The following is a 113166-nucleotide window of genomic DNA, read 5'->3' on the forward strand; positions in this document are numbered from 1 at the left end:
TTGAAAATTTATTGAAATGTGTATAAATAATATAAATTAAACACTATATACTTAAGTGCTAAAGAAATCCTACTAGTAAAACAAAATGTAGGTTATGAGCTATTAGTGGGCAGTAGCCCCAGTTTATATTCTTTTGTATTTTTTTTCACAGAAACACTGATGGAGGCAATTAAGCTTCACAGAGAAGCTACGTTCTTCACAAAACTGGATTGCAGCAGGAGTCTGTAGGAATGAACTTCTACCTGGATGACAACTGATTATTCTCTAGGGCCACATGACAAATGGAGATGTAAGAAACAGAGCAGGTTCTCCTAGGATGACATTTTCCCAAGTCCAGTTGCATGGATTGAGTCCTGATGCTATAGCTTTCAATATCTTTTTTCATAAGTCTTAAGACATGAGTCTTAAGAGTCCCTCATGTACATTTCTTACAATTCCTCAGGGGATGTCCTCTAAAAGTTCAAGTTTGGGACCAGTCTTGCTATGGTACTTCAGCCCTGAATTAGATCTCTCTGCCCCTTTCCCTAGTTTCTATTCAATACTTTATTGTGGTGTGAAATGAGCATTGTTACATCTGTGAAATGAGGTTGAAACAAATCAAGAAAAGTAAATTGCAAACTCAGTACCACATTATCACTTTATACCCCCTTCACTGCCCAAACAGCTGGTCCCTGGGGGCCCCAAGGTTGAGCAGGTATCTAGGGAAGATTCCAGCGATCTGCTTTGCCGTCGGCTCTGGGATTTGTCTTCTAACATGCTTCCCTTCCATACAATGTGAACATGACTGCTTCAGTCACTCAGGTCTCTCCCATCTTTGAAGATTCCTCTCCCCCAGTTTTTATAATACAAGTGATATAGCAGAGCCTCCATATTATTTTTTTCTGCATTAAAATTGCTCCTTTGCTATAGAAATAGTGGGCTATAAGTTAGTAGTGTGCTTTAGGTTAACTCTCTGGGGTCTGATCTTCACTCCCTTGTCCAAAGTCCTGCAGGATTTCCAATCAGCTGAGCTTTTCCATACACCTGTATGTACACATCACAAATGCACATGGTTGCCCAAGAGGAAGAGGAAGCAGAAGAGAGGAGAGCTAGGGAGTTCTCTAACTCAGGCAAGGGAGATAACTTCAGCTGGTCATCTGAATGAAGTAAGAAAGAAACTCATTAATTTCTGTTATCTCCCACAATATCTTCAGTCTAGGGTGCCTTAGACTGGTGAATTGCAGTCAGTGTGTTGAATTAAACACTTGCTATTAAACTCCATTGAATTATTTAAAATGATGGCGAGGCTATGATGATTCACAGAGCCCCCAGGCTGAGAATGTGCTGTTTATGAGTTCCCAAGCCCAAGTATGAGTAGAATTAACTGCTTGCTCTACAGAAGTTAACAGAAGTCATAAGGGAATGACTTTTTTTTTTTTTTTCAAAATTTTGTGTCCAGCTAAAGTGAGAATTTCCAAATTAACTTAAGAAGTGATTAAGTCTTTTAGGAAAGAAGTTTGAATTCTCCCAGAGACAACTGGGTCACAAAATCTCAGAATTTAGGGAGATACAAGAGAACATCTAGCCCAACCCTCTCATCAGGCTCAGAGCAATGCAATGCAGTGATTTGTGCTGACACCCCAGAAACCTCTTGGTTCTGTCTTGTAGACCACAGGCCTTTGCCTGTCATTCTCCCTCCTCAAATAACTTAAACTCCTGGAAATTCAATTTTTCTGGAATAATTAGAGTGGCTAACGGAGCACTCTGAGCCTTTAGAATCCATTCTGTTCAAAGGCTGAGTAACAATTGGGCTAAAACAAGCTAAGAGAGAAACATGGGCTCCCCTGCACCTCCACCAGCCCCCCTCTGCAAAGCACACCTACCTGAGTTCAATAGTCAGAGCTGCATGAGCACCAGCTATAAAATGAAGTTAAAAATAAAATTAATTTTAGGGAACACTTTAGTAAGGAATTTCTCAAGCCTATGATTTGAGAAAGAGGGATCCAATTATCCTCATTAGGGATAACTAGCATCCGAGATTTCAGATCTGGCTCTTAGAAGCGCTGTCTCCTGCCAAAGCCAGCAGAATGGACGAGCACCGTCCAGCTCTGTCCTTGCACTGGTCGGGACAGAGGCTGTGTGACATCAGCTCTTTTTCATCCCATTCTGAAGCCCATTCCCTGTTCAGATATATTACAGACACCATGAACTTATAAAATGCCCCACTATTTTGAATCCTTTCATTTTAAGTCTTTTACCTTTTCAAGTTTCACAAGAAAATATACAAGTTCTGTCTTTTAATCAAAAGCCAGTTTACGATTTCAATCAGGCTGCTGTACACCTGAAACTAACACAACTTTGTTAATCAACTATACTTCAATATGAAATAAAAATTTTAAAAAAAACCAAAGAGATTTTAAAGTTTATACTATTTAATGAGCAAGTATTAAAGTTTAATTTTCCTAAGATGTTTTTACTGGGAACATCACTTACTGTTTTTTAAGGGGAAAATATGTATCCAGCTCTTTTAGAACAAGTTCTAGATAAGATTATTTTATATATTTTAAAGTTGGGTAGTGGTTTTGCTACATTTAGTAATGCTCAGTGTTACCCACTTCTTGGATCTTTTCAGTGGGAGGGTATACTTGCTCTCTGCATTTACTTGATTAAAATAAGCTAAGAATTACTTGGCAATTCAGTTTATGGAAATAAACTGCTATTTAAGATGTGAAAAAATTGTAAGGAGAAAAGCAAAGTCTTGAAACTTAAAAGTCAAATTATAGAAGACTGGTAAGATTTCATATTTTAGCCACTCAATGGAATAGTATGTAGCCATTTAAAGTCATTCATGTGTATACCTGTTGACATGAAAAGATTTTCACATTATGCAGTTAAGTGAAAAAAGATTACAAGACAGAAGACTTGTTCTTTTTAGTTTTTTATGATTGATTGAAAGATACAGACACCCAATGAAGAAGTTCTATTAAATAAGAGAATCATTCTAGTTCAGTGAGTTAAGGTGATTATTTTAGCTACAAAGGAATACTCATGAAATCTAGGGGTAGGAATTGCAGCACAGCCAAACATCCTGGGAACAGGCATACAGAAGCTATCAGACCCTGAAGACATGGGAAATACAAAACTCTAGATGTTACTCAAAATTATTTCATTGCAAGGCTTTCAACCACGGAGTTTTGGTTTTGCAGAAAAATTTCAGGGTATAGATTACAATTAAAAAAAGAGTTAAAAAATTTAAATAAAGAATGGAAAAGAAAACTATGCTTAATGCAAGAAAACTAATTAATACCTGAATATGGGGATGTTTTTAACATGCTTATAATTTATACTTGTTTTTTAAAGTCCATTTTTGTGTCTTAAATTGAGAACTGTAACCACGTGATGATATTTTCTTATGGTTTCAATGATTACATAGCTTTAGAATTATAATAACATTATTTGTTTAGCAACGGTTCTGTGCCAGACAGTGCTTAGAACTTGTTCTCTCTTTTTTAAAAAACTATTCAGTCGGGCTTCCCTGGTGGTGCAGTGGTTGAGAATCTGCCTGCCAATGCAGGGGACACGGGTTCGAGCCCTGGTCTGGGAAGATCCCACATGCCGGGGAGCAACTAGGCCCGTGAGCCACAACTACTGAGCCTGCGCATCTGGAGCCTGTGCTCCGCAACGGGAGAGGCCACGATAGTGAGAGGCCCGCGCACCGCGATGAAAAGTGGCCCCCGCTTGCCGCAACTAGAGAAAGCCCTCGCACAGAAACGAAGACCCAACACAGCCAAAAATAAATAAATAAATTAATTAAAACAAAAACAAAAACAAAAACTATTCAGTCAATAAATAATTGCTAAGTACCCTCTGTAGTCTTCTTCTCTGGGTTCCAAATGTACAGTGTTGAACAATTCCGTGTCTGCTTTGTAGGGCTTACAGTCTACCTTGGGAGATAAGACAAGACAGATGTAATGCGTTAGAAAGTCAAATCTCTTAGGAAGTAAAAAAGTTAGCTGGTGATGGAGAGGGATGGGGGGGCGATGGGGACTGTTTTAGTAGCATGGTCAGAGAAGGTCTCTCCGAGGAGGTGACATTTGAGCTGAGGATGAAAGAAGGGAGGCAGCAATGCGGGGGAAGTGGATTCCAGGCAGAGTATATCAACCGCCAAGTCCCAGAGTCGGGAGTGGGTTTGGCGTGCGGAGGAAATGGCAAAATGTCCAGGGTGGCTGGAGTGGGACAATTGAAGGTGACAGTGGCAGGGGATGAGTGGGAAATGGTAGCCAAGCATCTAGGCTAGGCTCCAAGGGCTGCTATACCAAAGTACCACAACTTCGTTTGATTAGCTTAAACAGCAGATGTTTATTTTCTCACAATTCTGGAGGCTAGATGTTTAAGATCAAGGTGTGGGCAGGATTGGTTTCTTCTGAGGCCTCTCTCCTTGGTGGATAGATGGCCATCGTCCCCTTGTGTCTTCTCAGGTCTTCCTTCTGGGTGTATCTGTATCCTAATCTCCTCTTATGAGGGCATCAGCCATATTGGATTAGGGCCCATTCTAATGCCCTCATTTTAACCTAATTACCTCTTTAAAGACTCTGTCTCCAAACACAGTCACATTCTGAGGTAGTGGGGGTTAAGATTTCAACAGATGAATTGTGGAGGGACACAATTCAACCCATAACGTCTCATTTAAAAAAAAAATAGTTTGGCAGTTTCTAATGAAATTAAATATTCCTCTACCTATGACTCAGTAATTCCACCCGTAAGTATTTATCCAAGTGAAATCACATGCCCTCCCACCAAATGCCTTGTGCAAAAATGTTCATAGTAATTGTGTGATAATAGCCTCAGAGTAAAAGCAACCCAAATGTCCATTAGCGGGTGAATGGGTCGATTCATATACATCCATGTAATGGAATGCTACTTAGCAATGATCTACTGATACACGTAACAACATGGACAATCTGACAAATGTTATGTTACATAAAAGAATCCGTGACGCCAAAGGGTAAGTACTGTATGATTCCATTTATATAAAGTTCTAATGTAGGCAAAGCGAATCTACTGCCAAGGAAATCAGAGCAGTGGCTATTTCTGGTGGTAGCGGGGGAGGGGTGTTGACTGGGAGGGAACTTTCTGGAGTCATGGAGTGTACCTTGATAGGGGTTCCTGTTAAATGGATGCATGGATGCATGCGTTTATTAGTATCAATCACCTAAGATTCATAATATGTAACTTATACCTCTATTAAAAGCTTAAATAAATAAAATCTCAATAATAAAAAAAATTACCTAATAACAGTCACAAAGTCCAAACTGTATAATTGTTTATGGGCCAGCTTTGTTTACAGAAGTATGAGCAGGTCTCCTGGGGCTGATCTGCTGGCTAGCCTCGCTGGCTCAGGGTGGCTTCCAGGCCTCCAGAACTCCTCACCCAGCTTCTTCAACCCCTGGGCCTGGCCTGAGTACAGCTCCCCAGGGAAAGGGCTCACACCATCTGGAGGTGGTGAGGGGTCAGAATGGCTGTCATCAAAAGAACACAAATGATAAATACTGGCAAGGACGTGGAGAAAAGAGAACCTTTGCACACTGTTGGTGAGAATGTAAATTGGTGAAGCCATGGTGGAAAACAGTATGGGGGTTTCTCAAAAAACTAAAAATAGAACTACCACATGACCCAGCAAGTCCACTCCTGAGTATACATCTGAAAAAAACAAAAACACTAATTTGAAAAGAGACATGCACCCCAATGCAGCATTATTTACAATTGTCAAGATACGGAAGCAACCTAAGTGTCCATGAACAGATGAATGGATAAAGAAGATGTGGTGTGTATATATATATATATATATATATATATATATATATACAATGGAATACTACTCAGACATAAAAAAGAATGAAATTTTGCCATTTGCAACAACATGGATGGACTTGGAAGGTGGCATCTAAAAAATACAACAAATTAGTGAATAAAACAAAAAAAGAAGCAGACACAGATATAGAGAACAGACTAGCCGTTAGCAGTGGGGGGGTGGATAATATAGGCGTGGGGGGAGAAAAGGGTTATTATAGGATTGTATGAAATCATGTGTGTGAAACTTTTGAAAATTGTAAAGCACTATGGAATTTAAAGAATCTTTCATTCAATTAAAAAAAGACTGGAGGTGGTAAGGGCTGCACACCGTTCCTGTTGGATTTGACCTTTCCCACTTCACCTTCATCCTCCCTTCCTGGCTGCCCACACTGACAGCAGGCAAAGGATTTAGAGAAGCTCGGTAAGCCAGTTCCATGCCAGTTAAGACGTACCTGCAGAAGGTATCCCGTCCTCCGTGACATTCACAGAGGCTGTGCTTCTCTGACTGAACCCACACTGATACGGGATTTGGCTTATTGGTACAGATGTGGTGCTGGGTAAAAGTAACCACGAGGGAACTCACAAACAGTGGGGAGAGAAGAGCACACCATCGTGAGAGCATGTGCTCACGTTCCTGCATCCTCATCCTTTCTGTGTGACCTTGGCCAAGTCACCTAATCCAGCTGAGCCTGCAAAGGTGGGTCATCACACCGCCTCTCCTGACTTGCTGAGCTCCCAGGGGCCGTATCAAGTGTCAGTCGTGACTGTGATTCCTTCCTTCTTCCCCTCCGGGAGCGTGCGTGGTCTTATGCAACCCCGGGCCAGGGAGTGGGTAGTTAGGCCTTTCCTGATCTGTATTTGGATCCTCTCAAGACCTTTCAGTGAGAGGGAGGAAAAGTGAAAATAGAGACTAAATGGAAAAAAGGAGGATCTCAAGGAAACAGGAAACCTGATGTGCTGTGGGATTTCATTTCTCATGTGCAAAGCACATTTTCTCCAACCTATCATTTCTGAAATAAACGATCCGCAATCATTTAATGTGAATGCATCCCAGACCTGGGTTGGGCCCGTGTAATTTGGAATCAGAAATGACTGACGGGTTGACAGGAAAGTTCTGCCAATAAATTACATACATCCTGTTAGTACAGTCTCATACCTAAAAATATCTTCAGAGACTAAAGAGAAACTGGCAGTGGCTATGGATTGACTGAACACACACACACACACACACACACACACACACACACACACACAAAAACTAAGCAACATTATATCCATATCCCCTAAGCTGTAGTTAAAATTAATTTGCTTTTAGACCAAAGTCAACTATGCCGGAGCTATAGGTCCTTCATCAAATACATTGAGTAAAGTGTTCATTCAAATTAGATTTTTGGTGTTGTGTAGACTCAGCAGATAAGATTTGTGTTTTCTTCTTATCAGAACTTCAGGGTGTCACCCTCCTATGGATGTGGGCTGCGTGTAATTCCATGAAGTGTTTCTGTTTCAGGAAGAAGAGCCGAGTCATAGCAATAAAGATAACAGGATTCTAGTTCTGGGCAATCAAATTTGTTTATTTGCTTCACTTTTTCCATCCAAAAAGCAGGACCTTTCATTCCTGTAATACCAGTTACTTGCTGCCTTGTAGCTGAGAGTCTTCTACACAACTGGACAAGGTACAGTTGGCCCACAGGAAACAATTTGGGGCTTTAGACCTTCTAGGGTAGTGCCTAGGAATTGCTTTCTACCTCCCTGATGGAAGACCAGCCTCCGGTTGCAAAAGCACTCAAGGTGAGCATAATCTGGGCTGGAATTGGGGAGGCCATTCCTCAACTACCATTCCCCATCCCTGTTGCCAGTTCAGGTCAGGAAAAGCTAAATAATTTGTTTAACCCGATCCCCTTTCCCTACCTTGAGGGAAAACTCCTATAAGCTCACTGTAAACACAATTATGCCATGTGGGGCTTTCATTAATCTAGTACAAACCACAGCCTGACATACACTGGGCAGGATTTACTTTATTATTTTTTTTCTTAGCCTTTTTTTCAGCACCAGCTTACCCTTACACTTCCTACCCAGTGGTGGTTATTTGTACAGTGTGAATTTGGGGGAAGAAAGATGTTACTGGAACCAAATTTTGCCATGGCAAAAGCATTTTCTAGGACCCAGAGATAGTCATGGATTCTTAGGGTAGGGTTTGAGGGGACTCAGAGTTTACCAAGAAGTGCTGAAAATTCATTTTATAAATGAGGGGACTGAGTCTCAGAGGTCACCAAGCCAGTGAGTGGTTTTCATTCATTTAGCAAATATTTATTAGACACCTACTTCATGGAGATACTGAGAGAGGACGCCTAGGTGAATAAGACGGATGTGGTGTCTACCTTCAGAATCCCTCTTTTTATTACAGAGCCCTTAACTAGGGACAGCCACAGCTTTGGGCTGGCAGAAAACTGTGTTTATCAAACTCTTTTGACCAAAACCCACAACACAAAGACATTTAATATTTCAGTGCCTGAAGAATATGTATGTACTTATAGGACATATTTATCCATAACTAAAAAATATTACTGTATATAAAAACCCAAACTTCCAGAAACCATATTTATGTTTATTAAGTATGATGAGCTCAAGTGCTTTCTGTTTCGCTTTTTAGAAATGTTGACTATGATCCTCTGCTTAGAAGGTGGAAGGTTGGTTTGTAGCCGAACCTTCCCTGAAGCTTAGGGGTGTGGTGACACTGGTGGAATTGTGATTTAATGATGGCTTTCGAGGATTTGAAGGATGATGGTGTGGAGGGTGAGGAATCAGCTGCTTTTGCTCGCTTGAGGAGCTGGGGACCAAGCTGGAGGAAGTGGGCTTAAATGGTAATGGCTGCGATTTAGAGTAGACAGGCTAGTGTGAAGACTGCCAGCGGGGTGCTGAGGAAGCTTCTTCCCGGGAAAACGCCATCTGATGGAAATGGAAGCAGTGGGAAGATGACAGGTCACATAGATCCTCCTCCAGCATGGGAGTTTGGGAGTTTGGGAGCTTGCGGGGAGAAAGGATCAGGCTCACTGGAAAATGGCCAAGTGGCCTCAGCTGTAGCAGGGTCGGAACACACAGCCCAGGGAAGCATGGCACGTATGTAAAAGTTCAGGGACTCACTGATCTAGCCTCTAGGTGACACCTCCCCCTAGAATCTATAACCCAATCCCTTCTGCAACCCATCTTTCTCAGTGAATGAAGAGGGAGAAAAGGGAATCCAGCATTATTCACAATAGCAGGTTGGTTCCTTTGAGCTCTAGGAAGGAACTGGAGGTGTTTAGCTGGAGAGGAAAAGGCTAAGACCCAACAAATGTCTCCAAATAGTAAAAGAGCAGGGACATGGAAAAATGAGTAAATTTCTTATGTTTCTTTGGATGACAGAACTAGAGCCAATGGGTGGTAGAAATAGGAGGACAGAATTTAACTCAAAGGAAGAAAGAACTTTCTAAGAAATAAATGCTGCCCAATCCTGCAAGTGAGATCCAAATGACCAGGTTTAAGAAGTGGTTGAATTCATTTGCTTACTCATCAGCCTTTCCTGAGTTCCTCCTACTTTCAATGTATTCTACCAGCCTGGGGAATACGTTGCTCTTGAGGGTCTTGTAGAAAAAGTTTCTGCATTGATGAGAAATAGATTTGGCAACTTCTTAGACTTCTTCCAATTCTAGGATCCTCCTCACGTTTGCAAGGATGCCTGTAATTTAGGAAGAAAATCTGTTAAAACCACATGTGATGCGGGCAACTCTGAAGAGTGTTTCTATGGTTACAAGGAGCAAGGACTCAATGGAGCAAGGAACAATGATCACTATTTTAGACTCACTTAGGGAATTTTGGATGACCAAGAGCCTAGCTTACACTGTTTATCATCAAAGGTTCCCTACTACTCACAGGATAAAGTCTGAGTTGCTTAGTCTGGCCAACTGATCTACCCAGTCACTGTAAGGTCATATCTTACTGCCAGCAAATGGTGCTAGCCTGCTCAAACTGTTCATTCTTCCCTGATGTTGGTGCCTATCTATACTCACTCTTTTAGCTTTTTGGAAGTCTCTCCTTTCATCTCCACTATGCCTCTCATGCCCACAATTCAAAGCCCTTCTCCATGAAAATGTCCCTGACCTGCTTACATCCACATTCTTCTTACTTATCGCACATACTGTCTGTACTAGTCTTTTGCTATTTCTTACGTTGTCTGATGGCATTTCTTGGGTAGGTGTTTAACTTTGGGCACGTGCATAATTTACTTCACCCATTGGATTGTGATCTTCTTGTAGGTAGAGTCCTCATATTCTATTTTGTTATATCCTCTTTTGCCACAGGGCAAAGCATGTCTCCAGGTCCTATGAAATTGGCTGCAAGGGCACAAGACCTTTCATCATCCATTCTTGTTAGGACACAGCCACATCTCAGGCCTATTGCTTATATGAATGGAGAAGTCTTGTAGATAGCAATGCTGAAAGCGTTCCAAGATGTCTGTGGCAGGCTCTTATTTCATGTGGGTTTTGAACTACAAGGTTTTTATTTCTATGTTATTTATTTACAAACACTCTCATAGCATTTTTTAGGAGCCAATCACTAGCCATGCTGGTCCGTGAGCCTTTGAAGAGCATGCCCTTTCTTGTCCTCATCTTTGTCTTGGCCCATTGCTATAGTGCTGCATGGCACGTCATTCATTGATGTCCATTCTATTTGCTGGTAAAGAACTGGAATTCTGGAAGGACTGTAACATCTTCTGAGGCAGGCTTCTGTCTTCTCGTGGGTTTGCAGCTATCTAGAATGAGCCTCACCTCTCTGACTTCTCCAGCAAGACTTCTATTAATTCTCCATGGCCAGCTTCTTTTTACAGCTCTCTTAGCCCCATTCTTTTCACATAGGACTCTGCTTTTCCACTTCTTGAACCATTTCAGGACTGTGGCCTAAAGTGTCTATTCTCCAGGAGTTTTTCATCCGGTAGTGCAGTAGAGGATAGATCTTAAGAAGATTCTGAGAAGGAATATTTCTTCTTTAAGGGCTGTCTCATTGATAAATATGAACATGGAAATATATGAAGTGTGGTCACATCACAGAGAAGATTGGTTTTCTTCTCAAATCAGGGGAGTTGAAGGGGAGAGTAGTATTAAACTCTTGCCTTATGCAACCCTCCCCACCTTCCCCCCTATCCCCCCACACAATCTTTTCTGGGCTTCCAAATATCTCATGGAGCTGTAATGAAATTAGAGTAAGTTAGAGAATCTATATTCTCAAATATAGAAATCAAAACCTCACTTTCTGGAAACAGAAAAATATCTAGTTTTCTTAACCAATAGATTTAAGAGGATCCAGTTCTGGGACCTGGGTGTTATGACCTGCGTCAGTAAACTCTACACTTTACAGATGAGGAAAATGAGGCCCAGGGAGGCTAAATCATTCACCTGAGGCCACAGGTGCCCACATGATAGAACTGGGCTTAGACTTTCCATCTCTCACATCGGGTTGGTAGCTCCTCAAAGAACATGATGACAAATCCTGAAAGCTCACAAATACTCCTTTTCTTTAGCAGGCTCAGCACCAATGGTCATGCTCTGGAGAAAATTTCTGGTTGACTGCCATTGTGTTTGGATGCACTAACTCTGGGATTTGTTTTGAAATTGATTGGCACTGGCTGTTTCCTAGTATCACAATAGGCCAAGGCTACATTTATTCTGTTGTTATTCAAATCACATACTTTTATAAAAGGCTTATTAGATGGAATGCTTGGGGAACCAAATAGGTTGGATCTTTTAAAGAAGTTAAAAAACACAGAAAGAATGTCTTCCAGATGACAGGAAATGTAATGATTATTAGGGACTGATCTTATGGATCCAAAGGGAACATTGGAAGTACCAAGAAAGCTTGTATAGGGAATTTCCTGACTGCCCAGTTGTTAGGACTCTGTGCTTCCACTGCAGGGGGCATGGGTTCCATCCCTGGTCAGGGAACAAAGTTCCTGCAAGCCACACAGTGTGGCCCCCCCACAAAAAAAGAAAGAAAACTTGTAGAGAGACCATACTTAACCAGCTCTTTCAATGAATCAATGCAATTAACTTTCTTTCAGCAAACATAAATGACTGCTGAATATGTATGAGGTACTGTGCTGGACAGGAGTTTTCGAAGGACATAAAGGAGAGTAAGAGCTGGTCCTTGCCTCTGGACATTGGCAAACTAATGCGAAAATGTGAAGACTTTTGAGTAGTATTCTCCAGAATCATGCTCCAGGTTGAAGATGACAACGTTCCCTATAAGAAATGGACTGTTCTTTGGCCAAAGATATATGAAGAGCTGCATTCTCCTTAAATCAAATTCTCAAATTTATCTACATTTTTTTTCTAACTTTTCTTGAATTATTTATAACATCTGTTGAATTCTCCTGGTGGAATAACCAGTTCCAAGCATTTCCTGTGGATAAATGTGAACATTATACCTATGAGATATCATTTAAATATATGTTGCTTTATTGGATAGAGTATGCTTTTGGTGAGTCCCTACACTCTTTTCTCTAAGGACTTACGAATGGGGTTAAAGACCGTGGCCAGCTTGTTTTCTCCTTTGTAATTCTGTCGATAGTTTGTGGATATTGGTAACATCCCTTCCAAGCGTTCTCTGTTGAAGAATCTTCTATCACTCTAATTATTTCAATACCCCTCTTTGAAATACTTCAGTCTGTCCTTCATTTCTCCCTCCCTCCCTCTCTTCCTCTTGCTCCTCTTGCCCTGTTTTCTCTCTTTGTTTTCTGCGTTGCCTTGCCCAGCTCATTACATCTTTCTGAGGTATAAGAATGAGAACGATGCAAATTACCTTAGTTGGGTTGCGCCATGTTTTTATTCAGGAGTTGGATAAAGCATCTATGTATTTTTTAAAAAGCAGTCATGCTGATGATGTGCCTGAAATTTTATTGGTCATTTTGATGCTGAATACACATTGGGGTCATGTCTTCAGAGAATAACTATGGACTCTTCTTCATTCCTTTCTTGTAACCAGTTTCTTGCGGGGACACCAGTTGGGTTATGGATCTACTGGATGCCAAGTGTTTCTTTTTGTTGTTCTTAGGCTTCCAGCATTCATGCAGAAATGCTTATGTATTTTGGCTTATTTTCCATACACTTCCTACACCGGTTGGTTGTCTGATTAGGTGTGCAAATAAATTGTCCCAATTTCCTCTTAAGTATTCTCTCCAAATCTCTCTAATAAGAATCCTGGAGCCAGGGCTTACATTCTTCTGGTTGGAATCTCATTCTGTTAGAGTGGAAGGCACCTCAGCAACTAATCTAGTGGTATCAGTTGTTTCTTTCCAGCTTAGGAAGACTTTTTACAAACCAAATTTTAAATCTTAAAGGGAAGTTCATTGTAATAGCTTTAGTTCATGCATTTATGGAACCATATGTATGTTTATATGTGTGTGTGTGTATGTGTGTGTGAGAGAGAGAGAGACAGAGAGACAGAGAGAAAGAGAGAGAAGTCAGCCTGGCCCTTGGCTCAATGATGGCATACCCTAGAGTCAGGGTGAGACAGGAGAGGTGACTTTGCTTTTCTTCACTTGGTTTTGGTTCCTTGAACTTATCACAGTATACATTGGGGTGATTTAAGGGTTTTTTAAAGAGTGATTTTGGTTCTACGCAATTTTCCTTTATGAGCCCATTTAGGACCTTAGAAAGATAGCTACTTGGATTGAATTAGGAACAAGGACTTTATCCTATCCTCATCCCTCTCTCTTTCCTCTCTTCCTTAATACAGGTTCTAAGGAACAGGGTTTGTAAGTCAGTGAACTAGACTGATTCCATTCTATGTGCAAGGAAACCTAGACTTAGAGACAGCTTTGAATTACTCAAGGTCATCCAACTTGTTAGTAAGATCTAGATGTTGAATTTCTATTCTCTGAGACACTCAGGCCATTGCTTTGGAAAGAGCATATTGGCTTCCTCTGCCTTCTTTGGTTTAAAACATCCTCTACTACCTTGTAAATATTTATTGTCCATGATCTGATACCATTTTAGTTCAAGCTGAGATTACATTTCCTATCTATCTGTTGCCGAAGATCTCCCCTCAAATCCTACCCACTTGGTCGCGTATGGAACGGCACTCCCCTTGCATGCTTTTTTCATGCATTGAAGCTTAGATTATTCTTTGTCAACCACTTATTTAGACCCATGCTCACGATATGAGCCATGATTCTATAACACCTTGCCCATTAAACTCTATCTAGTGTCACGGCATCCATTAACTATCACCGAACCAACCACTAGATTTGGGGAGATATTTACAACATCCCTGGCTTGTGTTGGGCACATTCCAAAATTTATATCAGTCAACTCTTACAACAGCTTCTGACGTAGGGATTGTTTTCTCTTTTCCAGATGAGGAAATGGGGCTCAGAGAGACCACAAGGCAAATAGCAGAGCTGGAATAGGAGCCTGGGTTTGTCTGACTCTAGAGCCCAAGCTTTAGGCCTTCAGGCTCTCCTGACTCTCAGTCATTGGAAGCCAGGACTTTCTTAACAGCATTAGCTTCCACATTTATTGCACAAGTAACTATAACGATTAGGGGAATGGCGTGGGGTGGGCTGTTGTTTATGAAGCAGCCTAAAATGATTTTAACTCCAGTTTATAAAGCAAAGACTATGGATGAACTTGTTCACCCAATTCTGAAATACCAGGGCAAGCAGGCAGTTTGGAAGCTTGAGGTAAGTTAGGGCAAACAAGGAAATAATACTCTCCTAGCACATAATAAAGTTATGGAACTCATTACCCTGAGAGGCGGTACAGACAGGAAATGTAAATGGATTAAAAAAGAGTTTGGACAAATTTATGAATGACAGAGTCATAAAAGGCTTCTAACAGGAGCTGGAATATACGAGGTGTGACTATAAAGCAATGAAAATCTTTTTTTTTAAACAAACACCAGAACTTGTATATCCAAATAAATATATTTTTCCTTCAAAGTAGTTGCCTTAGGAGAATACATCATTATTATGATATTGCTTGCTTGCTCAGAACATAGAAATTTAGAGGTTTAAGTCCACCCCCCTCCCCTTTTACAGATGAGGAAACTGAACCCCAGGGTAATTAAATAGGTTGCCCATGGCCACACAGAAGCAGTTCTGGGGTTAGAATCCAGTTGTCTGACTTCTGGTTTAATTGCCCCCTTCATTCTCACATGCTGTCTCCTGCTATAGTTTTTTTTTAGAGTCTGTGACTAATTCTTTAGGCCATCCTAATGGGGGTAAATCTTTACCCTTTGTAAATGGACTTCTGCAACAGCCAAAACTGATTTAGATTTAAGGTTGATGATTAAGATGTGTGTTCAAGCTTTATATTAATATTATTTGTTCAAAGCCCAAGAAGAATTTTTTAAGAAAGAGGCAACAAAACCGTGTTTCTTTTGCTATAAACTGGCTTCCTGCTGGCCACCTTCAGCCGGCCCCAAGGAATGCATAACACATCTTCACTTTTAGGCCACTTTTCCCAAGCCACGTTTGAGCCGAGCTGCTGTGGCTCGTCTTTTTCCACAACAGCTAATGAAAGCACCACCAAGGGAAATTACTGTCTCGAGGGCAAAAGGAAATGAGCAGAGAAGCAGCCCGTCTGGGCAAAGGGAGATGGCTTTGGAGCTCTCAAAACTCCTGGAAGGAATGCTGCAGGTACCCTGGAGTCTGACTTCAAATAGATCAAAGATCCTTTGAATAATGACCAAAGAGAGAAGAGACTTGACAAAGCAGGGTTAAATCCTCAGCACAGATCGCTGTTGCCATTGAAAAGATAAAAAGAATCACAGAGCTCAGATGAAAAAGCAGAGAGATGGCTGTGGTCCCCCCAGAGGCAGCAAACGTGGGTACCAGGGATGGATCTCATCAAGATCCAACCAAAGACAGAGGTCACCGGGAGCTCATTGGTTTGTTTCATTCATGCCCTGCCAGTTGAATTCCCTTTGATCACCAAATATCCTTTTCACTTGGATTTCTAAGAAAAATAAGAGAGGAGGGAGAGCAATGGAAGGAGGGGGCAGGCATTGAGAAACCCCAAAGTCCATGAAGCAGATTAGAAGACTTTTATATAGGCTTGGAAACGTCGATTCTCCAAATGGATTCACGGCCTTGAACCAAAGCTAACAAAGAAAAGACAAACATGTCATTGAAAGTAACATGTTGACATGTGTCAATGTCTCAGCCAAAATTTATAACACAACCCAGAAGGAGGACTTGAGATGCCTGGCCATGCAACCCGGTTGATGGCGTGTTTCTGGGGAATTCTACTGGGAGATATCCCAGCAAGGTCAAGGCCAGCAAGGAAGGGGAAACAGCAGTTCTAGGTCCTATGACTGAGGCTGTTAAAAAAATTAACCTATGTTTTGTGATGTTTGAAGCAGACATAACAGAAAACCTGGTTTGGATAGGAATGGAAAAGAATGGTTATCAGATTTGATGAAATCTTTGGAAGAGAATCAATAAGGAGAGAAAGGATATATATTTATACGTGTTTACACATACATACGCATACACAGAAATATGCACACATGCATACACACTGAAAACACTTATGTAGGCATCCAAAATGCATGTTTTCTTTGGGGCTTGGCCAATTCTGCAGTACAGGGAAGGTATGGATATGGCCTTGCAGTTCTTGTGTATAGAGGTGCAAACACATATGTGGCCCACTACACACACATCCACACAACAAATTTATCTCACACAACAGAATTATTATATACACTTCTTGGCTAAGAAAGGGAGGGGGAAAAGTTGAGCCTTTGCTGTAGGTGCAAAGTTGCTAATAGTAGGAAACTGTTTATTCGGAAAACTTCTACAATTCCACTTAATCCCACCTTGGCTCCAACCCAACTCCATGGAGCCTTGCAGATTTAGCAGAGATACAGAGGTTTAAAAAGGACCCCAGAATGTTATTTGGAAAAAGCCCTCACTTTTGGGGGCCCCCAGTGGGTTTCAGGAGTGAGAATCCGTGTCCTGGAGCCTTATGGAGAGGTTGCTGAGGCGGTCTGCTACCCGGGGATGCTATTGGAGATGGGGCATGAACATACCATTGTGGGGCTTGACTTACTCTGCAGTGTGGGGAAGGTGTAGACATGCGTGTGGCATCCTTGCTGTCTTTACTTAGGAATAGGGCAGTTTTCTGGCTTAAAACTATTTTTTGTGTGTCTTACCTGTTTTTGCTCATTTGTTTATTTTTTGTTTTTGTCTATCTCTATCTTGCTGATCACCAGGATGGAAGAGAATTTTGTCTTCTTCCTGACTCTGGCAGATGTGTCTCTGGATCCAGGAGGCCAAAGCCCACAAGCCTGTGTCACAATCAGACCACAGTGGACCCAAGATGCTCTGAGTCCAGAGAGCGGCCTCCAGCCAGCCCATTTTCCCCCATCTCCATCCAAACCTCTAGCTACTTGTGTCTTAGTCTGGGACACAATAGACCTTTTTAAACGGTGGCAAATATTATTTCTTTCCAAAAAACTCATTTGTTTGACAGACATTGAGAAATGAGGGACAATCAATGGTTGTCAGACTTGAAGGGGCAGAGAAAACACTAGAATCATTTTGTCCATGAGTAACCTCAGGGCTAGAACGAGGAGGTATCTACCTGCTCTGTTCAGTCTCTTGTGTGCTCATCAAATGGGAAAATGACTAACCATGGAAGCTTGTTGTCCCTTGACAAAGTAAGATAAAAATTGTTGCCACCCCTCCCCCATTTCTAAAAAGTTGAAAAGAGAGTCAGTTCTGGTTCATTATGGCCCTCCTCTTGAGATTGGTCGGAAGGATCTGTTGTTTCATGCATTTAGGTTTCAAAGGAAAACTTCGTCAATAAAGAGCAAGGAAAAGAAACAGGGCTTTAGCAAGAATCTGAGTTCAACAAGCCCTCATGAAAACTGCAGCCCGAGGATGTCCTCAAAGTTCCGTTCAGGCCTTGGCAAACTCTCCTAGCGAGATCTCGCTGTCCCAAATTCCAGAGTTTCTCCCCTGCACAAACACCTGACCATGCCCACATTACGTAAACAATTTCAAAGCAAGTGGAAAATAGAAACTGGTACCATGGATCCATTTACCTGATCCTTGTGTTATATTAAAAGAAGCAGTATCTGGTCCACTTTAAAGCCATGTGAGTTTGAGAAAAATGGCACCTGTCAGAAAAGAAAGCTTTTTCTTGTAGCATCTTATCTGACTTCACTTTTTTTTTTTTCCATTTCACAAGAACAATTTTTTTTCCAGACAGTTCCACACAGTAAGCTACTGGGACATTCACAGTTAAGGCTGCTAAGGGACTGATTCAAGCTGGTTCATGATTCTGGACACGAAAGAAGATCTGCATCCCGGTCCAGGCCAGGGGTGGGGAGATGGGTGGTGGTGGGGCTTCCGGGGTGCGGGGATGCAAGGCAGTGTGGTGGAGTGGAGAGCCACCCACTCCAACAAACCAACGCATGTGGCTTTGGAGCCCTGGCTCCACCACGGTCTAGCTCTGGAAACGTGGGCCAGTTATTGAATCTCTCTGGACCCTCATCTGTATAATGGGGATGATAGTGGGTAATATGGTAAGTTGACTCAGCGCTTTGGTAGCCAAGGTAGAGATTTGGGCACTCACACTACAGTTTATGACACCAAAAGAAAATCCTCAAAGTGTTAGCTTTTAAAAATGATCGAATAGGGGCTTCCCTGGTGGCGCAGTGGTTGAGAATCTGCCTGCCAATGCAGGGGACACGGGTTCGAGCCCTGGTCTGGGAAGATCCCACGTGCCACGGAGCAACTAGGCCCGTGAGCCACAATTACTGAGCCTGCACGTCTGGAGCCTGTGCTCCGCAACAAGAGAGGCCGTGACAGTGAGAGGCCCGCGCACCGCGATGAAGAGTGGCCCCCGCTTGCCACAACTAGAGAAAGCCCTTGCACAGAAACGAAGACCCAACACAGCCATAAATTTAAAAATTAATTAATTAATTAATTAAAAAAGATAAGATTAATGGATGACATTTAAAAAAAAATCAGCTGGTTTTCCTCTCATGTCATTCCTCTGTAACTGATGAGTTTAAAAAAAAACAACAAAAAAAATGATCGAATAACTTAGAAGGAAGACACTTCCCTCCCTCCCACCCATCTCTGAGCCTCTTCTTAGGCGTGAGATGGGGTTTGAGGATGGAATATGCTCGGGGATGGGGGTGAGGGTCCCAGATGAGTTGAGGGTTACAGATCAAATGGGACGTTTAATGATATGGCTTCTGAGCTTTAGAAAGAGGGGTCTCTTTAAAATTCCCTTCTTCTTCGGATGGTAAATTCCATAGGTTTGAGGGGAGGCTTCAGTGAGATAATGTCTGTAAAGGGCACGGCACATGGCTCGTATGGAACTGGTATTAGCACTTCACCCCCCATTCCTTCCTTCCCTCCTTCCACCCTTCCATCCTTCTTCCTCCCTCCCTCTGGCTTGTTTCAGAGCTGATGCTCTTAACCCCAAGCTCTACTGCCTCTTAAAGGTAATATCTCAAAAACTGAGCCCTGTCACAGCACAGAGGGACTGGGACTGATTTTCTTGGTATCCACAGGGCATGCAGCCCTAGTCCTGGATCAATTAAAAGATTGTGTTTGTTGGGTCCCTCCATCACCTCAAGCCCCCTCTTCTCAAGGATCCTTTAGGTCTATCGATTCTCCCCCATTCTGGGTCATTAGCCAATCATTTATCGTCCCCAGCTAAGTGTAAGACACAGTCCAGGGTCCAGAAACCCACAGTGGAGAGGAGCTGGGTTCACAAGGAAAAGTTGGCAAACAGTAGGGGCTTAAGAGGCGCACTGTTTGGGAGGGACCAGGAAAACAGGGTGGGGGTGGGGTGTTGAGGGAGGAGGAAGCCAGGGTGACCGAGAATCCCATGTCCTGCCCCTCGGCTCAGAACCACACTGCTCTGGGTCCTTCCCTGAACCTAGAAAGAGGGTGTTGGGAGACGTTCGCATCCTGTGATTATTTCAATATTTTAATTTTTCAATTACCCAAGTATAGCAAGGATTTTCTTCTTCCCCATAGCCTTCTTTCGTTCAAGTCCTCATCCCTGTTGGGGAAGAGATCTTTGAGAAAGACATCGAAAAGAGACATTTTTCTTTCTTCTTCAAAAAAAAAAGCATATCAAAGTTACACTGCCCGAGGGGGGCCAACACGGGCAAGAGACAGCTGTGCTGGGTTTGTAGACGTCCCTTTCTGAGGATCCCAAGGACCTACAGCCCTCTCAGCCACGCAGGGGTCTCGGAGTTCTCCCTGCAGATGGGGCTGGGCTGGGGGCAGGCAGAGGGCTGGGACGGTCCCAGAGGTTGGATGCTGGGTTGTGGATGGAAGAACGAGGTGTCTACATCCATGCTGACATAGACCATCATGCAGCTGGTTTTTTCTTATCAAGTAATTTCGATTACCTTCCTACACTCAGAGATATACTTCTCCAGCATTATTCCTAATGGGATTCCATGGGATGAAGGCACCCTTTTTCATTTTACTTTTTAACTTCATAGCTTGTCTTTCTAGGATGCTTGCAGTAGAGTCCTCAGACCCTCCCTGCAAAGTCTGCTGAGCTGGGAAACGTCCCCCGAGAAGGAAGCAGAGGCTGACTGGGCTGATGTGAGGTCTTGTTCCCAGGGGTCGATTTTGGCCCCAGCCAAGGCTCCCCACAGTGGGGTTTGTCCCAGACCCCCAAATGTACACCCACGGTACACACGCGGAGTTTCAGCCAACACACACAATTATACCAGGGAAAGCCTCAGCTGCTTGTCAACGAAAACATATTTGTACCATGGCCTTAAATACACACATGCATAAATTGCCAATTATTCCCCATTCATAGACTCTGGCAAGACACAGGGGCGAGCTCTTTGCTTTCCCTTAGGCCAAATTAAGACATGCCTTTCATGGCAACTTATTTGCGGGAGTAATTTTCCACCTCTTTTAATTAGGCTAATTGATTCAGCTGTTCTGTGGAGGGCCAACGTAGCGCTGGGTGTTTGGGGCAAATTATTCCCGTGTTCTTTGGATTCCCTTGGAGCAATGACTTGATTAGCTTTCCTGTTTTTAAACCGAGGTCAGCCCAGACCCTGTGCATCTGACTTTGTGGCACACGAGTGAGTACGTGTGGAGAGCCACTGATTTACTGAGCCCTTTGAAGAGAGCTGGGTGCTGAGCCCAGGGGTGAGTCTATTTAAGGAACAATGAGCCCACTGGGGCATGAGAGTGAGTTGTAGTAGCTGCATCCAGGGAGATACTGAATTGAGCAGATTCCAGTGCAAATAAGTATTATCATTCTTGTTCACTGTTAGTTTGGATTTTATAGGAGCTATTCTGCAGGCCATATCCTAGAACATCCAGTTCATGGATGGTTATGAATGATTTTTAGAAAAAATAAATAAGAGGTAGGAACTTAGATCTTGCCAAATTGCCAATGGGTGACTACCTCTTTTCCGTGTTCTCCTGTTACCCCTTTTCTGAGAAATGCATGTCTCGTGGATGTTGGGTGTTGAGAGATGGCTCGGCAATGAAAAAGGACCACTCAACAGCCAATGTGCGTGGAGGTTGCATTATGGCCAGGCACTGTCCTTGACTCTTGACATGAATACAAAGGGTGTGTTCATTCACGTAATCTCATTACAACCTTATGAGCGAGGTGCAATCGCCATCCCATCTGCCATCTCATCCCCCATACACGGATGAGAAAACTGGGACTTGGGAGGTTAAGGGGCTGGCCCAAAGTTACACACCTGGTGAGCATGGAGGAGGGATGCTGCTCTTTACCTCCACTCTAGAACATGCTCGTGGGTGCAGAAAAACAATGACGTGATCATAAGCTACAAGGGAGGGTCCTAGGTTCTACTTTTGCATTGATATATAACTGTCCTCCTGTTAAATTAGGAAGATGAGACTGTGCCTCCATGTTGGTCTAAAACGAGAGTTGGCAAACTTTTTCTGCAAAGGGCCAGATAGTAAATATTTTAGGCTTTGTGGCACACATGGTCTCTGTCACAACTACTCAACTCAGCCTTAGAGCATAAGAGCAACCATAGACAATGTGTAAACAAGTGGGTGTGGCTGTGTTCCAATAAAACTTTATTTATAAAAACAGATGGCCGGCCAGATCCGGCCCACAGGCCAGCGTTTGCCAACCTGTGGTCTAAAACATGGTATCGTGTGGGCGTAAACCATCAAAAAATATTTTGAAATCTTAAAAACCCACCCAAACCTGTAACCCTTCTATTTTCCTTACGCTATAAATGCATTCATGTTCTCCTTCCCAGATTAACTGATTTCTTGAGGCTCGCTCTCTCTCTCTCTCTCTCTCTGTTTTCTTCTCACAGGGGATAATTCAGTGCGTTCCATACACATGGTCCTGAGTTTGCCATTTTCCCAACCTAAAAGCAAGGGTGGTCATGCCACCCAGGGCAATGGTGAGTGGTGGGGGAGAAGCAGAGCCCCTCTCCAATAAGCAATCTGGACTGTTTATTGGGTTTTTGAGGCAACTAGGCCTCAGGGAAATTCTGGGAGCCTGAGGTTGGCAGTGACACAGAGTGGGGTAAACCTTGTCGTCACTGGCCAATGGCAAATGTGCCTTCATTCTGGACGCCATCAAGAACACCTCTGTAATAATTTTCCTGTCCTCATTAAGTTCAAGTTTGCAAGGAGACTCTCAAAAGCCAAGTTAAATACTCTGAGGCTTTATGTCTGTGATTCAACCACCCAGAGAGGGGAAATGCTTGGCATTAGAGCTTCTCCCACAGAACAAGATCAGGGGGTGGAGGGGGGTTTTCCTCCCAGAGAAATCCACATTAGTCAGCCCATATTTTAATTAAAATTATATAGTCTTAAGAGGAAAAAAGATAAAGCAACTTGAACATTCATAAGTATAAGAATCAACCACAAAATGTATCTATGACAATTTAAATAAATTAAAAAATGTAGCTTCAAAACATGAAAGGAGAGTTGGGGGAGGAGGTGATGTATTTTTTTTCCCCCTTTATCTCTTCTCTTTCTCTTGTTACGCAAATCACTTCTAATTTTTGTAGAAAGTCATTAAATATAAACCCATTTAAAACAAAATAATATATAATAAGATAACGGTCTAATGCTCCAAAATAAAGAAAGTTTCCTTTCACAGAGTTGACAGTTATTATTTTTGTTATGGAGTCAGAGATGCCTTCTCGAACAGAACTGGAGGACCAAGGCCATATTAACAGCTATAAGGAGAGTGACACTCTGATTCTTGGGTGGAGGAAGGGCAGGGTGGTCAGCCCAGCCACATGTGGGTGCCTCTGCTGGTTCCAAAGATGTTGCCCTTGGAGATGGCTTTAGATGGGTGTATGGAAAGGGCTGCAGATACCTGAAGAAAGCCTACATGGGAGAGGAACTGGAAGTCCCTGAGAAGGAAGGTAGCCGGGAGTTGGTGAGCTTTCACAAGCACTGTGAGGTACCACCTACCTGGTACCCATCAGAGATGATGTTCAGAGCTTGTTCTCAATTCTTTCCTGGCTGTGGACTTACTCCTGTCTTTGGGTGTCTTCTTGACTTTTACTCTCTTACTTCTCTCTTCTGTATCCCTTCATCCACCAACCCTGGCCATGTTCCATTTTTTCTGCTCTGTTTTATTATCCTGCAGCAGAGGGTGTCCAACCACAGGGGAGGGAGACCACATTTCTGCCTAAATTCCTGACATAGGATTGCCAATATAACCCTGTAGATAAGGGCTGAAATTCCATAAAAAGTTGAGAATGACAAATGCTGTAAATGAAAGAGTCTCATTAGAAATAAAAGATGCTGCTTTGGTGCAGGTTATGTTTTAGGCTAAATTCTAAGCAGGGTACTTTCCCAAGCTTCAGAATTCTCATTGCATTGTATAGGCAACTTGATCAGCAAGACTATAAAAGTATCTCTCAGAATAATATGAACCTTTTCCGTTTTATAGGAAAAAAGATTCCATGTTCACATGTTAAAATTAACTACATTTTTTTTCACTGAGATATTGGAGCTTGTTATATTTTCATTTATGCAACAGATATTCATTAGGTGTCTCCTATCTGACAGACACCGTGAAAGACTCCAACATATAAAGGTGTAAAAGACACACTTCCTTCCCTCAGGGAGCTTGTTGACTAATCTGTGGTTCACTACATAGTAAGTGTACCTGGTACACCTGTCTACCCACTCTTCCTTCTTTGGCAATTCCTCTGGGTTGGATGAATATATATATTAGTTTGTTCAGGACAGTCCCAAAGTATGCTATTGTCCCTGGAGAATTATTGGTAACTCTACCTCTTGCTCTCCGGAATGCCTCAATCTGGTTGATGTGATGATACCGTAATTCTAACTTGACCCTGGTGAATGAGTGGGACTACGAAGATGTGTTTTCACGTGGGGACCTGCTCTTTTGTTCACATTAGGTTGAAACTGTAGTGAACGTCTGTTCAGGGCGGAGCCAATCAGACTCCCTCTCTTGAAAATTTGCACTGAGACCCAGAGATTGAGGTAGTTGGAATTGAGCAATAGAGTTGAGGTCAGGTGGACTGGTGACCGGATCTGTTAGCATAGCAACCCAAAGCCATATTTGCAAGCTCTCACTGTGGAAGAAAAAGAACCAAGAGACTTGGAAAGAAGCCATGTACCGGGGAAGAGAGATCCTGTTTTCACATCATTAATGGATCAGACACTCCCATCGGGCTTGCCAAGAGGCGTGGCTTCTGCTACTCTCCATCCCTCTTTCCAGTAGATATCAGAGGGCCATGGGGGGTGGAATGAGACTTCCTACTCGAGGGAGTGCCATGAGCCTCTCAAACCATCCTCCCTTTCCCTTCCCAAGGAAGTTTTACTTTCTGAAGCCAAAGGATGGAGACCTCAAGAGAATCCCTCATAAGTTTTCATGTAATCCCTTGAAAGTAAGTCCAGCAAGTAGAAGAAGTTAGACGTTTAATTCCCTGGTTGTGACAGCAAGTCACCAGACTTGAGAAGCCATACCAGGGTGACCAGAAAGGCAGAAAGAACCCTGGGGGCAGATGGTACAGTGTGCTGCTGGCAGAGACAAGGACTGCCTCTCTATAGTTCCTGAGAGTATGGGAAATAGATCCTATATGTGTCATGGACCCCACATTTGGGGTTGGGAAGGGTAATTGGGAGTTGGGGCCATAGTCTTTCCAGAGATCAAAGTATTGATAGTTTTGGAATATCAGAGCAAGTAGGTGGATCCATTGGCTGGACGACAAGTGAAAGAGGTGGCTTCATCTCTCAAGAGACCACCTATGCCTAGCAGAGCATCTCTAAATTAAGCCCCTTATCAGCAAGGTTGTTGGAACCACCACCTGACCATTTTGAGTTCATAGATAATGAGCCAAGTCAGCAGGTAGGACCAACCAAGATGAAGTTGGGAAAAGTCTGAAAGCTCACTGTGAGCAGTCACGTAAGAAGATATATATACCTTCTAACCCTCTGCTCTCCACCCCAAAATGAGAGTGGAGAAGGGGAAGGAGGAGATGTGTGAGAGCAGACCATGTCTCACTCTCCCTCCCCTGGCTAAGCCAGTTGAGCTCCCAGTGTAGCCTACCCTGAGGTCTGGAAGGTGGAAAGAGAAATGTTCCCCTTGAATATGGAATTGGAGATTTTACATTGACAGCACTGACTCTCACAGAGCTGAAATGAGACTGCTTTGATAATTGAAGGTGATGGGACATGTATGCTGCCATCTCAGCTATGGTTGGTAGTGTGGCGTTCCAGGGGGAAGGTCAGGTCCACAGAGCCTGGTTGGTGGCAGATACTCAATAAAGCAGACTGTTTCAGGTTTATCTCCCAATGAGTTGAGACTCCTCATTAAACCAGTTTGTGGAGAGATTGTTAGAGGTGCCCTCAAACCCAGCAACTGTCTTCCCTGGCAAACCTTGGTACCCTGACATGCTAAGCTGCCACCACACAGCTTTAGATTTCCTGCTACCTGACATCATTGTTATGGCTGCTCAAGTCCAAAAGAATTGAATGAAAGAAATCTTTAATGTGGGTGAATCAGATACCCAACTTCAATACCACATTGCAGTTAACCACCCTTGATAAATATGCCATGGTTCATGTACCAAAAATCTGTTGGACTCTGAGTCCAAGACATAACGCCAGGTTTTATATAATGTCTTAAGTGAAGCTTGTCCACTTAAACATCTCATCTGAGTCCAGCCATCACATATTGCAATAAATGGTGCCATATAACTCACCCTCTATTACCCCTCATCCTTAACATAACAGTGAAGGAACATTGGAAGTTTGTGTGGACGAAGGATTTAGGCATTTGGATTTTGCAGGAGACACACAGCACTGGGCAAAAGCAGGTGAGAGCCTTCACCTAGAACTTACTAGGTTAAGGAGAAGGTAGCTGCCTGATCGTGACTTTCCCAGTCTTTTAGGACTTTCTGAAACTGACTTCCTGAAGCTGACTTCCCTGACATTTCTTTGATTATAATAAATCTCTTTTTACTTGATTCTGGACTAAAGTATGTATACTTGAATCCAGATAAAGGAGAATAATTGTCATTGCAATTCTGAGGATAGGATATGGGAGCAACCTTAAAAGTGGTTTTAGAATATTCCTTTCTTCTGCTTTTGTGAAGAATCTAAATACTCATTTATCTAAGATATGCATTCTTAACAAGGCAGTATTGCTCCCCAGGGGGAAAAATTGGTTGGGAGAGAATTAGATATTACAATAACTTTGGCCCCCCAAAACTCAACCTTACCCATCAAACTAAACAATATATCTGTGGTATCCAAATTTCATGGAAGGAGGGGGACAATTAGGAAAGAAATGTCCTAAAAGATGCCTTAGAGGGAGATATAATGAAACATGTTTGAGAAATACTGATCTAAGGAAGAAAAAATAGACAAAAAATGGAACGCTTTCCATCTAAAATGCTGGACAATTTTTTCCCACTTTCACTAGACATATATAAAGTCCTCTCTAGATGACTCTTGTGAAAGAAGTAGATTTACAGATGGCCTCTGCTTCTAAATGGAGATTTGACTCTATTTTCTGGCTTCCCTTGGGGTCTTAGGTGCAGAGAGAGATCCTCCACACACAAAATATTGCCTATTTTCTCTAGGCAGCTTAACTGTTATACAGATATTGGGCTAAAAGGAATAGTTTCTAAATTTCATCTTTCACAGATGCATTACTCTAGCCTATGAGTAGTGTTCAAGGTCTATGGGTATTTTTATGACTGAGCACTAGATTAATGTGACAAAGCCTGGGATTTGTTGAGGACAATTTGTTCCACACAAATAAAAATGCAGAATATATTCTTATAATGTAGCAAGGCAAAGTAAGCTGATGTGAGTGTCTTTGCCCAAGTACTGCATTCCATTGATAGCTGGATGCATACTCCCTTCATGCTTTGCATGTTTATGGGCAAAGTTAGTCAGAATTAATCAGCCACATTGTTCTCAAGTAGGAATTGTTGGCCAGCTGAAGGCTGGTATCCCATTGGTATCTGCAGGCAGCAAACTTGTCATGGTGGGCATACCTCCTTACTCCTCCTCCCCGCAGCCTGGTGCATCCACAGCACTTTCTTCTTTAGCATGCTTGCTTCCCTGTGATACTTGCTGGCACCACGGCCTGGTGATCTTTGCCTGGATCGGTGTCCACTACAGCCAGCCTTGACCACCTCTTCAGCAGGAGAGAAAGTGTGGTGGAGCTCAGAGAACGAACACTTTAGGTGAGGCTCAAAGATACCACAACCTATTTGCATTAATAATCTTTGTCATTTGTACCTCCCAGGGATACAAAGCTGCTTCAATACTCAGAATGTAATCAATGTAATTCACCACATTAACAGGCTAAAGAAGAAAATCACATGATCATATCAATTGATCCAGAAAGAGCATTTGACAAAATTGAACACTCATGCATGATAAAAACTCTCAGAAAAATAGGAATAGAGGGAACTTCCAACTTAATAAAGACCTCAACTACAGTTGACATTATATTTAATGGTGAAAGACTGAACACTTTCCCTAAGAGTGACAACAAGACAAGAATGTCCATTCTTACCACTCTTATTTAACGTGGTTCTGGAAGTGCTAGCCAGTGAAATAAGGCAAGAAAATGAAATCAAAGGCATGCAGATTGGAAGGGAAGTAATAAAACTGTTCTTATTTGGAGATGACATGATTGTCCATGTAGAAAATCCTAAGGAATCTACAAAAAACCCAAATCTCCTAGAACTAATAAATGATTTCAGCAAGCTTGTGGGATACAAGATAAACATACAAACATCAGTTGTATTCCTATACACTAACAAGGAGTACATGGACAACAAAATGAAAAATACAATACCACTTAAATCACTCAAACTAAATGAAACACTTAGATGTAAACCTAACAAAACATGTTCAGAAATTGTGTGCTGAAAACTACAAAATGCTAATGAAAGAAATCAAAGATTATCTAAATAAATGGAGAAAAAATATCACGCTATGTATAAGAAGACAACATAGTAAACATGTTGATTCTTCTCAAATTGATTGAGGTACAGGTTTAATTCAATCCCTATCAAAATCCCAGGAAGGCTTTTTGTAGATATAGAGAAGATTATTCTAAAATTCATATGGAATGACTTCTTGGCCTTTTGGCTAAGATCAAGTGTAAAATTTATATAGAAAGGCAAGGGAACTAGAATAGCTAAAACAATTTTGAAAAATAAACAGGGAGGGATCAGTCTACTTGATTTAAAGACTTATCGTATGGCTATAGTAATCCAGACTGTGTAGTACTGGTGGAGTGACAGACACGTACATCAATGAAAGCCATTAGGGAAATGGGCACAAATATGCCCAACTGATTTTTGACAAAGGTGCAAAAGCAATTCGAAGGAGGAAGGGTATCTTTTTAAACAAATGCTGCTGGAACAATTGGCCATCCATGGCCCCTCCAAAAAAAAAGAAACTTGACCTAAACCTCATATCTTACACAAAAATATCTCAAATGAATAATGGACTTGAATATATAACATAAAATTATAAAACTTTTAGAAAAAAACATAGAAGTAAACCTTCAGGATTTCGGGCTAGGAGAAGAGTTCTTAGATTTGATACCAAAAGTATGATTTACAAAAGGAAATATGATACATTGGATGTCATTAAAATTAAAAACTTTTGCTCAGCAAAAGACCCTGTTAAGAGAATAAAAAGAGAAGCTACAGACAGGGAGAAATTACTTACAAAGTACATATCTGGCAAAAGCCTAGTATCTGAAATATATAAAGAACTCTCAAAACTCAACAGTAAAAAATAAAATAAAATCCAATTAAAACATGTGCAAAAGACAGGAAGAGACATTTCACCAATGAGGATATACAAATGGCAAATAAGAACCTGAAAAGCTGTTCAACAATCATTAGCCATTAGGAAAATGCAAGTTACAACCACAATGTGATATTACTAAACATATATCAGTTAAATTAAAATTAAAAATACCAACACCAAATGCTGGAGAGGATGTGGAGAAACGAGATCATTCTTCCACTGCTGGTAGGAATGTAAAATGGTGCAGCCACAAATTTGGCAATTTCTTTAGAAAAACTGCAACTAGTATATCACCCATCAGCTACCCTTCTGGGCGTTTAGCCCAGAGTGAAAAAAACCACTGATGTTCACACAAAAACCTGTACGTGAAAGTTTATGGCAGCTTTATTCAAAATAGCCCCAAACTGGAAGCCAATCCTATATCCTTCAATGAGTGAAAGCTGTACCATGAAACTTATTCAGCCATAAAAACAGCAAACTATTGATACACGCAGCAACCTGGATGAATCTCCAGAGAATTAAGCCAGTGAAAAAAGCCAATTCGAAGAGTTTACATAATATATGATTCCATTTGTGTAACATTCTTGAAATGTCCACTAGTGGCTGCTAGGGGCTAAGGAGGGATTGTGGGTGAGAGGGAAGTTGATGTGGCTGTAAAGGGGCAACAAGAGGGATCCCGTGGTGATGAAAATGTTCTGTGTCTTGACTGTATAACCATCGATATCCCAGTTGTGATAATGTACTAGAGTTTTGCAAATTGTTACCACTGGGGGACCCTAGGTAAAGGATACAAGGATCCTCTGTATTATTTCTTAAAGCTGCCTGTGAACCTACAATTACCTCAAAATACAACGTTTAATTTATAAAAGGAGGTATATGGTGAAAAGTAAATGTTCCACCATCGTTGTCTCTTAGTCATTCACTTCCTCTTTCCAGGAACAATTTTCCTACTTATCTGTCCAGAATATTTTATGAATATACACGCTTGAACAAGACTATATCTATATATCTGTATATCTATATCTACATGGTATTTCACCATAGTTTTAGTTTACATTAATCTTTTAATGAGTTGAACATCTTTTCATACAAGGGTGATAGTATTCTTTTGCCTGTGAACTGTTCTTATCTTTCGCCTATTTTTCTCTTTGAGTCAAGTCTTTCTTTCTGTACCAATTTGTATGGATTTCATTATATATTGAAGACATTATCTTTTTATGATAAGAATTGCAGCTATGTTTTTTTTCACAGTTTGTCTTTAATGATTTGACTTTTTATGAGGTTCTTTTTCCCATACGGTAATTTTAAAGTTTTAATTTATCAAATATATTAATCTTTCTTTTTATGGCTTATGCATCTTGTGTCACACTTAGAATGGTCCTTTCTCCCCCAAGACTATTTTAAAAATTTTCCCCACATTTCTTTTAATACTTTTATGATTTTATTTTTCCTGAAGGATCCAGGCTTTTTCCACCCTTCTCTATTAGCATCTTTATTATGTAAACTGTGGTCCTTTTGGTCACAAGATGGTTGTGAACCTCCAAGCATCAAGTCCACATTCTGAGAAGCAGGCAGGGGGAAGAGCAAAGGGACAAATGGACAAAGAATATCGGGCTATTGACTCTGTTCCTTTGAAAAAACTATCCAGGAAGTTCCAGTTATCAGCTTCTGCTTACACTCATTGGCCAGAACTGGGTCATGTGCTCACTCTTAGTGTCATGGGAGTCTGGTGATGTGAATAATTTTAGCTGAGTACATTGATATCCCCCTTCCTAAGAAAATGGTAAAGAAGGCAAGAAACTAGCAGTGTCAGCCCCCAGATTACTTTATGATACATAGGTGCATTTTCTGGGTCCCTTCTTGTCTCCAAACTCTGTGTTTGCACTGCTTTATTGATTTCTAGCATCTACTGTAACCGTAGTCTGATGTCACTCTGATTTAAATTCCCTTATAAAAACTGCTTTTGCTCTCAGAAGCTTTTAAGCCTTTCTCTTTATTTTTCAAAATCCTGAAATCTCTTGTACCTTTAGGTGGGATCTTTTTAGGCATTCTTCTGAGATTTTATGGGCCCCTTCCAAGCTGGAGATTCTTATCATTCCTCAGCTCAGGGAACGTTTATCCTTCCCTCCTGTCTTTGATTGTTTTCTCCTCTCCCTTGTCTCTGTTCTCTACTTCTAAAACTCTTAGTGGACATAGACTGGATTTAGTAGATTTTTCTTCCATGGTCTCTTAATTTTCCTATCACATTTTCCATCTCTTTGTTGTATTGCTCTATATTATGGAATGTTTGCCCAGTTATAGATTCCAGACAACTACCTTGTTTCTGTTATTGGTGTGACTGTTATATTTTGAAAATTATTATGTTTTAATTTCCAGGAACTCCTTCTTGTTCTTTGAATGCTTCTTTTTTGCAGCACCCTGTTCTCCATTTCTGAATGCATTATCTTCTTAAAACTCTCTGCAAATACTAATTATACTTTTTTTTAAAATGTCACTTCTGTTCTCTGAATAACAGTTGATCTCTTTATTCACCCGATCCTTCCCTTTTATGGAATCAGCTTTCCTTCCACATTGGATGATCCTTGGTTTAAGGTTCCCCTGCTTTTGTACAGGACTGTTTGCCTAACGGTCCCCTCTCATAAATAGGAGGACAGCCTCCCTACTCTGCTTACGTGGGCAGGGCACATGTTTCCATATGGGGTACCCTGCATGGGCAGGCTGGGCAACCCAAAAGGAGCAAAATAAAGAGGACTTCCGTTTGGGGATATTAACCTTCACTGTGTTTTACTCCTGGGTGGAGCTGATTTTTTTGTTTCCCTAAGAATTGAATGGGAGTGATGGCTAGAATTACCAAACTATTTATTTTAATACTATCTCAAACTCAACCTCACCTGTATCTTTCCCAAGCAGAACACCTATTGTCTTCAGAGATCAACCCTCAGGTTTTATTCTGAAGGCAAAATTTGCCATCAAATGCACGGCACTGAAGGAGGAGGAGAGGTCTCACTGCCTCAGCTGTTCAGAATGCAGTTTAAAAATAATAAATAGCCTGAGGATTGCTAAAAAATCCTCAACAGAGTCTGAGGGCCCAGTAAAATGACTGATGTTCATAATTAGAACCATCATGACTCATTGTTTACAGTTTATATTATATTGAGAATTTTATGTTTAAGAAGTTTGAGTAGTGTGTATTTTCTTTTAGAAAGTTTTGTGATTCCAATTAAAATATATAACTTTCAGTGGGTGAGCTTTATTTATTTGGGAAATGTACTAACAATAATGTCAGATAAATGAGGCATTAATCTAACTACAGATGTGAGTGTCTCTGTGGTGTGTGTGTGTGTGTCTGTGTGTGTGTGTACATGAAAGAAATACAGATAAAGGCTTAATTTGGCTTAACAACTTGGTCAAGAGTCAGGCCTTTTTTCAATTACCTGTTAAGGTGCTTAGCTCTGAGCTATGTGCTGTGAGCAACTAATTCCTAAGGAATAGGACAGGTGAACAGAGGCTCTGGGCCATACACTAAATTTATAATCAGATTGCACATTCATTATTCAGAGGTCTGTTTATAGTTCTATTATGAATTTCTTAGCTTGAGTATGATTTTTTTGTCTTAATGCCATTTTTTTGTTTGTTTGTTTATTTATTTTTGGCTATGTTGGGTCTTCGTTTCTGTGCGAGGGCTTTCTCTAGTTGCGGCGAGCGGGGGCCACTCTTCATCGCGGTGCGCGGGCCTCTCACTGTCGCGGCCTCTCTTGTTGCGGAGCACAGGCTCCAGACGCGCAGGCTCAGTAGTTGTGGCTCACGGGCCTAGTTGCTCCGCGGCATGTCGGATCTTCCTAGACCAGGGATCGAACCCGTGTCCCCTGCATTGGCAGGCAGATTCTCAACCACTGCGCCACCAGGGAAGCCCTATACATATATTTTTGACAGAGATTATATCAGTCACATTCCATAAAGAATTCACAAACATAAAAATTCATGAGAGTTTATTGATAGACTTTGATTCAAGTTTTGTCCCATTTCAAGAACTGATATTTCTCCCACACTTTTATCACTAATTTTAGCTTTGTTTAATTTGCCCCATCTATATTTATCGATATCAGTAAAAGACAAAAACTTTTATCTCACATAAAATATATATATGTTTATATACATACTGCTATGTATAAAATAGATAACCAGAAAGGACCTACTGTATAGCACGGGGAACTATCCTCAAAAAATATATATATATATTTATATATATATAACTGAATCACTGTGCTATACACCTGAAACTAACACAACATTGTAAATCAACTCTACTTCAATAAAAGAAAATATATGTGTTTAAAATTTTGTAACTGCTGGCATTTATTTACTTATTTATTTATCTATCTTTCAGTTTTATTGAGATATAATTAACTTATGGCACTGTATGAGTTTACAGTGTACAGCATAATGTCTTGACTTACATATATTGCAGAATGATTACCACCATAAGTTAACATCTGTCACCTCATAAAGATACAAAAAAAAAAAAGAAGAAAGTTTTTTTCCTTGTGATGAGAACTTTTAGGATCTACTCTCTTAGTAACTTTCCAATATACTGTACAGCAGTGTTAATTATAGTCATCATGTTGTACATTACATCCCCAGGACTTATTTACCTTGTAACTGCTAGTTTGTACCTTTTGACCACCTTCATCCAGTTCTCCCGCCTGCTACCTCCCACCTCTGGTAACCACATATCTGGTCCCTTTTTCTATGAGTTTGGTGGGGTTTGTTTTTTTGTTTTTTAGATTTCACATATAAATAAGATCACACAGTATTTGTCTTTCTCTGTCTGACTTATTTTACTTAGCATAATGCCCTCAAGGTCCATCCATGTTGTCATAAATCTCAGTATTTTCTTTTTTATGGTTGAGTAGTATTCCGGTGTGTGTGTGTGTGTGTGTGTGTGTGTGTGTGTGTGTGTACACATTTTATATACCATTATGATATCGGGAGAAAAGCCAATGGCTGGGGTTGCAGAATGACTTAACTAGGTACCTTCTCTCTGCATTTCTCCTCATTTCATTCCCTCCCTACATGGTCAATTTCTTCTTTTGCTGTGCAAAGTATGAATATGCTTCCTCTTCTCTATTCCACTAGGTCTGTAGACCCACTGAGTTTTGTTGATAGAGATTAATTCAACACATATTTTTTTGGACATTTATTGTGTCCTAGTTACTGCTGCCAGACTACACAGTTTGCTCCTTCACCAGAGAGAATTCATAAACTCATCTTACTAGTGTATCGTGTGTCCAATGGCCCATGTCTGGAAGCTGCCCAAAGAGAAACAAACATGGAGGAAGATCAGAGTTTCTATGCTTGTGAGGGCTGCTAAAGGTTTGCCTTAATTCCAAATAGCAGGAATCGAATCCATCTGGGCAGGGTGTCTTGAGAAGCTACAGTAAACCAGAAGTAGTGTATTCATGTAGATTTTATGGGATTCCAGAGCAAAACCATGAATGAGTGTTTATTTTTAGTCCTCCTTACAAGGGTCATTTCAATTAAAGTCAAATTAAAGGGAGTTGGTGAGTTTATCAGCCTAAATTTGATCTAACGTATCTTCTGTTTCTTTGCAGGGCCATGAAATTCTTCATGCTCCAGGATTTTTGTTTTCTTGAAAGCTTTGACACAGAGCTTTCATTGAGAAGGGGAAACGAAGAAAGAAGCAGTGGTTCCAAGTACCATGAGTAGCCTGACCCTAGGGGGAGCACCCCAGGGTGAGTCAAGGAGCTGCCATTTATCTGACAAGAGGCTTACTGTAAATTATGGAGGTAAAGGGAATTTCAAGGGAGGAAAAATGAGCCAACAGAAAAACATCCTTTTTGAACACATCCTATTTTCTAGTTCAAATTCATCTCAAAGGCCATCCTGGACCAGCAACCCTGCCTAGTCCAAGCATTTTCACACTGAACCGAGAGTTGAAAAACCAACTGGGGCAGAAAGGTTCTTAAGAATAATGAGAAAGCATTAGACCAGATTTGGCCCAAACTTCACCATTTCTTAGTTTCAAGTCGAATTTAAACCTTTAGGGGCTCAGCCTTTTTTCTCTTTGCAAACCACAACATCCTATTTCTAAGAAAAGAGCTTTAAGAATGACTTCTTGGCCATCAAATAGCTGTTAGAAAACAACATTTTGATGAGTTAAGTGTAAATGAATCAGAAACATGTGGATTAGATTTACCTCAACGTCCATATGGGTTTGAAGGGAACTGAGGAAAAGTCTTAGGCAGAGTCACACTTGGGGTTTTGCTGATCATTATATGAGTGAGAAATAGGTTTGAGGGGTCACCAACCACCAACACTAGGAAGATGTGGTTGGTTGGTCCTACATGGCCTGTTGTCATTGTTGTTGTTATTATTATTATTATTGATGGTGTATGTGGGCATTTATATTTTGTAGTTTTTTGTTCTTTCTCATCCTTGTTGCTCAGACCATCCCTATGAAGTGAACTGCCTGGCATGATGAAGATTGGCAAGATTGAGCTTGGGGCAGAGAACTTACTCTTGCTTTATCATCAAATGATGCTCAGTCTCTTCAAACATATGAGAAGAGAATGTGTTAAAATGTCCTTACATTATTTTAAAAGATATTTGTTTTAAATACGATGGAGGTGTTCCCATGTCAAAACTATCTACCACCTAAGGCTCCAGTGACTCCTCAAAGTAACACGGAAGTCAAAGGGAATTTCAAGGAAGGATATCTCAGCTTGAATATCACTCCTTCAAGAAGGATTCTATGACTCCCACAGTCTAAATTAGTCCCACCTACACCCTGTGATCATCTCCCATAGTGCTTTGTACTTTTTCTTCATAACATGTCTCACAATTATACAATTTTGTGCCATATCTCCTCCCCAATATTTTAAGGCTTCTGAACTGGGCTGCGTCTTACAGCTTACGTATACCTTTGGTGAAGTAGTGTTTCTTACAACTGATAATGTTCTAGAATCAAAGAAATACAACATTTGTTGTGTTTGTTAATATCTATTTCCTTCACTTGGCTGTAGCTCCATATGGGCAGGGGTTGTGTTCCCTTGGTTCTCCATCTTATGCCCCCAGCTGCCAGGACTGTGTCTGGCACACACAGAAGGTATTGTGTGAATATTTGTAGAAGAAATGGGTTGAATGAAAGAAGGAGGGAGGGTTGGCTATGGACACTGCAGAAGTGACCACTGCAGTATGCTGTTTTCTCCAAGCTTGTCTCCCAAACTTTGTGCTCACAGGCCCTGAACTCAAGCCAGATATATCTGCTCCACGCGCGACCCCTCTTGATTTTGCCTTTCCAATTCCAACACATATATGAAAATTGAACATGATTTCCAGATACTCTAAGAAGACTTCTCCTCTGCTCTAATCCCTGGGTCAGAACCCAATGAGATATAATTTGGAGGCAGATGCAACGGGACAGGCCAGTGGATTAGAGGTAAGAGGGGTAGGATTCATTTCCTGAGATGGTGAATCCTCAAGAATTTAAATCTGGGCCGGATAAACTATGAATATGCTGGTCTGAAGTTCAGAAAAGAAGTCAGATGTTAGAGATGTACATTGTAGAGTCATCAGTGTATAGATGGCATTTAGAGCCATAGGGACAGATGAGAAATTCTAGGAAAGAAGGATAGAGAGAAATGAGAAGAGGGCCCAGGGAAAAAAACCTGACATTGAGAGGTAAGTAGAAGGAGTAGAACAAGAGAAGGGACATGGGAACGAACGGCCAGAGAGGTAGGAGGAAAACCAGGGGAGGGTGGGTTTCATGGGATCTAGGAGGGAGCAATGTTTCAAGATGTAGGGCCCAGTCCCCTGTATCAAATGCCGCTACCAAGGTGATGAAGATGAACCAAAAAAAGTGTCTATGGAACCTGACTCCATGAGGGTTGTTGGTCACTGGTAAGAGACGTTTGAGTGGAAGGGGAATGTAAGTTATACTTGTAAGAATTTTGTTTTTAAAGAATAGCAAAGATTCTGGGGCCAAGAGAGGCACCTTTTTATAGATGGGAGATAGTAGAGCCTGTGTGCTTGCTGATGGGAAAGGTCTAGACGAGGTAGAGGCATAAATGAAGCAGGAGAGTAGGACCTGTGGCTAATCCTCCCCGAAAACCAGCGTTTTTTTAATTTTTATTTTTATTTTATTTATTTATTTATTTTTGGCTGCATTGGGTCTTCATTGCTGCGAGAGGGCTTTTCTCTAGTTGTGGCATGGGAGGGCCACTGTTGCGGTGCACGGGCTTCTCGTTGCGGTGGCTTCTCGTGTTGTGGACAGGCTCTAGGCACGTGAGCTTCAGTAGTTGTGGCACGTGGGCTTAGTAGTTGTAGCACATGGGCTCTAGAGCGCAGGCTCAGTAGTTGTGGTGCATGGGCTTAGTTGTTCCGCGGCATGTGGGATCCTCCCAGACCAGGGCTCGAACCCATGTCCCCTGCATTGACAGGCAGATTCTTAACCACTGCACCACCAGGGAAGCCCAAGTGTTTTTAATATCTATTTGCAGAGTGACAATCCCCATGGTCACTGTCCACTCCTCTTTCATCTTGAAATCAGTTTGGAGGGCGTGCACTGATTCCTTCAGGTCAAATAAGAGTCTTCTTGGGGTTACTCCTTGCCTGGACTTCTGTGTGACCTCTGCAGACAAGTGACTGTCAGAGTTACCCAGAACTGAGCAGGGACGTTTTGGTCTCATGAAACTTCCTCCACCGAGCTCAGAAACTGCAACTTTCCCTTTGAACACAATATGAATGCTACTGTGGACCTCAGAGGTTAATCCATTACAACGAAGCAATTAAATTTAGGGACCGTTTGGAAGATAAAAAGCAACGAGTAATAACCAGCTCAGAAAACTCAGCCATGATGGATTTCTATAATTTCCTCTGACTTCGCACGGAGCCAAGTCTGGTGACCCAAGGCAGGATGGTGTGACTGCCCGGTGGTGTCAGAAATGCGAGGGGGAGATGATTTTTATTAAATAAGTTACTTCTGAAGCATTGGCCTCCCTTGCTTCCTCTTTCTCTCTCCAGAAGGTCGTTTGCCAGCTGGTAATGCATTTAACCCTTAAACATAGTCAACCTTGTGTTAGCCAGTGGGATCATTTTCCAAAGGGAAGTGATCTAAACTGCTTTTTCTCCTAGCCAGGATTCTCAGTTTTGAATTTGGACTGCTTCCCCTCTGTTGTTAAAGTGGTTTAATTGCTTTGCTTGCTTACCCACCTCTGGCAGATTTTGTATAGATTATTGAAAAATAAATGCTTAGCTTGTCCTATTCTTCACTAAAGCACTTTACCCGTGAGAAAGAAGAGTAAAATGCTCTTACAAGGCTGGAGCTGGGAAGAAAACCCTCAGACCTTAATTTATTATTCTTTGGCTCTGTTCTCTGCACCTCTTTCTAGCTCACAAATCATGTACCCATCCTGAATTGTTCATCTCATAGACATTCCTAGGCACCCACTCTGTCTGTGGCACTGTGCTTGGTACCAGGGAGCATATAAATGTGTAACCACGTGGCCCCTGCCCTCTGGGAACAGGTCCCTGCTCTGTTTCAGTGGGGAGTCCAATGAGGTTGCTGACACAGTCATTTTAGAAGATTGTTTTCTCTGTGCCAAATTGCCCTGTCTCATTAATGACAGGCTCAATTTCCATCAGGTTCTTTGATGGGTCTTGCAAGGCATCCAAGAGGGAGCTTCCTTCCAGCCCAGAATTGTAATTCCCTGCAGATACACATTGGCATCCGCCACTCAGGAACATAATGAAGTTAATTTTAAGAAAAAGCAAACACAAATATAACGGTGATCAGGAGAACAGCCACGACTGTCTGAGCCATTTCTTCAATGGAGGAATTAGCTCGTTCAGTAACCTGCACTGCTCCCCTTTTCCCCGAAGGATTTAAGGGGATGACTGTCCAGTTCAGAGGGCTGTGGTTTCAGATTTGCAATCAGGAGACTGAGTTGAGTCTCAGCTCTGATTATTTGTGCTCTGCCCCTTCTCAGCCTAGAGGACCCAGGTGTCATTAAACTCTCTGTCCTACCTACTTCATGGGGCTGGTGAGAGGATAAAGATATAATAACATGCATAAAGGACTTAGTTAAGAAATAAAGCATGACGCACATATTAGCTATTATTTCAGAAACCAAAGTTAAGAAGAGATACAAATCTTAATTTGGGAGGAATTTTCTTTTTTTTAAATTGAAGTATAGTTGATGTACAATATTATATGTTACAAATGTATAGTATAGTGATTCACAATTTTTAAAGCTTATACTCCATTTATAGTTATTGTAAAATATTGGCTATATTCCCTGTGTCGTACAATGTATCTTTGTAACTTATTTTATATGATAGTTTGTATCTCTTAATTCCCCACCCCATCTTGCCCCTCCCCCCTTCCCTCTCCCCACTGGTAAGCACTAATTTGTTCTCTATACCTGTGAGTCTGTTTCTTTTTTGTTATATTCACTAGCTTGTTGTATTTTCTAGGTTCCGCATATAAGTGATGTCATACAGTATCTGTCTTCCTCTGTCTGATTTATTTCACTTAATTGGAGGAATTTTTCCATAGAGCTAATTGACAGACCATTTCTTTTTTTCTCATTTCTTTTTTGTTTGCATCTCAGAGAATTAGCAACCAGATAGGAAGGAAATGCCATTATTAGAATATAAGCTGTCTGGGTGGAGATGAGGTTCCAGCCCAGGCATTTTCAGTGGTGTGGTTTCCAGAACTCTGATTTGCATACCTGCAACTGTCTGGCCCACTGATGACAAAAATACACCCAAGTGATAATATATTAAGCTTTGGTTGTCCAGGGTGTCTTCAGTTCTTACCTTGAAGTTCATTCCTTTGGGTGGAGGCATTGACTCCAAACAGATGGTTCTGAAGAGTGCTCAGCCCAAAGGCCTCTAGAGAGTCTGGACATCAGAGGACCAAGTGTGGCCTCTGCCAGTACCAGCTGCTTTGTCCTCCAGAGAGGCATCGCCTGCATCTGACAGGACCTGCAAGTGGCTCATTAAGCCACTCATTAAGATGGATTTGTGAAATCCATCTTAGAAATTTCTTAATTGAAATTTAAACATGTATGTGTGCCTACATGCACATATAGACATCCATATATTTCTTTTTTCTTTTTATCTCTAATCTTTTCTTTTTGTTTGTTTGTCCACCAATTGTTGGTGTTGACCAACTGTTTGCTCACCAATTGGTTGCTCACCAATGTTCTTTAAAAGAGTGTTTCTCTAAGAGTGGACATTAAAGGTCCACCTTTAGGGGAATGACTTGGTGTGTTTATTGAGGCTGCAGACCTCCAACTTTGAGACCCATCGAATAAGATTATCTGAAGGTGGGGCCCCAGAAGCTGCATCTTTAGCAAGCTTTCCAGGAGGACATCAAGCACACTCAAGTTTGAGAACTCTAAATACTGTCCACAGGATTTGGTAGTTTCTATTGCTGTTTCTTTCAGGTTCAAAGTTCCTGGGTTAGCACTCTTGATTTCATTTCAAACAGCTAGGTCAATTCTTATTAACTCTACATCCATCTTGAGCTTTGGTAGACCCTTAACCAGTTTTGCTTTTATTCTTCTTGGCCTGAAGATCATTCTTCTTTCCAGACAGAACAAAAGCAAAGCAGGAGTGTGAGCGCTCTACTTTCTGTATATCATCCTTCAAATATACAGCATGGAGATCAGCTCCTAGGCTTCTCTCTGACTGTGTAGTTAGTGCTGGCCACACAAAAAAATCTCTTCTGACTCTTGCATTGTCACTAACCTCACTCATCGTAGACCAGGGTGACCAACCGTTCTGGTTTAGTTAGAACTCTCCCAGTTTTAGCACTGAACACTCCATGTCCTGGGAATCCCTTCAGTCCTACGCAAACCAGAACAGCTGGTCACTCTGTCAGGACTATGACCTCCTTGATACTCTTCTTCTGTATGTATATTCACATGATATTCATGTTTGATTTACCGTTTATCTTTTGTCTCTATTTCTAAAATACAATTCTGAGTTGTGTAAGAATACTGATTTATTTCAATTGCATTACCTTTTTTTTTTTTTTTTTTTTAAATCAGGTGGAGACATCACTTGACTTCTATTGAATAAAGGGATACTTGGGACTTTCCACATAAGCATCCTGTGTGAGGCGTCGGAGCTGCTCAAGGAATTGGCTTGCCACTTGGGTTCTTTTCCTATTTGCAGATGAATTCTAAACCATACAGATCTTTCGTTTGACTAAGAGAATGACACAAAGGATCTGAGACACCAAGAGGATGACCCTACTTAATAAATAAGGAAAGCAAGCCAGCTGATCTGTCGCTCAGTACAGAAAGGCAGGAGGCTAAAGCACAGCCAATTCCTGGAGCTTAACAAGCCACCGAATGCTCACAAGGATGCCCAAATATCTCCAAGCTGATCCCACGCCTTCTGCTAATATCCCGCTTCTTGCACCTCTTGCTTCCACCCTCTGACGTGGGTGGTTCTAATGTCATTTGGGGAAGGAGCCGAAACCACAAGAAGGCTGTGTTGTATTGAGTTAAGAGAGGGGATTTCTTGAGATCTATATTAGTCTTAGTCAGAGTGCACACATTTGCAACAGACTTTATACTCTCTCCTCTGTGCTTCTTTGGCTTTAAATGGATACTAAATTTCTTAAAAATGACTTCAAGCTAGGCCAATTTTTAATTTTTTTAAAGTTACATCAGGTCCCCTACTATTTAAAAGGGATATAGGAATCAGTACCAGGGGCTAAAATTAAATAAAACCCGCAAATTAACCATTGGATCTACTTGAGGCATTTCCCTCTTTCCTTTCACTTGAGATCAAAAGATGATTTTCCATCACAGTGATAACTGCTTCCCCACTCCTTTTTAAGATCTTCCCAACACTTTCTCTTGGCACTCTGCTCTTGGCACCTCCCATTATCTGCATCTGGGTGGCACCGTCCATGTCCTCTAGTAGAACACAGCCTTCTCTGACCACAACACATCCTCCCTCCTGTCCTGGTCCCCTCACTCACTTGTTTTCCAGAAACCTTTCCATAGCAGATTTGTGAATTTTAACATAGCTGTCTATCTCCTTGACTTGTATTACTCCGCCTCCTTTTCCCAAAAATGTCCTCTTCTTCGGAATTCTAGTTTTAAGATCCATCCCACTAGGTTGTAGACCCATCTCATTAAGACGTGGGGATGCCTGAGAGAACATAGTCCATGAGATCATCTGAACTTCTCTTCATTTATGCATCAAATCAAAGGCTATCTAGATTTGCAGGTAAGGTCTCCTCTCTCTCTTCCAGATACAAGGATACCTTTAAACTCCACCTGGAAATGCTTAAGAAAACCTTAAGCACCCTAAAATCCCTCCACCATGATTGGAATAAATCCTCGGATTAAATTATCATGGTGGGGGCTTCCCTGGTGGCGCAGTGGTTGAGAATCTGCCTGCCAGTGCAGGGGACACGGGTTCGAGCCCTGGTCTGTGAAGATCCCACATGCCGCAGAGCAACTAGGCCCGTGAGCCACAATTACTGAGCCGGCGCGTCTGGAGCCTGTGCTCCGCAACAAGAGAGGCCGCGATAGTGAGAGGCCTGCGCACCGCGATGAAGAGTGGTACCCACTTGCCACAACTAGAGAAAGCCCTCACACAGAAACAAAGACCCAACACAGCCATAAATAAATAAAAAATAAATAAATAAATAAAAATTTTTTTAAAATTTAAAAAAAAAGTTTAAAAAAAAAAAAATTATCATGGTGGAACCAAAGAAAGAAAGGTGCTGCCTTTCAAAGTTATAGTCTTGCCACCTCCTAGAAGGAAGGCAGACCTTCTACTAAGTGGGGAGCTGCTCTTTTTTTAAGAAGTCACTTTAATGAGCCTTTGATTATACATCCTGTTCTATTTATATGGATGCCTTTGAGTCAAAGAGAGGCCTAAAATGGTTTTGCGTGATTTTTTTGAAAATTTCGGTGTCCTTTGAGTTAGCCTAAGGGCTCACCATTGGGGGAAGGGATGTAATAGCAGGCAGAGGCTTGGGGAAGAAAGGTGATGAGAAAGGAGCCCTGATTTGTGACGGATCTGGAGTCACCATCTTGGATAGTGGGCATCCAAGCCCTCGTGAAGGGCTAAGACAACCAACTTTATTAACATTCATATCAGATATCCAATTTTAAGTTGTTTCCTGTCCTCTGTTGTAATCCTTCAAAGTCTGTTCCACACAAGATTGTTGGGTTTGCCTTGGGGAATAAAAGGAGGCTGACCTGCCCTTGGGGGCAGTGTTACGGGTGAGAGGAGCATGGGCTGAAATCAGATATGACTTGGGGGAAACCAGGAACAAGGGTTTAGGGCTGGCAGGTAGAGGCAAGCTCCTTGTCGAAATCCTGAGAAATACTGGAGAGGCATTGGATTCCCCATAGTTATGGAAGGTAAAGACTTGAATTATTTTATCTGACTATTAGACAGAAGATAATACCCAAAGCTTGTAGACCTGGGGTCACTTGGGTTATATTAGTTATGAGAATCCTTCTTTTTGAATAGCAGACAAGCTAAAACCTTCAGGGAAGATATCAAGTCTCTCAACAGACTTTCATAAACACTGTTGCTTGGACACCGTCCACTGAAAATTTAACTTGCATAGTAATTTTCTCATGTTTTGCTACTTTCCTCTGACACAACACAGATACATAGCGGTGTTCAGAGACAACAGCTCCACTTTTGCACATGCACCGAGTACTTCTATTATTATAGCTGCAGGGTGATCTGAAACGTCCGAGATAGGGCAACAGATGAGGGGAGTGTGTCAGAATGTATGAAACCGACTCAAGGTCCTGAAGGAGGATGGCTGAGTGTGTGTCACAGAATCAGTGCCTGAACTTGGGTTGCATGTGTGTTGATGAATACATCTTAGGATGCCAATGTGGTGAGTGGGACTTAGCAGCAAGAGTGTTTAAGCAGGGGTGATATTTTTTGTCTGGAGGGTAAGGTGCCTTGTGCATCCAGGAACTTCTGTTTGTGAGAAGCAGGACTCCAGGCAATGAGGAAGAGTATGGTAAACATGCCCTGAACCTAGGGAAAGATGCCTGGCTAGAACAATGTGTTCACTGAAATGAATCTAAGATAATGAACCTCTAGTACATGCTGCTTACCATTGCCACAGACTCCTGAGGCAGAGGGACAGAGGAAACGTACTTTATTTCTAACCTAGACTTTGGCCCCATGTCCTTGTCTGGTGTCATGCCTGAGGCACTGGAATGGGTCATATGTGAACTGTAAAGACATTTTTCTCCTGTAATTCAAGACCTAAAGTCATGGCTCTTTGGCCTCTTCCCACTGGTTTCTACTCTCACCTCTCTCTTAGTGAGGGTGCACCCAAAACAATGAACCCAAGAGAAAGAGAATATTGGCCAATTTCATGCCCACATCATCTCCTCCTGTCCAAAGTTCACTGTCCAGAGCAGAGATCCAACTGTCCTAAGACTCTGTGATTTCAGAACTCTTCCTCTTGGAAATGGCAGAGAGATGAGAGTTTTGGGGAAGCCACCTAGAGGGGAGTAGGAGGCTTTGAGCTACTTGTAGAGGTGAGAGGCCGTCACAAATATTATGTTAGGGTGGAGACTCACATCAGTGGGCTGTGCTTCAGAGCAGGGCACCCGTCCCCATGGAAATAACGGGATAAGGGGGGAACAATGACCGCGAGGATGAGGCTAAGGTTAGAGGTTTGGTGGACACAGAATGCTCACCTCGTTCCCATCAGCTCCCAAGACTAATTCTAAACTAGCACCAAACATGCCCATTGGTTGGGATGGGGCTTCTGATTTGCTGCCTGGCTTGGTTAGGGCTGAATTGGGGCCAGAATGGGTCTGGGATGGTAATGAAAAGAGATCAAGTCTTTCAGGTCATGAGGCTGGGACAGGAGGGAGGGATAAAAGAATCATCCATTAGATACTATGGGCTCTGTGTTTCTTGACCATGGAGACCCACATTAGTCCTCTTTAAGCTTTCCTGCTCAGGCAGGATTGGGACAAGAAATTCATCTGTAGCAATTCTGCAATGACATCTCTGATATACCTGGGAGAGGGTCATATTTTCATACAGCAGCAGGAAATTGTCAGATGAAATGCTCATTGCAGACTCAGCCATGTCTTTGGTTAGTTGTCACCTAGCTATTCTGATATATTGTTTGAACATATTGGTTTCTTGGCTAGATTTATTGCATTTAATACACTTAACAATATGTACAAATCAGTGCAGCACTGATTCAAACAATAAGAAGGGACGCCAGGACCAATTGGATAGATGCCACACCCAATCAGAAGGGATGCCATGACCCATCAAAACTGATAGCACCACACCTGTGTAGACCAGCCGAGGGGCAGCCCAGTTCCCAGGAGAGCTTGGAATAATTCATTCCAACAGGAGCCTTCTGCGAGTGAGAATTTCAAGAAAGTATGAGAGGCTTGTCGAGTTTGTAGTTCTTTAAATTCTTGCAAGAGGTGCCTTGAGGCAAGGCTGGTCTTCTTAGCACATTGCAGGGCAAATGCAGTGAAACTTCGGGAGGGTAAAGTGGCAACCAGATCTTGGCCACTGGCCACCACTCTTCTGCTGAGAACTTTCAAGCAAATGTGCGTGGGGGACGGAGGCAGAAAGATACACGCCAAGTTTAGCTTGAATTCCGTGGAGACCGATATGCACACTCAGGCACATGTGCTGATGTTCACGTGTGGGAGCTCACACGGCACTCCTTGCTGGCTCGGACTGTTGTGGTTCAGGGGAGCTGGGCCCAGGCAGAGCCAGCGGTTGGCAAAGGCATTGTTCATTGTATTGTGAGTGACATGAAATCCACGTTTGCCAGCCAGCCCACATAGCTGTGGCGATGTGAGAGGCTCGCTTTAGATCACGCATTCCACTGCCGTGCATGGATTAATATGGCTTTGAAAGGGCTTTTATTTCTTTCTTTCAAATTTAATATGAGAGTATATGAGGAAGAACATGGTAGCAATTAGCTGCTGCCATGAATTTTATGAGCAGTTTGCAAGAAACCACATTAATGACTCCACGGGTAGGGCTGAGATCAATTTTGCTATGTTATTTTTTCTCTTTTTCCCCCTTCCCCTCTTAAAAGGCCAGTCCAAAGCTCCAGGATGGTATCAGGTGGGTGGTCCTAATGGTGAAGTTTCTTTCTTTCAAGACAGGTAGCCTGGCTCATCCTGACCTTGGATCCGGCACAGAGCCTGTCAGGTGGGTCTAGCCTTGTTCTGGAACCTGGAGCAGCCATAAGGATGGGAAATAGTCTCGCCTTGGTTCTGACAGGTGGAGAAAAATCCTTGCAAGAAGTGTCCTCAGTGAAGCTGCTACCAAAGAGAAATCAAATATCCTGCATGTTTCTCAATTTCAGCAAAGGGAATCAGAATAAAACATGGGTATTAGCTAGGAAAAAAAAATGGAAGCGAACAGTCTTTATAAATTCTCAGGAAGCGTGGCAATGGTTTAAAAATATTTTACCTGAAGCCAAGGGAAAGGGTTGGTATTGGATAAAGGGACTGTATGCAGGAAGCCAGCCTCTGCATAGCTTTTTGGGACCATGTGATGAAGCCAACTGTGGTCTGTGTTCAAAAACTATCTGGATTCTTGAAAGAAACGAAAATAAGTGTGTTGCCAATTTACAAACCTTGATCTAGTCATGAAAGGAAAACCTGTAAACATAAAACAAGTGAGATAGAGTCCCAGCCATGGTAGCGAAGCAGCTGGCAGGAGAGGTAAATAAAAAAACCAAACCCAACAACAACAAACATAACAAAAAGCAAGAAATGCCTTAGGCTACTTGAGGAGAAATCGATATGAAGGTGGTGAGAACAGAGCTTTGACTTCTGATTCTTTTCTAGGACAGGAGAAGTTAGCAATGGAGAGCTCTGGGAAAAGCAGAGCCGAGATGGAAAACTGAGGCTTCTTCTGAGATTAAGAAGAGATGGATATATGTCCAGGAGTGGAATTGCTGGATCATATGGTAATCCTATTTTTAGTTTTCTGAGGAACCTCCATACTGTTTTCCACAGTGGCTGCACCAACTTACTTTCCCACCAACAGTGTAGGAGGGTTCCCTTTTCCATGTGGACAGAACTATAATTCAAAAAGATGCATGCACCCCTATGTTCAGAGCAGCACCCTTCACAACAGTGAAGACATGGAAACAACCGAAATGTCCATCGACAGATGAACGGATAAAGATGTGGTACATATATACAATGGAATACCACTCAGCCATAAGAAAGAATGAAATAATGCCTTTTGCAGCTACATGGATGGACCTAGAGATTATCATACTAAGTTAAGTAAGTCAGACAGAGAAAGACAAATACTATATGATATCATTTATATGTGGAATCTAAAGTATGACACAAATGAACCTATCTATGAAACAGAAACAGAATCACGGATATAGAGAATAGACTGGTGGTTACCAAGGGGCAGGGGGTTGGGGGAGGGATGGATTGGGAGTTTGGGGTTAGCAGATGCAAACTATTATATATAGGATGGATAAACAACAAGGTCCTACTGTATAGCACAGAGAACTATATTCAATATCCTATGATAAACCATAATGGAAAAGAATATAAAAAAGAATGTATGTGTATGTATAACTGAATCACTTTGCTGTACAGCAGTGATTAACACAACATTTTAAATCAAAACTAGACTTCAGTTTAAAAAAAGAAAAAGAAAAGATGGGCCACCTGTGGGTGAGAGAGGGAATCACAGCTGCCTCTGGAGAAAAAGCATATGCACCATACTTCACGTTAGCTGAACTGAGAATTGTGGTTTAATGTCCAGAAAGCCTTTGGGCTTTTCACTCAAGCAGAGATTCAGGATGACCATAAAGGAGGATCTGATTAACACAGATCAGATCTGTGTATTTTCCCTTAAAATATACAAAATGATAGTGGTTTGTTCACTTTGCTTCATCTCAAATGTTTTCATGAAGCAGCATCTTTTTGACCGATAGCAAGTAGAAAAGTCATGATGCTACATCTACAGCGGCTTGAATCTCTGACTCACTTGAATGCTGGGCACATCTGATACTTGGCAGTTTGTTTGGATGATGGAAACAATACCATCAAGTATCATCTGCTAGAAACATGATTAAATGGCCTGTTTCCTGACATTTCCTGATGAAAACATTGTATTTTAGCTCAGACATGAATATTTCAATAATACAGAACTAGACTGTTAGTAAACTTGGCTCAGTGAAAACATTCCCCATTTAAAGATTTTTTTGATTTGGGTTCAGCTTTTTTTAGAATGGGCCACCTTATAAAATTTCTGATGCCTTAGCGAAATATTGTCAGATTGGAAAGAGGCTATGACAAACATGTGTGAAGGAGTTTAAATAGCATCATTGGTTTAAAACATAGTGTGATTTAAATGTAAATGTAATTTAAACTACAAACAATGGTGAAATGACTCTCCATCTCCTCTCAAATAAAGCAAATCAAACACAAGGTCAGTGTTAATAGAAAAAAGAACTTGTGCCGGGTATGTGAGTTCTCACTGTATTTTGTTTTTTAAACCATGCATGTATGTTATATAAATTCTTTTTGCTATTTTTCACAATAAAAGAGTTTACAAAAGTAACTTGTTGGAACTGTGAGCTTAACCTCCCTCCTATACATGCATGTACACAGGCACACATTTAGTTAGTGTACACATGCACACATTTAGTTAGTGTACACACACACACATTTAGTTAGTATGAGTCAAATCCTCACAAAATTTCTAGATTTGAGTGACACAGAGAGTCAGGAAAATAATGAGAGGAACCAGCACGATGACGGAACTCTGAAGCCTTTGGCATCCATTGTGTAACCTAGAGAAGACAAGGACCTGGTTGATTTAATAATGGTCTCCCAGCTTATGCAGGGTTTTTATGCGGAAGATGGTGTCCAGCTGTTTTTCATTTCTAGTGAAGACAGAAAAAAAAAAAAACAAAAACTGGAGGAGCTGGAATTGCATCAGGGGAGATTAGGTTGGAGATGAAGGAGCAGGTCCTGGTTGAAGGGTTGTGAGACATTGGAACGAACAACCAAGGAAGATTATGAAATCCCCATCTCTGGAATTCTTAAATGAATGTGATCTGCGTGAATCAGCGCGGTGGATTGGTTTAGATATCTGCCTGGGATGGCTGAGCCGACCGTTTCCGTGGGCCAAGTCCCCCTGGGGCGCCCTGACTCTGCTGCACTGAGTGTATTGCACGTGGCAGGGAACCCAGTACGTGGAGCCAGAAGCCTGCTGCCTCGTGGCGAAGCTGCTGGTCTGTGTGCTGGGTAAGCTGACACTTCACGATCCTGTAGACTCGAACGGCTCCAGGGGCATTTAGGATCGTTCTGACTGCCAACTGCCACCTTGAAATAGGAAAAGTATTTTAAACAAACCCTCCAGGACATGCAGGCTGAGGGTGTATTTGCAATGCTCAGAATACACGGTCACCGGACACCTCGGAGAGGCAACTGAAAACTATTAGCGCAGCAGGAACCCCCGCGGAAAAGAGATGTGGGGAGCGGGAAGATCTGAACGTTAAACTTATCTCCTCTCTTTCTCTTTCTAAAACATTTTTTTGACATAGAAGCTAAATGTTCTTGATGACCAGATTTCTCTCTCTCTCTTTCATTTTTCTTTCTTGAGTTCTTTCAAGCTTTTTTTTTAAACATAAAAACAAAATATTGAAAATATGACAATTAGGTCTCATGGATGCTGAGAGGCAAACGCAGAGAATTTGAAGGAGGCAATTCAATTTTTTGTTAAAAAAATAAAAGCCCAGAGCTTTGCTTTCCTTATAAAAGGATACTTTTCCTTGTGTCTGTTTTAAATATATTTCTTAAGGTGATGAAACATCCCAGGGAACAGAGCTGTATGTGAAGAGATTTGTGTGGAAAGGAGGATTTTAAAGACTTTCTTTTTTTTTTCATCTTCCCGAGGCAGCCCAGCCTCGTACTTCAAAAGAGCTGAGCAGAACTTCTACCTAAGGGACAGCTTACCTCCCCCAGCGGGCTTGGTTTCCATACCATGGTTTTTCTGGAAATGTCCTCTTTCCATACGCTACCTCTGAGTCACGCCTCATTAAGAGTGATGATTATGATCTCCTCTGGACGTTCTGATACTGCTGAGAATCGGGAGGATATTTTGAGCCCTGGAATTCAGTCTCTGCCACATGTTTGGATTAACAACCAGTTAAACCTTGCTAAGGCAATATTTTTCTATGCAGTTAGTTTTTATACCAAACAAGGTTTGTAGTAACTGGATGCCCTACTTGAGCAAAACTGTTTACCAGAAGATAAATCACTCCTGGCATTAAGAAAACACAAGCCCAGGGATTCGCCAGCCCAGCCTCATCCCGTTCATTTCTCATAAACCTAGCCCCAGACATGTGCATTCTCATCTACGATGACTTATGCTTTGAATTGTGGTCTCTTTATTTCCATGCCCATTATAATGCTTACCTAAACATTTCCCTCTGTTTAGCTGCGGTGCTTCTGGTAATGACTTCTATTTGGCTGCTGGGAAGCATTTGCCAGCCTTCAGCAAGCCCTATGGAAAAAAAGAGAGAGAGAGAGAGAGAGAGAGAGGGAAGGCAGGAAGAAGGGAGGAAGGAAGGAGGGAGCAGGGAGGCGGAGAAGGAGGGAGGGAGGGAGAGGGAGAGAGAGAGAAAGATTGATTGAGGAAGGAAGGGGAGAAAGGGAAGGAGGGAGAGCAGAAAAGAAGCATAGTTTTTTCCTAAGAGGCCATAGAATAACAGAGAATTAGAACTTGAAGCGATTTCAGGCTTATCTAATTTCACCTCTGTGATTTGTAGATGAGATACATAGGAGCATGACTGGCTTTGGGTACCATAGGAGGCAGAAAGGTGGGATGTGAACACAGGTCTGCCAACTCCTGTTGACCTTTGCCCTGCGCTGAAATTTCTTCTCTCCTCCGGTAGTTTTCTTTTCCACCGGAGATCCTGAATGCCTAAATAAGAGGTTAGAAAAACAAGATACGGTTGGCCAGGTGCTCTTGGGAAGAAATAATGGAACTAAGCTGAAGTTGGCAGTCTTTCCATTATGGTAACCAAGAGAGTCAGCGGGTTCCAGGGTGCAGCCGCACGCTGCCGATATGGGACAGGGCCTCCTACGAATGTTCCTGTCCAAATTCTGGCAGTCACTTAACACCAGTCAAAGCTATGTTGGAAGAAGCTGTTAGTTATGCAAATGTCAGGGAAAAACAGGAAAATGATCCAAACATATGAGTTGGTCAGATTTTGAGGATTTTGTTGAAATTCTTATAAAAAATGGAAGAACATCCATTCCTTGAGTAATGATTTGTTTATTCTATTGACCTCAAGTCAGAGCTAGTAGCTCTAATCACTTGGAGTAAATCTACTTGGCTTTCTACCCCTAGGAAGGCCCGATCCTAGTCAAGTCTGTTCATAAAGCATAAATGCCATACAAAGGAAAAGGCGCCCCCAAAATAATCCAAAAGATTTAGAATGAGCTCCCTCATCATTTCTTCAATCTGACTTTCGCATATTGGAATATTTTTGGAGAATTTGCTACTCGTGTATTTTCGACAATAGGTGCAAACTCATGGGTTTTGAGAATCCAAAAATGAGTTGTTGAGCATGTGAAGATTTAGCCATTAATGAAATAATTTTTTTTTTTCTTCCAAGTAGACTTTTTCCTTTGCTTTAACTGAGTACTGTCATCTGTCAGAGAGACGGGTCATGAATGTAACTTCAAGGGAGTTCCCCTGGTTCACTTGTTTCAATGAAAAAGCCATATACATGGAACCACACTGAACTTGGATTCTAGCGTTGAAACCACTTCTTTAGGCCTAATTTGCATAGGCTACAAATAGCTTGAGAGCTGGGGCAAGATTTTTGAACCGACCACATTATCCAGCACCTTTCTTTGCAAATACAGTGGATGAAGGAACCCGTAAATGAATGAAGGCCAGGATGGATCATTTCATAGCACAATGTGATTTAGATATTCCTATGCACATAACTGTACAGCAGTGATTACTGGGTCCTTGCTGTGTGTAACGCTCTGTGAGAGGCACAGAGTGAGACAAACAGATGCATATAATAGCAGATGGTTTCTGCCCTCAGGGAGCTTACACACTACACAGGGCAGAGCCCCAATTCTCAACCTGTCCCTCTTGGTGACATTGCGGATCAGGTCAGCTGTGGGGGTCACCATCATCCCCAGGGGTCCCCCACCACTCATAAGAGGTCTGGCTTCGTCTCTCTTCTCTCTGCAGGTTTTCCTCCATCCCCTCTCTCTCCCTTCCTACCCACTTCTGATGTCAAGGCACCTGGCTGGAGGACCAGTGCTGATGGGTGGGATTCTTCATGTATTTGACAGTTACTGAATATTATTAGGGGAAACCCATATAAAATTACAGTTTGTGTAGGTCAGAAACAGTCAGTTATCAATAAGTTCATAGGATTAAATCAAATATTTAGCACATTTGTATGAAGTGGATAATCCATGAGCTTTGGAGGTGTTTTAGATTTTTCCAAGAAGTCTGTTTTCTAGGACCCTCCCTCAGCCAGACAGGCCCAGTGTCAGTGGCGAAGGGTTTGGAGTGCACTGTCCTTCTAGGAGGGGAGAGTTGATGAGGTTATGTTCATTCCAGCTGAGGTACCCTGAGCTGGAGGGATGCCTTTGGTGTGAAGAGTATTTTGAAAACTCTTGTTTGGTTGCCAAAATAATCTGATTTGGATAATTACATCATCAAAATTTAAAAGTAAGTACAACTATATGAAAAGGTCTGAGAGCTCAAAATGGTGTGACTTAGTGAGCCCCTGTTTTTCCTGTAATCCCTCCTGTTTCATTCATAGTGCTGGCTTGAAAACCTACTGACTTCATTTGGGTCTGAAAACATCCAATTTAAAAAATAACTCAGATATTACCATTCTTGCTTTAAAGATGAAGAAGCTGAGATGGTGACTATAGTTAATAATATTGTATTGCATATTTGAAAGTTGCTTAGAGAGTAGATCTTAAAATCTCTCATCACCAGAGAAAATTTTTCGTTACTATGTATGGTGATGGATGTTAACGCGACATATTGTGAGGACCATTTTACAGCATATACAAATATTGAATCATTATGTTGTATACCTGAAACTAATAGAAAGTTGTATGTCAATTATACTTCAGTAAAAACAAAAAATTACTTTGTCAAAAAATGCATAAAAAAAATAACTCAGGTAATACATGATCATGTAGATATTAAACGGAAGAAAAAAAAAAGAAGAGGAGGAACAGGTGTAGGGGGAGAAGGAAAAGAAAAAACATTAAACCTCTGTGAACACAGCCTAGAGAGAGCTGAGTTTCTTGTTTCGGTGAAGCTGCTTCTAGACTTTTTTCCAAACAGGTTATGTTTTGAAAATGCAAATATTCTAGGGAGGTGGAGGGGAAACTATTAATCACTTATAACTTACTGCAGATTAATGATAGCAAACGCTTCCAGAACTGAAAGTGTCTTGAAAAATATTTCAGACCAATCCCCAACCAGGGGTGATTTTAGCCCCCAGAGGACGTTTGGTGTGTCTGAAAACATGTTTGGCTGTCCCAGCTCAGGGCTGCTCCTGGCATCTAGAGAGCAGAGGCCAAGGATGTTTCTAACCATCCTATAATGCACAGGACAGACCTCAACAACAAAGAAGAATTAGCCCCAGATGTCAATAGTGTCAGTAGGTGAAAAAGCCTGTTTTTGACCAGTTCCCTTACTTTCAGAGTAAGGAGTCCAGAGTTGGAAGATCATTTACACAAAGTCACTTGGCCAATAGCAGGAGAGGGATGAGAACCCTTGCCTCCTGATTCTGAGTCCAGGTCTCTTTTCACTGCACTGGAATGAAAGGCTTTTCTCCCAGTATCTTGTTGAGACCAGCAATGTGAGTTGAGGAAGTAGAAATCTTGATAGCTAATGGGGGACTCAGGACAATATGAGGGGATAATTCCAAAACAGAGGTCTGGGAGGAGAGGCAGATCCAGTTAGTGGGAGGTGAGAGCCTGCAAACAGCAGAAATGGAATAGCCACAGAGCACAGAGGAGGTGATGGAAACCAGTTCTAGAAAAGGCACAAAAAGAGCAGTGGGGATAGATACCCCCCAAATATTGCTTGCTTGGCAGTTTTGTATGGATATTTTTAGGGTGACTAACTTGTCCCTGTTTGCTTAGGACTGTCCTGGTTTAAAATCTAAAAATCCCATGTTCTGGGAACCCCCTCCATTCTGGGCAAACCAGGAAGGTCAGTCACTCTATTTCCTATTCCCTCACATGAAAAGACCTGATGAAAGTGATTCTGCCACATTGCATATTAGTTTGGTGAATTGGAGAAATTTGGTGAAGGGTACCTGGGACCTCTCTGTACATTTTTGCAACTTCCTGTGACTATACAAGTATTTCAAAATACAAATTTCAAAATAGATTATTAAATGTGATATGAATGAATAACTAACCCCTCAACTGAAACTTCAGGGCGATTTCAGGGCCAGATGGAACACCCAGGGTTGAAAGTTCTCTCTGAGTGTCATAGGTACCACACCACCGCTGTGGGCAATGACTTCATGGGGTATGTGGAAAGAGCAGTGAGGGTGACTTTTGGTCACAGTACAGATGGTGTGGTCGGCATTTAGGCATTGTCGCTTTATCTTGAAGTAGTCCAGATCTCCTTGTGATGCAAATAGTGTCGTTTGGGGAATAAGCAAGGGACAATGATTTATAAGAGAGAAAAATCACAGAAGCTTCCACTGAGATAGTTTTTCGTTCTTTCATTCATTCTGGTACCAAACCCTCTGCTAAGTGATAAAAGTTGAATTGGGAGCTCTTCTCACCCCTGCAAGGGGTTTTGGTTTGGGGGCCAAAAGAAAGGCCTTGAGCAAAAAGGGCCCAGGTTGGCTTTAACAGTGTAAATTTTACTTTTTTCATAAGAAGAATGGAACGTTAGTTGAATACCTTCTGTGTCCAAGTCATTGCAGTTGTAAGTTAGATAGCCCAGCATCTGTGTCTTCAAGCAGATAAAACAACTGCACTTTACAGAGGCCCTGGGGTTTTCAGTTTATAGACATCTTTAAAAACATGTTTTAATTTAATGAAACTTCCATTTTTTAAAGGGGGACATCCACAAGTTGAAACACATCAAGTAAAAAATCTCCCTGACGGGCTTGAGAGCCTGAGCGTGGGGCAGAAATATTTGACTGGAAGACTTCCCAATCCACTCCAAATTTCTTAGCTTTTTGGGTTAAATCCTGGAGAAATTGTGTCTAACTTTCCACTGGAGGTGGAAGGCATACAACTCCTCCGCATAACCAGGGAATGTACTATTCCACAGGGTTTGATTTTAGCCTTGCTCCCGACTCTTAGAAGTGTCCTGTCCTATTTGCTTGAGGACTGTAATTGCATTCTCAGGGTTAGAGGGCCTTTCATCTTCCTGTTACGGGTCATCCTTCCTGAGAGCAGGAACTCTTTTTAGCTTCAAATGAATGCTACTGTATGCTTTACCAAAAGCAGAAGGAAAGTACAGCGGGCAGTAGGCCATAGCAAGCGGGTCAGGAGAGAAACGGAGTCAGGAAACAGATGGTAATGGGGGAAAGGAGGAAGGAAAGCATAAATATGCTAAAACAGGAAGTGGAAGGAGGGGAGGCAAGCCTTGCTCTCTTCTTTTTGTTGAGAATTGCCCATGGTCAGAAAGTCAGAGCTGCCATCTTGTTTTAAGATGAGCCCCCTCTAGCATTTTGTCTTTAGTCTTTAGCAAAGAAGATAGAGCTGGAAGAATCACTGGGGGAAGCTTTTAAAAAATACCTGCTCCCAAGTCCCACCTCCAGAGATTCTGAGACCACTGGTCCTAAATAGGATTCAAGCATTGGTACATCCTTGACGCTCCCCAGGTGAAAGTCATAGTTGAGAACCACTAGCAACCCCCCCCCTAATTATTATGGATGGAGAAATCAAGTCTCAGAGATGTTAGGCAACTGATAGAGGTCCACACAGCTAGACCCAGAGGTGGATCTAGCACTCAGGTCTCCTGCTCCCCGTGGAAAAATGTTCTAATAATGCAAGTTGAATCCCTCACACATCAAGGCCAAGGCCAGGCATGCTACAGATGTCAGAGAAGTACTTCTTTCCCTAATAGACTTCTTTTTTTAAAAAACACCTGACATGGGGCCTGTCACATAGCAGCACTTAATAAATATTTGCTGAATGAAGGCGCATGGCACGTGGGATTTTCCTCCCCACTTCCACCAGAAGCATTACAATAACACGTTCAAAGGTGCTAAAGCGAAATGGAAACGACTTTCACATTCAGTCCCTTTCTTCCTGACCACTGGTTACCTTTTTGTGACTCAACCTACAAGCCTGTGATTGAGTGGATGATGGAATTCAAGGGGATTTCCATTCAAGTAATGAAGGAGCTGTTGGGTTTTCAGCTTCAAATTCTTTCCCTTGTTAGAGAAAGTGAAACATTATCTTGAGTACTTAAATCCTGCTGAATGGTTTTTCAATAGAAGTGATTGAACAAAAAACCATTTTTTTAAAATAATTTTTGGAGGAATTTGTTCCATTCTGTCTTGTGTTTCACTCTAAACAATTTTTTTTAGCAAAAATTATTCTCCGTGCCATAAATGTGTGGTGAGTGCCTCCCAGCCATGTTTCCACACAGAACACAGGTCTTTGCCAATTGTTTTTTGTGTGTGTAGAGCCCCACGGATGATGGCCCAGAACTGAAACCCTATCTAATGCTACTAATGTCTTGGATTGAGAAAGGTCTTAAAATCACCTTTGGTGGTTTAGAAAGAAGTCTCTAAAATCAACCCAGGATCTCCGGTTTCTCTTCTTTACTAGGATTGTTGATGACGTGAGACAAAGCCTTCTTCGTATTGGACTGGAAACTTTTGAAGGCAAGGATCAGGTCTGTTTTCTACCTTCATATCCTTCACACGTGGTATGTCCTCTAAACCATTCATTCTCCACAGAGGTGATAATGCCCCCAAGGGGTGAAAGTGATTCTTGGGGGAGGGCAATGAAAATGTCTTAGAAATGGTTTATGGCCCTTCAATGGGCCACAGTACATAAAGAGATATACAGTGTTTCGGTGGTATTAAAGTTTCATGGGGAGATTGGGCAAAAGTCTTCTAAAAAGGCTCCTTAAGGGGAGTCATCATGAGAAAGAGGTTGGGAAACCCTGTTGTAAACATATTTACTGACTGAATGAATGAATGTGATGTCGTGCTGGAGACAACGAATATTCCTGGAAAATTGCTAAGAGACAGTGTTTCATGGGTCTGTTTTCTAAAGCTGGACGACTAACCTGGGCAAAGACTCCTGTGTGCAGAGATTTCGCCGAAGGCCATGACATTTCGACTTCCACTGGACCTGTTCTCTACGTTTCTCAACGTCATTTTGATTTGAGATTCGAAGTTAAACCACGGGCACCAGGGATGACTCCTTGGCCTTTTGCTTGTTTGAGTGTAAAAATAGGAGAGTTGGATCCGTGGGAATCACCTGAAGGTCATAAAGCTGGGTGGCATGAGAGTAGCAGTGGCAAGGAACAAAGCAAAGCAATTTAATAGGGTCGGATCCACCAACTTTCACTTACAGAGCATCTGTTCAGCTGTGTGTTACCTCCACTATGGCTCCACCACTTACCAGATTCTATTAAGACGTGAATCTCAGTTTCCTCATCTCTAAAATGGGGACAAGATGGGTACCATAGCCACATCATAGGGTTCTTGTTGGTATCAAATGGGACCATAGGTATGGACAAACATTCTAAACTGCAAATTATTAATTTTAGGGTGCTATTATTATCCTGATGATTGAAATATTATTAGGAATAGATTCTGTATGAAGAAGCAAGGGAATATTTGAAGGAATAAGATTTTCCCATGCCCAGGGCAGTTAGTGGGCCCTGGGAGACCCCACGTGGCCCTACTTGAATGCAAGGGGGGCTGGGAAATGAGACCTCTGATAGAGCAGTGACCACCCAGAAATGATGGGGGCACAAGGAGGACGGATAACAGGCTCTGCCACAAGAGACAACAATGTACCTAAATATTAGTCTTCCCTAGTGCAAGGGCATCCAGGAAGTTAAACCATTATAGGATGGTCCCCTAGAAAGCATTCCCAGTTCCGAATCTTGCCACCCCCTGACCCTCCCCATCTCTGTCCTTGGGTCTCTCTGCCTCTTTGCAAGAGCACCTTCTTCTTTTCCACTTTCACCATGTAAATTCCTAGGTTTGAGGAAGTGCCGCTCCACCTAATAGGAGTTTCTCTCACCAAAGAATCCAGCTCTTACCCTCCAGGAGTTTTCCCCTAAATTGGAGTTCTTCAGTCTGGAATAATCTGCCATCTTTGGTGGTTCCTGAGGGGAGACTAGGACAGTAAAACATTCCATGGTGGTCTTTGACATCCCGAGACCTTCAGACGTATCTATGGGGTGGGGGTATGGGCACAATCGATCTGGTCCCCACAGAGCTTTCCAGGTTCAAGATAAGGAGCAGTTACGCTTTCTTATTTTTCCAGGATTCTAAAGTACATATTATTGGAAGAGGCACACACACACACACTGTACACACACACACATCTTCTGAGGATGAAGATGAATTTTCAGAGAAATTCTGATTTCAACCGATGAAGAAGGGCAGAAACACTTTCTTAATCACCCCACATTTGGTGGACTGCTTCTCTCATAGTAGAATTAATGATTCAAGTATTAACACAGAGAAGTGTTGGTTGATTTTTTCCATTCTTCTTTGACTTTTAAAAGTACTCTAAAACCTTCTGAGAAATGTGAAGCATTGGAATTACCATTTGCAATCGTCTAGTTCAATTCCTAGACAAATGCCCCCCCTTTGCCCAATCCCTGTAGGGGGTGGGAATAGTTTCATTCTTCCACTTCAGACGTCCTTCCACTATGCTTCATCCTGTCATGCTTATTCGTGCCTCAGTACCTTTGCCTATCCCGTTCCCCTGACTAGGAATGCCCTTGAATAATTTTTTTTTTTCACTTTTCAATACACAACCTAAGTCTTACTCTCTCTGTAAAACTCTCCCTGGGTTCTCGGGCCCATGCCGTCCTGTTTCTCTGACCTTCCATTATATTCCACAAAGTTGAAAAAAATAATCATTCTATGTATTGTTTTCTCTGTTGCCAATGTTGTATTTGCAGAAACACATTGTAAGTGCTTTAGGCACATTTATTGGCTGAAGGAATGTTAGTGAATGGCTAGAAGTAAGAATCCTGGGTGATTTTTTTTTAATTAATTAATTTATTTATTTTTGGCTGTGTTGGGTCTTCATTGTTGCCCACTGGCTTTCTCTAGTTGTGGCGAGTGGGGGCTACTCTTTGTTGTGGTGCGCAGGCTTCTCATTGCAGTGGCTTCTTTTGTTGTGGAGCACCGGCTCTAGGCGCGCGGGCTTCAGTAGTTGTGGCACACGGGCTCAGTAGTTATGGCTCGCAGGCTTAGTTGCTCCGCGGCATGTGGGATCTTCCCGGACTAGGGATCGAACCTGTGTCCCCTGCATTGGCAGGCAGATTCTTAACCACTGCGCCACCAGGGAAGTCCCAATCCTGGGTGACTGATGAGAGATGGTTTTCTTAAAACTCCTTGGGAGCAAGGAAATGATCATATGGTTTCATTATTCTCACTAGTTGGGCAACCTTAAGCAACTTACTTAACTTCTGAAAGTTTCAGTTTATCGGTGTATAAAACAGGTAATGATGACCACTTTACCCATTTTTCAGAAGAATCAGAAATAAGATACGAAAAGCAGCAAGCTCAGTGCCTGGCACGTAGTAGGTGCTCAGTAAATAGTAAGTGCCATTGCTATTACTGTTGTTGTTGTTATTTTCCACAGTACCTGCTACAGTGGGGGGTATGTTGATTAGATCAGGGGGCAAGAAATCAATGGAGGGAAATAATTTGGAGGAGAAACAAGAAGACCCAGTAAGAGTGCCACATCTTAGCACCGTAGCCCAAGCCAGGCAGAAGTGAAAACTTTCTCACTGCATTTCTTGGACTGGTGTGCACTGCTGCACCCATACCTTAGCTCAGACTACGTGAGGAGTGTGATAAACCAGTACTCTGAATAGTGCCTTTCATGAGGTGGTTCAGATAAAAATCTTACCATTCAATTTTTTATTTACAACTTCGAAATTCTAGATCGGTTGACATTGGCTCAAACCTTGAAACCAACTGATGGGAAGGAAAATCTGTTATTGATTTACTGACTTTCTCTCTCTCTCTCTCTCTCTCTTTTTTTCCTCTGAGCACGGACTAAAATTCTCTCCAAAACAAGTATGGGGGCCTCACAGTCCTTGGGAACTGATGGGGGAGGCGTGGGATGGGAAGCATTTACATCTCATTGCTGGCTCCTAGGGGTATCCCCTCTTCAAACTTTCACTCTCTGGCAAACCAGGCTTCTTCCACATGCCCAGGGAAGCCCTTGCCCAGCAGAGAGTCCTATAAACAGGACTCAGCAAACTTGGATTCTGTTCTGGCCGGGATCTCTCTATAACCCCTTCCACCATGTATACACATTTTAGCAGATGCCTTCCCTGGACAGTCTCCTGCCTTTGCGATCACTTTCCAGAGGGGAGGGTCTAGAGGTGGAATATTCCAATCAAGTACGTAAAGTCACAAGGAGAAAGAAAGGTTTTTATCCAGCCCTATAGGGTTAAGCCTGATACAGGGCACAACAAAAGAATGATGGTAATTTTTTAAAATTAATTTTTATTGGAGTATAGTTGATTTACAATGTTGTTATTTTCAGGTGTACAGCAAAGTGAATCAGTTATACATATCCACATATCCACTCTTTTTTTAGATTCTTTTCCCATGCAGGTCATTACAGAGTATAGAGTAGAGTTCCCTGTGCTCTACAGTCGATCCTTATGAGTTATCTATTTTATATATAGTAGTGTATACATGTCAATCCCAATCTCCCAATTTACCCCTCCCCCTTCTTCCCTCTTGGTAACCATAAGTTTTTTTCCTACATCTGTGAGGAACGATGGTAATTGAATGAGTGCCAGATACCAAGCTAGGTACTCATGTATTCTCTTATTGATTGTTCATAGTGATCTTGGATAATGGAACTTATTACCCTGAATAAATTAGTCTCGGGCAGCCTAAGCGACTTGTGCAATATCATAAGGCTGGTAAGTAATGGGACCAAACAAAGCATTTCCCCCGGGCTTCCCCATCCCTTATAGGAAGGCGTTTCAGGGGCTCCCTGGACTCACTGGGGACTTACAGATCACAGTGGAGAATTGTGGTCAGTGAAGCTGATGATGGAACTCTGGCCCGAGTGGTGGAGCCCCGGGTCCTGCTCCTGCGTTGCCTGTCCTTTAAAAAATACCCTGCATCAGTCCCACTGTATTTTATTTGGTAAGTCGTTGCAGGACCAACCAGATTGAAGGGGAGGGAAAATGAACTCTCCTTCTCAACAGGGGAAGTGACAGTGATTGGGTGGTCATATCTAATCCACACTAGGTCTCCGGAACTACTGATGCCTGAGGGGTCTGGAGAGCTGAAGTTTTCCCTGGACTTCATCTCCCTGTTGTGCTTTGTGCTTTTCAAAATCCCTCGGCAAATATTCTTTCACTGGATTCTCTTTTCTAAACACAGCAGCTGGAGAGATTCTTTTCAGACTCGAGTCAGACTATGTCACTCCTCTGCTCCAAACCTTCCAGCGACTCCTGTCTCAATCAGAGTTCAAGTCAAAGGCCTTACAAAGCCCTACCCTGTCTGGTCCCGCTTCCCTGGGACCTCAGAGTGACCGCTCAGCTCACGCCCTCTGCTCCAGCCACTCTGGCCACATCATCTATGAACTGCAGACTCACACTTGCTCCAGGGCCTTTGCCCCTGCCATTCCCACCACCTGGAATGCCCTTCCCCCAAATATTCCCTGGACCCACTCCCTTACCTCCTTTGGGTCCAAGTCTCCCAATTGCAGCCTCTTAGAGATGCCCTCCCCAATTACTGCACAGCACTTCCCACCTCCCTTTTCTGCTTTATTTCTGCTTCCCCCAGTGGAGCTTCAGGGGCAGAGAGACTTTTGCCCATTTTGTTTATGACTGCATCCTCCCCTCCCCAGGGACTACAATGTGCCTGGCCCCCTGGCCCTTAGCGACGATCCACAAAGACTTAGAATGAAATATTGGATAAAAGCATGAATTCTCATAGCAATGATATTTCTTGGTCAGTGTAACTATTGTGTTCTCAGCTTTGCAGGTGAAGAAACAGAAGCCCAGGAGTTTCCGTGCCTGGTCTGAAGTCACGCACATAGTGGCACAGCCAGCTTTAGAACCCAGCTGCCATGCCTTGGGTCTTTTGGGCAACAGCTTGCTCGGTTCCCATGTGGCTGTTTTCATGCAGAGATGTGAATGGTTCAGGACAGGCCCGATCCACAGTCATACAGGCTTTTGCCACAGTGAGAAGAGGGTACCACACTGCTGTCATTTCCTGGACAGAGAAATATGCATCTCTGCCAGCTGGGTTCAGAGCAGTAGTAATTACAAAAGTCTGGAGGGAAGTGAGAAAAAGCATCAGGGACGTTTAACAACCCTCACTGACCTGCAAATTATTATTTACAGTAACACAGAGCATTTCCTCTGCGGAGGCAAAGACATAGACCCTATTATACATGTGCTTTTTTTTTTTTTTTTTTAATAAGCCTGAATCCCCATAGGGCTCTCTGGAAGCAGACAGAGAACAGAAAGGGTGACTGGGCAGGTTAGAATGGACTTACCCTTAGGAGACCAAAAGAATGAATGCTTGCTGTTTTTATTAAATTCCTCCCAGAAAGTCTATGAAGATGATATTAAATATTCATCAGGCATCTCCTGCTGGGTGGGCACACTGCTTGGAGATGGCAGATCTGGAGAAGTATGTTGGGATTGACTGCCAGGGATTGGGGGCGAGGAGTGGGGGGCTTTGATTCTGGTCTCTTCCAACCTTGTCCCTGGGGTATAGACCTTCCCTGGCCTGTGACTGCTCAAGCTGTAACACTTCCACTCACGGGGAGCTCGTTAACTACCACAGCCCTTTTGTCTTATGACACAGCCTCTGTTGAGCCAATGTCTGCCTCCTGTACATCCCCCCTCTCAGTTTTAGTTCTGTGCTCTGGAGTGACAGAGAATAAATCTACTATGTTAGTATCAAATAAGCACTCTTAACACACGACCAACAAGTTCTTATTGTCTCATTGGCTCTAAAAGGCAGAACGTGGCAACTAGCAGTTCTTGAAAGCAGGAGTTCCCTGACAATCCTCCAAGAGTGTGTGTGTGTGTGTGTGTGTGTGTGTGTGTGTGTGTGTGTGTGTGTGTTATGGGGTAAGGACCATACTTCTGGTGTGATGGCACTGAGCATGGCATTGGAGTCAAGCTGTCTGTGCTCCTGACTCTGTCACACAGCTGTGTAACTTGGGTGTAACACTTAGCCTCTCTGTGCCTCAGTTTCTCCATCTGTAAAATGGAAATAATAATAGTGACACTCTCACGGGGTTGTTGCGAGGATTAAATTAGCTAGTGCCTGTGAAGCATCAGCACAGTGCTTACGTAGCGCATAGTGTGCTTACCTGTGCACTTACCTGTGCGCTCTTATATGCTGTCCATCCAGCATCCTTCGGGAGGATGCTGTTTCTACCTGGTCATAAGGAAGAAGAAACCTGGGGGGCTGTTGGAATAGTCCTTGGTGCCTCCCCTTCAATGCTTCCCTGTTTCTCTCTCTCTTTTTTCTCCATTCATTCCTCCGTCCCTCCCCAGTGGTCTAGTCCCCAGAGACTGTACTCCCAGCTGGATAACTGCCCCTTCCAGTCGTAGCCGGAGACCCTCGCACTGTCACAGGGGATTGGAGAAATCCAAAATTCTTCAAGGTCCAAAGGAGTGAATCTGAGGGTGACATCTCAGTGTCATGAGTGAGAAAGGGGTATCTGGGGATAACTAAAAGTCTCCCCAGTACCCCTTCACATCACACGCCCATAAACTCACCTACTTGGAGTGTTGGTTGGATGTGTCAGTGGAATCACAGCTTCCTGCCAAATGTGTTCAACTTGACATCCTCAACCTCCCTAAGGTCAGGACAAGCCCTTCGATACAGCCAGGCCTGCACATTAGAATGAACTGATACATCACGTAACATGATAAGAAGAAAACATGATTGACAGGTGGTATTAATGTTCCAAATGTTGGACGGGTTAAAAAGAAATATAATTAAGGAGTTCTATTCAATGTCTTGTAATAACGTATAATGGAAAAGAATCTGAAAAAATATATATATTCTTTTCTAGTTCTTTATATGTATATAACTGAACTATTTTTCTGTACACCTGAAACTAACAAAATATTGTAAATCAACTATATTTCAATTAAAAAATAAGCTACAACAAAATAAGCTATATGTGGTACAACACAGGAAATAAAGCCAATATTTTATAATAACTACAAATGGCAGAGGATGATTTTTAAAGCGCTTTGTTTTTGCTGCAGCTCCATCTTCAGACACATTTAGTCAAACTGTTCTTCAAGGTCTTGGGGCCAGTGACAGCTCACAGGTCCACATGACCCCCAGGAAAACTGGCACGTCCCTCGGCCTCCAAAGTCCTAGGGTAACCCTGTCTTGTGCCCACCAGCCTCTTGTCTCCAGATAAGTTTTCCAGGGGTGAGACAGATGTCACCATGAGCTCCACAAATTCCCTGAGGTCAAGCCCTCTCCCCCGCTGAGGGATTGGAAACTCCACCCTCCCTGGCTGTGTGACTTTGAGCAAGTTACCTAACCTCTCTGTACCTTAGTTCCCCCAGCTCCAAAACGGAGTTAACAATAGAACCTACCTCAGAGGGTTGGAATGGGAGTTCAGGGAGTTAGTTTATACACGAAAAGCCCTTAGGACAGTGGTTCTCAGCTTCAGTACACCTGGAACCTTGTCAAAACACAGATTGCTGGATCCCTACCCTCACCCCAGAGTGTCCCTTTAGTTTGCATTTCTAACAGGTTCCCGGGTGATGCTGATTCTGTCCAACAAAGCACGCTGTTTTATTTTACTTTATTTATTTTTGATAGGTAAGAAGCGGATTTATTTAGAGAGACACACACTCCACAGACAGAGTGTGGGCCATCTCAGAAGGCGAGAGCCCCCGAAATATCATGTTTTAGAACAATGCCTGGCACGGGACCAGTGCTGTGTGATTTATTTGTTATTCATTATTTACATGAGAAATGAAAAAAAGAACACACAGTATCTTTGGAATACATGACATGATTAAATATCACATTTAGAAGATTTTGGATATCGAGTGGATTAGCAAGTCCTCCTACTGCAAGAGAAGGTCCGTAGGAGGATTTGAAGATGGTGGGACATGGAGAGCAGGCCGATATGTCTCAGAACCCAGGAGCCCCACTGGCCCTCCCTCTGCTGCGGAATTTATGGGTAAAACCTGAGACAGGAGCTGAGGAGCCAGATAAAGCCTGCCTGGCCTCACTCCCCAAGTATTTAGGGCTCAGCCTGGCACCAGGTGCTATATAGGGAAAAATGACACAAATGATTGGGCTCCTACCTTAAATGATCTCAGTCAAGGAGCTGCATCCAACACACACCAAACAATGAGAAAACATCGTAGGCACTGGAGGTCAGACACGGTGCCCCTACAGACGCTGTAGGAGGTGACCCGTGTGTCCAAAGCTGGAGAGCCATGCATCACACTGACCAGTGTCTAAAGCTTTATCCCCCGATTACCAGTTGTACAGCCTTGGAGAAGATGCTCCGGCTGGCTGAACTTCCATTATCCCATCTGTAAAGAACAGGACAGCCTATTTATTCCCAGGGTCCCTGGGACGCTATGAAGAGCTGCAGAGCCCAGCGAGGACAGGGCCCCAGCCTGTCCAGTGCATTGTCGAATCCCTGCTCCTGGCTGGTCCCCTGGCCTGTCATAGGCGCTCCTTACTTTTTTTTTTTTTTTAACATCTTTATTGGAGTATAATTGCTTTACAATGGTGTGTTAGTTTCTACTTTATAACAAAGTGAATCAGTTATACATATACATATGTTCCCATATCTCTTCCCTCTTGCATCTCCCTCCCTCCCGCCCTCCCTATCCCACACCTCTAGGTGGTCACAAAGCACAGAGCTGATCTCCCTGTGTTATGCGGTTGCTTCCCACTAGCTATCTATTTTACATTTGGTAGTGTATATATGTCCATGCCACTCTCTCTCTTTGTCACATCTTACCCTTCCCCCTCCCCCTATCCTCAAGTCCATTCTCTAGTAGGTCTGTGTCTTTATTCTCATCTTGCCACTAGGTTCTTCATGACCTTTTTTTTTTTTTCCTTAGATTCCATATATATGTGTTAGCATACTGTATTTGTTTTTCTCTTTCTGACTTACTTCACTCTGTATGACAGACTCTAACTCCATCCACCTCACTACAAATAACTCCGTACATATGGTCACCTTATCTTTGATAAAGGAGGCAAGCATATACAGCAGAGAAAAGACAGCCTCTTCAATAAGTGGTGCTGGGAAAACTGGACAGGTACATGTAAAAGTATGAAATTAGAACACTCCCTAACACCATACACAAAAATAAACTCAAAATGGATTAAAGACCTAAATGTAAGGCCAGACACTATCAAACGCTCCTTACTTTTTATAGAATGAGTGAGTGCACGGCTGAGCCCAGGGCTTACAGTGTCTGGCTGGTGGGGCTCCGCACGGGTGACTGTCCTTACTGCTATTTTCATGTTGGGTGATGACTGGCTTGATTCGGGGAGGCCAGTGGAAGGTGAGAAGAGTGCCCTGGACCCGGAGGGATGGAAGGGATGAGGAGGATGAAGGCATTTCCCATGTCGCCGAGGGTGGAAGCCATGATGGGGAAGTGAGAAGGAGCAAGGTGTGTCTGGGGAAGCAAGGGGGCAGGAGGGCTGAGGAGGAAGACGCCTGGGGAGGGGCTGGGGGAGGGGAGCTCCAGGGACTATGCTTCCAACAAAAGGCATTTCTCGTCCCCCACCTCCTCCTCAGGTCCATGTGGTTACACGCAAAAAAAGGAGGCAAAGAGCCGAGGTCAACGTTTCTTCTTGTTTCCATTCTAGTAAATCGTTTTGGTAAAGGGGATCAACCTGGCATGGAGGGGCATTCCTTAACGTTTTCAAATCATCTCTTAGTGTCTTAGGTCAGCCCATAAACACAACTTGAGTCCCAGGGGCCCCCATCTAGCTCACCCTGATATTTAAGATATTAGAAAGATAGCCTCAAAATAAATTGTTCTTTCATCTTATTTGGTTTGAATGCTCCTTTATTCTTCTAGACTTCTGCAAAGTCTAGACACCGATCTGGTCTCTTATGTACCCCCAGGATGAAGAATCAGAGGAGCGAGATGCTCCCTGCAGGAGGAAACCATAAGGAGCTATTAGCACGTGGAGAAAGAAAGGAGATTAGAAAACCTGCAGAGAGAGAAAAAGTTCATCTTCACGGGCCAACTGGGTAGCCCTCGGTACATGAATATTGTTAACTTTGACCTTGTCGGATAACTGCCCACACCCAATCCTCCCCCGCCAGCACCCCCTTCATCTACCCTCCACACTGCCACAGGGAACCTTTAATAAATGCGCGCCTGACTGTCCTATCTGCTTTTTACTTCTGGCTTATAAACCTCCCGTGGGCCTCCCAAACTGCGAGATTGGGTAGGTTTGGCATAGAAGGCTTTTCGCAATTTGCCTCCGATTTAACTTTCCAACTTCATTCTCATTTGCTTCTTTCCTCTTCCTAGACTCTGATGTTTCCTTTCACTGGTGTCTTACCTAGAAGACTCCTATTCACCCTTCAGGTGAATTCATCCCCAGCCAATGCCTCCTCCCTTCCCAGGCCTACCGAGAGGAGGATACTTCTGCTGTCGCCCGCAGTTCCCCAGCCTCCAGCCTGGAGGGAGAAATGCAATCCAGCAGAGTTCACTTCTCCATCTGTCACTATGGGAACCTCAGCCGTCCTTCAGTCTTTCAAAAGCTCCCTCCTCTAGTTTTCCTTCTAGTCTCCAGAAGATGTCGTCTGAGTGCTCGTGTGTGCAGCTCTCATCTCCCTCATGGCATTTGCCAGTTTCCTTCTCTGATGAGGTGGAGCGTTTTCCCAGGTCCCCGCAGCTGCTGTCAGCGTGCTCTGGGGTAACTGTGGCCCCAGTGCTGTCTTCTGCTGCCTGTGGAAGCCTGCGCTTTCTTTCCTGTAGCCTATGTGTGCCGGTCTGGCTCACAGCTCTGTGCTGTTGAACCACTCCCAAACGGGGGCAAGGAGAGAATAATCCTCATACAAATATACTGTGAAGAGCTCACACTCCCCTCGCCTTTCCTGTGCACCAGACACGATGCTAAACACTTCTGTGGATTCTACATTTTAATCCTCAAAATTACCGTGGAAGCAAATATTATTATTCCCATTTTACAGGTAAGGACCACAACAGTGGAGGCTGGGGGAGACGAGGTACCTTGCTTGAGTTCTCACAGCTGGTAAAGGTTGGCTATGAGTTTAAGCCCAGGTCATTTGGCCCCAGAGTCCACAACCTTGACCTTTGGGTGGTGTGTCCTCCCACTTGGTTTGTACACCAGCTCCCGTGAGATGGAGAGATGCCTTAACTCAGAGATGGCCAGTTACCTCGGCAGTCTATCAGCTGGAACTCTCTATTTTACCCCCAAACAGTGCCTGCATATTGTAGAAGCTCAACAAGTATTAAATGGATGAACGAATAAATACATAAGTAGAATCTCATTCTCATCTGACCCTCTCACCCCTAACGGATGGGCCTGAGGTTGCCCTATCCTTCCTCAACCTTCAAAATCAGAGCAATAATGTTGCCTAGACGGATTCCTTCTAAAAAGCAGGCTAAGATGCTAATGTCCGTGAAATGGAACTCCCATCTCCCCAGGTCTCAATGACAACAATGCGATCTGAGCTGGGTTTTGCCCTCACCTGCTCACAAGGGTCTCCGCGCTCTGCAGAGCCCCACCCAGTCACTTTGGGGATCCTGGGAGGATGTGTCACATGTGCCAGCGGTGGTCAGCACATGGTGTCCTCCACCTCCCCCTCTCCCCATCAAGGCCCTCCCAATGATGTGCCCTCTGTGCCCGGCCTCCTGAGCTGCCTCTCCCCCACTGCCTGCACCACTTCGGGAACACCACCGTCCACGTTCAGGGCCATCTCCTTGGAGAGTGGCGGGTCCTAAAGGTGCCAGAGCCATGAGCATTCTGTTTAGATGGGAAAGGGCTGTACCCTACTCTTTGTCACACACCCAGTCACCTGGGGCTTGACCAGGTGATGATCGGAGTGCCCATGGCTTACCAAGTCCTTCAGCAACCCTCCCCTCCAGCTTCACGTGGCAGCCACTGGCTCCGCACATTTGGTCCTGGTGGGTGTGTACATATGTATGTGTGTGTCTCTGTGCCGTCCTCCTCCCCATCCCCCATCCCCTGCTTCCCACACTCCACGCCAGGCTGCTTGCTGGTCTCCTTCCCCCACGATGCTAATCAACCCCTGAATATAGATGTTTGCTGGTCTTCGTTCCTCACCCTCCTCCCCACTCATCCGACAAATCCAGCAACATATGGATTCATTTTAAGGATTATCCAGGACGCCCCCCGCCTCCATCCGCTAGCTACAGACCTAGAAGATCAGTTCCTCAGCCCAGACATCAGATGAGCCAGCCTACTGGGAGGAGGGGATTGCACTGAGCTTTATCAACAGGTCTGGCATGTCCAGATTTAAGGCCTGGATTTACTATGAAGCTGATGAGGCTTAAGTTTTAGGACCTCCCTCCCCCGCTTGCATGCGAGAGGCCCTAGTGCTCGTACGTCTTTGTAAAATTGGCAGAAGTAAGCTATTTTAAGGTAGTCAAGATTTCTGTCTTTTCTCCCCAACCTTCCCTCCAATACCTCCCTTCCTGTCAGGTGACATTGGAGTGGCCATGGGCACTTGGGGGGACCTGGATAAAGGGCAATTGCATTGGGGATACATAAGTTCAGGTTTCTGGGGTGTATATTAGTGTAGTTTGTCAATCACACCCATGTACGATTATGTTATTGCAAACCCTCCTCGTGTAGGAACGTCAGGGAAAATCCTACTACCCGCTGGGTGGACTTGCCCCCCATCATGGCCTGAAGGTGCAGGGTCAAAATCATCTCATTCTGACTGTGTCCTAAGGTGCCTGGCACCGGTAGGATGAGACTGGAGGAGAAGCCAGGTATAAACGTGTGGAGCCAGAAGCCAATCTGTGGAAAAGTCCTCCCAACATCACATATCTAAAATTGTAAGTGGAAGACTTTGGCATCTCATCACTGGAGGACCATTCCAGACAAGCATGGGAAGGGAGAGAGCATGTCAGGTCCAGACTAGCTTCTGGTTTCTACATCAGCCTCCTATGTGTTTGATTATCAAACACCTGCCTGTAAGAAACTCATCTTTCATATCTGGGTACGTGTGGGCTAAATCTAACTGCTGCACCCACCGGGCTGAGGACCAGTGTGTGGACGGCTGGAACTTCATCAGGCTACTGCTTCTCTGGGAGCCGGCCAGCCTGCCCCTGACGACACCTTCCCTCTCACCGGGCTTCCTCTTAAGTGTAATAGACCTTAGAACATTTTACAAAGAAGTAAGTGCCACCACTGTGCTTTGGAATATACTACTCAGCCAATACAAACAGGTTTTTGGGGTTTTTTTAACCAGATTTGGTAGTCTGGCTTATCGCTCCCTCCTGCCCTCTGGCAAGTTGCAGTGTGTGCTGCTGGTTTGCTGCAGAGCCCTGGCTCTTGGGGGTTGATGATTTGTCACTTGGGTCTATGTGGCAATAGAGGTGCATTCCAAGAAACACATGTTTAAGAAATTCAGGAAGGAGCAAGGAAGTGGATACGATCATTGGCTAATTGGTCTGTTGGGCCAAAAATGCCCTTTTCAGCGCTCATCACAGCACCGTCGCCAATTCCTAAGTAGTGGTGACCTCCCTTGAGGTCGTTGTGTCAATGACTGTGATAAATGGCTGGTTTGGGAAGGTTAGGGATTTTTCTCCCTTTGCTTGTTCTTTGTTCTTTTTCCTCCCCTCTTTGGTTGTTTGGGATCTTATTGAAAATCACAAACCAGAAAGAAAACGGCTGCCAAGATCAGTGGTGAACATTCCAAGAATCAGGTTACTGTGGCCTGTGGTTCTCAGCTCAACTTAAGTTCAGGTTGCTTTGGTGATCACTCAGTACATTCTCCTTAAAATACACACTTACCCTTGGTTTACCAGTAAGCAGGGGGTGGAAATGGGTGGAAGGGTCAGGCTCGATAATGTGGCAGGATATATTTTCATCTATCTATCTATATATAAATATGGATAGATAGATAGATAGACAGATCTATCTCCTCTACCCTCCCCACCCCTACCTAAACATTGTGTCTCTATGGGGCTGCCACTGAGTCAGATGCCTTGGAACAAAAACAAACCTAGAGGCTAAGTACATGGTTTTCGGGGGAAATTGAACAACTCTGTAGGCAGGCCCTCAGTGTAACTTCAACAAGGGATTCTGTGGTTGCTTGGTGTGAAGGCACCGGGTCAGCATAAGAGCATTTATGACAGAGCAAGATGGTGCCAGTGAGGTTTCCCCCTTTCAGCACATAAAGACTGGGTAGTGAAAAAGCCTGAACCCATAGTCAAGAGCCATACTTTCTACATATTGCTCCACTTCCTGCTAAACCGAGGAGGGAGCTGCATCAGTTTGCTTCTCTGGGCCTTACTTTGTTCATAATGAGATGACTGAGTCAATTCTTTGACAACATGCGTTCCTTCTGCGTTTACCCAAACTCAACTCAGATATTCTTCCCACCACAAATGCTTTCATCATTACCCTGGGGTGAGTCATAGAAAGCAAATTTCACACTGTGATCAAACATGTCACATTTTCCAACATGGTATATTCTGTAGCAGTGATATTATTAATTTTTTACTAAGTTGCGGCACCAGTACACCCGGAAAGGGAAAAGCTAGAATTGCAGAATGTATAAAAAAATGATTTCTACTATAAACTGTGTCACAAATAACGGCCAAAAATATATTGTGCAAAGAGGGACTACTGTGTCAGCTTTGGAAATTAACTTAGGATCATTTGTATGTAGCACCCTTTTTTGTTTTTTAAATGCAAGAGTTTGTTTTTTTTTTTTAATGTACTTAAAACTATGTCTTCTTAAGAACGTTAAAAATTTCTTAAATGTCATTTACACTACTGTTTGGCTTAGGTTTGCCTATGTGCCCCCAAGGTGCACAAAGTCTAAATTAGTGAGGTCTGAATTAATGAGATATTATCACATTTACTTTTGGAATGTGTTGAATCAATTGATAACTAACTCTTGAAATACCCTAAACTAGAGAAATAAATATGATATGACCTAGGAGATTACCTCTGAAGCAGAGAGTCCTTTATCTAACAAATGCTGGGATATATAGAGTTAAATTCAAAACAAACTGTGATTTGCTGAGGTCCTGAATGCTAATATGTACTGCATTAGCCTTGAGATGGGTAGGGTCCTTCATAACAAAATAGAACACTTGCCAAATCTGGTATCTTAAAACAGTAATGTAGACTCCAGCTTTCTGATTAAATTCTTTGGATATTAAAATTTGGTTTGACCTAGATTCGAAGTGACTAGATTTTTTTCTTCCCCTGTAAATTTCAGGGACCTCCATAGCGAGGCAGAGGGGCTGAATCTAAATTTCGCTTACACTCATAAAAACACACTCAGCATTAAAAATTTCCACCCGAAGCAAAGAGCAAAACAAGTTTGATTCAAACAGCAACAACAGCAGTAAAAAAAAAAAAAGAAAATTAGAAAATTCTGTAATTAGACCTCAACATGGAAATATGTTCTAAATAATTTAAATGATTGTGGTTAAATAAAGAACAGAAATGGCAAAGCTGTTCCATTTTTGCAGGAGCTACTTTTCAGTTCCTTTCCCTGCACTCACCAGCATCATAAAACGTTAGTGTTGGAAGGGTCATTAATGACCATCTACTCCAGCCGCCCTTATAGAGAAGGAGGTCCAGAGAGGCAATAGAATTGGAATTGGCCAGTGTCGGGAATCAATTAGTGATGGAATGCCAACTAGAACCCAGCTCTTTCCAAGCTACCACATGGCATGGCTGTGTGTCTAATAGGCACTTACTAGATGCTTGTGGAATTGAATGAACATACCCTTCGAGTTTTTACTGGGAACCGAATCAGTCAAAAGTCACCCATTTTTTTTTCCAATATGTGTCTTTTCTCCAAGACACTTTTTCCGAGTCTGATTTCCTGGATTCAAGGAATGATTTATGGAGAAGGGAGTTGAGTTGGAGCCATTGAAGGAGTAGGTTTTTCTTCACACTGAAGTTTGGGATGGGAGGGAAGGGAAAAAGATAAAGAGAAAAAGGCTATGAAAATCCAGTGATTTTCCGAAACAAATTCTTGAACTATTTTAATAGGATTGGTAGTTAGGTCTGCATTCTCATGTTTTTGAGGGGGTTAAAAGTCATCCCGGTGTAGAACAGAGTAGGCACTTACTAATTGTTGAATGAATGAATATGTGTTTTATATAGAGTATCTCCTTGAAGTGTCTCCAGCTTTCTGGAAGCATCTTTCATCCCATTTTCTGAAGGAGGAAACTGAGGCTCACAGAACATAATGGTGGGCCCAAGGTGTTAAATATCTTCTTTGAATACTTCATACTTTTCCTCTTGCCTCTTAGTGAAAGAGTTCCAGTCTTCCCATCAACTTCTTGTTCTACTATGAATTTTTTTTTTAATGTGGGCAAAAAGGAAAAATATAGGCCTCTGATGCATGGCTGAAACCACAGAAGAATAGGAAAAATCAAAATGGCTTTGGGTTGGCATATGCCAAATGCCATTGCACAAAGGAAATTGCGTGCTCATTTGGAAGGAGAGAAGGGTGAAAATAAATGACAGCTCAAGTGCTTTGTGATTTGCAACTGCCTTACTTAATCCTGTTTCCAGTTTAATAGCATGCTCTAGGTCAATAGTCCTACGTTCAAAGAGACTTTGTGGGGTCTATATAATGAGCCTGGTATTGAGTTCCTGGGTTCCCTTTTCTGAAGAACCCAGCATAACTCCATTGGCATGGTCTCTTCCAATGGGAGGAGAAGAGCGACTTTGTTTATCCCTGTATGTCTAGCCTCTGTTTCAGGGAATGACATCACCTCTCAGCAAGTACTTCAGCTAATGGAAGAGGTCAGGAAAAATGACCGGCATCGCCCTTTTCTGAATCCCACCTCATCTGCAAAATGAGCTTTTTATGAAGGAAATGATTTGCTTATTAGGTAAAGTAAACAGAGACACAATATCAAGTTAAAAAGGAACAGGTTTAGATTCAGAGTGACACTGAGCAAATAGCCAGGCTGGACCTCTCAGGCCCCCATGGGATGTGGGGAGGCCAAGACAAGAATGACTCCAATTAACCTCAGTGAGGAAGGGCTTGCAATGTGGCATGTTCGCTCCACTGATGGCTAAACTGTTCAGCCCTGGAGAGTAGAAAGGCCTAGATGGGGAGACAGAAAGGCATCTGATTGCAACATAACTTCAGTTTTTAAACTCTGAAAACCAGACTCTGATGAAGAACTGAGAGTCTCCAGGTGAATTCTGTCTTTCTAACCACAAGGAAACTGAGGCTCAGGGAGATTTAGATGCTTGGCCAAGGTCCCAGAATAATTAGCATCTGAGCCAAGTCTTATACCCAGGTTTCTTTGTTATCATAGCAGGGGGTGAAACTTCTACCTTCAAGCATTCCAAGCAAAACTCACCCATGCTTGCAGGAAACACATCTGTCTTGTTCACCAAAGTGCTGGGCACATAGCAGATGCTCACAAAATATTTGAAGGATGAAAGAAGGAAATCCAGATCTGAATATCGATTGGGACCAAAGAGTGAAGCAAACAAGAATTCCAGATTATTAACCAGCTTGAGCCCTAAGCTGGTTCCCAGGATGTAGGTTGAAAATTCTATTCTGGTCCTGGACTAGGCACACACCAAAGAGAACCTGGAATCAAAATGTTGTGGTGATCAAGTGTAAAGGTCAGCCACTTTCCTCTAGCTTATAGTATGATAAGGAATAAATGAGTCCATAGCAAGTACCTAGTGGGGAGAGTGAATGCTCAATAGTTAGTTAGTGGTGATAATAATGATGATGATGATGGTGATGATGATGGATGATGATAATGATGATGATGATGGTTGATGATGATGGTGGTGGTGGTGATGATGGCGATGATGATGGATGATGATAATGAGGATGATGGTGATGATGGTGATTATGATGATGATGATGGTGATGGTGATGATGGATGATGATAATGAGGATGGTGGTGATGATGATGATGGTGATGATGATGGATGATGATAATGAGGATGATGGTGATGATGATGATGGTGATGATGGTGGTGATGATGATGATGATGGTGATTAACATGACAACGACGAAATTTGTACTACACCAGATTCAGGTCCCTAACTTGAGGTTTCTTCCATTTTTTAGGAACTTGTGTGACTCAACCATAGCCATTGTTTTTCATAACTAGAACTAGTGTAGATATATTGTTCATTAAAAAAAGTTAAGAAAACAGCAAGAAAAAAGGATGTTGGAACTGCATCCCAGGCTTCCTTATGACTTGTGATGAGTGTAGGTGAATAAGAAGTGAGAAGATTCACAGAATATTCAGGATTTCCAACTGTGAAGAAGTCAGAGCATATGGCGTGTACAATTTCCTTTTCCATAGAATGACCAGATTAACCTTCCTAAACGTTGTGTTCATCACATCACTCCCCTGCTCAAAAACCTTCAAGGGCTCGCCATCACCCACCCAGAAGCATACAAAGAGTACCCATTCATTAGCCTGGTGCTCCAGGAGGCTTCAGTCTCACCTCGACTGGTCCCCATGATCTTCAAGGAATGTGTACTGTAACCTCGATGCACTTGTCCTCATCTAAACTCACCTTGCAACTTCTGCCTTCAGGTAGTTGACTACCTGTGATACTGTGTTAATAGTAAGTGTTCCAGCTGCAGTCTTCCCACTTGATTCTGGCAGGCGAAGACTGTCTTTCTGCCAAAGACTATATGAATTTGACATTTTCTACTGTATCAGATGCACTAAAGATGGTGGAAAGATCCGTGCCCCCAGGTGTAACACCAGTGAGAGAACGAAACCAATGCAAGCCCCATGTCTGCTCAGCCTGGTTTTCCTGGATGATCTGCCCCAGCCCCTGGGGGCCCTCTAAGTATTTTCTTCAGCTGGAGTCTTCAGCTCACTGGCTTTAATGTCTGCAGTGCCCACGGTCCTCCCAGCAAGGTGCTCTTCTATTCACTGTCAAATGACTGAACAGCCATTGCAACAGCTCTGAGTGAGTGTCTGTATGTGTCCATGTGAGAAGGGTCATGGAAGCTGAGATATTTTAACTGGAACCTGGCTATGTGACAAGGACTGGGGAATGGCATGAACACGGAGGAAGGATTGTACAGACGTCTTTAGGCTCAGGGAGTAAGCCAGTTTGACTGGAGCTTCAAGTGTTAGAAGAGTGGAAATTTGAAGTGAAAGAGTGAGGTCACGTTAGAGATGGCTTGAAAGCCAGGTCTGAGGCTTCAAATTCCAGGGAAGGGAAGGCAGGGCCTGGTGGCAGGAGGATCTGAACTAGGATGGCAAACAAGAAGGTCACCTCTTGTTCTAGAATTTAAACTCCTGTGTGATGGTTTATTTATCAAGTGGGAATACGGTACTTTTCCTATAAAATTGTCATGTAGATTAAATTATATAGCATACGTAAAATGACTCTTTGTGAAATGAATGGTAAATGAATTTAGCAAATTATTGGTCCCATTTTCATAAAGGGTAAGAGGATAGATTCTACTAATTGCAGAACAATCAACACGGTGGTGTTCTTGGGTGAGATTCTAGATCAGACGATTGGGAATTTGGTTTGTGGTTTGCAAGCATGAAATAAAGAAGCTGTCATTGTCAGGAGGCAGCTTGTGTTTCATGAGAACTCTTCATGTGAGCACAGTATCATTCCCTTTGTTGTGAGGGTTGCCTGTCTCGCCCAGAAAAGGCAGCAGAAGTAGCATGTCTGGATTTCAGTGAGACAACTTGCAAGATTCTTCTTCATAACGGGCTGATGAACAACAGAGAAGAGGGCACTGCAGGACGGTGCATTGGCTGGTTTGAAAACTTGTCCCCCAAAGTGGTGGAATCAGTCAAAGTGATGTCAAGCTGCAGATGGTTTCTAAGTGTCGTGCTACCCATCTAGTTCAACATTTTAAGAAAAGAACTTAGAGGAACTTACAGGTCTGCTTATCGAATATGCAAACGGCAAAGACTCTGGAAGGAAAAGAAAAGTTAAGTAGTAAGACCAGAATTTTTAAAATTCTATTATTTAGAGATTGCTACAGTATTTAGGTTTTGACAATAAACACTTTATTTCACGATGAGTTTTCAGAACAGTATTATCCATGCATCCAAATCACAGACACACTCTTCTCTCTCTCTCTCTCTCTCTGTCTCTCTTGGCTTCCTGAACTTCTACGAATATTCTGTTCCCCTGACACAGAACTAGCCCCATAGGAATGCAACAAAGACAGAACTCTCCTTCTAAAAGACCAAGCTGTAAAATTAGTAAAGGAATAAAAACCAGCTGGAGAAATATGATAGCTGTTATTCCGAGCCCATGAACCTGAAAAGATAGTTTATTTTAGAAGACAAACAAAATCTGCCTTCTGTTTGATCTGGGACAGCATCCACCGTCAGAAGCCATCCGTTTGCATTTAGTTACTCTGGAGGTTTGGGACAAGCCATACAGGCGCTGTAAACAAAGAACAGAAAGGATCGGTTTCCATCTTAATTTGACAGTAAACAGTACTAATTTGACTCTGCAGCTGTTTATCGATACCCAGGAAAAAAAGAAGTTGCAATTCAATAGAAAGAACAGTAGCCAGTGTGTTAGGGCAGAATGGTCCATAAGATGGCAAGAGCCAGGCTGTCTTGAATCTGTCCATGTTAGAAGAACACAATGTAAATTGCCACGTGATGTGGTTTTCATCTGGCAGCAGGGCCAGCAGTGGGAGCGTGTAGTTTTTAGCCTTCAGAGAAGGCTTTCTGTAGCGGCTTCATCTTGACTTGTCTTAGCAGCTACCAATGGGTCCCCTGTCAATCACTTAATATTTTACAGAAAATAGTTCTGACCCCAGGGGAAATTCTTTATTCACTCACTCACTTATTTGATAAATGTTTATTAAGTGCTTACTATATGCCGAATGCTGGGTTGTTGGAGATAAAAAGATGAATATAGCTATAGAGAAATTTGCAAACAAATAATGGTGACACAATAAGGTAAGCACAGTAATAGAAGCATACTCTGGTTAATCAGAGTCTGGTTAGTTGAGTTCCTGTTACGTGTCATCCATGAATTGGTCATACAGAACTAGGCTTTAGTATCATAGATTGGATTTGAAAGCTATCACAACATAGCTCATTTTTTCCTTCCTTCCTTCCTTCCTTCATTTGTTATATTTTGGGTGATTCTGACAAAGACACCTTGGAGAGTGCTTTTCATGCATTATCTCAGTTAATCCTCAAAACCACATTATAAGGTAGGCACTACTGTCACCATCCATTTGGCCAATAAAGAAGCTATGGTGTGGTCTCTAGGGAGAACAGTATGGAGGTTACTTAAAAAACTAAAATAGAGTTACCATATGGTCCTGCAATCCCACTCCTGGGCATATATTTGGAAGAGATGAAAACTCTAATTTGAAAAAAGTACATCCACTCCAATGTTCATAGCAGCACTATTTACTATAGCCAAGACATGGAAGCAACCTAAATGTCCATTGACAGATAAATGGATAAAGAAGATGTGATATATAGATACATATAATAGAATATATATATAATATATATATATATAATATATATATATATGTATAATGGAATATTACTCAGCCATAAAAAAGAATGAAATAATGCCATTTGCAGCCACATGGATGGACCTAGAGATTATCATACCAAGTGAAGTAAGTCAGGCAAAGAAAAAGTAAATATTATATGACATCACTTACATGTGGAATCTAAAAAAATGATACAAATGAACTTATTTACAAAACAGAAACAGACTCACAGACATAGAAAACAAATTTATGGTTACCAAAGGGGAAATGTGGGGAGGGATAAATTAGGAGTTTGGGATTAACAGATATACATTAATATACATAAAATAGATAAACAACAAGGCCCTACTGTATAGCACAGGGAACTATAGTCAATATCTTATAATAACTTATAATGGAAAAGAATCCGAAAAAGAATATATATATATATTCACTTCGCTATACACCTGAAACTAATACAACATTGTAAATCAACTGTACTTCAATAAAAAGTTGTTTGTTTTGGGGAAAAAAAGAAGCTATGGGTGCAGATGTTGAATTTCTTGCCAGTGGTCATGCAACTGCTACGTGGAGAAGCCAGGGACAGAATCCCAGTTCTGTGGACTCAAAATTCCATGCTCTTTATAATAATGCTTCCTTTTAAGGTATTTAGAGGTTGTGAATCCCTGTGGCTCATCAGGTACATCAATTATCACTGTCATATATTTTTGAAAAGTCATAGGTTTTCCAATAAAGATAACATTTATCCTAAAAAAAAAAAATTTATCCTAGTACTTTATTACAATTTACATCTCAGACCTGTTCACAGAACATTAAACTGCCACCTTGAGAGGACACTCAGGGTCTTCTGCTTAGAATAAACAGGATACTGTGCTTTAGTTCTTTCAAACATATTTGTTGAGCACTTACTAGGTGCCAGTAATGAATGCAGGCTTTGTCATTACTGAAAATCACAACTCCGATCAAGACATTATCCCTGTGACATTTTCCCGATTCTTTACCAGGAACAGTTTCCTGCCTTCCCAATACAAAATTTAAAACAAACATAATCCCACAGGATTTTAAATAATTTTGAAGATATTGACTATTTGCTGTCAACCCAGGGAAAATAGTAAGAGTGAACAGCTATTAGAAGAAAAAAAAATCCTGTCATAGGTTCAGTTTAGCAAGAACATGCAATTTTACTACTTATATCTTAATTTATGTTCCTTTCAGATGTAATTTAATCTCTGTCATTAGGTCATATCTGGCCTGGCCAAATCAAGCATTCTATTTAGAAAATGGAACACTTGCTGCAGCCAGAATCTCTCTATTTCACTTTTTAAAAAGCTGAAGCAATGGACTTGTGACTTCCAGATGATTTCATGCCGTTGGTTTGCCTATGTTCTGATGCACAGTAAATGTCAGCTTTGGAAATCTGGATGGCAAGGGAGAGGGCATATGGATTTCGTAAAGTGGCAGAATGTGTTCCTTTATCATATGTTATTTCTTTAGGACACTCTTTTGTTGAACATAAAAATATGGGGGAGCAAAGTTCTGAACATCATTACAGGGAAATAAACTGTGAAGCTCATTTAGGCTGGTTCTGTACCAAGATTCTATTCTGCATCACTGATCTACGCCTTGTCACCTGAGTGCTATGACCCTCTGGGGTTTTGCTGGGTAATTTGTTGCTATTCTCTCACTTATGCAGAGAGTTTGGAGGATTCACTGCAAAAAATAGTTCCACAGATTCATAAAATAGTACTTTACAGTGATCTATCACCTGGGGTACACTGCGGCACTCTCAGACGTAAATAGCACAACACCCTGACTCCACTGCCCTTAAACAAAGAATTTCAGAGATAGGACATCTTAGGATTGGCTAATTAAGTGTCTCAGCAACACTGTCCGAGACCCGGGTGATTTCCATCCTCTTCTCTGCCATCTTCCAAGAGTTAGTGTCATGCTCAGGCGTGTCACCCTAGGTAGCAAGACACCTGCAGCAGTAGGACCAGTATCACATCTAGATGCACCATGTCCAGGGGGAGGAGATACCATTTCTTCCTATGCATCTTTTTAAAATCAGGAAAATCTTTTCCCCAAGTTCAAAGAGGACCTGGCCTCACATCCCAGTGGTCAGAAGTGAGTTACATGCCTGACTTCCACCAGTCACTGGTAGGAGGAATGGAGCTGCCTTTATGAGCTTAGACCAGCCAGAGCACATCCCCTAAAGGAAATGACGATGGGGAAGAGCAGAACCCGAACAAAGTCAGGGTTCAGTTATCAAGAAGTTGGGGTAAGTGGCTCTTAGGTAGGCAACCAAGAGTGTCTGCTAGAAGGGTCATGCTTGGTCTGTCTAACCTTCTAACAGCCTCATGTAGAAAGTAAGGCATGACAACCCCCAATGAGCAGAAGAGAAAACTGAACAGTTCAGTTATTTGCTCAAGTCCACTTGGAATTAAATGGCAAAGTAAAGATTCCAACCAAAGCCTTCAGTCCTGAGTCTATTGTTCTTTGCGTTACTGGTCTCCTTGGTCTTGGGATAGTCCATGACTTTTCGTTCCTCTGGTGCTTACTACTCCCTTTCCTGGTGCCCGAAGTCAGCTAAGATTTGTCTTCTCGCAATGATGGATGAGCAGCCAACATTCAGAGAGCACTTCCTATGCCAGGCACTGTGCTAAAAACTTTACACAGTTGGTCCCACAGAAGCCCAAATCATACAACTAGTGTGAGGACCTGGGGCTTGATCCTGAGCTATCAGTTCGAGAATCATGCTCTGAGCCATTACACTATTAGGGAGGGGATTATCAGGGCTGCATTGGGCTAATGTGAAGTGAATTCAACATTGCACAAACCAGAGAGAACTTCTGAATGGAAATGGCTTTAGAAGGATAGATCACGTGCCTTTGGAGACCACTGTCACCTGGGATGGTGGAAGAGCCCTTGTAGTGAATCCACTTACTCCCAGTTACAAAGCCTGCCATGAAGGCTCCACCCTTCCTGAACTTTGTCCGGGAAAAAACAATCCCAACTGACCCTCAGTTTTCTTATGTGCAAAATGGGAGTAAAATGTAATTCCTACTTCACAGCTTCGTTATTGCCAAGATTAAGGAAGAATCTACACAGAAATGTTCTGTAAATTGCAGAACATTCTAATGATCATTAGTTAGTAATCATTATGACTCTTGGCATCCCTTGCTTGCAGAGATCAGGGTGTTTCATGCATGTGACTCATCTTCTCTGCCCTCTGAGACGGGCAGAGGGTTAAGAAATGAGAAACTGTGAAGTGCTACTGGCAGTCTTGCAGATGGCCGAGGACAGTCAGCTCCATGCCTCCCAAGGGCCCTCTATTCTCTGTAGGAGTTCACCGTCCACCACACCTCCCCTCCTCCTAGGATGTCTTCCTCACCTCTCCTGCTGTTGCCCACATGCCTCACCTCTTGCCCTCAAAGCTGTAGAATGCCCCTCTCTAGGTTTTTCTCTAGGTGGCAGAGACGGGTAAGATTGTACACTACACTAACAAATTACTGAATGCACATAAATCATAAGGTAGATAAACTCCTGTAGATGGCCTGGGTCCTGTATAAGCTGAGCATTTGCTTATTGGAGCTGACTTTACATGTGCTGCAACAGACGTGAGCCAGACCAGAGTCAACCTCCTTGGAGCAGTACGATGTAGACCTACAAGGTACTATATTTGGCAAAGACCCTGGTGATCACCTAAACACTCTTGTTCCCAATGTTAATGGATGTGACTAAGAAAGAAGATCCACACTCAAACATGTTTCCCAAACACGGAGTTAAACACAGTTAAACAGGCTCCTTTATTCATGGTTGGATTTTTTGAAGTCTTTAATAGGCTAATACGTATTACGGATGTCTAAGGAACGGTTTTCCAGAATGATCTGGCTATTCTTTTTTTTTTTTTCATGCAGCATTTGAGGAAACCAGTTTTCCCTAGGACACTGATTAAATCCCATCATACTATTGGATATTTGGGGAAACTGAAGTTCACAGAAGTGAATAGAGTTACTCAAGATTTGAAACTAGCTGGAGGTAGACGAAGGTTCCCTGTTCATCATGCTCTATAGATGGTTCTCAGCCTTGAAGTACATCAGCCTTCCCTGGAGGGCTTGTAGAAACAGAGATTCCTGGGTCCCACCCCCTGAGTTTCTGATTCTGCATTTCTAATGAGATCCCAGGCGACGCCCGCCCGTGCTGCCGCTGCAGGGCTCGCAATTGGAGAACCGCTGCCTTACATCCCCTTGGCTCTCCTGTTAGATGCTATGGCAGAAAACAGGTGTATCAGGTTTCTGATCCGAGGAGAGCTGTGACTTCCTGGATGCTGAAGCAACTTTCGACCTAGATAGAGCAAGCACCTGCCCTTGTGGTGTGACTTAGGGGCACTAGCAGACCAGCTGGGCCTTCCATGAAGGCTCCACCCTTCCTGAACTTTATCCCTTCCCTTTGCCTCCGTCCCTGGAGCCCTACCAAGGAGAGATTCATCTTCCTGGTTCTTTGTTTCTTTTGGTCATAAATTGCTTTTTTATAGTGTAGATGCTCCTGGAAGCACTGAGGAAGATCATCAGTCACTCATACGTAAGATTTTATTAAATCAGGCTCCCCTTTGACTTGGTGGAGAATACCTTCACGGGAGAAGGGGATTTTTGATTGGTTTGGAGAAATTGCAGGAGGAAGACCTATTTTTAAAGGATGGAGGGTTGCTGGGTGCCCAGTGGGTGAGCATGCCCAAGGAGGCCACGTGCCATTTTGAGCTGAGCTGCCCCTTCTTGCTGGGAGGGGCTACTGAATCTGGGTGGCGTGAGGGAGAGAGAGGGATGCAGATTTTCGTTTCGGATCACAAAGACTTGTCCTCCTTCAAATATGGGAATCTAAGGTCGGGGGCGGGGGTGGGCAAACACAAATGACTCCCAGGGCCTCTGCAGACCGAGATACTCATTCTGGTGACAACACCCCAGGATCTGGCGAAGGAGTCTGAGTGCTGGGTGGTCTGTGCCCTGTGTTCGTGGGAACGTCTGTTGGCTTCTTTGCTGAATTCTATTTACTGAAGAGCCTTGGGTTGATTCCCAAAGACTGTAACAAAGGCCACTCAGCCTCTGTCTCCAGTTTCCTCTCTCTGTGTCTCCCTCTGGGCCTCCTCTTTCTCTCTTTTTCCTCTTGTCAGCCTCTCCATTTCTCTCTGTTTCTAGTCTCTCACTCTCTCTCCCCATGAAGGGAGATGTGAAGAAACTTCTCTGGACGGAAGATCTAAATTGCCAGCACATGAACAACAACTTTGTGCATTTCTAGGAGGTGCCATTTGCAAAGAATTCCATCAAAATGGCACCCTCTCCGAGTTGAGATACTTTGGCAACTGTGGCCAGCGCTTTCCGTAGTCCCTGCTCCTAACTAGTTAGGAAGAATGAGAATGGGGTGAGCGTAGAGGTGGGTTGAGGAAGAGCAGAGACCCCCTTCAACAGGCCCAATACCAGGGAAAATTCCAGTTCCCTTTCATCTCGTCCTCTGCTTCTCCAGGACAACAGGCAGCTGTCCTAAGTAGCAGATGGGATTTCAGACCCCTGGCATGCTGGTTGGGGAAATACTCTAGGTCAGAGATTTGGGGCTGTCCATAGCTTTCAGAGGACCCGTCTCACACCGTATCTAGGACAGTGATCTCCAGAGGGCAATTAACATCTGCTACTTCAGTCGCTGAGGCTTCTGGATCCCTTAAAGGAGAGTCTTAAAGCCGTCTTCTCTCTGCATTCCTGTCTTTTGTTCCTGAGACACAGGGCCATGCACAGCAAGGACCAACAGCCATGGAGAAGTGTGGAAATCATTTACTATAAGTCTCCCAGAGGAATGCAGGATTTCGGATCAAAGTTTGAATGGACCCGTCAGGCAGTATTTATTCTCCCCTTTCTGAGTTCTGATGACTGACATTGTTCTGTTTTTATTACTGGCCCTTGGAAGCAATTGTTTTAGAAAAATATTGTCTAGACCTGAAATTGAGTGAATATGACATTAATTACAGAGGCTTTCCTCGGAGTGTCTCTTTGCCAGCTGTGTTTTCTGTGCGGGAGCCGCTGGGGGCTCCCAGAGTGATGCTGATGGTGAAGGGGAGGAACCTCCAGGGTGGAAGGCCTGCCGTCCACCAGCTTTTGAGCTACGCCTTTAATACTGGTTCCTTCATTTCCCCTTCACGAGGACCTTATGAAGTCGGCACCAGTTTCCCTGTTTGACAGATAAAGAAACTAAGTCTCAGGGAAGTTCGGAGGGCAAAAAAGGTGAAGTCAGGATTCAGATCCAGGTCAACCAAGCTCTGCAATTTATGTCTTTCTATCCCATCCAGACCATTGCAGCAAGGTAACTTGGGATGAGACATGAGACATCCATTTAGGAATAGATTCACTTACAATGATAATTTGTTTGTATAGACTTTTAAGGAAGCTTTTTTCTACTGGGAATCCTAATGCGTTACTAGATCACTGCATCAATGTAGTGGGTTATAATGGCCAGCATTAAAAAAAGAAAGAAAGAAAGAAAGAAAGAAAGAAAGAAAGAAAGAAAGAAAGAAAGAAAGAAAGAAAGAAAGAAAATCTGTGTTTTAATAACACACAAGTGTGTGTGAGTAGGTACATACATAGGCCAGGTTTTGTGGGCCTAAAGCTGACTTGATCTGGGGGCCCCTAGTTATGAAAAAGGATATACAATTTTTTTAGAATGAAGATAACATCACAAGACATTACTAATTTTAAAAAGGTGACCACAAACATCACAAAATCCAGAAAACAACATGATGTTTTTATTAATTATTTGATGCACTCTATAATACTAGTTTTCCTATATGTGTGGACTGCACGCTCTTTGAGCATTTCTTTATACAATTGCAATGTTATACTATCATTTTCTACAGAAAGAAATAGGTATTTTCTTTCTTTCTTTCCCTTTCTTTCTCTCTTTCTTTCTTTCGAAGCTTTGAAGTATAGTTAATTTACAATGTTGTGTTAGTTTCAAGTGTACAGCAAAAGAAATATATATATATATTTTTCAGATTATTTTCCATTATAGGTTATTATAAGAAAAATAGATATTTTGACCTTTTTCAGTGTGGTTGATTGAAAAAAAATTTTATTATCGATAGAAAAGTTTTTTTTAGCATCACAACTTGTAATGAACAGTGCCAGCTGACATTTTTAGACTGAAGATTTGGGGGGAAAAAATCTATCATGTTTTTTTCCGTTATGTACTGTAAGCCTGGGTAGAATTTCCCATAGACTAGCTTCTGGCTTCACACATTTCACAACGTTTTCTCCCCTGCAACCACACACTTTCAACGATGGACGTCACAGGACGTATCCGCTGTGCTAGGACAGCTAAGCCTGTACTTTTATGTCACAATGACAATGGTTTGGCGCAGTGGGCGGTCAGAAGAATCCGGAGAGTTATTCCTATCTTGGGAGGCTGGCAGAAGCTTAACCTAAAGAGAAGTGCCTATGAGATAGCATCTCTCTGTCTCTCTCTATCCATGTCTCATGAAACCCAGTTAGATGTATCCCCAACTCCCCATCTCAACTTCTATTTAATTGGATCCACAAAATTCCCACTTTCCATCCAGCACTACCCAAGACATGGAGAAGATTAGCGGAAGGGAAGCTGGAATGGAAAGACACAATAGTCTCTATCTCTTATGTTTTCAAATGTTATAAAAACATCTAACCATATGAACACATCCCTAGGGTCCCTCCCAAGACCTTCTGCAAGTGAGCGACACGAAGCTTAAATTGCACTAGCTTCATGGAAAATCCTTACTCCTTAGAGGAGGTAGATGGTATTACCGATGGATATATGTTTTTTCCCTAAGGTGTGCTAGGGTTACAGAAGGATTGAGAACCAGAGTTTGGGAGTTGATAAAATACCAATCTTGGTGCTCTGTAGCTGGTGCCCTTCTTGGTACAAGAGTTGGCTAACTTTTCCTGTAAAGGTAGTAAATATTTTACCCTTTGTGGGCCATGTGATCTCAGTGGCAACTACTCAACTCTGCCTTCCCAGTATAAAAGCAGCCCTAGACAATATATTTTATTTAAAAATAAAACAGGAGTAGTTTGCTGACCACTGTTTTAGCAGATCTCCCTTGAGTTCCTTTACTGAAGGCAGGGAAGCCCTCAAGGAGGGAGTGTGCCTTCCACTGCTGCTATGTGAGGGAGTCTTTACTGGCGTCTGCCATCTTTTGGTGACTTCAGGACAGGAGGAAGGAAGAGAGATGTCTTATGAGATGGACAAGATCAAGCACTTTTTAGGGACACAGACTTTATTTTCTGCTTCCTCCTGCCATTTTTAAGTCAAACATACTCTAACATGTAGAAGCAGATTTGTTGTTCTCCTGGCTAACCTGGGTCACCTCACCAGATGTAACTGAAATACTTGGTGAGTTGAATTTGTTTTTGTCTATATTTTGAGGTTTTGAGGACCCCAGGAACCTTCTGGCACTGACCCTTATCACCCAGACTCGCCACTGTTGGTCCATGTCTATTTCTGCAGCATCTGTGTTAACATTAGCAACATCTAAATTTTCTTGGGTCAGAATATTAGAATGGTTAAGGTAACGTTTCTGTAATTATCTTCTCGAAGAGAGGCCTTACAGGAAAAACACAGAACTCTTCTTTTTCTTTTTCTTTTTTTTTGGGAAACTTCAAACTATTTCACCAAATCACTATGATTTGTATACTTCAGAGTTAAAATTAGGAATAAATTTTAGTATTACTTTCCCTTTCTCTCTTCCCTCTCATTTTAACTGAGTTATAAGAAAGGACTTGATTAAATAAAGTGGGAGGCATCATGTTGTAATTTAAAGCATTTTGGAGTTCAGTTTTCCTCATATATACATTCTCTTTATTATATTATATTTCCACTCCCCCAATTAGATGTTTAGCATCGGTAACAGATGCCTATGTTACATCTAATGTACACTGATGGGATAATGTCCAATATTAGCCCAGGGAGTTAGCTAATGCTCAGTGTAAATAGTATAAAAATATTTTATTTAACCCTTCAGATATGAGCAGTTCCATTTACCAGCCCTACTAAGAAAATGAATGACATTTCAATTATGTTTCAGTTATGGCAAAAACAGCAAGTCTTGGCTAATGGTAAGTTAGTTCATTAGAGAAAATTAATAATTATGATTTTTACAATTGCAAAGTATTTTGATTTTGGTTTTGTTTTTTTATAATCACTTTCCTGGAAATTATTTGAGAAGATTTTATATTTCTTCTATGAATGGTACAGGATCTATCAAAAGAGATGGGTCCAAAGTTACACTTTTGATAAATGGTCAAGTTGGGACCATTTATCCAAGTTGGTACCCTGTCAAAAAAATTCCCCCATGGTGAGTGAATTAAGATTCACTGTTGGGCTTCCCTGGTGGCGCAGTGGTTGAGAATCTGCCTGCCAATGCAGGGGACACGGGTTCGAGCTCCGGTCTGGGAAGATCCCACATGTCGCGGAGCAACTAAGCCGGTGCGCCACAACTACTGAGCCTGTGCGTCTGGAGCCTGTGCTCCGCAACAAGAGAGGCCGCGATAGTGAGAGGCCTGCGCACCGCGATGAAGAGTGGCCCCCGCTTGCCACAACTAGAGAAAGCCCTCGCACAGAAATGAAGACCCAACACAGCCATAAATAAATAAATAAATAAATTTATAAAAACAAAAACCCTTCTATTAAAAAAAAAAAAAGATTCAGTGTTGGCTCTCTGATAGCATGAGGTAGTGATGGGTAAAGGGCAGGGCTTCTGAATCACCCCAAAATATATTAGCATCCTGTCCTTGCCGCTCTGATGGTGTGAATTTGGGCAATAATTTAATCTCTAGAACCTCTTGTTTTTCATGTGTGATTGGGAACATTAAAACTCAATTTTTTAAGACTGAAATGAGATTATTATGTCAGAACATTTGATAAGCTGCAACTTAGCTAGTTAGGTTAGGTAACTTTTCTCTACCCCGTTTCTGTAAACAGTGGTTATTGACCTTGGATGCACATTTGAATTACCCAGATAGCTCTTGATGCCCTGACAAACTCCAGATATTAAAATCTAATAAATAACTGAAAATTAGACTGCTTATCTCTGAGATCATTTAATTGTCCCCACACCAAAAGTGGGCACAAGGGAGCCAGAAATCTTAGCTATAAACCCAACAATGTTTCATTTGTGTGTGGAAATTTGGTAGGAGGGAGGGAGAGGTCTTGTAACAATAGATTATATTTTCACAGCTCTTTTATGTTATGTTTTACAGAGCTCTTCATATATGTTACTGATTTTATTCTCTTGGCAACTGAAAGTTTTTTCAGCTTCAAAAATATTACACCACTTGCAAAAGTTCACACAGTTTTTAAGTGGAAGAACCAAGACTCACTCCCAGGTATTCAAACTCTAACTCATTCCCAGTCTCCAAACCTTATGTTAAATCTGTGTAGAAGATGCTCTGTTATCTGTTTTGCCAAGTGTTTCTTCCCTCTAAGCAGACTGGTGAAGGCAGGAGCAGAGGGGCTGCCCACGTCAGGAAGAAAGTTACCTGCTCCCACACTGGCCGGTCCCGGGAATCAAAGGCTGTTTTTCCAGAAAGATGCAAGTAGGGACTCAGTTACTCAGGGGTATCCCAGCTATAGCCTGAGAGCCCAGCGTAAGTGATTCTTGGGTGTGTGGCTTTCCAGAGTAGAACAGTTTCCCCCAAAATTGGAGGACTAGCATGGGATTGCCAACTTTTTTATTTTACTGAACAAGGTCATAAAAAACAAAAGCAAAACAACACAAAATCTGTCATCTTACTACCAACATCATCTCAATGAAGATATCTAACATGACCTCCAAAAAAGACAGAGAGAACATGCTCTCAGAATAAAGGACATCTCTTTCACAGAATAAATCTAGCTTTATGAACAATGCCCTCCCTCCCTCCCTTCCTTCCTCTCTCCCCTTTTCTTGCTCTCTCTCTCTCTCCTCATCACAGTGCAGTGCAGTCCAAGAGCAGGTCTTTGAGCTCCAGAATCGAAGCTTTCCATTCTCTCTGGGAACAGATACCTCTTCGATTTGGTAGAGGCCCAGGGGTAGGAGTGAACTAAACCAATTGTGTGTTTCTTGGAGTCTCTGACATCTGTGTGTTTCCAAGAAATGTGCAGGATTAAAAATATGAGTGCACCATGATGTAAGAGAGCATGTAGCAGAGCGGAGGCAGGCCACCAACGTACTGAAATGTGCCCACTGAAAACCAAAGGGACCCACCTCTCCTCTTCCCAAAGGAGGGGAAAAGAGCTCAACTGCCATGGAAAACACGAAGTCTGAGCACTGCCCATGCACTTGACAGCCCTGAGGGCTCCTTGGGGAAGAGTCTGGGTGGGTCCGTCAGGAGAGGGAGGAGGCTGTATTGCTTGGAGAGCAGCGCTCCAAGTTGGATATTGCCCTTTGCAATAGGGAGATTGGGTTTCCCTCAGATTGTATTTAATGCTCATGCAATCGCAGTTGAGCATGAATCACTTCATTTCCTTTTGGTTGCCCCACCCTCCTACCCACTCCCTTCTACACACACTTGAACCTCCCCCGAAAGTTTCCAGAAACTCCCCACCAAGCCCAGGTCTTTGGTAGTCAGGGCTGTCTCTTGGGTTGGTTCTGCTGTGCCTTTCGAAGGGCAGGGAGTGGGGGGTGGAGGTGGGGACACAGATTTACAGATCCATCCAGTCTTTGGTGAAGACTATGTACATTCTACAGCCTCAGTGAAGTGTTGTCCATGGACCAGCATAACGGGCATCCCTGGGAGGCTTGTGAGTAGTGCCCCACTCCAGAACCACCAAATCAGAATCTGCATTTTAAAAGGTCCCCAGGTGATTCGTGTGTCCACTAGAGTCTGAGAAGTGCTGCCCTACAGCACTCTGGGTCTTAAAATACCTCTGACATTGGCGTCTGCCCACAGCTGAGATGTAGCTGAGAGTTCTCAAAAAAAAAAACTCGCAATTCCCATACAACTGTAGAGTGAGTTCATAGATTCATTGAACTCATTAATCAAGAAAACTGCAGGATGCTAAAACTACTTTACAAGAGAATGAAAGAGACTGCAGTATATATAGTCAATGCAAGACAGATTGACGAAGTAAGACAGAAACTTTAAATACAAAATTAGGTAATGTCCTACAGGACCATACAACTCTATCCCTTGAAATCATCTTTTTTATTAGACAGACTTTGCTTACATCTCTACCAGACAAAAATTATATGTCATCTATCAATCTTCTATAAATTAACAACTAACTTTACGAAGTCCGGGCTCTTAATCGGTATTAAATAAGAAGTCAAAAAGGCTATATCCCCAGGACAAAATCAAGGCTTGTGAGGCAGTGCTCTAGTATGACTCCAAAAGGGAGCTCAGTCATCTTTTGTGTCATTTCCAAATTTTGGATCATCTTTCTTAACATGGAGTATGGCTAGAGAGAGTGTGACCAGCTTCTTCCTGCCACAAAGCATCTTCTTCTCTGACCTTCCCAGGAGATAAGTCCCATTCCACTAGGTTTCAGTTCCTCTCACTGGAGGCACTTCAGGACTAGAAAGTAAGATTGAAGTCTGGTTCCAGAAGGCAACCATGAAGATGCAATGGGTATTCTGGGCACAGAAACAAGAGAAAGGAGAGGCTTGTCTATTTCTCTTCCTTTAGCATGTTGACATGGATCCCTTTAACTATTACCTTAGATGCCAGAGAGAGTCCAGCCCTCAGGAGATAAGATGCAAGATGGGCCCAGAACAATAAGGAGATGGATTCAAGAAAAGGACAGGTTCTTGGATACCAGGATAGGAGCTGGAAGCACAATGGGCAGGTTCTGTGAGAGTCTTCCACACTGGCATCCAGATCAGCGGGGAACTTGAGTCTGTGGCCCCAGGAGGGCAGATGGATGGAAGTCCCGGGGGCCAAAAAGTATGGGGGAACACAGAATTCATTCCTATTCATTCAACCTTCAGTGACCAACTAGTGTGTTCTGCACATCAGGCTACCATGATGAATCAAAGTCAATCTCTGTCTCGGGGATGGTTTAGTCCAGGCATTTTCACCTGGGTTTCATAAAGAGGCTTCTGGAAGCCCTTGAAATTACAAGCCTCGTTTTGTGTTCATGTGACTTCTTCTAGGGAAACAGTCCATAGCTTTTGTCAGAATTCCAAAGTGTTTGTGTCCCCAGACAGACAGAATCCAATAACTAAGTAGATACTAGATTTTAAGAAGAAGGCTCGAACTCAAAAGATTTGCATTATTAGCACCAGAGGCCAACGAAGTGGGCAAATTAGTCCATCTAGAATATAAGTAATGCTTATTTAGAAAGTGTTCTTATGGAATGTCCCACCAACCTTCCAGTGTTGAATTGACCCACAGGACAACCGTGAGTGACATGCCTTTAAAGCTTACGGCTTCTTCTGTTTGAAAAGTTCTCCTAACTTCTCACTACTCTTCCTGGGCCCCATCCATCCTTCAGGGCCAGCTCTTTTTTTTTTTTTTTGAATTTTAAATTACATTTAATTTTAAGTCATTTCAATTTAAATACCTACCTATGGTTGCTGATTAGTATGCTACACAGCTCAGATTGAGAGAACGGACAAGACAAATAAGATTATTACAATTCCTGCTCTGGTCCAAAGCACAAACATCCTGGAAACAAACGGGATCTCCCTGGTAGTTCACAATATAAGCACTGATCCACTCACTCACATAATATCTCAGAACCCAACGCATATTACCAGCCATGCACCAGGGAGGGGCAGACAAGAAGCAGAGCAGAGGAAAAAGAAAGATCAAACTCAAAAGGGATAAATACACTATAAGAGGATAATGAAAGCAGTGTTTGGGAGGAAATGATCTCCAAGCCACATGACTGACCTCATTGAGGGGTGCTTGAAACATACCGCTCACCCTGTCTTACAACCAGAACACCTTGCATTTATACTTTTTTTTTTTTGGCTGCACTATGTGGCTTGTGGGATTTTAGTTCCCCAACCAGGGATCAAACCCGGGCCCAGGGCAGTGAAAGAGCACTGAGTCCTAACCACTGGACTGCCAGGGGATTCCCACACTTTGCATTTGTAAAAGGTAATTTTTCCATAAAACGTCCTGGCTTTGCCCTCCCCAAAGTCCCAGTCTTAAACTTGTATCCCTTTACTTGTCCACTGTCACCAGGATGCCCAGTATACCTGATGCATCTGTTTCTTATTCTAGAACTCCCTGGGCCCACGTATTCTGCTCCAAAGGTGTCTCCTCTTCCCATAGTTGTCCAAACTGGAGACACCCCTCGCCAATTCTCCAGCCTAAATCTGCTGTGCCTTCAGGAGCCCAGGAAGAACAGTATATCTTCCAACCGTACTTTTCCTTAGTTTAAAAAAAAGTTAACAGTAAACATTTTTATCTCAAAAGTGTCTGTGAGTCAAGAGTTTGGGATCAGATTAGCTGTGAGGTTCTGGTGTGGGGTCTCTCATGAGGTTGCAGTTGAGATGTCAGCCGGAGGTGTAGTCATCTGAAGGTTCGATGGGGCTGGAGGGTCCACTTCCAAGATGGGCCACCTCATTCACACGCAGGGCCAGCTCTTCCATGGAACCTTCCTAGAATCTTCCAGCCCTCAGAGGGCCCTTATTCCCTGAACGCCTATGGCCCTTGACCTGTCTGGCCTTATTAATGGTTCATGTTTTCCTTTTTTGCACATTGTAAACATTTTTAGAGCAAGGAGTGGAATGGAGGAGGGTATTATTCTTCATTGTCCCAACAGCATTTGACTCGGTGCTCTGCAATATTGCCTTTGAACGGTATTATGTTTTTATTTTTCTATTTTTTGGCTCTTAGACGCCCTCCCGCTCCACCGGCTAGGAAATGGGGGCCTCTTGCTGGGATCCTGTAGACAGGAACAGAAAATCGAGAAAGGCACAGATACAAACCAAAGGAAATGAAGTGGTAACGACCCGAAATCCTACATTGTGGTTACAGCCTCCATCTTACTCCATTTCTAACTTGAACCATTTCCTTTGCAAATTGTTTGGCACCCAAACATCGTGATGCTGTTCCAGGGAGGTGGGAAAGAAGGTAAGTTCAGGAAAAGGGGAGCTCGAAGAGACAGAAGCTGTACAAAGGAATACGAAGGATGGATTCCAGAGAAAGGCAGGAGGCTGTGCGAATAAACAAAGATGGAGAGAGGCTTCTCCAGACAACACGGGCTCATCGCTGTGCATGCATCGCCCACAACTATGTTTGCACAAATATATCAGGGGTATCAAGAATGTTATAATGATACTCCATCATCCGTGGTGCTCGTTTTAACCACTGTAATAAGCAAAACATACAGAGCACATTGCTGGCTTTCAAGACTATAATTTTCTCTGAGGAGAAATATTGCAAAAAGGGAAAAAAGAGAGAAAGAGAAGAAAACATGATATTTTGTTCTGTTCCTAAAAAAAGCATTTTCCCCCTTTCTTTGCTGCTCTTTCCTTTCATTAAACTGTCCTTAAGTGCTTTTAGAGAAAACTAAGTAGGCCACAATTCTGGGCTGCTGACTGAATAATTATAAGTCTGGAAGGCTGTTGGGATGGCCAGAGAAAGAGGCCCGGGTCCCTTTTCCTGAAATCCAAAGACCCAGGGGGATTGTGCCAGTTGCGGCCGAACTCCTCACGTTGAAATGATTTCTCATTTTGAAGGAAAATCAGGGACATTCTTATCCTTATTAGTCCTCTGAGAACTTGGGCCAGGGCCAGATTTTATTGGAAAATTGCAACAAAAGAAATTAGAGATAGGGAGTTCTGCAAGGGTCTTATATTTTCGAAGGGTTACACGAGAGGCATATCGAAACCAGATTATTTCCAGATCAGCCCCGCTCTATGAGCTAAAATATATTCTTTGCTTTTTAAACATTCATGTTTCCTTTGACTGAGATTCTTCTTGTTAACTATTGCTCGTTTCTGTGCGTATGTGTGTGTAAAGTTGTTATAAGATTAGCATAGGGAAATTTACAAAAGGGAGGCGGGTGGGGACTTGGCCACCATGGGGTTCAATTCAACTGGGCAAGCCTCTTCTTGCCCGCTGGGGCCCAGGGAATGGCTGGACATAAGCGGGTGGGGGGAAACCAGGGAAGAGACACAACAGGAATTAGGACAAGCTACCCACTGTAGGACAGGACAGAGATTTATGTTCTCAAGTAGAAAGTGGCCTTTGCAAACGGCCTGAGGAGAAATGGGTCTGATGCTTGAATCCCTCTGTGGTGTCAGTGTCTGAGCGTCTCAGGGGTGGCTCAGCATGGAGAAAGAATCTAAGCTTGGGAGCCAGACACACCTGGCATTGTATCCTAGTTTTGCTCTTTGTTGTGACCTGGGTACATTCCCTATCCTTTCTTGGCTTCTGAGAACGGATTGTAGCAGAGGATCTCTAAGTGGCTCCTTTATTCTACAATTCAGAGATTTCTCATTTTCTAATAACTTTTCTGCCAACCTGATAGATTTGCTCCTGCTCAGAAGTATAGTTTCAAGGGAGCAGGAGGGATTTGAAGTGGGTGAGTATCCCCTCTACATCCTAGCCCACCCTTCTCCCTCCCAGTACTCACGTATCAATCGCCCACCCTGGCGATTCTTTATTTTTTTTAATTTATTTTATTGAAGTATAGTTGATTTACAATGTTGTGTTAATTTCTGCTGTACAGCAAAGTGATTCAGTTATACATATATATACATTCTTTTTCATATTCTTTTCCATTATGGTTTAATCACAGGATATTGAATATAGTTCCCTGTACTATACAGTAGGACCTTGTTGCTTATCCATCCTATATATAACAGTTTGCATCTGCTAACCCCAAACTCCCAATCCTTCCCTCCCCTAATCCCCCTCCCCCTTGGCAACCACAAGTCTGTTCTCTATGTCTGTGGCTCTGTTTCTGTTTCATAGATAGGTTCATTTGTGTCATATTTTAGGTTCCACATATAAGTGATATCATATCGTATTTGTCTTTCTCTTTCTGACTTACTTCACTTGGTATGATAATCTCTAGATCCATCCATGTTGCTGCAAATGGCATTATTTCATTCTTTTTATGGCTGAGTAGTATCCCATTACATATATATATATATGTATGCCACATCTTCCTTACCCTTTCATCTGTTGATGGACATTTAGTTTCTTTCCATGTCTTGGCTATTGTGAATAGTGCTGCTATGAACATAGGGGTGCATGTATCATTCTGAATTATAGTTTTGTCTGGATATATGCCACCCTGGTGATTCTTAATGTAGTGTCCTCATGCGTCAGAAAAAAAATGATTGGGGGGAAAGGGGTAAATGTTAGAAATGTGAAAGAAGACAAATCATAATATTACATAAACTCATCAGAGTAAATTGATGTCTGTTACGTATGTCTTTGTTCTCTGATAGTGTAAAGATCACAAATATTAAAATCAGGAGAGAAACTAAAATACAAAGGAAGACCATGAGCACAATCTCAGGAAGAGACCCTCCACCTATTTAGATTGTGTCTCTCCTCCCCAGCTGCCACGAATTTTTGTCACTCAGCATCTATGGAAGAAGGTAATATTTGAGAGAGACAAGTTATTCTGGCGTTAATAGAGAAACACCTTCTTATCTCATTTGGCCCCGAGTTTTGCATTGTGATTAGAGTCTCAAGTTTTCAAATCTCTGTTGAACTTTCCAATTCTTCCCTCTAGAGCCCTTGGGGTTAGATGTCCATTCTAGATGCTAGAGCTTCTGAATGTCCATCTTTGAGGATCTCCGCCATGCCTGCTGCACAGAATGAGCTGAATGTCAAGAGCCCTTGAACACCAAGACAATGGCCCAATGCTCATAAGGCTAGTCTAGCTCAGAGCCATTGGTCTGGGCATCTTCATTTGCATAAGGGGTTTCCATGAGCTGTCATGAACTTCAAGGACCAATATAGGCAAAGTTAAAACATGGTTGGATGTGGGCTAGAGATCTTGTCGTGTTAATAAAGAAATTCAGCTGCTTAGAACAAGAATCGGGTAGCTCAGGGCAAACATTCTCTCCTCTCTTCTACCAACGTGATTTTTGGAGATCACAAAGCAGTTGACTCTGCTGAGGAACCTCAGCTAGAGATCTGTCCCTCCCACCTCCCTGGCCCAGAGTGAGCCTGGCACAGTGTCCCTGGCCTGGTACTGGGAGGCATGCATCAGGCCTTCTTCCAATAGATGGTTCATTCATCTCTACGTCCCAGTTTCTCCCACACCAATTAGAGTTCAGTGCACATGTTTAAATCCCTCAAAAAAGCAGTCCCCTTGCTATTGTTATCAAATGCCGTTTCCAAACCTCTGGGCTCCTCTCTTCCTGCTGTTTTTCCAAGAAGTGGTTTTCACTTGAGGCTCCCACTTTAGAAATGTCAGTCTGGCTTCTCTCATTGTTCTCTCCAGGAGAGCTCCGTGAAAGGAGGACTGGGGCCATATTTTGCAGATTCCCACGGGAGCTATGGAATAACTCTCCCTGAGTATTACAAGGAAGCGTGGAGTTACCTTGCTTGTGGTCCCACAAAAAGTTGCACGGGAGCAGAGACAGGGCCCCCATGCTTTGCACAGAGAGAGCATTCAATAAAAACTTGTTGGGTGCGTGAAAGTAATGAATGACCCTCCTTTTATACTTCCTTTTGCATTAATAATGCTTGGAAGTGGAGGGTATTGGTTAAAGGATTTTATACTTTACCAAGCACCTTTCTTTGCTAACTTTTTGTTGCCTGAAACTTGAGTCCGCCCCAGACAGAATTGTTGGTGAAGAATGTCCCTTTGGTAGTGTGCTTGCCTATTCCCTTCCAGCACTTGCTGTCACAGCCCCTTCCCCAGTCAGAAAGAGGCCCTTCTATAGCCCCCCCACAAAGGCCTGGACCACATTGTCCCCATCAGTCTGTCACCATGTCTGAGTCGGTGTTTCTGCTTACACCTGTTCTGTGACTGTTAGCCAAATCTTGCTGAAATATAATGCATCACTTTTGTTCTCTGTCCAGGGATAATATATTTGCAGTTAATAGGAACCTTTAGGAGATCCTGTGCTCTTACTCCCAGAAGTGGCTTCAGAGTGAGGATTTTGGCAGGGAGAATTTAAAAGCAAGTATTATAATAATTTATCTCTCCTTCTGGATTAAAATCCTCTTGGCGGAAGTCCCCTGTTTTATACATCTAGTTTGCCTGGAAATACTTACTTCTATACCCTCATCAATAATATTTCATGAATAAATATGAGATGTCTAGCTAATGTAGTAAAGTAATTTGAGAGGTGGTATATGTGGATTAATATAATCCTGCCCACATCATGTATCTGCATTATCCACACTTCTCTCCAATGGTTTCACCCACTTTGGTTGAGAGAGAAAATTTTCAATATGGAGGTTCCCAGTGATCCCCATGTACTGGTATTCAGAGCCTTGTATATTCCCCTTCCCTTGAGTAAACTGCTTCTAGCCAATAGAATACAGCAATGTTAATTAAGTTATATGATCAGGTTATACTTCTATAATTAGGTTACAAAGGTTGTCACTTCCTTCTTGGCAGCAGACAACTTTGTGGGCTTTGATGAAGTAAGTTGCCCATATGATCAGAAACTTTCAGAAGTCTTCCACTAATAGCTGACAAGGAACCAAGATCCTAATCCAACAACTTGTAAGGAACCAAATGCTGCCAACAACCACGTAAGCTTGGAAGCAGATTCTTCCCAGTCAAACCTTCAGGTTAGACCTCAGCCCCAGATGACATCTCATTTGCAGCCTTGTGAGAGATTCTGAAGCAGAGGAGCCAGCTGAGCTGTGCCCAGACTCCTGACCCACAGGGGCCATGAGATAATAAATGTGTGTGTTTTTTAAGCTGTGAAGTTTGTGGTAATCTGTTATGCACCAAAGAAAACAAATACAAGGGTCTTTTAGCCCATTTGTCCTCCAAGTGTCAGACTTCTCCAGTGACATTTTCCATGGAATTAGCCCTGGAAAAAAATGCCCAAGATTGAGAGCTGAGTCATAAACCAGGTCTCAGGAGAGTTGCCCCTTCCCATCTTGTCTCCTTCCCCAACATGATTCCTTTGAGAAAATTCACAGCATTGGACAAATTTCTCAGTCTCTAAAATCCCACAGGGCTCTGACTGACAGTGATTGAATAGACCCAAGAGATCCTTACCTTATGCCTTCCTGGCTAAGTGTGATTTCCCATCTCCATGGAGGTCTGCCTGGGTCCTTAGCGATATCCTTCTCGCTATCCTAGGTCTTGTCCATGTGAGTCTTCCCTGGAGGAAATGCCAACCCCTCCGGCAGCAGGTACCAATCTTTGGTTCATAAAACATCTGGACAGTTTGTTCAAATAGCAGATGTGAGCCTCACTCATAGAGACTCTTATTCAGGGAATCTGAAATGGGGTCCAGGAATCATAACTTTTAATAAGCACCCAGGGGATTCTGATGGTGGTGAAGTCCCAGGCTTCGAGAAACCCAGATCCAGAGGTTCAGAAACATTTTACAAAGTTTCCGAAAGAGCACCCTTGGCACCAAAATGTCTGTATTTCAAGGACCTGCCAGCAGGATGTAATTGCTCCTGTGACCTTGAAAATATCAGTTTTAAACACTCTAGACCTCAATTCACAGAACTACCATGTGAATTGACGGATCTGGATATTCTCCTTCAGTCTTGTAATCTAGGATTTAAGTAATGAAAGGGATAGTTTAATCGTAAAATGAGCGTATACAAATGGCATTCACCATGTGTCAGACACTGCTCTAAAGTCATTTACATTAATTCCTTTAGGCCTTACAACAATCCTGTGAGGTAGAAGTCATTATTAAACTCATTTGACAGATGAGGAAACTGAGGCCCAGAAAGACCATGTGACTTGCCCAAGGTCACACAGCTAGTAGATACTATAGGCAGGAAACAAATACCTTCAGGGTAGCCGTGTAAAGTCCATGTTTTTAACCACCATGCTAGACACACTTTCTTTCAAATTCTAAGTGTTCCCAAGTTTATAAAAAAGCAACACTGGTGTGGACTGCATTTATGGGGGATGAATATGAATTTATTGTAGAATAGAATTTATCCTTTATTGTAGAACAGAATTTTCATTGGCAAAGGTGTGGGAGAAAGATATGGTAAACAGAGGGAACTCCAAGAGAAGAAATGTGCAAGTGGGCCTGAGCATGGCATATGGGTCAAGTAATGAGGAGACTGGCTGGCCAGAGCAGGGTCCAATGGGAGAGCAAAGAAAGGTGGGGATGAGAAGGGGAGTGGGCTATGAGGTAGGGAAGGGAGTCGGGGCTTGAATACTATGTAAAGGAATCGCTGACCACCCAACACTGCTGACTTTTCCTCCTTCCCCTTGCTAATCAGAACTCCAATTTTCTTCTTGAAGTCCCAGGAGATGGATTTGATTGTTCTAGTTCAATTATAGCCACTCTCTTCCCCTTGCCACTGACTCAATTCAGCCAATAAGACATAACTAGAACTCTGTTGGGAGCCTCTGGAAAAGATTTTTCTCATAATAACAAAAAAGGAAGTTGCATGAGAAAAAGCTCTCTGACCCCTCCCCTCCTTCCTTGTTGGGATGCTGTGGTGTAGAGATGTGATGTTTGGCCCTTTGGCAGCCATCTTGCAGAAATGAGGGGGAAGACCAGAGAATCAGGGAAATGCCAACTGAGCTCCTTGGTGTTCTGACTTCACAGAGCTGCTGACCTTGCACCACCTTCCTCCATCCTTGTGTTTGTGTAAGATAATGTAATGCCTTTATCACCTGGGCCACTGATAACTGAGTGTCCTGTTGCATGTGGCCAAATGAATGGAATCCTAACTGATAGAGATTATACTAGGAAGCCAGGGTCTTTGGTGAAATAATACTGGTAAGAGTTATCAACAATATTGTACTTCTGTGCACATTATTTCATTTAGTTAGAAATGAAAGAGCACCAGCTTTGGAGTTAGAGGCCATGGGTATGAATCTCTGCCCCCTCTAGAGGACCTGAGAAAAAAACTATCTTCCTGAGCCTCAGTTTCCTCACCTGTAAAATGTGCAAAATAATACAGTCCCCATCAAGTTGTGAGGATTAAGGGAAATAATATTTTCATGGCATCCAGTTCAGCATCCAGCACTAACTACATCTAGAAAGGAGACAGATTGACAATGGTAACAATAGCCAACAATTATTGAGCTCTTACTGCATGCCTACCTCTGTATCAAGAACTTTAGGTGTATTGTTTTATGAAATCCTCTTGGAGACGGGTGTTGTTAAAAGCCCACTTCCACTTATTATTCCTAGTCCCCAGAGCCTTTTAAGGAGGGCAGGTGCCTCCTCATACTTTCCGTTCTGAATGGAGGAGGTGGTCTGGTGAGCGGAAGGGGCTTGCTGAGGGTCACATGATGGCAGACCCGGGCGTAGCTCTGTGTCCCTCCATCTAAATCCTAGGTCTGATCCACGATGCATCAGTGACCTGTCCTAGTATCTCGGTGTCTCGTGCCCACGAGTGATGATTTGCCTTGCTTGTCAATAAACGTGGTAGCATCTTTGCTTGTCATTAACAATATCCACCTCCACAAACTCGAAAGGAGGGGAAACCGTAATGCCTTCCGTGTCTTGGGAGAGGCCTGTGGCTTCTACCTGATGTGCCCAGAGCACCCGTCTGAAGGCCTGGACAAACCCAGTCTAATGAGGCTGTTGTTAGCCCAACTTAGGCTTCCCACAGTGGTCACGAGGGACCTTGTTAGGAGAAGTGTCCCACCCCTGAGGAGTTCTTTGCCAGGTGATGAACAAAGTTGTCGGCAGTGGGAAGTCTGGAGAAAGATCTGGGGCTCTTCTTATGTGGAAAAGAATCCTCTGAGCAGGGACACGATCTTTTCCACTTCCCTGCGGGGACCACCCCCGCGTTGTGTGCCCTGGAGAGGGGCGGTGAAGTGGCCATGTGTTGTCACTTAGGCGTGGGGCACTCAACTGTGCGAGTGTCATTGCCTAAGTGGTTTCGGTGCCATGTGGACCCGGGGTTCTGAACGGTGGCTCTGACTCCTTCGCTCTGTTTTTGATCACGCAAGTTGAAAAAAGAATCACAGAAGTTACAGGAAGACTGAGTCATGACGGCACCTTCCTTGCTGGTCGGAGGGTCATTTCCCAAGTTCGCAGAGCCAGTTAACAACACAGCCACAAATCAGAGCAGAAAAAGCCAGGCACACCAAGGAGCACCAGGGCCCGGATCTGCTTTCTTTAAAATATCAGTGCGGCAGAGCTATTACGTTCAGAGTATGATCAACGTTGATATTTCCGTTATCTGGTCTGGTCCTCATAACAGCCCACAAGGCACATGCTGCTTCTGTATCTACTGTACAGATGGTCGTGGTCTGAGGTCACAGCGCCAATAGGGGACAGGGCTTTTTCACCCTGCTCAAGTCTAGCCTGCTATTTAAACGGATCCCAAGAGTCCCGGGCTGTCCTCCCCTCTTCTCTTCCAGTAGTGGGGTTGGCTGTGGTGGCAACAGTGCTTTCCTAGCTTTATAAAGACCTCAGGGATTCTGGAGTGTCCTTGCAGGTGTTCTCATTACTGTTCTTTTTTTTTTTTTAACATCTTTATTGGAGTGTAATTGCTTTATGATGGTGTGTTAGTATCGTACCGCTCATTTTTGCCCTTGCTCCTCTCCCCGCCCCTTTATGCCCTATTTGGAGGCAGCTCCACATGGACGTGAAGTGTGGGCTGTGTGCCGTGATGTGATTTGAGGGCTGCTGGAAACCCCCAGCCCTGAGCCCCTTCCCTGGAGTCTCGTTGCTGAGAGCTAAAATTGGAAGCCCAACTCTGGCCTCCAGCCCCCTGTGAATACAGCCCTTCCTTACAGAGAGAGCGCACCCCAGAATTCTTGACCATTCAACCTCCCTAACTTGTATCCGGAGGTTTCCCGGCTCCCAGACTGGAAGACGAACAATGAGGGAACGTTCGGCTCTCAGGGGTGAGGGAGGAACTGGCCTGTGGGGGGAAAGAGAGAGAAACGGGGAGGCTGAACTCGGACTTGGACCACAGCCCCATTGGGCCACATCAGCGCCACGTGAACCTGAACTCAGAGCTTCTCCGCGCCCGGGCTGGCTGAGGCCACAGCAGGGCTCTCGACCATCAGCACTCAGGGAGAAGGGACCCAGCAGAAAGGAGGGACCCGCCACGCATGGGTGTTTGCAGGGGGCTCTGGGGAGGTTGCTGTGGGTAGCACAAGAGCCCGGCTCTGGTATTGCTGCCCGATGAGGCCTGGCAGCCCGGTCCTCCCAGGGCAATTCCAGCACAGCTCATTTGTGCATGTTTTACAATAGTGTTGATAAAATCCCCATGGAGCCCTGGAGCATGTGTGAGGAGTTCCCACCAGAAATCTAAACAACGCCCTGGTGTTGCTGACAGCTTAATAATGTGACAAAGTTCAGCTCCTTCAGTGACAGGGACAGGAATGCAGCTGGGCTGGGCTGACCTAGAGCTTTAAAAATACCTCCCCCTCCCCCTCCATCTCCGACCCAGCATTTGACAAATAACCTTTTCTTAGCCTCCTTGAAGGCACCAGACAGAACCGAGTGCCACGCAGGGGCCACATGCCACCGTTAAAATGTTAAATGGAGTGGCAAGGGTCACCAGAGTCACTTGGGGCTGACATTTATCTTTATTATTATTATTAATAATAATGCATATATTGCTTTTTGGTGCATTCCAGGGTTTTTTGCACTCCAAAATCACGTGGCTGCACATCAGCAGGCCCGATAAATCACCCCATGAACCCAAATTCAATGCAGCTGTCAGGCCAGAGCCGAGAGAAGCAGAGTTCGCTTAATTGAGCTGCAGCCGGGAACCGACGGGCGTTGCCCAGAAAATCAGAATAATAGCAGTGTTGCTGGTGACATTTCAAGAGCGAGATGTGAACTGCTAGCTTCAGCTTTAATTTTACAAGAGGGAATGGGCAGGGCGGGGCGGGGTGGGGGGGGTTGGTGGGGACGGGTTCAGGGAGAAATCCAGACTTCAACAAATATTTAAACTCTCAGGTTTTTTTTTTTTTTTTTTTCCGCCTCAAAGCCAGTACAGACAATGAGTTCCACATTGAGAAATTTCAGTAGAAGGAATTCCGTTTTTTCTTCTTTCTCTAGCTTCTTCTCATGTCTCTTGCCTGCCCGCTCCTCTGCTCTGTGCCCCTTCCCAGCAAAAAGAGAGTTGAAAGTACAGGAACCATAGGATTTGAGTTGGAGCCAATTTAATGGGCCAAGGGGTTACATATGGAGCCAACAAATCATGGAACCATGAAGGATATTACTGATTTAAAGTTATGTATGTTAAAGCCCAAATCTTAACAACATTCATAAAGGTAAAGGTAACTAATGGAGAGGCTTAACAGACAGAAAATGGGCTTTTTCCCCTGCTGCCCTGAATCCCTCTTCAGAATTGCAGGGCATTTCAGTGGCAGATGGGCTCCCAGCCCCAGATTCTCCTGTTCGCTGATGTTAGCTGCTCCAAGGGGAGGCCTTAGCCTAACTCAAGGACAAGTTCAGCTGGAGCCTGCATTTATAGGAGCCCTCAGACACCATAGTTTGGTTTATTTTTGTGTGCCTGAGTGTGTGTGTTTCTTCTTCAGATGTTTTGGGGTTACCAGAAAACCCATTCCCTTTCCCCCCTTAATTTTTAAAACTGTGTGTAATTTCAGGGAAATTTGATCCATGTGTTTCAGATTCATTTGCACTTAATCACGAATATCCCTCTGGAAAGAGTTCTTTTCTCTCCCAGAAGATTTTGGAGTCCTTTTTAAGAAGCCCTGTAAGTGCCCTTCTACCCCAGGCTGCCCCATCCAAGTGCAGAAGGTTGTGTTTGGCCAAAGGAAAACCAACCTGACCGCTGAGGGCATGGGTCTGGTTTGAAATGTCGAACTCGTGAATTTGGACAGTGTTCTGGCAATGGGGAAATGACTTCTCCTGGTCCCAGTGTTTACACAATCAGAGAAAGAAGCCTTCCGTTAAAAAAAAAAAAAAAAAAAAAAAAAGTGAAGATGTTCAGATCAACTCTAGAGCATTACCCCGTGGCCACTGGCATGTCAGTCTTAGCCTCCGGTTCGCAGGTTCAGAATGAGCAATTGCTGCTTTTGTTTGAGGTTCTTTGAGAAAATGTTTTTAACCCAGAGACTCCCAACTACCAAAAAACACCCACGAACCCTCTTGGCTAGCTAGCTTCCAAGGGCCATGGCACCACTGTACCCAGGACACACATTTCCCCACCCTCCGTCCACAACAACCCAACCACTGCACTGAAGTCACAATGGCATCCCTTCCAGCCAAAACAAACATGTCATTACCGATCTCAGATTAATTGATGCCATTTGTGTGCCCTGCCTCTTGGGTTTCAGCTGGAGTCCGCCCAACGGCAATGGCCACCACCCTTGAAAACCTCAAGGCACTTACAACTTTGGCCTTTGGCAGGATTCCCTTCACTGTCCTTCTCTAGCCCTGTGACTACAGACCTTTCTTTCTCCCCACTCCCTGCCCACTCCTCTCCTACTCGGAGGCTTTGGGAAATTTCGAAATGAGTTTCCAGTGGAATGAGGCTATCTGTAGAACTGAGTTTTGCTTTGAGTAAATGTCTTTGCTGTATTTCATTAATTTTTTAAGCTACAGATTTGTTTTTAACAGCCCTGAAATTAGGATCCTCCTTACGGTTGATGACGGGGATGTATTATGGTGAGGTCATGGAAAGCATTTTCCTGTTTAGTGGGACATAGAATAATGATGGTGCATCTATTCTAGTCCCCAAAGAGATATAAGATCCCTTTTCAAAACACTGTGATAAACTTTTACCTCTCTCACTCATTTCTTTGCCATTCTTTCTTCGGTCAGAGTATATTGGCCCCATGCCTGACTCTCTGCACTCAGGAGGAGATGAAGAGAGTGTTGAAATGGCCCCTCCCTTTAGGAAAGTTATAATTTCGTTCTAGACAGAAGTGCATACACGACCAACCATGCAAAGCGTTAAATTAGTGGTGTGGCCAGAAGTGGTGGAGAAGATCAAGATGGAGCCCCAGAGTGAGGTGGAGAGACTGAGCCAGAGGCAGGCAGCCTCACTGCTGGGTTGGTGCTGTGATCCAAGGATGTGAATTCCCACCTGCAGAACGAGGGGCCTGCGGTGGGTCAGTGTCCCACGGTGAGTTCCACAGAACCGAGTCCAAGGGGAAGCTTTGAGAGAAAAGGGTTCCACTGTGAGGGTGCAGTGAGGGGGCATTGAGAAATGGTACTATATTCCTTTCTCAGAGATTCCCAACACATCCTAGCATATCAAGGGCTAATATAATATTAGAAGTTCACTTCAGAGACGTTCTACAGTGAAGGACTTATTCAGATTTTCTTTCACTCAGTGTTTTCCAAATATATTTGTTCCTCAAATCCTTTATTTCAGTCAATAGCTGCTACTGCTGTAATAAGCCTTAGGAAAACTCTAAGGTCTCTTTCAGCATTCCAGGAATTCACGAGCCGATGTGGAGCTAGAGCACATGGGAGAGGAAAGCCTCAGAGAAATGATGTGAGCTGAGTGCTGGGCTCCTGGCTCGGGCGTAGAGTGTCATCGCTGAGAGGAACAGCTTTACCAGTTGATCAATCAAGAAACATTTACTAGCTATGTGGAATCTAAAAAACAACACAAATGAATGGATATGCAAAACAGAAACAGACCCACAGGTATTGAAAACAAACTAGTGGTTACCAGTGGGGAGAGGGCAAGAGGGAAGGACAAATTAGAGGTATGGGATTAACGGATACAAACTACTAGGTGTAAAAATAGATAAGCAATAAGAATATTCTGTACAGCACAGGGAATTATAGCCTTGCAATAACCTAGAATGGAGTATAATCTGCAAAAATACTGAATCATAATGCTGTACACCTGCAACTAATAAAATGTTGTAAATCAACTAATCTTCAATAAAACAAAACAAAACAGAAACCAAATATTACTTGGACAAAAAGAAACATTTATTAAGTACCTATAGTGTACTTAATAGAGTTTAATCGGTATAATTTAATAATAATAGTATATAGTTTAATAAATATAGTGTTCTGTCGTCAGGAACACAGAAAAATGGAAAACACTTCCCCTGACCTCAAGTGGCTCCTAATCATGGAGAAGACTGGGTGTCAACAAATGGCCACAGTAAAACAGCTGGCAGCTGGCAGCTGTCACCGAGGTAGAAGAAAGGTATCTTGAGGAGACTATGCACGGCATAGAGAAAAATAAATATGATGCCATATCAAGAAGCTTCAAATGTGGAGATGGCCCAAGACGGGTGGGAGGCCCTCAAAATTCTGAAGACATAATAAAAACATGGGCTTTGGGAGGAAGCAGAGGTCCCGACCTAAAGAAACCAATATGGCACAAGAACTTCTGCAAATTTCCACAGGGTGAAAGTAGGGGAACGTAACTGAAGACGGATGCTTAAGAGTGGGACCAATTGGCTGGAACAGTATCTGAAAGATTAAGTCCCAAGTGAGCTGAGCCTTTTGAAATTCTAAAGGGGCTCTTTGGGGGTCTTGTCGGAATAGGTCCTGACATGGATTGGTCTGTGGCTCGAGATGGTACCACGTGGCCAAAGAAAGCAGAATCCCCAACACCTCTCCCGGGTGCCGCCCACCGTCCTAAGGCTGCCCAGGCTTTTGCCTCAGCATCCGGGTCAGTAAAGAAAGGTGAACCCAGGGAAGAAACTTGCCCGTCCCCTCCATCGCTCAGTGTGCTCGGAGGGGCCCCACCCTGATCGAGTGTGTCCTGTCCTCATCCACCCAAGTCACACCTGCACAGACCCTTTGCATCAGCCCAGCTTCAAGTGGCAATTTAAACCTTTTAAGGCCACCTGTCGAGCACCCACTGGGTAGATTTCCTTTTATCACCGGCTCACGGGGAGTTACTGGATGACGTAATTATGGGGCAGGAGGATGGGGCGTTTTGATCTGTGTTCTTTGAGGATTCGCCAAGGGCATCACTGCCAAATCCGTGATCACCTGAAAGGAAATCTGAAGGAAGAACCTGCTGAATAAATATTCCAGGTGCTCTTCAGGCGAATGGCTTTGAAAATGGGTCTTTTCTGCCCTTCGTCACTGCAGAGCTCAAAGGCGTTTGGGGTGGACAAAGCTGCGTGGGTGCATCCTCGCAGGAGGCGGTGGAAGGAAGCAAAGGAAGACGTGTTTTCCAAATTGCCTGGAGCCAGGGCATGACAGGGTTGAGAAGCCCTTTGGACGTGGGATGATGCATAAAATAACTTCATGGAGCCAGACCTCTGATCTCCTGGGACTTCCCAGGACGTTACCTGCGCCCGTTCGGTGCAGATGCCCTCCAATGCTTACGGGGGATGCCAGGGAAGTGACATGAACAGGCCACTTGGTCTCAGACTTGAGGGCACAGGACACGGACATCCCACTTTTGATCCTGCCAGACAGCCTCTCTGAAGATGCTTGACTGACATTCCGTTTTGGCTGGAATATGTGGAAACAGATTTGGGAAGGGGCACACACAGGACATTCTTAGAAACGAAACAGATGCATGGTCTATTCATTTCCTAGGGCTTCTGTAATAAAGTACCACAGTCTGGGTGGTTTCAAACAACAGAAATTTATTCCCTCACAGTTCTGAGGGCCAGAAGTCCAAAATCAAAGGCTTGGCAGGGCCTTGCTTTCCCAAAGCCTATAGAGGAGAGTCTTTCCTTGCCTCTTCTAGCTTCTGGTGGCTTCTGGTGGCTCCTTGGCTTGTGGCAGCATCACTCCAATCTCTGCCTCTGTCTTCACATGGCTGTGTTCCCTGTGTGTCTGTCTATGTTCAAATTTTCATCTTCTTATAAGGTTGCCGGTCGTCTTGAATTAGGGCCCACCCTAATCCAATATGACCTCATCTTAACCTGATTACATCTGCAAAGACCTATTTCCAAATAAAGTCACATTTACAGGTACTGGGGTTAGGACTCCAACATATCTTTTGGGGGGACATAATTCAACCCATAACACGTGGATATGTGAAAAAGCAAAGATGCTATTCATATGATATTTATTGGATCTATTGTCACTTCAACTTTGGGTTCATCCTCTAATAGAGGCAATGGCTTTTTATTTTTGGCTTTAATTTCAAAAAAGAGATAAGTTGGTATGATGTAATATAATGTATAATAAACTCGGGTATAATGAAATTATAATACAAATATAGAAGGGGGCTGTAAACCTAAGGGGCAGGGAAGTTACTAGGGACCTAATTGTCACATGAAGTATTCTTAGAAGAGGGGGAGGAGGATTGGGAAGAGGGAGAAAAATGATCAGAGAAGCTTCATGGATTGAATTCCCCCAGTACCTCGGGCAGATTTTAGCATGACATTGATGAAGGAGCATGGTTAGAGAAAAACAAACAAGGCAGCACCAGCTTACAGTGTGTGGTCCTAACATTCCAGAAGGTCCTAGTGGTGGGAGACTGTGGCGTGCTCACAGAAGTAGTGGTACCAAGAAGAGGACTGAGGTGAGAGCAGGTCCATGGGGTTACCTCAAGGGGTACCCGTGGGGCGTGAAGCACAAAGCAGTGCCCGGTTCCATATCACACCATGGGCCAAGTGGGCGGGGCCTTGCAAGCCAGGGCTGCCCTGGGATTCCCCAAAGCCAGGCATCATCTCTTCACCTGACCTTGGCTCTGATCTACGTGTGATAAAGGGTATTACCTATCGATTACAGTTCTTAACTGAATTCTGTAGAAGGCTCTCTTAGCTGGTGTTTCTAATGTTCCTAGGGTTCCAGGAAGAGGGGCTGATGCTAGCAATATTAAATTAACCACCTGGGGAAGAAAACACATGACAATCGATGCGGATGGTCATGCTACAAGCCAGGTTGAGCACCAAGGGCTGAATCTGGAGGAGAAGCATTATGGCCATTTATAACTTTGCTTCCGGAGCCTAAAGATGCTGTGAATGGTCTTGCTTTAAAAAATAAACCCTATGAGTTCATCCGAACCTGTCATAAACAGATTTTGACACATATTACATAATTTTCAAAATTGGTAGGTAGCACTGTAGCATATTCACACGATTCAATTAAAACATATAAAAATGTGTACAGAGAAAAATTTCCTTCCTACCTTTTCCGCTTCCGTTCAGTTCCTATCCTTCCCAGCAAGGAACATTATTAGTAGTTTTTTATTTATCCTTCCAAGGAATTATTACAAATTTGCCAGCCAACACAGATATATAATTCTATTTCCCCTTAATTTTTTACACCAAGGTAGCATGCTATATGCTTTTTCCTACAACTATTCATATGAGTGTAGAATGGGGTATGTACATGTTTATTCATTACAGTGTTGTTTGCAACAGCAAAAATTTGGAAGTAACTCCAGTGTCCATCAAAAGGAGACTAATTAAGTTATGGAATATCTCCACTATGGAGTAATACACAGTTGTAAAAAAAATAATAATAATGAGGATGAGCCCTATGTACTTATATGAAAATATCTGTAGGATGCATTAAGTAAAAACTTTAACGTATAAATAATGTATTTAGTATGTATTCGGGGTAAGAAAGAAGGAGATAAGAATAGATATATTTTCATTTTCTTGCATCTGAATAAAAAACAATCTGGAAGGATTCACTAGAACCTAGTAAAGTCTTTAGTTACAGATGGTGAAGGAAGTAAAATGATCAGAGACAGGGAAGGGGGTGAAATTTTCCAATATTTATTTTGTTATAGTATTTTAATTTTTGAACCATGCAAATTGTGTTCTCTCTTTAAAATAAGACATACAATAAAAATAAATTAATTAAATGCACATCCCCAGCATCTGATAAGCATACCACAAGGAACTTACCCTACAAATATTTCTCACACATGTTCAAAAATACCTGCAAGGAAGTTCGCTGTAGTGTTATTTCAACAGCAAAAGACTGGAAATGACCTAAATACCTATTAAATGTAGACTAGTTAAGTGAATTAAGTTACATTCAAAGAGTGAAACACCATGCAGATATTCCAAAGAATGTGAAATACGTATTGCTATGGAAAGCTCTCCAAGATATAAGTAAAAAAAATGCAACATAAAAAACATCGTGCTCCCATTTTTGATAAAATAAATTTGATGCAGGCACATACTCCCATGTATCCTGTATTTCTATTAAAAAAAAAAACTTGACGTGCAACGTCGTGTGTGTGTGTGTGTGTGTGTGTGTGTGTACACACATGGAAAATTTCTGGAAGCAAATACAAGAAATTGCTAATGGTGGTGGCCTCTGGGAAGGGGGTGAGAGTGTGTAGGGTAGGAAAGTCACCTATTTTTCATTGTAATGACTTTTGAACTACATGCCTTTTACTGTGTGCATTTTTTTCGATTAAAAATATTTACAAATAAATCAACAAATAAAGGTATATCCATACAATGAAAACTGCAGCTGTAAAACAAACAACTGAGGAAGATTTTTATGTACTTATACAGAACAGTTTCCAAGATACGATGTTAAACAATATATTTTTAAATTTTAGCTGCTTCAGGGTTTCCCATACTATGTGTTACTTGGTTGACGCTTCTACCTGGTTCAACCCACACCAATTTTCATTACTTGGGGTATGAACATGTCACATCCCTGCCTTTCAGATCAAGGATGGCTATTTTTTGTTCTGGTATGTCTTCCTCACCTCTAAGACTTGATACCAGTCTTTTGGGTTGAAATCCTAGCTCCTACTGGCTTGTGAACACAAGCGACTTAACTGCTGTGGGCCTCAGATTCCCCATCCGTTAAAAAAAAAAAAAAAAAATAGAATACATTATGGGAATGCTGTAAGAATTTGCAATAACTATTTAGCACATAAGGACCCAAGGGTAAGCATTTTTCAAGATGGTGGCTGTTACCATCATTAATATTCCTTGGGATGTGGCCATCGGAAGTGTAGACAGGAGGGACCACACCCTGGTTTTGCACCAGGAGAGGCAAGGCTTTGTGTGTCATGGCCAAGGCTGTTCCAGAAGAAGCCTAGCATTTGGCTGGTCTTTTTGGCCACAATAGCCTTGGGCCTGTATCTCAGAGAAGCAGCTACTAATAATAGTTCAGAATTCAATATTCTCTGGGTGCAACTGGGGCTGTGTTTTGCTTCTACGGTGCATTTACAGCCCCTCTTAGGGAAGCTTATTCTCATCTTTTAAGCATGAATTGTATCTAGTGGCTCCTCCCCACCCCCGCAAGATGCCTCTTGTTGCCTTCTGTTGCCCTAGATCCATTAGTCCTATTTGTGTTTGAGTCTCTGTTTATAAAAATGTCTTTCAGAAGAGGAAGTGAGGATGCTCATGCTGTCTTTCTTCACTTTTACAGAGTTAAAAAGAGAAAGAACTGCCTCTCCACTGTCTCTCCGTTTCATCTCCCAGGGCAGCTCTGGGTCAATTGGTCTCACTGATTATCTAGTAGGCTTCCTGCCTTGATGCATTGACCAGGGTCTTTTATTATTGACTTTGGAGCTCCTTGTAAGGTACTGCAAAAAAGCATTTTAAAATAGTGTCTAGTGGGCAATTTACATTTTAACTGCTCCTTTCACTACCCCTCACAACACCCTCATGTAGTTCCCTTTTCTAGAATTAAATAACCACATCATAGCTTTTGGGCTCCATGTCTCTTTTAGATGTTGAACTTGGCCCTGTTGTGGTCTTTATTTATATAGTGGTTCAGTTAGGGTCTCATGCTTATTCCCATTCCTCATCTTTCTCCTAGTTTGTGTTTTCAGGTTATATGGCATCTTGATAAATTAAGGGCCAGATAGTGCCATCTGGGCTTGTTTTTTTGAGAATCCCTCTGAGAATCACTGACGCTGTGATAAGAGATTGTGCTCAAGGAGTCATGTGATCATGAGAATGTGGTGCGTGTGAAAGGAAAGACTGAAGGCCACCATTTTCCAAAAGTCCTTTGGTTCCGGGTGAATGTCAAGTGTCTTTTCCCCATTAATTAATCTAGGATTTAAGATCAAAGATCTGTCTGTCTCTTGGGTTTTATTTTAGATGTCACAGTACGTTGGAGACCATTACCCTAGAAATACAGACCTGGATTTCAGGTTCTCTCTCGTCAC

The 113166-nt window shown here is 42.8% G+C and overlaps 1 long non-coding RNA gene across 1 annotated transcript; it reads right to left on the reverse strand.

Moving 5' to 3' along the window:
• Nucleotides 1-24601: 24601 nt before the first annotated feature.
• LOC309608190 lies at nt 24602-62188 on the reverse strand. The gene is made up of 2 exons (XR_014232714.1): nt 42899-62188; nt 24602-42550 (listed from the first exon to the last, which is right to left on the reverse strand). It is a non-coding gene; the product is annotated as an uncharacterized lncRNA (long non-coding RNA).
• Nucleotides 62189-113166: the final 50978 nt, after the last annotated feature.

This window comes from Balaenoptera borealis (assembly GCF_965194805.1).
Source record: "Balaenoptera borealis genome assembly, chromosome: 12".
Taxonomy (NCBI): Eukaryota; Metazoa; Chordata; class Mammalia; order Artiodactyla; family Balaenopteridae; genus Balaenoptera; species Balaenoptera borealis.